This window comes from Antechinus flavipes, chromosome 2 (genome assembly GCF_016432865.1).
Source record: "Antechinus flavipes isolate AdamAnt ecotype Samford, QLD, Australia chromosome 2, AdamAnt_v2, whole genome shotgun sequence".
Taxonomy (NCBI): Eukaryota; Metazoa; Chordata; class Mammalia; order Dasyuromorphia; family Dasyuridae; genus Antechinus; species Antechinus flavipes.
The window spans coordinates 235,065,705-235,197,109 of NC_067399.1; the positions used below are offsets into that span (position 1 = coordinate 235,065,705).

The 131,405-nt window shown below is 34.0% G+C and overlaps 2 protein-coding genes across 17 annotated transcripts; one reads left to right on the plus strand and one right to left on the minus strand.

Annotated features, from left to right (window-relative positions):
- The first annotated feature begins 317 nt into the window (after positions 1–317).
- On the plus strand, positions 318–58,058 carry CSE1L (chromosome segregation 1 like). The gene is made up of 25 exons (XM_051976534.1): positions 318–424; positions 20,144–20,239; positions 22,453–22,595; positions 25,492–25,593; positions 25,683–25,828; positions 27,951–28,041; positions 28,426–28,533; positions 29,687–29,779; positions 33,704–33,871; positions 33,972–34,101; positions 34,939–35,004; positions 39,905–40,107; positions 40,937–41,021; positions 42,680–42,741; positions 43,293–43,429; positions 43,878–43,981; positions 46,012–46,109; positions 47,789–47,939; positions 48,077–48,285; positions 49,817–49,914; positions 50,039–50,124; positions 51,457–51,538; positions 54,035–54,181; positions 54,904–55,135; positions 56,400–58,058. The coding sequence occupies exons 2-25, from the start codon at positions 20,155–20,157 to the stop codon at positions 56,487–56,489; spliced, it is 2,916 nt and encodes a 971-aa protein (XP_051832494.1). The 5' UTR covers positions 318–424; positions 20,144–20,154; the 3' UTR covers positions 56,490–58,058.
- A 9,255-nt stretch (positions 58,059–67,313) lies between these two features.
- Positions 67,314–128,697, minus strand: STAU1 (staufen double-stranded RNA binding protein 1). Of its 16 annotated transcripts, none has more exons than XM_051976535.1 (16): positions 128,459–128,697; positions 113,085–113,160; positions 105,649–105,931; positions 103,912–104,036; positions 100,950–101,154; positions 98,337–98,475; positions 96,863–97,028; positions 84,810–84,908; positions 81,980–82,210; positions 75,917–76,060; positions 74,417–74,563; positions 72,488–72,563; positions 71,426–71,745; positions 70,096–70,218; positions 69,053–69,138; positions 67,314–68,806 (listed from the first exon to the last, which is right to left on the minus strand). In XM_051976535.1, the coding sequence occupies exons 3-16, from the start codon at positions 105,845–105,847 to the stop codon at positions 68,791–68,793; spliced, it is 2,076 nt and encodes a 691-aa protein (XP_051832495.1). In that variant the 5' UTR covers positions 105,848–105,931; positions 113,085–113,160; positions 128,459–128,697; the 3' UTR covers positions 67,314–68,790. The 16 variants fall into 16 exon arrangements, with proteins under 16 accessions (XP_051832495.1, XP_051832498.1, XP_051832499.1 ...); XM_051976538.1 differs by having other exon boundaries at positions 81,980–82,192; positions 128,459–128,694; XM_051976539.1 differs by having other exon boundaries at positions 100,998–101,154; positions 128,459–128,690.
- Between the last annotated feature and the right edge of the window lie 2,708 nt (positions 128,698–131,405).

Sequence of the window (131,405 nt, forward strand, 5' to 3'; positions counted from 1 at the left end):
ACTAGCTCAGTCTCCGACACTGGCGAAATTTTCTTCAACTGTAAGAATGAAGTGCTTGGACTAAATGATCCCTAAACCCCAAAGTTCTACGTACTCAAAAAGCATTCTAGCTAATTCACATTCTAACATTCTATAATTCCAGAGGTACTCGGGAGGGGGAGGGGTGCACCATGCATAGGGTAAATAGGAGGGGCCAGGTCCAAGTTTCGGGTAGTGGATTGGCTGTACCGATCATGGGCTGGATCAGTGTCGTTCTGGGGCCCGCCCCTTTTCTGGCCGCCCTAGCGCCTGCGCACTGGTCTCCGCCGCGCCACCGCGCCATTTTGCCGGGGTTTGAATGTGAGGCGGTGCCGCAGCTGGAGCGGCATAGCTGGGTACGGTCTAAAGTCGGGCATCTTCTTTTCCTGTCCCGTATTACTAAGAGGTAAGGAGACAAGCGGGGTTGAGTTGGGTCCGGTTAGCTGGCTCTCCCAGGTTCCCATCATTCCCCTTGGGGGCCCAGCTCTGGCCGCCGGGAGCCGGGGGCCGCGCCGCGTTGTGTTAAGGTGGGAGCGGATGGTAGGGTCTCCGTGCTGACAGCTTCTTCACTCGGTGTTTCCTCCCCCTGCTCTCGTCCACTTCCGCGGGACCTGCTGCCCCTGGGCTCGCGGTGCTCGCGTCCTTCCGCTGGGACAGGCTGGGCGCTGGGCCTGTGGGGGCCAGGGAAAGCTGAGACTCGGCCTAGCGTGATCGCAACGGGATGCCCGCCCCTTTCCCTCCGTCACCTCGTTCATTGGCTGAGGCCGTTCTTTGCTGCAAGGGTAGCCTGTTGCTGATTGGCTCTCAGGTTACGTCCATCTCACTCCAGCAGGTTAAGGTGGAGCGGTAAGCCCCTAAGCATGAGGGACTCGCCTTTCCCCGGTAATGTTTGCTAGGTTTACTCTTCTTCTGGGACTCGGCCGCGGGTACCGTTTTTCCCCTTCCTTTTGCGAAGAAATTATCTTTTAGCTGTTTGCGGGAATTCTCATTAAATTTGGTGGGGACTTTGGGGTGAGGCATGACTGCCTTATCGAATCCTCCAGGAGACACATTGCTGATTTCTTTTACCTTGGCATCTTCTCTATTCTTTCCTCTATGCTGTAAATGCAGGGGATGCGGAGGAGGGGATAGGACTTCATTTTTCAGTTCGTTTTTAGTGGGGTGCTGTTGTTGACTACCATCCTGCTGACCAGGGCCTTTCCTTTTACTTATCTTCCTCCTAAATATTTCCTATGCCTTCTCTTTTCTTTTTCCCTTCCTTTTCCTTCTCCCTGCTCCACCTCCAATCCAGGGTAGTTACACCTATCTTCCTCTCAAATTATTATGTCAGCATCTTTTGGGGATAGAAAGGTATATAAGTAAATTATGTAATGGGGAAATCCCTTTTCTGCTTCAGGTTAGAGTGACATGTTTGGATATAGGAATACCTAGATTCCTTAAGGCTTTGGGAGTGGTAAAATGCTATAAAAGTAGTGATCGCATTGAGAAAATTGAAGTTAACAGTTGTGCTTATCACAAGCCTTTATTTTTGGGGATCCTTTCTCTTTAATGTTTCATGAATCTGAATTGGAATCGTCCATTAAAGTATAAATTCACAGAGGAAAAAATGTAGACAATACACCATCTCTTTCAACAAATCTTAATTATTTTTTCCTTCCGTTGTGACTTACTAGTTGTAGAAGAATTTATTTTTAATCTAAAAGTTTTTAAATTGGGGGAGTTAGAGGTTCCAAACCATCCAATAGGAAAATGTTGGAATTTCCTTGGATGGGGAAGAGGAAGAAGATTTAATTTACTTAATTTGTTTTTGGCACTAATGGAGGAGTTGTTGAGGCGTTTCACTTCAGTATGCATATAAGTAAAAGCACAGGGCAATGTGTTAGGAATACAACAAAAAATCCTGCTTCCAAAGTGCATAGTTATTATTGTTGAGATACAAAATATACGCAAATAAATAAACATGAGATGGAAGAGGGCACTACCAATTATAGATGGAGAGATCAGGAACCATTTCAAAGAGGGTTGGTATGTGAGCTTTTAAAAAATTAAATAATTTTTTAAGTGCCTCTTGGGTTTGAAGTGGGTATATTTAATATTTCTGCTTTTCTGCATTTGATTGTAAGGTTTTTATGCCTTAATACACGATCAGTTTTTATGAAGATGCCACGTACTGCTAAGACAAAGGTATGCTCCTTTCTATTCTCATTCATTTTTCTCCAGAGATCTCTATCATATCTAACTCTTTTTAAAATTTGTTTTATGTTTAAATTTGTGTAGTTCTGAGAGGGGAAAGTTGAAGTTCTCAACTTTTACAATTGTATTGTCTGTTTCTTCATGTGTTTCATTTAATTTTTCCATAAAGACTTTGGATGCTATGCCATTTTTTGGATTTATGTTTAATATTGATATTGTTTTATTATATATGGTTCCTTTTAACAATATGTAGTGTCCTTTTTAATTAGGTCTATTTTTTGCATTTGCTTTGTACTTCAGCTGGAGCATTATAGATTCTGCTCTAGCCTCTGTTTCAAGTATGTTCTTGTAAGCAACAAATTGTTGGAATGTGTTTTCTGATTCATTCTACTCTCACCTTCTGTTTTATGGGTAAGTTCATCCCATTTGCATTCACAGTTATGATATTAACTGTGTATTTCCTTCCAACCTGTTATCTTCTGTTTATTCTTTTCTCTTTTTTCTGTCATTCCTCTACAATCTTGTTTTGCCTGTGATCCTTTTTTTCATACTACTTCTATATTGGATAAGATAGATTTCTATTACCAATTGAGTATAGAAATCTATTTTTCTTCTTTAAACTAATTTACATGTGCATGAGGTTCAAGCATTGTCTACCACCTTAACAGCTTCCCCTTTACTCTAAAAGCTCTTCCTTACTCACACCTTTTATATGAGATATTTTATATCTAAAAGCATTCTTCTTTCTCACTTGTCCTTTTTTTTTTTTTTAAACATTATCTTCACAAAAGTCAGATCTCCAATGTTGTCTTGGCGTGGGACAATGTCTTACTGACCTTTTGTTGGTTCTGCTATTCCAGAATTTAATTTGAGACAGTATGTAAAATTGTTTGAAGAGAAATAGTAAGAGAGCTAAAATGAATGTTTTCTCTACTCTGCCTCTAATCTGAGTTTTGAGAGAAAGCAAGTTTTCTGAGAGAAGGAGAATAAAAAATATGTTCTCAGCATGGATCACAGAATTTTGAGTTTGGGAAACACCTAAATAGTCATATTAGCTGGAATAGAGATAAATAAAAGTAATATCTGGAATGGTAGATAGGAACTAAATTGTGGAAAGCTTGAAAACTAGTTGAATTTTTTTATCCTACAGGCAGTAGGGCAGCAGCTGAAGGTTTTTGATTAGACCTGTGTCTTAGGAATATTGATGATCTTAACTGTGTGAAGAATGGATTGGAGAAGGATGAGATGAGTCATAGAGACCAGTAAGAAGCTTTTGTAATAGTCCAAAAGAAAGGTGCTGAGGGTCTAAGTTAGAGTATTTTCATATGAGCAGAACATGGAAAGGATAGGAAAGATAGTTATTAAAGAGATAAAATCCACAAAACTTGGCAACTGATTGGATATTGGGGAATGGAGAGAGAAAAGCCAGGTAATTACATCCTGGGTGTATGGGAAGATGGATGGTATTACATTCAATAGGTCCCTTTTTACATGTTGATTTGAAATGCTGATGGGACATGTAGTTGAAGTCTAGTGATTTATTAACAATATAAGACCATCAGGAGATATAGAAAAGGGCAGAGATAAACATCTGAGAGTCATGTGCATAGAGATAACTGAACCCATGGGAACTGTTGAATTCAACTGAGGGAATATAGAGAAAAGAGCTCTTGGGGCACTTTTCATGCTTAGTGAGGAAGAGTGAATAATGATCCAGCCAAGAACACTTGGTCCTATTAGTAGGATGAAAACCAGTAGATAGTAATATCACAAAAGCTGGGGAGGGCTGCATACAAGAGGAAGGATTGGGAGTCTCTGTGGCCACTAAGAAGTCAACTAGGGTGGAGACTGAGAAATAGCCATTGGATTTATCAATATAGTGAGTGATTCTTGAAGATCATTAAGGCAGGGTTTTCAGTAAAGTTGCTAAATCAAAAATCAGATTGGAAGGAGTTGAAAAGAGGTGAGAAAATGGGAAGCATTAAATATAGATGACTTTTTCTTGGTTTTGCTGTGAAAGTAAGGAGAGATACAGGACAGTTTAAGAAGTAGCAGTCAAAACGAAAGTTTTTTCCCAGGGATGGAAACTTAGTCATTTAATTCAACAATCATTTAACTTTAAAAGCTTGCATGTGAGGCAGCTAGATAGACCTGGAATCAGAAGGACCAGAATTCTTTTCAACCTCAGACATCTAACACTTAATAGCTGTGTGACCCTGGAGAAGTCACTTAACCCCAGTTGGCCTGCAAAAAAAAGAAAGAAGCTTGCATACTGTAGATACAAAGATAAAAGTGAAGCAGTCCCTACCCTCAAGGAGTTTCCATTCTATTTGTTATTTTTTAAGAAGCAGGAGTGAACTGTTGGATAAAGAATATTGGAAGGTAATGAAAGATGAAAGAATGGTTTAGGGTACTAGTCCAGGAACAGAGACCAGAAGGATGACATTCCAGAACACAATGTGAAAATTGGACCTTGACAAAGAGAATGGCTATATTTTCCTCAAGCACAGCAAAAGAAATGAGACTAAGACTTTCTGCAGTCATATTTTAAGATGTGATGAAGAGGAGAAGGGATAGTTTCCATTTTCTCAATAAAGTAGAATGACAGCTCTTCTGAAAGAAAACACCGGGGAACACCATTTCAGACAGCATAATAGGGAATTAGGAAAGAATAAAAGGCCTTCCATGTAGCACTGAGGGCTCAGTTGAGATTAGAGAACTTTAATATGTAATGGACCTAGGTATCCATGATTACATAATGGCGTTTTTGGAGTAGGTGGAAGGAAGGTGGGCCTTGGCAAGGCACAAATTTCTTTTTTTTTTCATAGCTTTTTATTTACAAGTTATATGTATGGGTAATTTTACAACATTGACAATTGCCAAACCTTTTGTTCCAATTTTTCCCCTCCTTCCTCCCACCCCCTCTCCTAGATGACAGGATAACCAATAGATGTTAAATATATTAAAGTGTAAATTAGATACACAATAAATATACATGACCAAACTGTTATTTTGCTGTACAAAAAGAATCGGACTCTGAAATATTGTACAATTAGCCTGTGAAGGAAATCCAAAATACAGGCAGGCAAAAAATATAGGGATTGGGAATTCTATATAGTGGTTCATAGTCATCTCCCAGAGTTCTTTTGCTGGGCGTAGCTGATTCAGTTCATTACTGCTCTATTGGAACTGATTTGGTTCATCTCATTGCTGAAGATGGCCAGGTCCATCAGAATTGATCATCATACAGTAGTGTTGTTGAAGTATATAGGAATCTCCTGGCCTTGCTCGTTTCACTCAGCATCAGTTCGTGTAAGTCTCTCCAGGCCTTTCTGAAATCATCCTGTTGGTCATTTCTTACCCAACAAGAATATTCCATAATATTCATATACCACAATTTATTCAGCCATTCTCCAATTGATGGGCATCTATTCAGTTTCCAGTTTCTGGCCACTACAAACAGGGCTGCCAAAACATTCGTGCACATATAGAGCCCTTTCCTTTCTTTGTGATCTCTTTGGGGTATAAGCCCAGTAGTAACACTGCTGGATCAAAGAGTATGCACACTTTGATAACTTTTTGAGCATAGTTCCAAATTGCTCTCCAAAATGGTTGGATGTATTCACAATTCCACCAACAATGTATCAGGGTCCCTCTTTTCTCACATCCCCTCCAACATTCCGCATTGTCTTTCCCTGTCATTCTAGCCAGTCCGACAGGTGTGTGTGTAGTGGTATCTCAGAATTGTCTTAATTTGCATTTCTCTGATTAATAATGATTGGAGCATCTTTTCATATGACTAGAAATAGTTTCAATTTCTTCATCTGAGAATTGTCTGTTCATATCCTTTGACCATTTATCAATTGGAGAATGACTTGATTTCTTATAAATTAGAGTCAATTATATATTTTGGAAATGAGTCCTTTATCAGAAGCTTTGACTGTAAAAATATTTTCCCAGTTTATTGCTTCCCTTCTAATCTTGTCTGCATTAGTTTTGTTTTGTACAAAAACATTTCAGTTTGATATAATCAAAATTTTCTGTTTTGTGATCAGTGATGATCTCTAGTTCTTCTTTGGTCATAAATTCCTTCCTCTTCCATAAGTCTGAGAGATAAACTATCCTGTGTTCCTCTAATTTATTTATAATCTCATTCTTTATGCCTAGATCATGAACCCATTTTGACCTTATCTTTGTGTGCGGTGTTAAGTGTGGGTCGATAAGGCACAAGTTTCAATAGGAAGAGGCTACTCTCAGTTTGAATTGGTCAATGACAGAATCAGGCCTAATTCTGAAAGAAGGGAAGTGAGTCTACTACAAGGGTGATATATTGGGAAAACAAGAAGATCAGGAAGAACTAAAGATCACAATAAGGATAAGAAATGGGTTTGGGTGCAATGAAATAGGGACGGGGAAAGATAGGCAGTAACAAACAGGATTTTCAGAGTTAAAATTATTAAAGGTAGTATAATTATGTGTGATTGGTAATGATGTGATCTCTTTGGGGAGCTGAAGTAGTGTTAGAGATCATTTGGAGGTCTTGATTTACTAGATTGTTTGAAGGAATTTATAACATTTACATAGCACCTACTATGGGCCTGGGATTGAACTAAAAACTTTACAAATATCTCATCTTCCTCTCATTATCACTCTAATTTCTCCATGCTCATTTGGAACTCTGCCCAAAGGGCTATCAAACTGCATACCCTTTCATCCAGCAGAGTCTCTACTGGGTCTGCATCCCAAAGAGAATATAAAGAAGGGGAAAAGACCCACATGTGCAAAAATGTACAAGTCCTTTTTGTAATGGCAGGAACCAGAAAGTGAATAGGTGCCTATCAGTTGGGGAATGGCTAAATAAGTTATAGTATGTGGATGCCATGGTATATTATTGTTTTATATGAAATGATGAGTCTGATTTTAGAAAAGCCTGGAAAGATTTATATGAACTGATGCTGAATGAAGTAAACAGAATTAGGAGAACATTATACATAGTGACAGCAAGATTATGTGATCAAGTATGATGCTTGGCTCTTCTCAGCAGCAATTCAGTGATCCAAGACAGTTCCAAGAGACTTGAGATGGAAAAAGCCATCCGCATCTAGAGGGAACTATGGAGATTGAATAGAATAGAAGCATACTTTTTTCACCTTTTTGTTTTGTTTTGTTTTGTTTTTTCCTTTTGTCCTGATTTTTCTTACACCACATAATATGGTAATATGTTTAAAATGATTGTTAATGTATAACCTATATATCACTTTGCTTGCTGTCTTGGGAAGAAGGAAAAAAAGGGAGAAAAAACTTTGGAACTCAAAATCTTACAAGAACAAATGTTGGAAACTATCTTTACATGTAATTGGAAAAAAAATACTATTAAAATAAAAATAATAAAATGTATGGTCATTGCCAAAAAATAAGGAATTAGAAATTGAGGGGATGACCATCAATTGAAGAATGGCTAATTGAGTTGTGATATATGAATGTAATGGAATATTATTGTGCTATAGGTAATGATGAGCAGACTGATTTCAGAAAAACCTGGAAAGACTTACATGAACAGATATACAATGAAGTGAGCAGAACCAGGAGAATATCATACATAGTAATACTCTGCAATCATTATTTATAACTATTTTAGCTTTTCTTAACACTAAAATTACCCAAGACAATTCTGAATGATTCATGTTGGAAAATACTATCCATATCTAAAAAAAGAACTGATGGGGTCTAAATGCAGTTCAGGATTTTAATTTTTTTTCTTTTCATTTACAGTTATATAATTGTGCTTATTTAACTTTGTATCATTTCACATAATTTCCCAGAGTTTTGTATTTTCATATCTTTTAATTTATGTATTATTTGTTTTTCTTTGAGACCATTATAATTATAATTTCTTCACATTTAGTATTTATTATTTTGTTATTGCTCTTTATTTTGTTTTCTCCTAAATTTATCAAATGCAAAATAAGATGAATATTTCTACAAATAAAATAGTAAAAAAGACAAAAAAGCATTGAGAATGAGCACCGTATGCTCATCATTCTTCACCCTTTAAGAATGACACAGCAAATTTAATGTTATTTTCTTGATAAAATAGCCTTTTATTTTTTCCAGTTATTTGTAAAAACTAATTTTAACAATTCATTTTAAAAAGATTTTTGAGTGCCAAATTTTCTCTTTCCCTCCATCACTTCTCTCCTTTTAAGATGGTAAGCAACTTGCTATAGGGTATGCATGTGCACTCATAAAATGTTTCCCTATTAATCATGTTGTAAAAGAAGAAACAGAACAGAAGAAAACTGTGGGAAAAAAAAAGGAAAAATAGTATGCTTTGATCTGCATTCTCTATCTGTAAATGTGCTGTATTCCTCTATAACTGTTTATGATTTGACTTTTATATCAGTCATATATGTGTTTGGAAGTTATCTTGATTTGTGTAGTGTGAAGTTTATTAATCTCAAATTAATTTCTGTCCAATTGTTTTTTAGTTTTTTCTATCACTTTTTTTTTTCAGTTGTGAGTTCTTGACCAAGTAGTTGGAGTCTTTGGGTTTGTCAAACAATATACCACTGTTTGCTTATTTCTTGTGTAACTTGTTCCATTGTAGACCTTCTACTCTTTAAACAGTACCAAATTCCTTCTATTATCACTGCTTTGAAATATTCTTAAGAGTTCTGGTTTTAGGCTTTATTTTTTTCTAGATTTAACACAGTGTCCAGTACTCAGTAGATATTTCATAAATATTATTATTGATTTCATTATTTCCCTTAAAATTCTTATACTTTTTTCCTTTCTGATGAATTTTATTATTCAATTTTTCTGGTGTTACCTTTACTTTAAACTTAAGATTGATAGATTAAAAAAAGGTTTCTGATTTCAAGTATCGTAAATATTTATTATGATTGTATAGTGCCTTAGAATTTTTAAAGTATCATTACATAAGTTATTTCATGTAGTCATATTTAGATTAAATGACATGTCTTTCAGACTGTCTAGAGCAGGGGTCCTCAAACTACGTCTCTTGGGCCAGATGCGGCAGCTGAGGATGATTATCCCCCCCTCACCCAGAGCTATGAAGTTTCTTTATTTAAAGACCCACAAGACAAAATTTTTGTTTTTACTATAGTTTGGCCCTCCAACAGTCTGAGGGACAATGAACTGGCCCCCTATTTAAAAAGTTTGAGGACCCCTGGAGGGTAATCTGGGGGTAAGCAATTTTAAATGTATTAGGTATATTTTGTTGTGTTGAACAGATAGAAATGATTTAAAAAATAGAAACTAAAATCCATTTTGTTGCTTATGAACATTGTCCTAGAGAATTTAGGAGGGTTCTTTTTGTTTAGTTCTGCTTACTACCCCCTGCATTAGTTCAAATAAATCTTCACATGCTCCTCTGAATTCTAAGACAGACATAATGAAAACGAAAGGTGTATAGTAGGTAGATTTATTAACCATAAGAACAGGATCAGCTTTCTAGCACACCAGGATCTAACCCTATATTCTGTCTTTTAAGAGTCCACTCATAGGAATAGATGAGAGAGTAATAGAAGATGATTCTTTGCTGCCTTTCCCTTAAATCTAAACATCATAAAGCCAGGAAGTTTCACCTCTTAAAATCCATTAGCCCCCTCTTGTGAAATCTCTATTCTTCTTTTATATCTGTCTATCTCTAGATATAAATATAGATATATTTAGTGCACATTGCTTTATGAATCATATTGGGTGAGAAAAATCCAGATTAAAAGGGAAAAACCATGAGAGAGAGAAAAAAACAAAAAAGAAGTCAACATAGCATGTGTTGATTTATATTTAGTCTCCTTAGTTCTTTTTCTGAATGTAGATGACATTGTCTGTCCAAAGTCTATTGAGATTGCTTTGGAGCACTGAGAAGAACCAAGTCTTTCATAGTTGATCATCGTACATTCTTGCTTTTATTGTGTATAATGTATTCCTGGTTCTGCTTGTTTTATCAGCATCACTTCATGTAAATCTTTCTAGGCCTTTCTAAAATCAGTTTGTTCATTTTTTATAGAACAGTTAGGTAGTTGTTTTAGTTTTAGTTTGTTAAACACTGATTTGATGGTGCAGGAAATTTGATTGTTAAAAACTTTAAAGGTGCCAATCTGAAATACAGGAAATTCCTTGGCAATAGTGTAGAGGTATCACTGGTCTTCCAGTCTCCTACAGTTACAATCTTAGTATTATTCTGGACTTCTCATTTTCTTTTATCTCACAGAACCAGTTATTTACCATTTTTCTTTATTTTTTACATAAATATCTTTTCTATCCTTTTGTCATCACTTCTTCTATCATCTCCTAAATAGTTTTGGTCTTGATCACCTCTTTGCCAGCCTGCTAATTGTTTTCCTTGCCTCAGGTCTCTGTTCCTCTACACATATTCCTCTACACATTCTTCCTCTACATTCTGTATACAGACAGTGAAACAAGTGACCTTGTCATTTCTTCAATGATTTTGTATTACTTCTAGGATCAAATAAAAATTCCTCTGGTCTTTAAGGCCCTTCACAAATGGGCCCCAACTTAACTTTCTAGATGTAATATACATTATTCCCTTTTCCTCATTCTGTGTTCCAACTGAACTGAACTTCTTTATGTTCCTCACACCTAACATTCCATCTCCTTTCTACATAATGATCTTCCATTCTTGGAATACATTCTTACTTAACACCTTGTTGTGTAGTTCCCTTCAAGGCTTTGCTCAAATACCACATTCTATATGGAAGCTTTCCTAGTTTCTCCAATAGCTAGTCCCCTGTAACTTCCCACTACATGGTATTTACTTTGTATATTTTTATATATGTACGTTTTCTCCTTTCATAGAAAGCCCCATTGAGGGGCTTTATCCCTAGCACCTAAGAAATTCTTGTGAATAAGTGGCATGAATGTAAAAAGCGAATGTAAAAAAAAAAACCAAACAAACTCTGCTAAAGTAACTTTCTTTCACTCAGCCCAGAAGAGAGATTCTCAAGCTTTTTCAAACCTAAAACCACTTTGTCAGGGCAAAGACCCTTCCATAGAATCCAGGGTTCTACCTGTTTTACTTTGTCACTACCCAGAAATTTTATAGAGCTTTTCATGAAACACTGGGTTTTAATTAAACATAAGCAAATTCTTAGGAGTAGGAAAAAATATGTAGAAAGATTGTTGATAGGGTGATGTTAGAAAAAATCCTGGACTAGAAGTCAAAAAATTTGGATTTGTCTTATCTTTTTTAGTACTGGCATTGTGATGTTTGCTAAGTTCTGTTTCTTCCTCTGTATTTCATGGTCCTCATTTGTTAAGTGAAGTAACAAGATTATGTGATGACCAACTGTGATGGACTTAGCTCTTCTCAGTAGTGTGGTGATTCAAGACAGTTACAATAGATTTGGGATAGAAAATGCCATCGCATCTGGAGGGAGAACTATGAAAATTTAATGTGTATTTTTCACCATTGTTTGTTTGCTTTTTCTTAATCAATTAAAAAAAATGTAGAATCTCTTTTTTAAAAAATTAAAGCTTTTTCTTTTCTTTTTAATTTTTATTATAGCTTTTTATTTACAAAGCATATGCATGGGTAATTTTTTCAACATTGACCCTTGCAAAACCTTCTATTCCAAATTTTTCCAAGCTCTGAGTTTTGGCTATAATATTCCCGGGGGTTTTAATTTTGGTGTTTCTTTCAGAAAGTGACTAGAGGATTCTTCTTTCCACTTTGCTCTCTGGTTCTAAGATATCTGGGTAAATTTTTTTTAAGTGATTTCTTGAAATATGATGTCTAGGCCCTTTTTGGTATCTTGGCTCTTGTCAAATGATTATTAATTTTTTTTTCTCCTTAATGTTTCCTAGTTGTATTGTTTTTGCTATAAGATACTTTACATTCTTTCTTTCTTTTTTAAATAGTCTTTTAGCTTTGTTATCTCCAATGAAGTCATTAACTTCTGTTTGGTCTATTCTGGTTTTCCGGGGATTGGTTGCTTGGGGAAAGGTTAGGTTTCAAGTCCTTTTCTGATTTTATCTTTCATAACTTTCTCATTTATAAAAAAATTTTTATTCTTTTAAAACAAAACAAAAAGCACAGTTTCTGCTTCCTTTCTTCTAAGATTTTAAAGTTGAGTTTCTATCTAATCCATGTTTTTCATTGAGACTTAATAGATGTTTTGTAGCCATTCTCTTCTGGGTTTATTTCTTGAACATATTTGTCACCATAAAAGCTTTTTATGTTGGAATTCTTTTTTGTTTGCTCATTCTTCTTTTTTGACTGGGTATGATTGGTAGGCCAGTCTTCTGTTATTATGAAAATGACAGTAGAATTCAGAAATGAGGCTCTGAAATAAGAATAAAGGAACCAAGTTATTTCAAAGAGAAAAGCCTGTAGCTCATCAATTAGAACATTTTTATTTTTGAAAATCAATAAATAAATATTAAACACTGACTCGATGTTGGAAAGTAAAGATACCAAAGCAAAAGCCCCAACTCTTACAAGCTTACATTCTATAGGGGAGACAACATGTGCACATTAAATGTGTACAAAATAAAAACAAGGTACAGGTATTTCTTTTATAACAACATATACATCCTAAAAATCACAGGGCTTATGGGAACAATGGGGTTAGGGACACAACATTCAAAAAACTTAATCAAGGGGTAGGGGATAATGTAGGTAGCAAAAAGTGGTGATAGAAGTAAAATGTATAAGTTCATTCAGGTTGCTCGCATTTCCTTCTGAAGCAGAGAATATATTAAAAAATATGGCACTTTATCCATTGTAAACAAAGTTGTGTATAAACAAAAGTGATAGTTAAGTAACATTTAAGTTATTCCCCAAATTTCTGTTTTCAAAACTAGTGTCACAGTAAAACTGACAGGAATTGTTTTTTGTTTTGATTTTGCTTTTTTGTTAAAGAGATGCTAGCATCTGGGATTGGAGGAGGGTCAGGAAAAACTTCATAGGAGGTCTTGTTACTGCAATTTGAAAAGAAAATTAAGGATTCTTAAGAACTGGATATGAGAAGTAAATACATTCCAGGAAGGCAGTGTGCAAAGACACTGATATGGGAGTTAAATCTAAGGAACAACGTGGATGATAAACAAAACAATTTCACTACAAATTCAGCGTGTCAGTGTGGAAGAAGTTATGGGAAAATAGAATTCAGAAAGAAAAGAATATTATATATTTTTCCTACAAATAAATAAATAAAGATTCCAAAGCACTTTATTAAATATGTAAAAGGAAAGAGACTGAATATATCTTTACTCTTAAGTGAGTCAGCCTAATATAATGAAAATAATTGTTTTCTTATCAAAACTTAGAGGTATTTTTGGAATCATAAAAATCATTAAAATGCTAATGTGAACATTAACGAGGACGACATCTGAAAGATTTTCCACTTTGAATTGAGAAGGGCTAGCTTTGGCGAAACATTGATTTGTCTTTTCATTGATTTCTTTTTGTGTCTTTAGTATTTCTACTCCTTAAAAAAATATTTTTTTATTATAGCTTTTTATTTATAAGACATATGCATGGGCAATTTTTCAGCACTGACTCTTGCAGAACCTTTTGTTCCAACTTTCCCCTCCTTTCCCCATCCCCTCAGATGGCAGGTAGACCAATACATGTTAAAGTATATGTTAAATACAATAATATGTATACATATCCATACAGTTATTTTGCTGCACAAGAAAAATCGGACTTAGAAATAAGGTAAAAATAACTTGAAAAGGAAAAAATTTTTCTGCTTCTTTTTAATGTTAAATTTAATAAGGTAGTGCCAACATTGCCCTGTTTTGGGCCTTCTCTTTTGTGTTCTTCTGTTCTGGAAAAATATAAAATGTTGACCCTGGGCATTTACTTCATTTGCTAACACCCTAGTACTACTCTACATTTTACATTGCCAGTCCTCTCCTAATTCCCAGGCTCTCAGAGAAATCTCTGGTCACTGTCTTTTGCAGTACTTAAACCAATTTTACTAAGCTTACCACCTCCTGAGATTTTCAGAGATCTCTGGCTACTGTTTCATATGAATTGTGGTTTAAGTACCGGTAGCGGGCTCAAGAGCAGCCATGTGCAAGCTCAGAGTCTTTTATTCACGTGTTCACATCCTGCCTAGCTGACCTCCTGTTGACTCCCAGGTGAACACCAGGTTAAAAAGAGAGCCAGGTAAACAACAGATTAAAGAGAGCAACTTCCTCCTCATTTGAGCTTAAATAGGGTCTATGAGGTCACAAGCACAGCCAATCAAAGAAGGAGATACTTCCCGTTAACTGAGTTCTTGCCCAGGATGCTGTCTCTGCTTGCTCACAGCAAATCATTTTCAGGATACCAGCTTGTTTACTTTCTGGTGCACTGAATGTGACCTTTCTCCTCTGACCCTTACATAAAAATATTTTGTTTCTACATTTTTTTTTGGTTATCATTATGATCTCTTAATCTCCCCCTTGAAATGGCTTTCCCAAATGAAAGCGGTGTCATATAACAAACAAGAATTGTCAAGTAAAATAAACTTATCTTTATCTATTAGTTGTGATTGAAATTGCATGTCTTATTTTGCAAACTACTATCCTTTTCTTAGAAGAAAAGGATGAATTGATGAATTCTTAAGTCTTTGAAAGTTGTTTTTCTTTATGATGCTGTTTATTATATACATAGTTCTCTTTTTACTATGCTGTCTACACTAATTCATATGATCCTTAATATTCTCCACTCTCTTCTGTAGTTTCTATAATTCAGCTACACTGGCCTACTTGGACTTCTTCAAACTGGATCTGTCATCTTTGTGCCTTTGTACTTGCTCTCCTTCATCCCTTACCTCTACCTTTTTGTGTCCCTGTCTTCCTTCAAATTTTATATTCTGCAGAAGGCCTTTCTGGATGTTTTTCTTTGAGATTACTGTATATCTACTCTATATTTATTGTTTGTACTTAACTATTTAGTGCCTTATTGGAATGTTGCTAAGTGCTTGTGGCAAAAGGGCTGTTTTTGCTTATCTTTGTATCTCTAAAACTTTAATACCATGCCTGATACATAATAATAAGTGCTTGTTGATTAACTGACCATTAGATTTACATACAAAATCAGTCATTTCCCTGTCAGTGCTAGTCTCTAGCAACCACCACAACCCCCCCAAAAAAAAATCTGCTATAAACTATGCTCAAAAAGTTATCAAACTGTGCATACAACATACCCTTTGATTCAGCAGTGTTACTACTGGGCTTATATCCCAAAGAGATCTTAAAGAAGGGAAAGGGACTTGTATGTGCAAGAATGTTTGTGGCAGCCCTCTTTGTAGTGGCCAGAAACTAGAAACTGAGTGGCTGCCCATCAATTGGAGAATGGCTAAATAAATTGTGGTATATGAATATTATGGAATATTAATGTTCTGTAAAAAATGACCAGCAGAATGATTTCCGAAAGACCTGGAGAGACTTACATGAACTGATGCTGAGTGAAATGAGCAGGACCAGGAGATCATTATATGCTTCAACAACAATATTATATGATGAAAAATTCTGATGGACATGGCCTTCTTCAACAATGAGATGAACCAAATCAATTCCAATAGAGCAGTTATGAATTGAATCAGCTACACCCAGCGAAAAAACTCTGGGAGATGACTATGAACCACTACATAGAATTCCCAATCCCTCTATTTTTGTCTGCTTGCATTTTTGATTTCCTTCCCAGGCTAATTGTACACTATTTCAAAATCTGATTCTTTTTGTACGGCAAAACAACTGTTTGGACATGTATACATATATTGTATTTAGTTTATGCTTCAACATATTTAACATGTATTGATCAACCTGCTATCTGGGGGAAGGGGTGGGGGGAAAGAGGGGAAAAGCTGGAACAAAAGGTTTTGCAATTGTCAATGCTGAAAAATTGTAAATAAAAAGCTATAATAAAAAAGTAAAAAGAAATGAATTGCATGGCCAGGGCAGTGGCATCTATGGGGATTTGGGATCAAGGTCAGTGAACTTGACCCTACTGTTCAGGAGTCTGTCCCTAAAAATGATGGGATTTTTCTTTGAGCCTTGCCGGATTCTAATTTTTCATAGTTAACCTGCTTGTACATTCCCTTAAGAATTCCTTGGACTTAGCAGGTGAGCATGTGATCTCTAAAGAATTTATGTGGAGTCATTATAATCCCACCTAGTATCCTTGGATAGTTTGAGAACCTGGAGGAAATTGTCTATCAGAGAATCTAACTGCTATATCATCACCACAAGCCTGACTATAGTCAGTAATTTGGTGCTTTTCTTCTGGGTAGCTGCATTGGGCTCAGAATGAGATTCTTAATCTACCCAGGAAAGGTCACATTGAAGGGGGATCTTTAGAAATTCTTTTTGCAATCTTGTTGGATTTTCAGAGTAGGATCCAAATGTAGTTTTGAATTGCGTAATATCATTGACTTGAGAAGGAGATATGGATTCTTATTTAGCCATCTGAGGGATCAGGAATCTCAGATCAGAAAGATTGGGGTAAAGGTAAGAAAAGGGGTTCCTCTCAGATATTGGAAGGGGAGAGAATGGTGCTCCCTGAGAATAAAGGGGAGAGTCAAGCACAAGAATTGCTAGAGGTTTAAGAGTCAAAGGAAGAAAGTCAGGGATTTGAGAGGAACAATAGAGAGAGGAAGGAGTAGGAGGAAGGGAATTCAAAAGACTTTAGAGGTGATCTTGGGGTTCCCCAGGGCAGAAGGAGGGAAAGGGCAAGGTGATCCAGATTATCAAATGAGAAGTCCTGAGGAGGGGCTTTGTCAAGTGTAAATGTAGTGGTAGCCAAAAGCAATTTGATGCAAATCATGGTCCTGTGAGAGAGCCATGAAGGCCTGGACTTTGGGGGAATCTCTGTCCATTTTCCTTCATAGTGGCAAAATATATCTAATTGTAGAATAATGTTATAATTTAGAAACTACTGTTATTGCTCTCTTAAGTTATATTGGGGCAGGGCAGTATTACAAAAGAAACCACATGCTTCCTCTTTAGGTCCTGTTCTGTGAATATTTCCACTTCTTAAGAAGACATACTAGGAGGTCAGTGGGGCAGCTCCCTGTCCCATTTCTGACTTTGCTTCCAGGGCTTTAGTGCCCCAAAGGCTTATTAGTAAGAGGACAGTTGCTTTACAATCAAGGCATCCTCCAGAGTATAGGAAGGCAGACTGCACAGGGTACATGGCAGGCAGTTCAAGCTCAGTTGCTCCTGGGATTGAGGTTCCTTCATAAGGATTCCAAGGTCATAAGAGATTAAGGAGAGAGAGACAGGAGGCAGAAAGGAAAGGTAGGGACTTACTGATCCTGGCAAGAGTCTGAGAAAGTGATTCCTAAAGAAAGAAGTCAGGGAAAAGATAAGGGGGTGACTAAGGGATCTGCCCTCAATCTCCTTCCTCTTGGACTTCAGTAACGGATAAGAGATGTAGTGATAGGGGAGATTTGATGGATCAGAATTACCAAGAAATGGGACTCATTTCTCTCTCTCTCTCTCTCTCTCTCTCTCTCTTTTTTAATTATAGCTTTTTATTTTAACAAGTTATATGCACGGGTAATTTTTCAGCATTGACAATTGCAAGACCTTTTCTTCCAACTTTTCCCCTCCTACCCTACTCCTTCCCCCAGATACCCGGTTGACCAATACATGTTAAATATGTTGAAATATAAGTTAAATACATTTCTCAAAGGAAAAGTCTTTTTGCAAAAGCAGACCAAACCAGTGACATCAGGGAACTGGTTGGTCAGAGGAGATAATTTGTAGTGGGTATTCATAGGATAAGGCAATGATTATTTTCTTTTTGGGGTTGTTTACTCTTAACCATTGGTGAGGATTTATCAAAATGAAATTTTTTGAAACATATAGAATGTCCCTAGCTTCCTACATTCTGTTTACCAGGACCCAGGCTCCCTGCCCTGGCCAAGTGGGCAACTGTATCCTGTTTTTCTGTTCCCTAAATCCAGTTGTCCACACAGGAACTAACAAAGCCCCTACTGGGGTTTATTTAAACTGTACATTTGTTTGCTTGTTTTCCTAGTATCTCCTCCAACATTTGTCACTTTCCTTTTTTCTTTGTAAATCTGGTGGTTGTAAGGTAGAATCTTTAATTTGCATTTCTGTAATTATTAATAATTTGGACATTTCTTTCATATTGCTGCTTGGACTTCTTAAAACTTTTTTGTACTTTTTTTTTTTTTTTTTTGGCTGAGGCAGTTGGGATTAAATAACTTTTTCAGGGTCACACAGCTAGGAATTATTAATTGTCTGAGACCAAATTTGAACTCAGGTCCTCCAGACTTTAAGGCTGGTGCTCTATCCATTGCACCACCTAGCTGTTCTGTTTTTATATATTTTTTAAACCATTTTTCATGTGAGGAATAGCACTTAGAAATTTGAATTCATTTTTACAAATATAACCATTGTGAGAGAAATTTGCTATGCATATCCATCCATAAATCTGAAAGATAATTTCTATTTTATTCATCTAATCCATATATAATTTTATCCATTATGCTAAGTTGTGTACTCACCTGGAATTTATTGTAAAGATTTTGAGATTTTTTTCTGTCCCAATTGCTTTCCAATTTTCCCAGACATTTTTGTCAAATAGTGAGTAATTACCCCTGTAAATTGGGTCTTTAGGTTTATCAAATAAAGCACCACTATGTTAATTTGGTTCTACATGTAATTTATGTAATCTGTTTTACTAATAGGTCTGGTTTATAAGTAGTACGAAATTGTTGTTTAGTATTTTATAATATAGTTTGAAAACCGATACTAGTAAGTTCCCTTTCTCCCCTTCCCTTCCACCCCCCGCCTTTTTTTTATTTGCTTTGAAATTCTTGATTTTTTTTGTTTCTTCTGATGAATTTCTTTATGATATTTTTCTAGCACTATAAAATAATACTTTGGTAGTTTGGTTGGTACCGTTCTGAATAAATAAATTAGTTAAAAGTTTTTTCATGTTTATTCAGTCTACCCATGAACAATAATATTTCTCCAATTATTTAGGTATGTCTATTTCCATAAGCAGTATTTTTATAGTTTTTGTATTGTATTTATTCTGTAAATATTTTCAATGGGAATTTCTCTTTTCCCTTTGAGCTTTTGCTGAAGTACTGGTGACTTATATAAATTTATTTTTATATCCTAGTTATTTTTGTTTTGTTTTGGTTTTGATGATGGATCTATCCTGGTTATTTTTTGAAAAAAGCTCAATAAGACTAAAGTCTTACTATATTCAATATATATTGAATATCAATATAGTCAATATAGTAAGACCCCCAACTTCAAAATTTTTCATTTGATGCATATATACCACATGATATTTTCTTACTCATTATTCTTCATGGTCTTTGAAAAAACCAACACAGTCATTATCATGCTATTCTGTTTATCTTTTGGGTTGTAAATAAAATTTCTTTTTCCTGTCTCTGCTTATTCCTGCTTCTATTTTGCCACGCTTTCCCTTTATTTATTTATTTACTCATCACTTATTTATTTATTTATTTATTTGTTGTTGTTGTTGTCATTGTTTGTTTTTTTGTTTTCTCACACCGGTTCTTTATTCTGGTATACATTTGTTTTTATCTGTCAAGGTAACCATTCTCACTATCATGAATCCAATTTATGAAAGCCTTTCTCAATTTATATCCCAAACATGATAGGTTAACACACACACACACACACACACATATATATATATATATATAAAGAAATGTATCATACTTTGGTACCCTGTAGAGTTCTTAGAGGACTGAGATTTGAACATGGTTCTGCCACTTTTCCCTTTGTGACCTGTGTCATAAAATCTTTTTGGGGCCCAATTGTAAAATGAAGGCTTTGGATTTTACCCTTAGGATTTCTTTTAGTTCTGAATTTATGATCCCATGAATGAAATCATAACAAAATCATTTGATTAATTATTCAAATCTCTTCTATATTTTAGGTTCTGCTACAATGGAACTAAGTGATGCAAATTTGCAAACTCTAACAGAGTATTTAAAGAAAACACTTGATCCTGATCCTACTATCAGACGTCCAGGTAAAATGTGATGCTCTTGAGTTTTTCCTTTGAAAAACAAATGAAGAAGTACTTAATTCAATCTACTTTCCTTACAAATGTCACCCCAATAATGACTTTTGCTTTCAGCCATTATTATTGAGTGGTCTACCTGTCTGTTTATTGCCTTTAACTTTTGTTTTCATACTCAGTAGTTAATTTTTGCTTTTAGCATTTTCAGAGTGAAAAGATATTACCTTAAATATAAAAATATGTGTTTATAGATGATGTTTTACTCTGTTCTTGAGTGTTTTTTTTAATTCCTACATTAAAATATCCGTTTTGAATCGAGAGAAACTGGGGCACAAAATTAATTCTATTAACTTTAATAGTTAATATATTTAAAAGTAAGTCATTAAATTTCTGGTGAAGAATGGGAATCAGATATTGTATTGAATCTAATAAACTTCTTTTAAGGCTCAATTTTAAAAAATTGTGATTAAATATTTTCTACTGAATATATCTTATACCTATTAGAAATGTTAAAAAGTTCAAATAGTATAGTATAAGCCATTGTATGTAATGTGATATCATATAAAACTTGTTTTTCCTCCAACTTGCTTTTGAGGTTATTCCTGGATTTATAAAGGAATTCTTTGAAGGGTAGAACTGACTAGTTGGCGACATGTATAATAAAACACAGGATCCCCAAACAGTTAAGACTGTGTAGGTTTAAAAGGAAGAGTATACCTGTAAATGTACTTTTTAAAAAGTGTTAAATATTTAATATGGCCACAGCATACTAAGGAAATTCTCTGACATAGTCATTCAGACTATAGATAGAAATATTTTGTTCTTGTTAGGGAATTGTCTTGTGGAAAATAAAGAATAGGAGTTAACTAACTAGTGCTTCTCCAAGTGGAGGATTTATCCAGAATGTTTCCTAGGAATTGGACTTACTCAATATCTTTTTAAATGGTTTGGAGTTTTCAAATTTTCAAATGTTCCTAAACTCTTCTTGAGTAATAAAATAGTAAGCTGACATAGATATATGTCATCACTCTTTTGATGGCTGTGGAAGGGGGTAAAAAAGTGACAGATAAATTTCTTTATGGGCATGTTCAAGGTAATCCATGTTGAAAGAAATAGTTGAAATTGTAATTATAAAAGTCAAAAACTGGCATAACTTGAAAGCTAGTGGGATGATCTGACCTATTGAATTTTTCCTATTTCTAATCATTATTCCTAGAGAAAAATATAGTAGAAATTGAAAATATGGAGAAAAGGGCATATTTAAATGGCAGAGGGAAAGACTATGAGCAAGTAAGAATAGTAGAAAGTTTTCTGTATGTGTAAACACTGAAAGCATTGAGAAAGAGAAAATGCTAGAAATTTTGAAGACATAGGAAAAATGAAAGAACACATTGATTTACAAAATGGCCAAAAACCCCACCTAACTTTTTGCTTCAAATGGAGTAAAAAGATTCAAAAAGAGTCATCATAAATACAATATTTTATGGGATAATCCTCTTCATGAAGAGTAAAAGTCATGACCTGTATTCTAGTCTCAGATAGGTAATTAGAACACAGTTATATGTTCCATGGCCCTTAGGTGGCACCATGGCTAGAGTACTAGCCCTGAAGTCAGAATGAATAATCTTTCTGAGTTCAAATCTGGCCTCAGATACTTCCTAGCTGTATAACCCCAGGCAATTCACTTAACTCTGCCCTAGTTTCCTCATCTATAAAACAAGAAGGAAATAGCAAACCAGCATCTTTGCCAAGAAAACCCAAAAAAGTTAGTCACAAGTGAAATAGTTCAGTGAAGTTACTTTGCTGTATCTTTTCTTTTTTTTTTACTTGGTAAAACTGGAATGAAAATATCTGTTATTGTGTTGCTAAGGACGAAATTTAGTATGTACATGTTAAAGTACATTCAGAATTGAAATCATTGTACACATATCATGTGCTCCATTCACTTAATTTTATGCATGAGGAAAAATAGATCCTAATAGATTTATCTTGAGTTACAAATGAAAACTAGAATGCATGGGAAAATGCTCTTACTATTGGAGGACTTTGGGTACCTCCATCAAATTAAGAACTTCTGATCTAGGTGGGGTTTGATTAGATTTGTCTTCTCATAACTTTGAAATTGAAGTCTTTGAATTTGTTTCTCATATGCTTAAAATGAAAAGATTTTGATATTTAATAAAATTATTTGTTGTTCCCTAAAATATGATATTATTTTACAGCTGAGAAATTTCTTGAGTCTGTGGAAGGAAATCAGAATTACCCATTATTGCTTTTAACATTGCTGGAGAAATCTCAAGATAATGTCATCAAAGTATGTGCCTCAGTAACATTCAAGAACTATATCAAGAGGAACTGGAGAATTGTACGTATTTTAGTAAATAGGATTTTAAAACTTTTATCTTTTCTGTAAACTTCTAGGACCTTTGCAAGCAGTATTTGCACATAAATTAAATAGAAATTTTTTTGAACAAGGATCTGTTTCAAAGCCCTTTTTTTTCTCATTGGTTCTTTAAACAATTTTCATAAATTTGCCTTCCTTGGCAGTGGCTAAGATTTTATATTTTTGTTGATTTCATCTCCATTTTTATTAATTTCAACTTTGTTAGTACCTCTGAATTAAGTGATGTTGCATTTAAAAAATATTTTTGTTTATTCTTGATTTTTAAAATAGATAAATTCTGCACATTAGCTTCAAAGCTGTCTTTTTTTTTCCTTTATATCTTTTTTTGTTATTCCGTGGGCTTTAAAAAATGTTTCAATGACCCTTTTTCTTTTTAGAGGTGGTTCTTATTATTACTTTTTGTAAATTTAATTGCGTGATACAGATGTTTTGTCAGGGAAAACTGCTATATTTAATAACCTGAACATTAAATAAAAGTTATTTTTGTGTCCTGGACTAAAATTGTGAGTTTATATATAATGAGATAAAACTAATTTATTGAAGAATAACTATCACATAAAAAAATTTTATATAATGGCAAAATAATTTTCTTTATTCCTAAAGTTCTTTACAATGACAGCTGACCTATATATTTTAGAATGTAAACATGTTCATAATTACAAGATATATTTAGTTGTTGTTGACTACAAATTTTAAAACTACTACAGAATCTTAAATTATGGAACAGGTTTAATGCTTTGACCTTGGCACTATATAGCATTCTAAGTCATTCAGTTCTGTCTGGATCTGGAATTCCAGAAACTAAAAAGTCTTAGATGCCTTAGATCAGTATGAGAATGAAACATTAATTTGATTTGGATTTAGATTGTGATTTGAAAAGAAGAAACTTCTTCTTTTATCTTCATTTCACTACTGTATATGAGTGATGTAAAGTAGAATGGATACAGTAGTGTTACCAAAATCTTGAAGTAGAGGGGACAGAGTAATTGACACTATCAGAAGCTGCAGAATGAGGTTTCAGAAAAGGATATTAGATCTTGCAATTAAGAAATCAGTGATAAATTTGGAGAGCACAGTTTCACTTAAATGAGTTCAGGAGCCAGATTGGAGAGTTAAGAGAAAGTGAGAGGAGAAGTGTAAATATCTACTGTACATGGCCTTCTCAACTGTGAGGAGTTTAATCATAATAGGGAGGAGAAATATACGATAATAGTATGGATCGGTCAAGTTATGTATTTCTAATGATGGAGGACATAGCATTTCTGTAGGCAGTAGTGAAGCAGCCAGTAGATGAGATGAGATTGAAGACAAGTGAGAGTATGGGAATAATGGAGGAGGAATCTCTGAAGAAGATAGGAAAGAGTGAAATCAGCTGTCCACATAGAGCAAGTAGAAAGGCTGCCTGAGTAAATATGATGGGAGGATAAAGGACATTCTCATTAAGCATCTGAGTGATATGAAATGAGGAGGAGGAGACAAGAAGGGCTGAATGCAAATGGCATCAATTCTTTTCCCCCATTGAATTATAATGTAGGGTTCTTAGTTGAGAGAATTGGGGGAGGGAGAACCTTAGAAGTAGGTTCAAGGAGAACGAAAAAAATTGCTAAGTGGGATTGTGAGTTAGGTGTAAAAGGATTGCCTTCCTATAATAAGGACTCTGTGAAGTTACATTACATAGATTTGTAAGTGGACCCAAGTCAGCATGATTTTCTGCGGTTTTTTTTTTTTTTTCCTCTAGCTTCATTCAACTGCATATGTGTAGGAGCAAAAACAACAGATGGTAGTGGTGATCTGATTACAGGTTGAAGATTGTTGGGGCAAGAATGGCAATATGATAAAGGTATCAGGGACTCAAGAAGTTAGTATAAGATTAAACTTGTTTACCAGTGAGTCAGTTTGGGGAAGGAAGGAGAGTATACCTAATGGAAAGTGCTGGTATGGGAAAGATCTGGAAGCTTTAGGGATTGAAGGTCATGGTGAAGACGAAATACATTGTTTAGGATTGCAAGGCAGAAAGAGAAGTAGAATGGCAATAGATTGTCATTAGATAAGGGAATTTCAGAGTTCATGAACATGGAAAAGGTATATTTGAGGGTGATGGCAAGATCAAGAGTAAGAACATTTTTTTTTTTTTAAATAGCGTTTTATTTGCAAGACATATGCATGGGTAATTTTTAAGCATTGACTCTTGTAAAACCTTCTGTTCCAACTTTTTCTCTCCTATCCCAACTTTTTCTCTCCTATCCCGCGTCCCCTCCCCTACATGGCAGGTAGACCAATACATGTTAAATATGTTAAAGTATATGTTAAATATAATATTTGTATACATATCCATATAGTTATTTTGCTGCACAAGAAAAAGAGGACTTAGAAATAAGGTAAAAATAATCTGAGAAGGAAATCAAAAATGCAAGTGGACAAAAACGGAGGAAGTGGAAATGCTATGTTGTGATTATGAACATTTTTATATGGGGCTAAGAATAGAGAAGGAGAAGATTTGAAATGAGGAGGTTGATGAACTTGAAATGTGTGAGCATATTTGAGAGAGTATCCATATGTATGTTGAAGTTGGAGGGAAGAGATAAAACTGGGAGTTAGGTACAGAACTTGAAGAAAGAAGAATATCTTGGAGATCCATAACACCAGCTACTAGGATACTGATTAACTGGTGGGTGTGGATTGTATGGACCCCAAAGGAAAAGAGATTACAGAATGATGACTGGTATAGGGTAAACCTAGAAGTAATAATCGGCATCAAGGAGTATCCAAACTTCCCTACTTTGAAGAGAAAATGTATAGTTTGTCTAGGAACTTAAAAGAGAATTTATCATGTTAATTATCAATATTTTGCTTTTAGATTGAGGATGAACCAAACAAAATCTGTGAAGCAGATCGGATAGCCATTAAAGCCAATATAGTGCACTTGATGCTTAGCAGTCCTGAACAGATTCAGAAACAGGTAATATAGGATCATATAATTTATCTTTTCAGATTTGTTTTATTAAGCTTTCACCCAAATAAATTATTTTTTTTTCTTTTTGTTTCTAGCTGAGTGATGCAATTAGCATCATTGGCCGGGAAGATTTTCCTCAAAAATGGCCTGACTTACTGACAGAAATGGTTAATCGTTTTCAGAGTGGAGACTTCCATGTTATCAATGGGGTTCTTCGCACAGCACATTCATTATTTAAAAGGTACAGGATATGTGTGGGCATGTAAATGCAGATTAATTTTGTTTTTCATATATACTATTGTTCTTGTGCATAATAAATGCTCAGTAGATGTTTATTGAATTGAAATTGTTGCAGTTACATTTTTGTACTTAATAACATATCTAAAGCACAATTACCAACTCTTTAATAAAACAAGCAAGTTTTAAAGTCTTTTGACTTTTAAAATATTTTTGTTATTGTCTAAAGTGTTTTCCTAGTTCTGTTCACTTCCCTTTGCATAAGTACTTATAAATCTTTCCAGGTTCTTCTTAAACTGTCCCTTTCATCATTTCTTATAGAACAGTAGTGTTCCCATATACCATAACTTGTTCATCCTTTCTCCCATTGATGGACAGTCCCTAGTTTCCAGTTCTTTGCTACAATTAAAAAGAGCTGCTGCAAATATTTTTGTAGATAGGTCTTATTTCTGTTTTTTGTTGTTGTTGTTGTTGGGATATAGGCCAACTGAGTGTTGCTGCAGGATCACAAGGTATAAACAATTTTGTAGTTTTTTAGTCATAGTCCCAAATTACTTTCCATAATGATTAGACCTGTTGTTGGTTCCAGCAGCAGTGTATTATTATACCTATTTCTCACATCTCCAATAGTGTTTGTCATTTTTTCTTTTTATCAAATTCTATAAATGTGAGATGGTATGTTAGATTTATTTTATTTATCTAATCAGTAGTGATTGGGAATGTTTCTGAATATCACTATTGATACCTTAATTTTTTTTCCTCTGAAAACTGCCTGTTCATATCTTTTGATCATTTGGTCAATTGGGATGTGGCTCTTATCAAAGAAACCTGCTGCAAGTATTTTCCTTCCCACTTTCCTGTCTTTCTGCTAATTTTAGTGATACTGATTTTGCTTACACAAAAAGTTTTATATTTTAAATGATTAAAATTGTTCATTTTACTTCTTACAAGCCTCATTTATTCTTATTTATTCTAAAATGCTTTTACCCATAAATTTGACAAGTAATTTTTTCCATGCTTTTCTAATTTTTTATGTCACCCTTTATTTCTAAGTTAGGTAACCATTTGGAGCTTTTCTTGATATACAAACATGTTTGTCTATTCCTTGTTTTTGTCCCACAGTTTTCTTTACAGTTTTTGCCAAGTAGTGAGTTTCCTCTCCTAATAACTTGGATCTTTAGGTTTATCAAACACTAAGCACTATGGCAAGCAAATTTTTTTCATGTGTTTACATGTACTCTTTTCTCACTTTTAATACACCATGCATATCTATTTCTTTTCTAAATTCTCCTGTGTCATTTATGTTTTCTTACAAATATGTACAATCTCTTCTATATTTTGCTATCTAACATTTTCAAAATGGTTCTTTTGAAACTTTTTTAAATGACTAGTAAATACAAGACACTTTTTTATGAATTCCATACTAAATTAAATCTTATTTATTTTGATATTCTATAAGACTCTGGCTAAACTTAAGAAAAATGAGAAAAATTTGTCTCCAATATTAAATTTGTATTGTATAAAAATAAGATATTATTTCTTAAATTAACCACCTAACTAGAGATGATGAAAATGTGATATTTTAAAAAAGCAAAAAAGGCATTACTGCTAAAGAAGTGATAAAAATTAGAATGTCTTCTTTCATGGAGTTTACAATGTAAAATAATAATGTGTGATACTGTACAGTAACATATTTACTAATATATTTTGTAACAAGAACTAATTTTATATAGTGCTTTAAATTTACAAAACATTTTACATGTTAACTCAATTTAATTTCATAACGAGCCCAGTTTACAGATGAGTAAACAGTTTTAAAAAGATTAAATAAGTTTAATAAGGTTAAATAAGGTTAATAAATTTAAAGTGTCTGTAATATAATTATTGTACCACAGTGCATATTTGTGTGTAGAAAATAATAATTTAAAAAGAAAAGAATGGTGTAAGAAAGCATTAGGAAAAAGAGCTTCTAAAGGAGACAGTCATGTAGGTAAGAACATTATTATCATGAAAGCCATCACCAAGGAGACTATGAAGTCACCGATATCAAGTGCTAAAAAGATCACAATGTGAAATTAAGTTCTTTAATAAAAATAATTCAAATAAAATGGCTCTTTATTTCCTAGGTATCGTCATGAATTTAAGTCAAACGAGTTATGGACTGAAATTAAGCTTGTTTTGGATGCCTTTGCACTACCTTTGACAAATCTTTTTAAGGTATTGATGAGAATTTTAAGTTGAATAAATTTGTTCAAATTTTAAAAATTAAATTTATGAAACTATCTTGAAAGCTTGTTTTGACAAAAAGTTATGTGGGGTTTGGTTTTTGGTTAACATTTTCTTGGTCTTATTTGATTTTTGTTCAGCTGTGCACTAGTTATTGAAAAGAGGTAAATTAAAAAAAAAAAAGCCCAGCATATTATAAATAAGAAGATTGTTCACTTTTACATTGGTTTTTGGATAGGGTTAAGAACTATGAAGAGGTCCAACCTGGCAACTGGCAACAATACAGATTTTTATTTGTATTGTAGAACAATAAATCTGTGACTGAGATTGCATATTCTTTACTGATTTTATATCTAAATTTTTTCCTGTTTTAAGGCTACTATTGAACTCTGCAGCACCCATGCAAATGATGCATCTGCTCTGAAAGTTCTTTTTTCCTCTTTAATTTTGATTGCAAAACTGTTCTACAGTTTAAACTTTCAGGTAAGTTTCATCTTAATTCTTACTACTTTCTATGTTATCAGATTGTGGTTTATGTTATATAAATAATTAACTTTTGATTATTAAGGAAGTTAGAGCATCTCTTTACCATTCCCACTTAGTTGTTTCAGTGGTCACAATTTTGTATAGGAATAAGAATTCTATATATGTTTCAGTATGCCAAAAATTTGTGATTTTATCTCTAGAAGCTTCCTCTACCAAGTCATATAATTGCTCTGATCAAAGTATTCATCATTTGATGACTAATTGTAGTTAGATAATAAATTGTCTGTTTTTGTGTCCATAGAGAAAATTTTCCATTTTGCTGTAGGACTTGCCAAAGCTTAGGCTTATTCACATAACCTTCAAGAATCAAGCACTTAGTATTTCTTTACATGTCATAATAAGACATCAGGAAAAGACTGCAACTCTTTTCTCCCTGGTGTACAAAACATGACAAACTGTAGCTTTTTATCTTTTTATATATATATATATATCTTTAAGAATACCATTTTGTGAATAGAAAGATATAATAATAAAAAAAATTTTTAAAAAGAATATCATGTTAAATTTGTTAATTCATGAGTTATTGAATACCAATTCAATTCAATTATGTGGAAGGTACATTATGTTGAAGGATTGTGTTGAAAGTACTTGATATTGAAAGGGACAAAAGAAAAACAGTACCAGCTCTCTAATTTATGCATGCTGTGTTCACAAAATAGTTTTAATACAACTAATAAGTGGAGAGGTGAGGAGTAGTGATATGGACCTTAGAATACAGAAATACTTTAGCAGTTGGACCCCAGAGGGTTTAGAGAAAATTTTGTGACAAAACTGAATTTTCCCATTAAGGATAGATGTATTTCAGCAGTTGGAGATTGTCAAAAGTAAAATGTGGAAAATGTGTGTGTGGAAAATGGCACTAGAAAGGCAAGATGAGTTGTAAACACCAATTTTCTGATCATAGAATGTTCACAAGAGTTTAGTGTATTAGATTGTAAGAACCAGAACTTAGTGATCCTTGAATATCATGCTAAGGGGTTTGGATTTTATTCAATAGAAACTAAAGAACTTAATATTTGAATAATTATAAAAATAGCATAATACTTTATTTTACTGAAATTTCTTTAGCCACCATCTATTATCTTTTTAGGACCTACCAGAATTTTTTGAAGATAATATGGAAACATGGATGAATAATTTCCATAGCCTCTTAACTTTAGATAATAAGCTGCTACAAACTGATGTAAGTATTACATGAAGTATACTGTTGTTATTCCCTCATTTTAGCTGTCTTCAATTCTTTGGGGCCTTATTTAGGGTTTTCTTGGCAGAGATACTGGAATGATTTGCCATTTCCTTTTCCAGTTCATTTTACAGATAAGGAAACAAATGCAGACAGGGTTATGTGACTTGCCCAGGGTCACTCAGACCATATTTTTGAACTTAGGAAGATGTCTTTTTTACTTTAGGATCCAGCACTCTTTATCTACTATACTATGTGGTACTGTACCATAAAGCATACTAGTTGTCCGGTATTTTACCTCTCTGAATGATTTTTTATTGATTCTCTTTCAAGAGACTGGCTTTTTATAAAATGTAAATGCTTTAAAAGGTAATCGAGTATATCTGGGATTTATTTTCGCAAAAATGCCCTTTAATATTCCTGTGTCAATGACACAGTATACGACAGTCTTGAGACATTTTAAAGATTATTTATATTTCACTTGATCGAACCATGAGTTCTATCTTTATTTTTCATTATTTCCTTAATTATGCCACCTTCTCCATGAAATCTTTCCTGATCTCCAGTGCTGTTAATAACGATGTCTCTCCTTCCATTGCCCCAAGCAATCTCAATAAAGAAAATTTACTTTTTATTTATTCTGTATATATTTATAAATGTACATGCTGTATCTCTCAACAGAATGTTAAAAACCCTAAGGGCTTTCTTTCATTGTATCCCCAGTGCTTGACTCTTAGATATACTTAATAGCTATTTGTGGATTGCTAGATTTGACAAGAACATCACATTCCTGAATTTTATAATTGCTTAAAGGTAGAGTATAGTATAGTAGAAAGTTAATGAGATATCATCAGGGCTGCAATTCAAGTCTTGACTGCTTTACAGTGATAATGTGAAACTGATAAAAAATCATTTTACCACTCAGACACTTACTTTCCTCATCATTAAGATGAGTTCATCTTCAGAGTAGAATTTTAAAAGCCTCTCCTACCCCAAAGAGTAACATTAAATGCTTGTTTGCCCAGAAGGAATTTATATAAGAACTCAAAAAAGGTTTAAAAATCAAATGAGAGCAATCTAGGGAAAATTTTTTAAACAAAGAACCATTCAAGAAAAACATAAAGATTATGAAAAGAAAGTCAACTAGTTAGAATAGAAGATAGAGTCTTAAAGAAGAAAATAATTCTTTAAAAATTAAATTGGGAATGGGGAAACCCATAAAGCTATAAGAAACCAAGAAATAACAAATTAAGGAATGAAAAAAAATTGAACAAAAAATTGAAACATCTTTATTTTAAAAAAAAAAAGGATCAAGAAGAGAAAACGTAAGAATAATTTGACTACCTGAAAACTATGACCAGAAAAAAAAAAAAAACCTTGACACAATAATGCAAGAAATAAAGAAAATTATTCTGAAAATTTAGAAAATAGAAACAGAAAAATCCACCAATCACCACCTCAAGATTCTACAAGAAAAACACATGGACACATTCACTAAATTTTAAAAACCCCAGATCAAAGCAAAAATTTTACAAGAACAGACAAATTCAGATATGCTAGAGCTGCATGTTGAATTGTATAGCATTTATCAGCACCCAGAATAAAAGATCACTGGTCCTAAAAGATAATATATTATCAATCAAAAGAATTATATGTGGTCAAAAATATCCAACAAAACTAACCATTATATTGAATTCCTTCCAAAATGGACATTTAACAAACTCATAAGATTTTCAGGATTTTATCTCAAACCAAAGCTGAACTTAATAGAAAATTTAACATATAAGAGCCAACATTAAAAACTAATTTCAAGGGACTTAACAATGACAAATGGTTTGTGCTTATTTCTGGAAATGTAAATAATATGTCTAAGATTGGCATTAGTAATTGAGTAGTTCAAAAGAAAGATTGAGGCTGACCTGAATAAAGGAAATGTTTAAGAAAAGGTAAAAATTGTAATTATTCTATACAATGAGGTGCAGAGCAAGAAATTATATAGAAGCTTCAGATGGGGGAAAGGGACTGGTAGTTCTGCAGACCTCCTTATATTAGGAGTGGGTTAAATAAGAAGCAATACGTGTGCGCGTGTGCGTGTGTGTGTGCGTGTGTGTGTGTGTGTGTGTGTTGAAAGATATATTACCCTTCAAAATGTAAAGAAATAAGGAGGGGAAGGAATAAGATAAGGTGGGGGACAGAATGAGAGTAGGGTAAGGTATGTAGATTAAGAAGAATGGGATAAATGGAGAGGGAAAGAATGGGGGGAGCAAAGAGGGAAGGATCCATGTTTAGGTGGAAGGGTAAGCAATAGCAAGGGAGGTAAAAAGTGTAGAACTAAGAAGAGTTAGCAGAGATATGTTATAAGATATACAAATACAACAAAAAGGGTTAGAATACAACTTAGAAATAAAAGTAAAGTAGTAATCATATCAAAATCAAACTTAAAGATTCAATCAAGAGAAATAATATACATTGTATTTCAGCCATATTAATACTGTTTTAGTTGCATATATATGTATGTGTAAAAGTATATTATATATGTGTTTATATAGATGTATATAGATATATGTGTGTATGGAGGTAGATATATAGGGTGTAGATATAGTAGAGATAGTGGCGTGTGTGTGTGTGTGTGTGTGTGTGTGTATAATCTACAAATAGATCCGTGCTTAATTATAGCCTGCTTGGAGGAAGTTTGGACCAGGGCTGAGGGGGGGAGGGTGAAAGAGGGAAAAAAAAGAATAAATAAAAAGTGCACAGCAGAGTATAAAAGGATAACTTACAAGAAAAAGAAAAAATGGATGGTCATAAATATAATATCCTACATTATTATTTGTTTTCTTGAAATGGAAATATATTGTGAATCCTTCCTCATTTGCCGGATATATGACAATGTTTTATTTTTTTGTTTGTTTTCCTTTTTTTTTTTCCTATTTCCACTTTCATTTTCTAATGTTGTACTTAGTTTTAAATGAGAGGTTTGGATTTTAGGTGATTTCTAAAGTCACTTCTTACTCTAAATCCTGTGACCCTGGTTGATTATTCAAACTGTGAAAATTCTAAAATAGAGAAAATAACTTGTTATTTGAAAAACAGATATTTAATTGTACAATAACCATTTTATTTCCAAATTGGGAATGAAGGAAAATAGCAAAAACATAAGGATTATCTAATCTGAAAATTTATTTATGATCTATAACCTGAAAAAGTCACCTTTTGAGATTAAAAAAAAATTATTGTGTTTTATTTTCCCCCTCTGGAACCTCAGTATTAGCTATATTACCTATTAGGTAGTCACATTCTGCCTTCTATGCTCTCTTGTATAATTTTCTATTGTTATTTAACTTAACCTTGGCTTCTTATTTCATAATGATGCTTTCTCCCCATTGTAGTGTAAGATGGTTGAGGGATTGTATGCATTATATTGTCCCCACAGGGACTTTGCACAGTGTACTATATACACTTTATTCTCAGTATTTGTTAATTAATTGATTTATGGTGGAGGCTATTATGTGATAGTTTTATATTAGAGACAATTTGGCATCTAATTAGAGATCTATAGATGGAGTCAGGAAGATTTGGCTTTAAATCCTCCTCCCAACACTTACCTAGCTGTTGGACCCTGGACAAGTCATTTCATGACTTACTGAGCCATATGTTGAAAGGTTTTGGTTCAGGAAGGAGTTTCTAGACCATACTCTATCTTGTCAGATATTTGCCTTTAAATTATTGCTTTCTTCATATTATCATGAAGAAACTTTATTAAATTGAGTGAAATGATTGGTTAAAGAAAAGTATTTAAAATATGTGTTTAAACTAATTACCTATTACTAGTTTTAAAGAGTATAATTTGCTACTTCATAAAGCAAATCAGTTTTTTAAATTCATGTTAGTATATTTGAGTTTTCAGTTTTTTTTTTATGTGAGGATGAAGAGGAAGCGGGCTTATTGGAGTTGTTAAAATCCCAAATTTGTGATAATGCTGCACTTTATGCCCAAAAATATGATGAAGAATTCCAGCCATACCTGCCCCGATTTGTTACAGCAATCTGGAATTTATTAGTAACAACAGGCCAAGAAGTCAAATATGATTTGGTAAGTAGATGGTCAGAACAGATGTACAGAACTTCATTTTTCAAGAAATACAATGGTCAGTGAAGTTTTTTTATGTGTTCCCTTTTGTGTTTTGTTGTAGTTGGTAAGTAATGCAATTCAATTTCTGGCTTCAGTTTGTGAGAGACCTCACTATAAGAATCTCTTTGAAGATCAGAATACGCTCACAAGTATCTGCGAAAAAGTTATTGTTCCTAACATGGAATTTAGAGGTAACTATTGTCATTTATGCAACTAGCTTGTTGGATGAATGGGATCTTAGTTTTAAAACAATCAAATTACATATCATATTAAGTCATTAGTCCTTTTTTTTATGTACCTCTTATTTACTCAACCCACATTTTTAGGTTTGAGAGTAAAATTGACTTTTCAATTATTTCCATCCTTAGTCTTTATTGAACCTAAGCTCAAATAAAAGCATTGACTCTCTGGAAACATTTCCTTAGAACTCTTAGTGCAAAAAATATATATATATTTTTTTTATAGTGCTGCTGAATTCAAGGGAAGATAAGAATAATTCACCTTGTTAACTTAGGTGGAGTGATGTAGAGTTTGGTTCAGATTGCTGGTATCTTGGGAATTGCTTTCAACTTGCACAAAGCAAAGTGATCACATATTTTCAGAATATAAAATAGCAATCTACTAGGTTTCTCCTTCATGTTGATTTTAATTATGAGTGTCTGAATTGTGCTTTTTATTGTGCAGACTTTTCCAAAGAGGCATCCTTTCTTCTAGAGTCTTGGAGCTTAATATATAATATTGTAGGTTAAATAAGTTAGCATATTTATGAAGATAAGAGGCACTAAGTTTCCTACAAAACAGGCATTGGATCATTTGGATCCTGCAATGTATGACCATTTTTTCAATTGACTTGGTACTAGACACATTTCAAAAGGATACCTGCTATTCATCTATGAACAAAAATATCCATCTACTCGGGGTGAGGCATATTTGGTGTTTCTGTGGAATAAAACTAAAGTTATAAGTAGATAGCAAGAAAATATGATGACTTGAAAAGTTTTTTAAATTTTGTGTATGTCATTTTGCAGCTGCTGATGAGGAAGCCTTTGAAGATAATTCTGAAGAGTACATAAGGAGAGATTTGGAAGGATCTGGTAATCTTTTGTCTTTGTTCATCCCATTTTTAATTGATGCCTTGTGTATTTTAATTGCATTTATTTATGAATATACTTCCCCCCATCTCCTCCTCAGTTTATTCTTTGAATATTTTTTCAATTTGTTTATTTTTTGACACTCATTTTTTTATTTTGATTTCCATATTTTCCTCTCTCACCACCCCCAGTCCTATTGAGAAGACAAGCACACATTATATAGATGAAATCTTGCAAAACATTTTCATATTCACCATGCTGCAAAATAAATAAAGGAAAGGAAAGGAAAAATAAAGTGAAAAAACCCCATGCTTCAGTCTGCATTCAGAGTTCATGAGTTGTCTCTCTGGATGTGGATAGCATATTTTTTTTTCCATGAGTATTTTGGAGTTGTCTTATACTATTGTACTAATCAAAATAGCCAATCTTTCACAATTGATTGTCATTATAATATTGTAATTGTACATAATGTTCTCTTGATTCTGCTCATTTTATTTTTATCAGTTCATAGAAGTCATCCTAGGTTTTTCTTGAAAACATCCTCCTTTTTCATTTCTTTTAGTACAATAGTATTCCATCCCAATCATATACTATAATTTGTTCAGCCATTTCCCAACTCATGGACATCCCCTTGATTTTTGTTTTTTTCTACCACATAAAGAACTGCTAGAAATAATTTTGGACATTAGTACTTTTTTTTTTCCTTTGATTTCTTTGGAACATATAGACTCAGTAGTGCTATTGCTAGGTCAAAATGTGTGCAGTTTTATAGCACTTTTGATAGAGTTCCAAATTATTCTCTAGATCAATTCACAACTTTATCAGCTGTTACTAATGTACCTTCTTCCCCTCTAGTAGTTATCATTTCTGGTAGGTATGAGGTGGTGCCTCAGAGTTGTTTTAATTTTTATTTCTTTAATAGTGATTTAGGTAATTTTCATATGATTATTGATATCTCTGATTTTCTCTTATGAAAATTGCTCATTTATGTCATTTGATCATTTATCACTTGGGAAATGGCTCTTTTTGTAAATTTGGCTATGTTCCTTGCACATTTGAGAAATGAGGCTTGCTGTACAAAAATTTTTCTTTTCAATTTCCTTCTTCAAGTTTTGCGTATATTTGTTTTGTTTATGCAAAAACTTCATAAGTTTCATATAGTCAAAATTATTCATTTTATTTCCTGTAATTTACGCTATCTCTTGTTTAATCATAAAACCTTTCCTTATCCATACATATGACATAATTTTTTTTTTCATATTCCCATGATTTACTTATGTCACCCTTTATATCTAAGTCATGTGCTCATTTTGATTTGACATATAGTGTGAGAAATTAGTCTGTTTTCTTTCAGGTTATTTTATAGTTTTCCCATCAATTTTTCATATCATGAGTTCCTGTCCCCGAAAGCTTGTATTCTTGGGTTTTTATCATATACTGGAATACTCTGGTGGTTTACTTAACGTATTTTATATATGTGTTCTTTTTCATAATCATCCACTCTATTTCTTATTCTTAACAGATTATTTTGATGCGAGTCTTTTTTAATAATAGAGATTCAAAAAGGGAAAATACACTTTAGTAAAAGCAGCCTGCACATAGATTACATCTCACTGCAAATAGTACATTTCATACTTATAGTTCTTTACCGATGTATTGAAGAGAGGGTGATGAGTTTTCTCAACTCTGCTATAACTAAATTTGGCTATTATAATTAAATAATAATGTATTAAAATATATATAGCATTGAGTTTGTTTTAAATTCTTGTTGTTAATATATCTTTTAACTAAACTCTTGCTGAATGTTTAGACTTGATGAATTTGTCTTCTGTTTCTATTGGAGAAAAAAATATGTAGTTATCTTGATTGGAAAAAAAAAGTCATTAAATCAGATTTATAATGGATGGTTAGTCAGAAAGCACTTACTAATTGCCTACTGTGTGCTCTACCTAAGTGCTTAGAATACCAAAAAAGGCAAAAGACATATCTTGCTCCCAAGGTATTTAAATCTAATAGAGATAATATCCAAACAGATAAGAACAAATGAGATATGTACAGGATAAATTAGAGATAGTTAGCAGAGGGAATATAGTATTAAGGGAAATTGGGGAAATTCAGGAAGATTTTCTGAAAAAGGTAGAAATCTGGGGGATTTGAAAGATACTATCAGAGTAGGAAATAGAGATGAGGTTGGGGAGATTTTCCAGGCATGGGGGACACATGTGGGAGACAAACTTTGTATGACAAACGACAAAAGAGGCCGTTGTCAGTGAATCACAGAGTTTATCACGGATGCACATGGAGTAGGAATACTGGAAAAGGTAAGAAGAAGGCAGTTATAAGAGGTTTTTATTGACAATATTGGAAGTAATAGAGTTGATTGTATTGGGTACAGAGTAACATTGTTAGATCTAGTCTTTAAGAAGATAGTGTCTGACGGCTGAGAGAAATGTGGGCTAAAGAGGAAGGAGATAGGAAGTAAGGAGACCAACCAATACTCCAGTGTAATAGTCCAGATTTGAGCTGATAATATTCTGTAGCAGAGTGTTAACATCAGAGGGGAGAAGAGATGTGAAATTAGAAGTGAGAGAACTTGGCAACAGAGTGAATATAGGGATTGAAAGAGAATAAAGAATGGAAGATGACACCTAGGTTGTGAGCCCAGGTGCCTGAAAAGATGATGGTGACCTCAACAGTAACAGGGAAGTTCAAAAGAAGAAAGATTTTTTGGGGGGAATCACAAGTTTAATTTTAGACATGTTGAATTTAAGATGAATACAGGACATCCATTTTGAGATGTATAACATGCAGTTTGAAAGAAAGAGGGCTCTTCCCCCCTCAATCTATTGGAATTGCCTTGAATCATTAATCATTGTTGAAAAAGCCAAGTCTGTCACAGCCAATTATCACATAATCTTGTTTTTACTGTGCTCAATGTTCTCTTAGTTCTACTCACTTCACTTAGTATCAATTCATGTAAGTCTTTCCAGGCTTTTCTGAAATCAGTTTGCTCATTATTTTTTTTTTCCCCTTTCTTAGTAATAATAGCTTTTTATTTTTCAAAATTTATACAAAAACCTTGTGTTCCAAATTTTTCTCCTCTCCTTCCCCCTTCCCCAGGACAACAAGTAATCCACTATAGGTTAAACATGTGCAGTGCTACTATACATATTTCCACATTTTTCATGCTCTACAATAAAAATCAGATCAAAGGGGAGAAAATGAGAAAGAAAAAAAAAAAAGCAAATAACAGAAAAGGTGAAAATACTATGCTGTGATCCTCATTCAGTCTCCATAATCTTCTCTCTGGATGCATATGACTATTTCCTTCCCAAATCTATTGGAATGTTCATCGGTTCTTATAAAACAGTAATATTTTGTTACTTTCATATACCATAACTTATTCAGTCATTCCCTAACTGATGGGCATCCACTCAATTTCTAGTTCCTTGCCACTACAAAAAAGTCTGCTACAAAGTTCCTTTTCCCTTTTTTATAATTTATTTGAGATCCAGGTCCATTCATTGCTAGATCAAAGGGTATGCACAGTTTGATAGCCCTTTGGGAATAGTTCCAAATTGCTCTCCAAAATGGGTGGACCATTTTACAACTCTACCAATGTGTTAGTATTATTATAACAGATTGAATGAAGAAGTAAGTGTGAGAATCTAGTTCTTATCAATTAAGTCACACATTAAAGAAATTTAAATATATATGTTTTCCATTATTTTTGTTTAAAATTTTTTTCATGAAATTGTCATTTTATGTTAAACTAATAGATTTTTTCTTTTTCTAAGTGAAACTTGCAAACTTATTTGAAAATATCAGTTTTAATTGTTAGTATAGTAAAAATGGTTATATCCCACATAACTAAAAGATCATTGAGGAATCTCAATAACTTTTCAAAGGATTATGGTGTAGGTCCTTTGATCAAAAAGTTTAAGAATCACTGCACTGTATGTGCTGCCTCAGCTTCATCTTTTTCAATATCTAAGTATCTAGCCTTTATATTTTGCCTTTTTCCTTATTCTTCCGGTAATACAGTTTTCATACCGAGAATTATCCTTTTAATAGACATCAATTTGCTATTTTCTTTGTTTTCAATTTGAGTTAATGTCATGTTTTATTCTTCCAGTATGACAAAATATCTAGGTATCAAAAATTTGTAAAATTTGTGTATTAGTTTAATGAAGGTTCAATTAATTTCTTAGTAGATAATAGGGCTTTACACTTATTTCCTTTTTTTTTTTTAAATATTTTACAACATTTCTATTTCTAAACATAATATTGGAAGTCATGCAAATCCAAATGTAAAGACCTTATTTTGCTCTCAGAAATCCTTGTGAGTGGGATGGATTTGGTTCCCCTGCAGGGTTGTATGCTAACTCCAGTTCTTTTTCCTCACACCCTTTCCCCATCTCATTTTACATATGAAGAAATGGACCTGAGGTTAATCCAGGGCTTGTTCACAGGCCTGTGTTCACATCCTAATTGGCATTCTCATTTACTAGTTGTGTGATACATTTTGCTTAATTTTCCTGAACCATGTTTTTGATTGACATCTTACTAGTTTACGAAATGGTTTTGAGGAAGTACAAAGCACTCTTTAAATGTGGGCTTCTAAGTAGTCTAGACTAGCTAAAAGTGTTAAAAACTTGAAATTCCATCATGTAATAAATATATATCTCCAGGAATATCAAAACTTAATATACCATATAATTTTATAAGCCCTCATTTGTGATATTACAAAAGATATCTTCTCACGTAACTTTTTGTGGTTAATTTTTGTTTTGCTATCACAAATTATTTTTCATTTTCTTGGGTTATTTTTGTCAGATGGTATAGAGATAGTTTATCTCTTTCTACTGACTGTCTAATCATTTTTCCCTTTTTTATTTTATAGATATTGATACCAGACGCAGGGCTGCTTGTGATCTAGTAAGAGGATTGTGCAAGTTTTTTGAAGGACCTGTGACTGGAATCTTCTCTGGTTATGTCAATTCCATGCTGCAGGAATATGCCAAGAATCCATCTGTCAACTGGAAACACAAAGATGCAGCAATTTATCTAGTAACATCGTTAGCTTCTAAAGCTCAGACACAAAGAGTAATGCTTTTCATTTATGATTTATGATTTGTTTTAATAATTTATTTGGGTATGGGGGAGTAGTGTGATAAAGAGGAACCCTGAATAGAAAATTAGGAGACCAGGATTCTAGTACTGGACTTATTCTGTCTTACCTGTGTGGCTTGAGACAAAACTCTTGATCTTGATCTTGGCTTCATTTTTCTCATCTTTAAAAAGAAATTATACATTACATTTCTGGTATGCTTTAATTTCTAGTCAAGAAATAGCAGTGATTGTACACTGGCTTTATTTGCCTCTCTCACTGTTGAGATGTTTGTAACACTTGGAGGCTAGTTATTGGTATCTCAAGTGTAGGATGTAAACTTCGATGGTCTAAGATTTGTGTTGCAAACCAAAACACCTTTGTCACAATGACCAGATAGAACAGGGACTTGAATTCAGGTCCTTTAATTCTTAATTAATTCCAATACTATTTCTATTATTAAACAACTATAATTGTCTGCTTAACTTGGTTCAGAGCATATGACTGATAGTAAAAGTGGCCTAAAGTTGGGGGTAAAAATAATTACATTATCATATTTGTTATCTGAGCTCAGGCTCTTATCTAAAATTATATCAAGGATTTTTGCACATTGGCTTATTCCAGATTTATGATGCACTCTTATTCTTCATTCAGTGTTCTGCTATAATTTTCAAGCACTGCCTGATACTTCTTTGTTTGGCCTGTTTTGTTTATGTTTAGTCTTTATTTTAAAATATGCATTTATTAAACTCCCCATATTTCTAATATGAGAGATTAGAATCTGTAGGGTTTTTAATTCCATTTGGATTTAAATTTATTTTTCAGCATGGAATTACACAAGCAAATGAACTTGTAAATCTTACTGAGTTCTTTGTGAATCACATTCAGCCTGATCTGAAATCACCAAATGGTAAGTTGAACATTGTTAACTCTCTTCCAGACATTTTACTATGGGCTCTGTTTCTACAGATTATATCTGATTAAGGAAAAGATATTAAAGATCAAAACCCCACAATTTTCATTAATCTGGAGGCCCCATAGTATTTAGTGAAATATCTTTTTTTACACATTTTTGGGAAAATGTCCTTTTTTTGATTTGTTTCTTGCTTCAGAGTATGTTTATACTTAAAAAAGAAGACATACTTTTCAGATTATATATTGAAGATAAAAATGTCTGCCCTAATATCACATAATAATAGTAGCAGCAAGCATTTAAATAATACTTTAAAATTTGTGAAGGCTTTTACAAATGTTATTTGATTCCTTGCAACAACCTTGGCAAGTAGTGCTGTTATTATAATATTCTTTTTAAAGATGAAGAAACTAAGGCAGAGAGAAGTTAAGTCACTTCCCCAGGGTCATTTAGTTACTAGTGTGAGGCCAGATTTAAATTTAGGCCTTCTGTATACTGGATCAATACTTTATCTACTAGGCCACCTAACTACATAACATCCACTATTGGTGTGGTATTTTTCCAGTAGGAATTTTAAAATTAGAAATACTTACTCTAACTTTGTATGGTAGTTCTTTCAGTTAGTTATTTTTATGATCTTGGAAAGCGGGGGATGGGTGTGTACTCTTGGATATAGGGTTTAGCTGTGGGTTAGAGCTATGTCATGGCTATTTTCTATTAGATTTTTGAGCAGCCCACACAAGAAATTTAGAGGATTTTTACAAATGTTGACTTTCCTTATTGCATTTGGCCAGGCTGACTGAGGACCTTACCTCAAAGGCAGTACTTAGATTAGTTCTCTTGTAACTTGATATATGCTTTCCCCAAAAAGCAAAATGCTCTGCCTAAATGTACAATATAAAACACAAGGCTTATGAGAAGACTGGGGTTCAGAGAATAATGCTCAAAAAAAATTATTAGTAATGTATAAAAACAAGATAGGAACATAATGAAAATGATGGCACAATTTTATGCATGTTAAATATTTAAATACATCCCAATTCAAGTTCTAACCTGGATTGGTATAGTTAGAGACAAATTGGTCAGGTCAGAGTTGTTCTAGGCTCCCTTCCCCACCCTTCCTATCTTCAAGTAGGTAAGGGGAACAGCAGATCAACCTTCTTCTGCCCACAGCTCCTACTGCATCAGAAGATATACAATAAATAAAGCACTTTACCTTGACAAAGACCTGAAGTATGCATATGGAAGTAGGTGTCAGAAGGATTTCATCTAGTGAGTTACTGTGAAGTCGTGTAGTTTTTGCATTCTTGATGTTTTTCTTAGAAGAAGTTGTGCATAAGCAAACCTTGAAATTCACATTATGCTTAACGTGTTCCCTAATATATTAATTGCTGTGGAACAAATTCATGTATTCAAAACAAGCATTATAGCAGAACAACATATATCTGATATAAAATCTTTTTGTAATTGTTCTTAATTAGCTATTAAGAACTCTCAACTTTTCCTAAAGGATTGGAAAAGAAATTAAAGCATAAGTAAAACCAACTTTTACCCCCAGAAGTCTTAAATTTTGGAATGATTTGCTTATGGTTTACTTTTTAGTGATTTAGTGTTTATGACTTGAGTTACCATGATGTTCTGTTATTCTTTAATAGTGAATGAATTTCCTGTACTTAAAGCTGATGGTATCAAATATATCATGATTTTCAGGAATCAAGTAAGTTTTTTTTTCTCTTTTTTGATCATTATTTACCTCCTAAACTTCTTACTGTTTTATGTATCAGATTTCTTGTCTTTTTACTGGGTATTATCATCTCTTTTCCTTTAATGATAACTTTTACACAACAAATTTTGCTAATGTTTGAAATAGGTTTTTCTTTCCCAAATTCCTTTTTTTCCCTCAATTATTTGGAAAGCAATTTAAATTATTTTCAGCAATATAATGGTGAATCTTTTAACATTAACAGATCATTTCCTCTCTGATTCATATTTTTCAACAAACTCTAACCCCTGTAGAGTTTTCTCCCCCATTTCTCCCTTCCTTAGACTGCAAGTAATCCAACATAAGTTAACCATGTGCAGTTCTTCTTCTAAACATTTCTAAATTTATCATGCTGCACAAGAAAAATCATAATGTTTTTTAAATAGCTTTTAAACTGTTAAATAAGCTTCCAAATGCGAGTAAAAGTCTGTTTTCTTTGATTTGTTGATTATGTTAGATGAATATATTTTTATTATGAATGAAAATCATGTTGCTGAATTATTTAGGTACCTAAAGAGCAACTTTTGGCTTCCATTCCTCTTCTGATCAATCATCTTCAAGCTGAAAGTATTGTGGTTCACACATATGCAGCTCATGCTCTTGAAAGACTGTTTACCATGAAAGGATCTAACAACACTATACTGTAAGTTTTCTGACCACAAAGAATGGCATAGTTTTAGGGGAAGCTTTGCTGAGTCTATTTAGTGAAGAGTGTGAATCATGCCTTCCTGAATCATTTCTTTCACTCCAACCATGCTTTTCATGTAGTAGTAAATAGAGGAAATGTAACTGCTGTCAGCATTCAGCTGTGGATCAAAGGAATGGATTATAGCAAAACAGTGAGTGATGGGAAAAAAAGTGGCTTTGGGGCTATTTGATTTGAATACGTATGATCTCTACTACCTCTGCAAAAAAAAAAAAAAAGTTTGACTTTTGTTCTTCACATCATAATTTTCTGAACAGTCAGTCTTTTGGTGTTAAATAGTATATTGGCTTACAGATTTGTAGAAATTAGATTGGGATTAAGTTTTTTGCTTTATGGTAATCCCCAGTAAAATAGTTGTTAGTATTAATTGGAATTGTGTTTATAGTATTACAGCTGCAGAAATCGCACCCTTTGTAGAGATTCTGCTAACAAATCTTTTCAAAGCACTCACACTTCCTGGCTCTTCTGAAAATGAATATATAATGAAAGGTAAGCATTTCTCTAGGATATATGAGACCATAACTAATTATCTAATTTCAAATTCCAGATAGTAGTTATACTCAGAATTGTGCCAAATTATGTGTTTTTAAATTTTTATTTATGTGACAAAACTCTGTTAAAAAATTTTTTTTAAATGTTTTAGGAATAAAATAGGAAAATAGCATTTTAATTACAAATTAAGATTATTGTAAGAAAAATAACAGTTTCAAAAATGGCACACTTTTCTCAAGAAATAGCTAACTCCTTTTACTGCATAGTAGTTTCAGTGACTCATACTTTGGCAAAAATGGTTGTTGTCATTTTGTGATTGGTGTTAGTATGCATCTATAGAGATGACAAAATGTTTGCATAGCATTTGGTTTAACTGGTGACATCCAACTTAAGTAGAGAAGAACCACTAATAATTTTTATATAAGATCCTCTGACGCAGGATTCTTGTTGATTTAAATTTTAAAATGTCTTCTTATCTGTTTTTAGTTTATTAAATATTTCTCAATTATATTTTAATCTGGTTCTGGCCAGTTTAGTAGTGTGGATTATTTGACATTTCTGGCCCAAAGTATAAGTCTGTATGCCTTATAGAGATTTCCTCTTTCCTTTTTTTCTCAGATTGTTTACATATTTTTTGGGCCCTCCATATACTGTAGGCTGTATTCAATTTTGTAGTAGTAGGGGTGACAGCATTTGAGGCCTTTTGAGGTTCTCTAATTTATAGTTTTCTCTGCCCTCTCGATCTCTCTTTTTTTCATGTCAATGCCTATGCTAAAAGAACCCAGAGGGACTGACTAATTAAAACTATTTTGTAAGTGTTGAGGGCTTGTTTTGTAGGGAAAGAGAGAGATTACATTTATCCCCTTGACATTCTCAGGTTTCACATTCATGGTTTCAGTTATTGAAGGTTTATTATTAATAATTAAATGATATTTTTTATTTATTTAATTTTATTTTTTAAAATAACTTTTTCTTGATAGAACCCATGCCAGAGTAATTTTTTACAACATTATCTCTTGCATTCACTTCTGTTCCGATTTTTCTCCTCCCTTCCTCCACCCCTCTTCCCCAGATGGCAAGCAGTCCTTTACATGTTAAATAGATTAAATGATAATTTTTAGTGATTTGTTGTAGAAGATTATAAATTAATATATAATGGTACATGTTTAAAGAAAACAAAAAATTTCAGTAAATCATAAATGCATAAATATTGCATATTATGAATTTGCTTTAACATTTGCTACCATGAGTATATGCATAAATTATCAAGTTAAATATTTGTTTTAAATTTCAGGGTCCCTAAAAAACTACTGGCTATGCACTCTTTTGGGGAAAGTGTCTTGTCTCTACCATCCAGTCTGTGTCATCTGATTTTCTCACAATGATCTTTGTATCTTGTACTTTTTGTAGAAGGAAATCCATGAAGCATTTTCTGCAGTTGCACAGGCAGCTGAGAAGACTCAGCTTAGTGTATGACATTACTGATCTGTCTTACATTGAAACTGCAACTTTGGGTGCAGTGTGTTGTTTTACTTTTTTGTGTGTTAAATAAATGATTAGAGCTATTAAAAATAAAAGTTTGGGGTGGGGTCTAGAATTATTTGTGGTTTTTCTCATTCACAGGCATCTTATACCCTTAATTCCTGTGAATGTTGAGGGAAGTTTTGTCATATGCTAAACAGATATTTTAAATTTTGTTAACATAGCTAATATTTATGACACACTTTAAGATTTATAGAGATCTGTATTACAGATATTATTTGATATTCAGAACAACCCTGAGAGTTAGTTGCTATATTTTCCCATTTTTACAGATGAAGAAAAGCAGGCAGATAAATGAAATAACTTGCCCAGGGAAATATGGCTAATAAGTGTCAAGTCACATTTGAATTCAGCTCATCCTGTTTCAGGCCCAGTTAGCACTCTAGTGCCACTTTAGTAGTCCATTTCACAATGGAATTGGACTTTTTTACTTAACCTGTTACTGTTGTGTCCTGGAATTTTGACTAAGTCTGTTTCTTTTACAGCTATTATGAGAAGCTTTTCTCTCCTGCAAGAAGCCATAATTCCATATATCCCTACTCTCATCACACAACTTACACAGAAGCTGTTAGCTGTTAGTAAGGTAAGGATAGACAGTTCCGAAATACAAATCACATTTTTAGTTTTCTGCATACTCCTTTCTAATAAATTCGATGATTAGGAGAGGTGTATTTGTTCATTCAGACTATCATTTTATTAAATGACACTCTTAGCCAACAAGATTTCCAAAATTTGATGTTATTTTCTGGGAGTGACATTGGACTCTGAAAAATTTGACTCCATGACAACAGACATAAATTCCCAGGAATGATTTTAAAAAAATTTTTTTTCATTCTAATCTGAATGTTTGGCTTGAAGGAAAAAATGGCCATAATTATTCCTCATGTCCTCAAATGTCTCTCAGCACAAGACATTTTTAAGTAACAGAAACTTTGTACAAGGAAAATCTAGTATGAAAAGGCATTATTACATAACTTAAGGTTAACATCTAATAGAAAAAGTAGTCTCTTGATGTTTTTCTTATACCTTTGGAAAGTCGGTTTGCTAAAATCACTGGGTCTGACTTTGATCACTCTTCTAAAGAGTTTTTCCTAACTGGTAATTGAAATAATCAAGAAACTTCCTTTCTTTTAGTTTACACACTAGTCCTCTTGAATAGATCAGTCAGGAGTCCCTGGCTCTAACAGCTGAAGGAAGAGTCCCTGTGACTGATTTACAGAGAAGACAGCAACTCATGATTTCTGAGGATTTGATATCTAAAGTAAAACTGATAGGGATTTCTCTTTCAGATTACTCTAAAGGCTTCTGGCTAGGATAATATTTAAAATAAATTTTTTATTATTTTTAAGGGGTGAAGAGAGGGCTTCATCTACTTCCTTTGAAATTTGCTTTTGCTAATACATTGATTTTGCAATAGAGTAAAAAACTCATGAGAATTCCTAGTTTTAATAAATTTTAAGTTCATGTATATAAAACTTAAGTTTTAAAACTGCGCTTTAGGATCTCTTGAGAAATAGTTAATACAAATAGGAAAGTACAGCAAAGTAGAAAGAGCCATGCCTATGTTCTGTAATTCTAATATCCTCTTTCTTTCCTAAATCATCACACTTGGAGTTTAGTTCTGGGAGACATATTTTAAAGATGACCATGACGTGCTAGGGTGTATCCAGAGTAGGTATGCTAAGATAGTTGTGGAGCCTGGTGGGCATACCACATAAGTATCATTTGAAGATAGAAGGAATGTAGTACAACTTTGAGGGTTACCATGTAGAAGAGAGATTATACTTATTTTGTTTGACTTTAAAGGGCAGAACTAGAAATGCTGTGAGGAAGTTGCAGGGAAGTGAATTTCATTTCACTGTAAAGAATAACTTCCTAACAATTACACTTCCGTTGGATGGTGATAAATTCTCCTTTCCTAAATGTTTTCACTTGAAGGTTAGAAACCCAGTTGTTAGAGATTCTGTTGACAGAATTCACATAGATGCCTTTGGCACCTGTAGCTCAGACTGATTCTGAATTTTGGCTCTGTTGTGCTGTGTTGTTTCCCTTTAAACCTCAAATTTCTTGTCTGTAAAAAATACTTACAATTGTTGACCCAAAGGGGCTTTGTAAGCTGTGAAACAAACACCAAATGACTTGGGCCATTATTATAAAGTGAAGTAAAGGCATTTTATCCCAAAACTTTATCAGCAGTTTAAGATAGCTATTTAAATACTGACTATAACATAGTTTGTATGGCTTTTTATTTTCTTTTTTCAGAACCCAAGCAAACCTCACTTTAATCATTACATGTTTGAGGCAATTTGTTTATCCATAAGGATAACTTGCAAAGCCAATCCTGCTGCTGTTGTAAACTTCGAAGAGGCTTTGTTTATGGTATTTACAGAAATTCTGCAGAACGATGTACAAGGTAAGCTAGTGGAAGATCTGTCGCTAAACAAGGGAGTAAGAATGATAGTTAAGAGTTAGAGCAGGCTTACAGGGTAAACATCTATATAATGTGGTTACATTGGTTCTAAAGGGAATGTTTTTTCTTCCATTATATAGAATTTATTCCATATGTGTTTCAAGTGATGTCCTTGCTTCTGGAAACACACAAAAATGGCATTCCATCTTCCTATATGGCCTTGTTTCCTCACCTCCTCCAGCCAGTGCTGTGGGAAAGAGCAGGAAACATTCCTCCTCTGGTGAGGCTCCTCCAGGCATTTTTGGAAAAAGGTTCAAATACAATAGCAAGTGCTGCAGCAGATAAAATTGTAAGTTGGATTACTTTTGACTCCTAATCATTATTTTCAAAGCTAGCTTTACAAAGTATGTTTTTATTTTTTCTTAAGATGAATTACATTATCTAGGATATATTGCAACATATTTTAACATATATAGGACTGCTTGCCATCGGGGGGGGGGGGGGGCCGAGAAGTGGAGGGAGGGAGGGGAAAAATCGAAACATAAGCAAGTGCAAGGGATAATGTTGTAAAAAATTACCCTGGCATGGATTCTGTCAATACAAAGTTATTATTAAATAAAATAAAATTTAAATTTAAAAAAAAAAAAAGATGAATTACATTGAATTGATAGATATTATTGTGGGATCTTGTTTCTTCCTAAAATTAGTTTAGGAATACTTGGGTTATCTGCTTCAAGGTTGTCAGTAAAATGCTTTGTACTATTTTAAACACTGTAGACACTTGAGTTATTTAAAAATAGATTTTTAAAATTTGCATACTCCTAATACCTGAAAAGTTATTATTATGAGATCTCCACTTCGCAAAATGGAATCTGTCATTTAAAATGCGTAGCTTCACTTGCAGTGAGAGCAGCTGAGTTTTGAATCCCGGCTTTGCTAAGTAACTGACTGACTAACCTGGCAAGAATGACTTAATGTGTTTGAGCCTCAGGTTCATTCAGACTTCCCTTCAAACTCTAAATCTGTAATACCATGAGAAAATCATAAAAAAGAATACTGCAATTATTAAGGGGTTTAGAAGTTTCATAGCCTTTTTTTCTCTTTTGTCCCTGATCTTTAGGTATAGAAGTGAAGTGGTACCATATAGTTAACATGTAGTGGAAAGAATACCATACATGGAGCCAGGAAAAAATAGGTTAGAGGAATTTACTAGCGATCTGATTATGGACAAATCACTTAAACCTCTCTGTTTCCACATTAGTGAAATGAAGAGAAAATTACTTGTTCTGTCTTCAGGGTTTATTATAAATTTAATAAATACTTTGTTAATTGTAAGACAGTAGGAACAGTTAATAAGAGGGAAAAAAACAGTAAGCATCAGAAAAGTCTGAATTTAATTGAATTTCTCCATGGGATTAGCCATTCTACAAAGCCACACTCATACGCCAAAGGATGGACCTTCTCAAATAGATTGGAGGCCATGTGACAAAGAATTCCTTATTGAGAGAGGCTGAACACCTCTTAGTTTGGGCCTGTGTTCTAGCAATTGGCGCAGAGATGGAATCATTGAAGACAGAATTATTCTGGTCTTTAAAGGATTTGTGGCCTCATGATTGAACGGTGTGATAAATTCCAATTTTTCTTTTTAAAATGGTGTCAGAAGCAGTTAATTCATGTTCATTATAGTATTTTCACTGCATTTGAAAGATAGAATTTAATAAATCAATTCTAATTCAATAAAATTGCTGGTGATGGTTTTCTTGGATCATCTTTTTAACATCTTCATGAAGTGTTTAACTGATAGATGCAGAAAAAAGAAGTGCTTTTTTGGTTTGTTTATTCTTGAGTTTTAATTAATTATGACTTTTTGTCCCTTACAGCCTGGATTACTAGGTGTTTTCCAAAAACTTATTGCTTCTAAAGCAAATGATCACCAAGGTTTCTTTCTTCTCAACAGTATTATTGAGCACATGCCTCCGTGAGTATGAGTATAATTGTTTGTGTTTGATTATTCATTCTTCATTCTTCATACTTCTTCATTCAATGTTAAGAAAGATAATAAAGCTATTTCAGTAATCTTATACTTTCATTCTATTCCCTAGGGAATCAGTTGACCAGTACAGAAAGCAAATCTTCATTCTACTGTTCCAAAGACTTCAGAATTCCAAAACCACCAAGTTTATCAAGAGTAAGTATTTTAGTGATAATACAGTTTTTTTTTAAGGTTGAAAAATAACTAGAAATTTTGATCATAAGTAATCTTATTTGCTGAACACATGCCCATAGAAATACATAAAGAAAAGAAAAAGAAGATTGAATTAAAATCTGTTCCTGTTACATACATTTTGCTTTTAAAACATTTTTATTCAACACTGCACGCTCTGTACTGCCAGAGTTGTCTCCATTTGAGCATCTTTCTGATTTCTTCTGTGTATTTTATATGTCATTGATGGCCTTTTCTTAATTTTGCCTTTTGTCTCATCAGGATCACTATTCAACTTCCTTCTTATAATAAAAGCCCTTCTGTATAACAAATAAATATTAAAGCAAAACAGATATAATTATTGGCCATGTTTCAAAAGTGTATTGTTCTGAACTTATGGTAGTTTGAGGGCTGAATTTTTTTTTGATCGTTCTTTAGAATAATTTCCCATAGAAATAGTATTAAGCCCAATGCTTAGATTACTCTGCCAGCCTCAGATCCTTTTTATAATGCAACAGGCCTGAAGTAGTAATCCTATTTGAGCATTATTTGACCACTGTTGGTAACATTTTTTTTCCGTAGGACACTACAATCTAATGTGAGCTCTGGACACTTAGATTCGTGTGACCATGATGATGGCTCAGGACAGCTATTTGGTAGTGGAAAATGCATTAAAGGCAGAAGCCGTAGATTGAGAACCCGCCCTTTCCCTGTTATTTAGGGGGCATCAGTGTTGTGGGTTATATTTTCCTCAGTTTATAAAATAAGGAAGTCGTATTAGTTGATAGCATATGATATTTTCTACCTGTAAATTCTTTGAAAATCCTAAGGGGTGAGTTGGAAACACCGAGGGCTAATATATGTAATCACTGTAAGATTGTGATTGAAAAGAGATGACAACCTCTCTGAATCCCTCACTTCCTAGAAATTCTAATAAAGAGACAAAGGACTCTTTAAGGGACGAGAACTGTTTATAGGTATTAGGGTATAGGTATGAGGCTTCCATGATTAAAGGAAACTTTTTTTGGGTTCATTTGCCTGATATATAAATTAAAGGTGTTTGACTAAATGGGCTTTATGATCTTGTGAATCTCCTAAATCAAATTTAGAAATTGATGATCACTCATATGTGATGGATTTAGAATTTGGGATAACTACCAGAAATTTGCAGCATGAAATTTCATTATTAAGTGACCAGTTAGTGCTATTAATACTTTAGATTTAGATGACTTTTGTATATTTCTAGATTCTATTCTACATTTCTTTCTCCCTCTTTATGAACAAATCTGAAATTATCATTAAACTTTTTCTCAACAGGTTTCTTAGTCTTTATTAATTTATACTGCATAAAATATGGGGCACTGGCACTTCAAGAAATCTTTGACAGCATACAGCCAAAGTAAGTATAATTGTAATGTGTTTACTTGACATTCAGTGTATTTTAAATTTTATCTTCAAAAGTTTCTAACCACTTTATTTAGTTTTTTGCTTTTATAAATCTTTTTTTTTTTAAATGCCTAAAAAAGGGATAATGTGTGATTTGTTAGCCCTCAAACCAATCTTCCAGGTGTGACCATGTTGTACCACCTTCCACCAAGAATCAGTAACAAAAAATAATAGAAATTAAGACTTTGAAAGATCGGTTAAATCACAGGTCCACATACTATTCCTCTCTCATGGCCATTGCCTCAATTGAGCATGGTTGGTCTTGAGAACATACAGTGCCACATCATCATCCTTTTTGATCTCTGTAACATTTGACTCTTGTAATTCACTTTTTCCTTTCTGGATTTTCAAGATCTTCCCCTCTTCTTGTTCTAGCTTTGTGATTATCCCTTCTTGGTCTCCCTTATTGGTTTTTCCTGTTCCACTCACCCCCATGAATATCCATCCCTTAAAGTTCTGACCTAGATCCTGGGACCTTCTGAGACTTTCTGCTTTATACTATAGTTCTTAGTCATTTCATCATATCTCATGGGTTCAATTGTAATCTCTGCAGATGCTATATGTAATTAGTAAGTCAACATGGGTTAATTAAATACTCACACCATTCTGGGGATTATGCTAAGAATTAAGAATCCAATAGAAGTTAAAAACAATCCTAGTGTCTCTGCTGAGTCAGTCATGCTTTAACCAATTGCCTTTGATCATCTTGAATTGGATGTCTTGTAGGTGTCTCAAATTCAACATGTCAAAAACAGAATTTGGTGTCTTTGCCCTTAAAATTTTCCCCTCTTAACAGCTATATGATTGTCTAGGATGTCACCTTTCAACCTGGGTTATCTACTTCTCATTCATTCATCCACATTTCCAGTATGCCTCCAAGTCTTATTTTTTTTCACAGTCTTCTCATTTGTACCCCTTCTCTCTTCTCACACAGCCAACACTCTAGATCAGCCTCACATAACTATTTCACTTGGATAGTTACAGTAACCTCCTGATTGGTCTCTTTGCCAAGTTTCTTCCCACTCCATACCATCTTCCCTTCAGATGAGAAAGTATTTTCTTTAAAGTGTGGCTCTCACCTGTGGTTTCACATGCTGCACTCCTTGGCTGTTCCCTATCCCTAGATTGTTTTCTCAGTCTTGCCTCTTGTTTTCACTAGATTCCTTCAAGACTCAGTTCAAATCCTCTCTTCTGCATGAAACCTTTCCCAGTTTTAGTGCTGCTGAGGCTTCCCTCTCTGGATTATCATCTGTTGTGTATATTGCTTGCATGGGAACCCTAGCTAATTGCATGTTAGCTTTCCAAGTAGAATTTGAATTTCAAAGGATATGGATTGTATCCTGAGTGACTTTACAAGTTTTCTTGATGTCATTCGTTGATGACATTAAAATGAAATAATTGTATTTGTAATCATTTGTATCCCTATTACATAATTCCTGGAATGTAGTAAGCATTTAATAAATGCTTGTTGATTGACTGCCTGCCATAAGGCTTCTTATGTTTTGCTTTTTTTCTGATATCCATATGCTTAATCTCCTAGCACTAGCTCTCCTGATAATAAATACTATTCTTCTTAAAGCCTTTTGCTCTCATAGAGGAAGGCGAAGAATGAAAGAGAGGAGAATATTTGCACAAACCCTCACAAGTACTCATGTTAAGCCCTTAAGGTTATTCGGTAGAGGTTTTGTACTTAAACATCTATCTTTCCCACTCCATTCTAACTTTTTTGGATTTTAGCTTCTTATATTTCTTAGCTACAACTATGATTCTTATCATCTTTGTCCATCTGCTTTTTCTGCTTGACCTGAGTTTTCATATAACTTCAGTTCTTGGATTGCTATCATCCCATCTATGTAAGAGTTAGCAGGAAAGTAGGAGACTAGTCTTAGAAGTTTCCCTTAAACTGGTAGATGACATTGTGTAGGACTTTTGTATCCCAGGCTCAGCAGTTTGAAATCTTGACTGCCATGATTTGATTTCCACAATGTTCTTGGAAGTATTTTATAAGGAAGATGATCCCCATGAGAAATTATCCTGTTCCCCCTTGATTATTTCATCTCACTGAGATGTTCAAAAAAACCTTCAAGTTTCATCTCCATTTAGATTCCTCAGTATTTCTAATGATGCACTTTAAATAATGGAGTGAGTTGGACTGCGATAAAAAATGATATTAATACTTACTTTTTCAAGAAGGCCTGATTGATACTCATCATTATTTTATTTTCAAATACTGGTATTGACTGGCCAAAGATGACCTCTTGGTCTTTTACTTATGGCTCAAATCCCAGGAGGTAAAAATCTCTGTTCTTGCTGGTAGAAAGAATACTCTTTGGACTTGTTTCTCCTACTTTCAACATTTACAGAAAAATTGTGCCTGAACCTTTTGCTTTATTTTTTTCCATCATGTTCTATCTAAATACTGATGAAGAATGAATCTTTATTTTAACAGAATGTTTGGAATGGTCTTGGAGAAAATTATTATTCCTGAAATACAGAAAGTTTCTGGACAAGTAGAAAAGAAGATCTGTGCTGTTGGCATAACTAAACTACTAACAGAATGTCCTCCAATGATGGATACTGAGTATACAAAGCTTTGGTAAGTACAGAGGTCTTAATGTATTGTCATTTTTATCCCTACTCATTTTTATGATCATAAAATTACTTAGCTAAAAGTTTTGGAAAGAAGTCCAAATTATAGGAGACATGATTTCTATATTCTTGCTCTGCCACTAATGTGCCCTGTGATCATGTGAAAATCATTTTTCTCAGGACCTTAGTTTTCTCTTCTGTAAGTAAAATGGTGTAAAATTAAGTGATTAAAATTCATTAATCATTTCTGAATTGCCTACTATGCACTGTTCTACTTCAACACTGCAGAGATAATACAGTCATGTTCAGTTGCATTCAATTGGTTGTAATCCCAATTGGAATTTTCTTGGCAAAGATACTGGAGTGATTTTACTATCTCTTTTCCCGGGTTATTTTACAGAAGAAAAATCTAAGGCAAACAGGATTAAATTAAATGAATTGTTTCAGGATTGTACAACTAATAAGTATCTGAAGGCTGATTTGATTTCTGAAAAATGAGACTGATTCCAATACCTTTGCTCTAAGCACCAAATCACCTAGCTGTCCATATACAACCATGCACATCAATAAAATGCAATCCCTTCCTACATGGAACTTCCCTAGGAGTATGTTTTATGTCCTTTCCAAATGTCAAAGGCATATTTGTTAATTTGTATTTTCTAATTTTTTGTTTAAGTCTGCCCTTCATTTGGTAATCCTTTTTTTGCTTTTTTCCAATTTTTCCCTCAGGACACCTTTATTGCAGTCTCTGATTGGCCTTTTTGAATTACCTGAAGATGACACAATCCCTGATGAAGAACATTTTATCGATATTGAAGACACACCAGGATACCAGACTGCTTTCTCCCAGCTTGCTTTTGCTGGCAAAAAAGAGCATGATCCTGTAGGTCAATTGGTAAATAATCCCAAAATCCATCTGGCACAATCTCTTCATAAATTGTCTACTGCATGTCCAGGAAGGGTAGGTATCACTTGTTTTGTGAAAATAGAAAACTATAAATGAAGGGGACTTTTTAGTGGCTGATAGAGAAATTCATTTGGTTTCCTGTTTTATTGGTCATCACAATGTCCAATTGAAAATGTATTTTCTGAAATCCAAAATAATCTTGGTGGCCTATTTATACTGTATTTCACCGCATTTCTTTTTGTTTATTAGGAAGAGAACAGAGACTTTTCCATCATAGATCTGATTGAGGGTGTAATTTTGAATGTTTTTATAAAGGAGATATTTTGGGAAAGAGTGCTAGGGATAAACTCCTGAATTTTTTCTGAGTGTGGAGATGAGGTGTGGTGTGTAATACTCCTGACCAAATTGAAGTTTTCATTTGGAGGAAAATTTTAAATATTCTGAAAAATAAACTTTTCTGTTAACTCTCAACAATATTCAGCATTAAATTTATGGAACAGCGAGAAAGAAATGCTTCACTTTAACTATAATTTCATTTCATTGATCTTTAGTTAAAGTTTCCCTAAATTGACAATTAATTGATTGATTGATTTTTTTTTTGCTTTATTCCCTGACAATCCCTTATATATGATAGGAGAAGTAGGTATTAGGTGAGCATTTAAGGTTTGAACAAAAGTAGCAAATCTCCCATTAAACTCCCTCTCAGTCAGATAAGGGATGTAGTATAGAAAGAAATGGTTCCACATCTCAACTTAATTCTTCAGTAAAGTGTAGTTTCCTCTCCTAACATTCTGTGATTCATTAATAACAAAGTTATATTTGTAATAATTTTAATTTTATTCATGACTGAATTTATTAATTCACACAGCATATTGCTATTCTCCAGGATATGTTGTTGGACATTTATTTGTAAAGCAAAGTTAGGGTTGTCAGATCTCTATTACTATACACTTGGATTACCTCAAGATTCTAATGTATGCATATCCCACAAAACACGAGACAAAATGATAATGTTACTGGGGACAGCTAATATCATTAGAATAATATTTATGTAGAAGCAGAAGACAGTGTGATTGATGGTAAGCAGAACCTTCCTATCAGAGGAACTGATACATAATCTTCAGGAGAATTTAGGTTATTCAATTGCTTACTAATCTGCTGACTTCTCCTATGTTGTAATTCTTTTGGTAGCCAAAAGTGTGAGTTTACAATGGTTTCTTGATGTTATTCATTAATGTTATTATGTAATGAAATAATATTTGTGGTATTAGAGTTTATAGCCTACAATGAAATTTTCCTGCATTTCTTGTTTTTAAAGGTTCCTTCAATGGTGAGCACTAGTCTGAATGCAGAAGCATTACAGTATCTCCAGGGATATCTCCAAGCAGCAAGTGTAACACTGCTTTGAACTTCATTTATTTGATGGGCAACAATTCAATAGTGGTTTCCTATGAAAGGATATTGACTTGTAAAACAGAGCTTCGATAAACCAATGCAAGCTTCTCCTTTTGGAAATTATCACAGAATCCATCTTGTAAAAGATATTAAATGTTACTTAAAGCAGAACTTGAGCAAATTAGGTGGTTTATGTGATCATAGGTAATTGAGGTGGGTGACTTTCCATTCCCAGTTTGCAGCTTTCAAAGGGAATACTAGTAGCAGTTCATTATTTGGGATTGATTTTGAGATCCACATTTACTGTGTTTGGATAACCTTTTAACTTTTCTGGAGAGCCCTGCTTGTAGAGACTGTCACTAAATGCCTTTTCATTTTTGATGCTTTTGTCATTTTGTATTTTCTTTCTCTGTGTCTTTCCTCTAGCTTTTCTTTTATTTAAAATGTAGATACAGAATTGCTTGTGTAAATTTCCAAGCAGTACAAAAGTGAATCGTTTTAATTGTGTAGTCAGCAATAAAGAAAACTCTAAACTCTTTATTACAGAATAGCTGGAGGATAGATTTACCATTGATGGTCTTTGGGGGTTTTATAACAGTAGCCCTTTGGGGAAAAAGTCACCTTGAGGCAGTCATCATCAGGTCACTTACTATCTTACCACCCCTCCATGTCTAAAGGAAGAGAATTAACATTCTAAAAAATTGTGAAAAACTGGAGTTATTTCAAGCAGTTCTTGTAACTTTGCCACAATAACACTGAAGAGGATATGTACTTTGGGCTCAGTTTCCCTGTTTGAAAATTGGGGCTAATACTAATAGCTCTAACTCAACCTCACAAATATACTGTGAGAATTTCTCCATGTGTGTTAGAAAATACTTTTGACTTTTTCAGTGCCCTATGTGTAGATACTAGATGTTTTTTTCCCTTTGTATTCATTTTTAAGAATTGAAGTCGTTGTGGGATTGTGGTGTTTTTCTGCCGTGTGTGATCAGTGGCAAAACTTGATTTTTAAGAACTTAGCTTTTATCCTAATAGAATTTTCTGGAGTTAATATAGTAGAGGGTAATTTTTTCCCCTCCTTTCTGCCCCCACTTTGGCAAATGTTCTTTATATCTCCAAAGTTTGGCTCAGGCTTTTTATGGGCATGCCCAGAAAAGAACAGTTTCATTTTAATAAGAGATAATAATATTAATAGCAATGTTTAAAGAGAACAAAAGTCAAACCTCTCTGAACTTGATCGTAAAAGTGTTCTGTGGCTTCCATTAAGAGGACAAAACAAATTTAAAAGAGTTTCAACTCTTGCCCTATGGTCCTTTTGACTGAATTGTGTTTGGAATATACTTTATGCAAAAATTATATATTTGGGATCCTGAGTTTTTAGTGAAAATTATTCAAGGATATGCTTTCATCTTCATAAAACTTCAGACACCTGACTTGTAAATGCTTACTCCTGCTCTAATGCGAATTGTTTTCATAGTTTGGGATGAGACGTTTAAAACAGCCTTAAGTGTGTTTGCACCAGATCTAATAAGAATGCTTCTGGCTTTGTCACCTTCCATTGATTAAACAAATAGACATCTGAGCACTGATCTCATCATTCTAATATGTCTGGCAAAAGCTGTAGTATTTGAGATCCTGTATTATCAGTCTCTTGTTGCATCATTCTGTGTAAAGGAAAACAGACCCAGGTTAAAAAAAAAATTTTTTTTGTGACACCTTGTTTAAGTAGAACACAAAAACCAAATAGAATTTGCCTGGCAACATGATGTTAAAATTAAGCATGGAATTCAAAGTGAAAAGTTTGGGGCTTTAGTCTTGATTCTATTACTGACATGCATTGCAATTAGGGTTGCTTTAATATTTTGGAGTCATAACTTTCCTCTGAATTGGATTAAAGTCTAAGGTCTCAGACAACTTCGAGAATCTATGAGTATAAGTCAGCACTTAGGACTCATTTTTAAAATATGATTTTAAGCTTTGGTCGAGCTTTGGTCTTGACATTGTAGAGAAAAAATTCAGAGCATTTGCTTGCTTAGTATGGAAAGCAGAAATAGGTAGTGACTGTTTTACACAAAGCACAGCAATAAAAAAAAGTCCCTAAATTCTGTATAGTCAGCTATTAAGTAAACAGATTATTGCACATTAACATCTTTTAAACTGTCAACATAAGAAAATTTGAATTTTTTTCTTACAAATTTTTATTTTATATAAAGAGTGGGTATTTTAAAAAATTCATTTTTTGGATGGAATGGTTACTAAGATAAGCAAATTAATTTAATTAACCACGTCCCAAAGTTTAAATATATGTGTATGTGGGTTTTTGTTTTTTTGTTTTTTTGCAAACCATAGTAGTTGAAAGGGATGAAGGAAGTGTTTGGGTGTTTGTGAGGGAATGGCATAGAGAATTTCTTCTACCGGTACAAATTATCCAGCAGTTATAATCTTAGAGCATTTCCTTGGGCACTGAATGGGTTACACAGTGAAGATAGATCTGATTCTAAGGTCAACCTCTCCATTCTATCAGATTCTCTCTAATAGAGTGAGTCAAAAAAAAAACTTTTCAGGTATACATATTATTTTAAAAAACACACACACACTAATATAAATAACCTAGATACTTCAAAATGATTTTGAAAGAAATTAACTTCATACTTTACAGGCTATTTCTAAGATCCATGTGTTTGCTGTCAATATTGGTTGTATCATAAAAATATATTTAATTTCCTCTAGGGAAACATAAATTTGGTATCTGATATCACCAATACTCACCAGGCTTCTCTTTTGACTTATTTCTTGGGTTTACTAAATGTTTTTAACCACATGTAAGTTTTATGTATTTGCACTTAATTTAGTGTAACTTTTTTTCCTCAGGCAGTTTTTCTTGCTTCCAAACTTCTACTTAGTCTCATTATTGGTTTATAGGTAACATAAGCTACCTAAGACCAACTCTTCACTTTAGAAATAGATATGAGGGACAGCCAGATGGTGCAGTGGATAGAGCACCAGCCCTGAAGGCAGGAGGACCTGAGTGCAAATAAATACTTCTAGCTGTGTGACCCTGAGCAAGTCACTTAACCCCAATTACCTCAGGGGAAAAAAATTTTGAATTTCTAAATTTGTTAACTCATAGAGACCAGCCAAAACAAGTCCAAGTGTCATTGGACAGTACTTAATGTGTCTTTAGATCAAGAGGCAAAAATACCATCAGCTTTTTAAAGTCAGCCTGAAATACTACTTTTTATTCTGGCCCAGCTTAACACACCACTGATTATTATATGCTGTACAGACTATTACAACACATATTGTCATAATATCTTGTAACCAATGAACTGGATGAAACTGGGCTGGATCACATTTGGGGAATCCACCATTTTCAAAGATGCTTAATAATTGCATGTTGTGACTGCAGGTGGCCTGAAGAGGAGGCTTTGTTAGGCTTATACACAGCCAAATTGTGAAGTGTACCAGGAAAGGCAATGCACTTATCATGTGGCAAGAGTGAAAGGAAACAACTTCAGAGCTCAGATGTTTGACTGGCATGCACAAAACATTTTAAAAGCTAGAGTTAAACTTAAGAAAAGAACTGCATAAAATAAGGCATAGAATGCTTGTGAAGATGGTAGGTTCCATATGGATGAGATCACAACTTCAGTTATAATTTATTTCCTTTTTTCTTGATCAGTCATATTTATTCATTTTCACTGTAGCAGCAAATTACAAAGAATGTATGTGATACCTGAATGAAGGAAAACATAAGATCCTTTGTTGTTTCTTAAAACAGTGACATGGACATCTTCTGAAGAACCCTTAGTAAAGAACCAGGCAAGAGTGGGCAACCAGGCCTGGAACACAATTTAAGGGCTTTGACAAGTATTTGTCAGAGATCATGTTTGTTAGAACAAGAGAAGATCATAAACGAAGATGTTAGCATTTTAATCCTTGAGAAGACAGCCAGCTGACTCCCGGTGCCCTTCTAATTGCCCAGAGATACATCTTGACTAGAGGCAAGCACAGATTTATACAATGAATCTTTCAATTTAGTGGGAAAATTAAGTGCATTTTGTAATTCTATATCACGTTAGAACAAGTGTATTTTCTGTAAGACCTAGCTGTATTTACATATATACTTTGAATTTTTCATATATGCCTTTGTACTATTAAAGTAAGGTGATTACCCAAGGCAATGGAAAATTAAAAATTGTAGTTATGATTTTGACAAAATATTTAGGAAGTTGCACTTACTAGACTTCTTTGAACTTACATCAGGAAAAGCACTAATGTGAATGTCAAACCAGTTTTAGAAATCGTTTTTAGTCATTTCAATCTTCTGATTCTTTGTGACCCCATTTGTTTTTTGTTTTTACCATAGATACTATAGTGCCAATATGCTTCCCCAGTTCATTTTATACTTGAGAAAACTGAGGATGCAAACTAACAGAGTCCCACAGCTAGTAAATGCCTGAGAACAGATTTTAACTCAGGGAGATGTGAGTTTTCCTGACTTAAGTCCTGCATTCTTGTTGCTCCTTATTCAATAGTTAATGATGGGCTACCTAGGTGACACAGTAGATACAACACTGGTCCTGGAGTCAGGAAGACACTTCATACATGTAATAACCCTGATTGCCTCACCAGAAGGAAAAAAAAAAAAGTTAATGATATCCCCAGATTCCCAAAATACATTACACCTCAATATTCCCTTGTACGCAAAAAAAATATATTTGCTATGCTTTTTCAGACTTTAAAGAAGTGAGTTATTTAGGATATATATGAAGAGCAGCTCTCTTTGCATCATTTTTTTATAGAGCCATCTAGGGGAAAAACAATCCTTAGTTCAGTCACTGCAGAATTCAGAATAAACATCCTTCTATTGCTTACATCCCAGCTGACATTAGCTAGCACCCTTTTGTTTTACCCTGACTGGATGGATAACAGAAGCTATAAGCTCTCTCTCTCTCTCGCTCTCTCTCTCTCTCTCTATATATATATATCTGGGTAAAACCAAGGTATATCAATACAGAATAAATGCTAAGACTATTTCAAAAATACTTTTCAAATTTTAAATAACAGTATTTTTGCTACAGAAATCCTAGTCTTTTTAAGACTTTGTTTTGCACTACTACTAACAATGCACATGCTCAAAAAACTGGTGGAGTTTTCACTTTATTCAGCAAATACAGCGTACTTAACTTTGTGGTAGGTATTGGTAAAAAAGCACAAATAAGAAACGATCCTTGCCCTCAGGTTTAGATAATTGGGGAAATAAATCAGGAGCCAAAAGGAAGTTTGTTCAGTGGAGAATGACATTTTGATTTACTTTCTCCATTGTCTTATTTGATTGTGAACTTGTGAAACACGAATGAGATTTTACAAATCTCAGAGATCATATTCTTTCCTACAGGCCCAAAGCTAAGAGGAATCCTTATCTTCTGTCTCCTAGAATTTAGCTCATATATGTAAACCAGGGCTTTTTGTTACCTTTGAGAAATTTTTTTGTGACCTGGTTACATAAATGTTTATGAAACAGGTATACAAATCAAACATTTACTGATGATAAACTGTAATTTTACAATCCTTGTTTTCAGTTACACACTTTCCCATATGGGGTTGTGATCTACAACTTAAGTATGATCTAGACCAATTGAATTAAACTCAAAAAGCAACACATATTAGACTTAGAAAACTTCATTAACATTTTTGAAGTTGTATGGCATTTTTATTTCATTAAATATTTTATTCTGATTCTGGCAGCATTCAGGAGTATTGGGGATTTATGTGCCTTGGGTTTGATAGCTTATGTAAATTCAACCATGCTAACTTCAACTCCTTTTATATAGTTTCATAGCTCACTTTTCTGACTTTCAGTTAGTACACGGGTAAGTCACTATTTTTAAACCTCAGTTTGCTCTTCTGTGAAATGGAGATGATGTATTTTACCAATGAGGAAGAAGTCTGAGATTGTAAGATCACAACATAAGCACTTCTGAACAAGCATGTTACAATTACTTATTACTAGGAGTAGAAATTGGTCTGTGATATGGCAAAATCTATTAAATTTTATCTCCTCTGATGTTTCCCCAGGCAGAGTAAATGTCTTATTCACCTCAGACAGGGTCTCTATTTTCCATACTCAGGGTCCTGATTTCCACTACTTCAAGAGGACCCAGGGCTACTTGATCTCCTCTCTCTGCCCTCTTTCCCCATATTTCTCCCAGAAACACAAGGAGAGAAATTAAAGTCCAAGATCACCAGTGAACTACTTTTTAAAAAACACAACAAAGGAGGAGGACACAGACAAATAGGGCAGTTTGTGTTATTATGACAGACATTAACTAAAACATGCAACAGTATACTATTTCACATGCAATTTCTTGTGTGATCTGCCACTCAAATTGCAAGGTCCATTTAATTGGCTTCTTTTCATATAATTTCTGTTATCAATAAGTACATATGCTGCACCTGGGAAGTCACTTAGCAAACTGAGATAGATGGCTGCAAAAGTAAATAGTAAAGTCCAATGAAGATGACAACCAAATTGGTTTTCTCTTTTATTCAAGGGCACTTTTTTAATGACCTCATCCTTAAACCTTAAAATAACACACATGAAATTGTCACATGTGTAAAAAGGGAATCTGTGACTTCTTTAAATTTCCCAACAATGGTAATAAATGATAATAAATACTAGGATATACTAGAACTTAGGGCCATTCCTCTGAATAGTCCATATTGCTTGAAGGACCCTTCAAGGATCATACAAATCTAAGCCCTTACTATCTTTATTGTTACTATTCTGCATTCATCTCTGGCTAGCACAATTAAGCATAAAAACTGGAAAAGCTTTAAAAGGAAGAGAAAAAAGATTCACAAGGGCTATAGTCATATATGCCCTTAAAGAAGAGGGCTTGTAGGAAGATTAATTGGATGGTGCAAAATAGGCCGAGAATGCTTTACATTATTAGTTCCATGGGCCACCAGTCTTAGTATTCTGGGCCCTGAAGATGTTTAGCCTGAAAAGATTTAAGTGGAGACACAATAACTATCATTACATGTAAAGTTTGATATGAAGTAGTTTTCTGACTGGTTCTTAATTCATATCTGAAAGATGATCATCTGCTTAAAAATCTCTAGTGAAGGGAAATCCATCTCACTTTGCGATATCTCTAGTTTGTAGGGTGTTTCTCTCCCCCCCCCAAAAGCAACTGTAAACTTGTTTCTTCAACTTTTATTCACTAGTTTCCTGCCTTTTTAAAATGTTTTCCCATATCATTAGAAGTTTTCTAGCCTCTATGAGTCGTCAAGGAGTGTGGTAGGTAGAGCAACAGCCCTAAACTCATCTCTCGAGTTCAAATCTGGCATAAGACACCTGGGCAAATCATTTAACACTGGTTGTCTAAGTTTCTCGTGGAGCTAAAGAAGGAAATGGCAAGCCATTCTCGTATCTTTGCCAAGAAAACTCCAAAATTGGTTGAAAGAGACAGGTGTGACTGAAACAACAACAACGAAATCATCTCCAGTTCCTTCAACTAATCTTTATTTTGCAGCTTTTTTTTTTTTTTTTTTTTTGGTGACTTGCCAAGGATCACACAGCAGGAATTGTTAAATATCTGAGGCCATATTTGAACTTAAGTCCTCCTGACTTTAGGGCTGGTGTTCTATCCACTGCTCCACCTAACTGCCCCTTATTTTGCAGGAACTGGAAGTCCTAGATGATCCTGGTTATTCTGCTCTGGAGATTATCCAGTTTATCTAAATCCTTTCTAAAGTGTGGTACTCCAAATTTCCAATTATGCCCAAGGCAGACCACACCTAGAGTATCCTATCCCTATTCCTGAATACTATGCCTCATTAATTTCTAAAACGGACATATCTTTTCTGGCTGCTATTTCAGTTCCTGCTTCCTCATTTGTGAGCTTGTTTACCGCTTACCTTTTTCATTTTTTCAGTTAATCTGCTTTCTAACCCCACCTCCATCTTGTACTTTAAAGATCAATCTCCATCAATTTTTACCATATTCAGTTCAATGCTAAGATCTTTTTGAATCTTGTTATACAAAAGTGTTAGCCCTCTTTACCAGTTTTGTGCCCCTGGAAAGTTGATGAGCATGTCAATTCTGCCCTGATAAAAGGCATTGATAAGATTGTAATAGCATAGATTCCTGAGGTTTTTTATCAGACATGGAGATCATTCACTGGATGCATCAGACTACTTCCTAATCCATCTGTACTTTAAAGCCATATATTTCTCTTGTGGCAAAAACATAAAGTTGTCAAGAACTTCACTAGAATTTAGACAAGTTATATGATGTTGCTGGTGATTTATAGTACCTCTGTAGCTAAATTTGGGATTCCAGCATTCTGTCTTCAATAATTTTAATATCCAATGTAAAAAAAATTCTGTCATAAACTTGTGTCTTTCAAGTTCTAAAGACATTTAATTCTACTATACTACTATTATAAATTCTAAGAATGTCCTTGGCTAGGGTTGCTTTAGATGACTTACAGCTTCAAAAATAACACGCCTTGGAAGAACCCTAATGTTTTCACTTTGTCCTCTCGTGGCAGCCCCTCTCACCACCTCTGCCCTTGACCCTTACAGCTGCCCTTCTCTTGACCTTCTGTTGTTTCTTGAGATGACCAGAAGCACTCAGCATTTCAGGTAGGAGATGCCCTGAGTTTATACACCTGTAACAGAGATAATATCATAATTTGACTAATGATATGTGGCAGAAGAGTTTTCAGAGTTCTCAAATGCAGATTCTGCAGTATTGAGAGTATTATTACTAACCTTCAAATATCACCATAGCCCTTCATGTTAACAAAGAGATAGCAGATACAAAATACTCAATGTAGTTTATATTTAGGGACAATCTGAGACTTATACCATGTATTTAAAAATTTCTTAATTTAAAGACAACCAAATTGTGTAGGGAAAAATAAATTTATATATGTATGTATGTATATACATACACATACACCCACACATTCAATAAAAATTAAAGACAAAAAGCTAGAGATATAACTCCATCTCCCATCCCCAATTTAAAAAAAAAAAAGAGAGCAGTGAAAAAAAAAAAAAAAACTGGAATGGGGATCAGGAGATTTGGGTTCAAATCCTAGCTATGTTTTATTGTGTGATCTTGGACAAGTTAATTCCCTGCATTGAGCTTCCAGTCTCATCTGCAAAATGGGAATAATACCTGCACTACCCACATTTGGTGATGATTGCACTTTGTAAACAAAAATACTAAATTAATGTGAGCTATTTTTATGTGTTAAATAAAATACACAAAACATGCTTTCTACCCCTCCTTGAAACTTGACCTTTCTATATCACAGCAATCAGCCAGAATTAAAAGTCAGTTGTAAAAATCTGTTTCAGCTTGGAAAAATGCCATGCTAAATGTTTTACAAAATTCTGGTTGTGTCAAAAAAAATTTTTTTAATTAAAATCTTTCAACCATATACTTTGCATATAATGCTCAAAATCAATTTAATACAGTTTCAAAAACATTTAGTACATTGCAATGGTTTCTGCAATTAAGTACTAAAATAAGTGTTTAAATAGCCAAGAAAAATAGAGAAAAGTTGCTCATTGGCTTACCCAAGGCATCATCTAATGATAGATGTAAAAAGAGCTGGGAGAATTCTGGTTGAATGAAGCAAGAGTACTGACATTCTGTCAAAGTCTGTGGACATCAACATGTGTTCGCACTAAGGATCTGTGAGCACAGAATGACTTGGAGTTTCATATCTGCACTACAATGCAGATATTTTAAATGGTCCATCATTTCCTTGAGGTGGGCAAGTGCTTACCTGAGACAGGTAAGAGACTCTGCCACATAATTACTGAACTCATGTTTTATCAACGATCTGTCAGTAGAGGATGTAAACCAAGTTATTGGGTTAATATTTATTCACTTTTAATCCTTTGTAAGTGAAAAGTATTAACAAGACCCTTCTTACTTCGTGTTTAAAACACATCCAACATCTTGAACAAGAATCAAATGATGAGCTACCTTTTACCTACTTCATAATTGACGCATACAAATGTAAATTTACACTTTATGGCATCAGTGATGAAATGAATTCTCCAGACATCAAGCTTCTAATGTAGTTCTGTACCTCTGAAAGTAAGATTGTGACTTAGGATAGAAAACATGGCACTTATCATAGCTCCCTCAGTGGCTCAATTTGTTCTTTCAAATTAAAATAACCCACATTTGATTGTGAAACTGCAAATCTTCAATAATGTTTCCAAATCATATTCACAGATAAGAAACAGCAACCGTCCAGGACAAATTCAATAAAGGGGGAGATATGAATGGGGCTGCCCTACTTTGGTGCCAGTAAGGCACAGACAGCTTGTTGTCCTCCCCCGAGAATCTGGTCTGTTCCTCTGTGATACACCTGAGGCCTCCCAAACCACAGAAGGATGCATGGAAGGGAAAGTAAGTTTGCCAGTGTCAGTCTGGCTTCAAGGGAAGAGAACTAATAGAACTTTCAGAAGAGCCTAGGGAGAAAATAGTCCCAAGATTGTGCTGCCCTACTTACAACTGCACATCCATTAACATCAGAGTCCAAAGACCTATGAGGTTTGTGATCCAGAAACAAGTTTTTGTATTCCGTTTCTTTAGTCACTGCTCGAAATTACCAGGATTCATTAGTTGCAATTTTATTGATCAATGGTTTTTATATAAAGTTATTTCAGACCTTCTGATTACTGGCCAGACTGAATCACATTAGCATTACAAATTCTTCCCTCCATTCCCCTAAGGAGGGAAAGGAAGGGGGAGGCAATCCAGCAACAATAATATACAAGAATAAATTAACCAAAAAAATTTAGTATGACCATTTATTGACAAACACTCAGTTTTACTTACATTCCATGGGGAGAAAAAATTTCCAGCGTGAACAATGAACTGAAGCAGTACTTAACTTGCAAGGCGACCGTGCTTTTTTACCTGGACCATATGCAAAAACTTACTGCACACATTTCTGTGCACAATAACACAACATGAAAAGCAACACAGTTTTATATATAAACATCGCTAATTTTTTTCAGCCCTACATGGAGATGTAATTCAACAGTATAAAGCACTCAAGGAAAATCAATCTGCAGTTTTTATATGTACTATACTGAGATCATATCCTGTAGTGTTGTGAAAGCTGTGTGCCACAGAGAGCTATATATACACACATTTATTTTTTTTAATAATTTTTAAAAAGAAAGATCAAAATTCATTTATTTTAAATTCTGTTTTAACAAAAAAAAAAAAGGAAATAGTAAATGAACCAAATGATCATGTGAAGCTTAAAATTCCTAAAAATGTCCAATTTACACAACCATTGGGCAACTTCATCAAGATTATATATAGAGAGACAGAGAGAGATATACACATATATAAATATGTCTATATCTCTATATATATCTGGAACATTAAACTGGATGGCACACAATTGGCATCATCGGAATGGTACTAGGCTATTCCGATAAAAACAAAATGTATAGCCACATACATGGATATGATCTTTGCAGGTTAGTTTACAGAGAACGTCAGTCTCAGACAAGTTTCTAAACTGTGCTATATAACTAGATACAATTGAGAAACTTTCAAATGAAAAAAAACATATAGTGTTATTTCAATCAAAACAAAAAAGCAAACTAAAAATGTATCACTGTCTTAGGATAAAGCAATGGTTATGGTTTCAGTAACTACAAGGAAGATGGAAGGGCTGCAGCACTCACTCTATAACAGGTTACACTGAATAGGAAGCATTTGATTTTCTCTGGTGCTTTCAGACTTGGGTCAAGTCTAATGCCTGTCAGGCACTGCTGTCCAGTGTCTGTCCCTAAAGGTTTGAGTTAGTCAGTTTGAGAAGGGGATTGCTTTCCTTTTCTGGTTTCACACATCTATAAAAACACAAGACAAAGCACTGAAGAAGACCATGTGACTCCAGGATGATGAACAATTACTTCCTAGTTGAGACAGGAGGACTCAATGCAGGAGACCAGAGAATTGCTCTCCCTTCACTTGACCCTCCTTCCCCATGAACATATCCAAGCAGTAGCTTGTGCATGATTTTAGCTCTTGTCGGAGCTCCCCCACTGCCACCTCCTGTCTGGCCCCACCAGAAGAAACCATGAGTTCACAATCACAGCCTCCTCCTGTTTGTCTCCATTCTCATCACTATTGCCTTCTTCATTTCATCATTCACCACATCTCTCCACCATTGGAGGCATCAGAAATTCCAAAATTGCAAAGCAGTTTCAGTATATATGTTGAATTTTTAAAGTGGTTTGTGGCCAGAAAAGGTTCAGCACCTCCCACACCTTTAAAGAAAAAAAACACAAAAGAAGTCATGAGGTCTCACAGTTATGAAATGACCAACAAACCACCAACACCACACATGCCTGAAGCCCAGCAGGAAGTCCAGGCTTGAGGTGGAAGCAGACAGGGGCCCTTGCTACTTTAGATGGAAAAAGGATCCCCCCAGCAGACGATCGGAGAAAGCCCAAGGCCTGCAGGAGTCGGGGAGGGCATCCAAGTTTAATTTCCCATAGTAACAACTCACTCACACAGACATTGGTCCATTTCCTGTTCTTGGCATCTCTGTACTTTGTTGGTCCAACTCAGACAGCAACTTTAAAATGTTCAGGGCAGCCTGGGAGGAAGAGAGAGGACAGTTCTCATAACCACAGGGTGACAAATCCAACGTGGGGAGCGGGAATGGTAGGGCTCAGTAGAGCAGCAACTCTTTACGAGTCTGAGGAAGAACCTTTATCCCTCAGCATTTCCCCATTTGATACTGCTGCTTCTAATGATCCTCATGGTGGCCAGGAGTGACCGGGGGCACTCCAAGATGGGCCCAAGGCCTGAGCAGTCCTAAAGTCAAAGCAGTTCAACCCCAGGGATGGGGTTGTCTTTTCTTTGCAGATATGACCACTCATGACAGCTGTCTACTAAAGTCTGGAAGGAGGGACACTCCCAGTAAGGAAAGCACAGGTTAACTATCTTGTTTTGACACCTCAGACTCTTTAGACACATGTAAGCGCCAGAGCGATTTTGCCAACATCCCCAGGGATTCTGACTGGTGCCACTGATGTGAAGTGATGAATTTCATTCTGGCAAGAGGAAAAGAGGTTCCCAAGGGCTAACAAAGGGCTAAATACTGGTCCAGGACCACTATAACTCAAGACAATGGATTCCCAAGTCAAAGATAAAAGTGTGCAGAAAGAAAAGAAGAGACAGAAAGGAAATAGCAAAAAATAGTTTTCATTCCAGTGTGAGGCTTGTTGCAAGAGAAATAACTCTTCTCTGTCTGCATTTCAGCCAGGTCAAAAGTGAATTACTTCTGCACCACAAACAGAATGAGAAACTTGAACAACCAGCTCAAGAATGTAATTACAGTGTTCTTGGGCATAATGTTCTGCATATATGAGGAATTTCCAATGGAATGGAATTATAGAAAATGGGTTTTCAAAATAAATATGAGGTCAATTACCAGCTGAAATAAGTGGAATAGCACTTGGGCTTTTTTACTTCATTGCCCTATATTTAATTTTCAATCAAAAGAACCATCCTGAAAAGAGGCAAAGCCACTTCAACATTTTTAACATACCATATCATGGCAGGATTCCACATCCTTTCCAATTCCATGGCTGATCAGAGGTGGCTGAGAGGAGCAATTTATAAGAGAGACAAATTCATTCTTGTTGTTTTTGGGAAAGTCTTTGTATTCCACCTAAGAAGGCCAACAACAACAGAAAAAAAAAAAAATGAGTGTCATTCCTAAGGACAAGTAAAAAATTGCCTGGGCGATTCTCAACTTGTATCTTGTAACAGCAAAGCGGGGGAATAGAATCATTCCTCTAATCACTTCATTTTATGGAAAATTATAATTGAAAAGGGAAGTGACCTGCCCATGGTCCCAGGCCAGTTAATGAGAAAGGCAGGATTAGACCTCAACACAAGATGTTAAGAAAAATGAGACAAGTACTTTGGGCCAGAGATCACACCTGTATTTCTATGCCTACATCTTCCACAGTGGTCATTAGGCCTTATTGGGTCAGGAAAGAGGAGTCAAGGCCTGGAGACAAATATTTTTATCCATCATCACACACGCTCTGATAAACCCTCATTAATACCAAATCGTTCCCCATAGACTACTTTTGCAGTTGCTGGGATCAATCCTAGGCCTACAAATTCCTCTCAAGGACCCTAATCTCTCACAATTTCTCCATCTCTGTAAACAAAATAAAATGTCACATAAAAAGAATGTCAATTTCATCAAAACTGCTCCTTTCAAAGGTTGGTAAAAGGCCTATAAAGTCTCCAGAGGGCTTGTCTACTTATTGAGATTCTTTTTCAGCAACCAAGTGATGTAACATTTTCCAGTTGTTTCTAAGACTCATGATGGAAAGTATATCTTCTAAAACCTGAGCAAAAATTCATAAGTCTAGGTCAAGCTTTTCAACAATGAGATGATTCAGGCCAATTCCAATAGACTTGTGATAGAGAGAGCCATGTGTACCCAAAGAGAGGACAATGGAGACTGAATGTGGATCACAACATAGTATTTTAACCATTTTTATTGTTGTTTGAATGCTCATTTTTTTTCCTTTTTTTGATCCAACTTTTCTTGTGCAGCATGTGGAAATATGTATAGAAAAACTGCACATGTTTTAGCATATATTGGATTACTTGCTGTCTAGAGGAAGAGAGTGGGAGAAAATTTAAACACAAAGTTTTGCAAAAGTGAATGTTAAAAACTTTCTTGCATGTATTTTGAAAACAAAAAGCTATTATTAAAAAAAAAGTTTAGGCCAAAGTAGAACTTAGTTCATTTTTTTGCCTAAAGAAAGAATTATTTATAATTAATTGTTGTGGCACATGATACATAGTATTTTCCCAAGAAGCTGGGAAAATATGAAAAGATAAAAAATAATTACCTGGATTCCCTGGACACTGGAAAGGTAATCCAGCTGCTCAGAGGGTCTGGTGAGTGGCCCATGGGGGACATGGCCTGAGGAGATGTTATTCTTTAAAATGGTCTCCGCTGTGGGGGAGGTCCCCCCATACAATAGCTCTCTAGCAATCATGGCTGTGACTGTTGCCTTGGCGGGATTTGGAGCTACCCTGGTAAACTCTTTGGTATGATGTCCTTGATTGACTCCTACCGCCTGTGCCACTTCAGGCACCATGGGAAGAATTCCTGCTGGAAGTTGCTGATGACTGAGATAAGGCATCCTAAATTCATCTTCCTTATTACCTAAGAAAACATGTACATAAGTTCAAAATATCCATCCAACCTAAATGCACAAGAGGCATAAAGAAACAAGAGGCAAAGTGGCAACATGCACACACAAAACTATATGGAATAAAATATATATGACAACACATATAATAAAAATCTAAGATGTAACAGAAACAAAGGGATGTTGGGAATACACTTGAGAAATCCCTGAAAAAGCACGTAGCAGTCATCTTTGAAATCAACTAGGATATATTATACACACCAGAGTTGGATGAGACCATAGAACACAGAACTTGTAACAGCATAGCGGGAGAATAGAATCATTCCTCTAATCACTTCATTTTATGGAAAATGATAACTGAAAAGGGAAATGACCTGCCCAAGGTCCCAGGCCAGTTAATGAGAAAGTCAGGATTAGACCTCAGGTCTTCATGTTCCTAGTTCAAGGGGAAAAGGGTGAAAGGAAAGAAGGCAACCCAGAAATCATGAAATCAAATTGTTCCATATGGTAAAGCACGTAAGAGAATATGGGTATAAGACAAAAAAGAATTAAAGGAGACCACTGAAACTGATGCTTAGTATAATCAATGAAGGAAAAGGTTCCAGTGACAAAGGCAGGCACAAAGCGGTGAGAATCTTGGTATAAAATATAAAGCAATACTAAGTGATATTTCTTTTTCCTTTTCCCCCTCCACAAAATACAACATTCACACAATCAGGCAAATCCATTTCAAAATTCCAATGAGTTCACACTTACTGGTCACATTTTCATCACCAGAGTTGGGTTCAAAAAAGGTAACTTTTCTTCCATCACCTGGTTTCTTTACTGGGGTCTTAAAAAAACAAAGTCAGAAACAAAAACCAATAGCATTTCTCTAAAGAATTTCAGTGCACAGAGGACAAATTAGTTTTTGGTATTTACATGTCAAAGATTAACAGTGTCTATTGGATTTATATTTGCAGTTCTAAATTAGAGAGCTCTGTCATCACCAAGAACTTGCAGGATTGGGTCACTACTACAATACGCAGTAAAACCCATTAGAAGGTATCTCACTCTCCCACAGAATGTAAAACCACACACCCCTTAAGATAATGTTGCTCAGATTTTTTTAAAATGTGTCCTCAGACATCAGAATTATAGAGAAAGTGGTTTTCTCTTAACCCTGAAATGCTAAACAATGGTATTCAAAGAAAGATCAGTGAGAAATAGACAACCCAAAGGAGCCAAAAGATGATCAAGTAATGTAAAATCACACTAACACAAAGGAAAATTTTAGGATGATCTTTAATTTATAAATCAAAGAATATTCTCACCATCTCAAATGAGATGAAAGTAAGATACTGTTTCACACGGAATAAAGGCAGTGTAGTGCAGTGGAAACATCAAGGGAGACGCTACATATCAAGCTTCAAGTTTCAGCTATCAATAATTATCTATATGATTGTTCAGGTCATTTTCCTTACTGGGCCTCAACTCCTCATCTAGAAAGGGAAGTGTTCTTCCAAATCTGACAGTTTATGCTCTCTGACTGAACTGTCAATGATGCAGATTTAAATTCAGTCAAAAGTAAGGACTCTTACCTTCTTGGTAATTAATGACAAATCAATCTCTACAAGTTTTGGCAAGAAATTCTGCAAAGCCCAACATTTAGACAGGGTATATTACAATAAGGCAATTCAGAGCCTCTAATATTGTGAAGCAATCGGTGAGGACTGTTCTCAGAGGTGTGCAAAGGACAAATAAACCAAACAATCATAGTATTGTCAGGATTATCCTGACAAAATCATTCAAAAATTTTGAAAATCATTAAAGGTTTTCACTAGAAAGTGCTGCTTGCCCATTTCAGTGAACAAGTGAAAATTTCCAGCATGACTTTATTTTTACCTGACTTTCTGAGCACCAAGCAACCTGCATTAGGGTTGGGAGGGGGGGAGGGGAGGGGGGAGTTCCACATCAAAACTACTGGAAGTTGTGCCTTCTTTTCCAAATTTAACATCACACTGTAAATGTTCTGGAAAATCAAGTCTAGCTCATTCACTTAGCCTCAAGTTAACCAGTCTCCTAAGCACATTTTACTTGGTTAGGAATAGGTACTGAATCTATGACTTTACTGATAGAGGGAACTCCTAGATGACAAAACCTCCCTTTATCAATGTGGGACACAACTTTCTCTGCAATTTAGTCTTAAGGAATTTCCTAGAACCTTTTAGGTGACTTAAGTAGAGTCACAAAGCCAGAATGTGTGAGAGGTAAGTCTTGAATCCAAGTTTTTCTGGCTCTGAAGCCAGTTCTTTGTCCTCTTTGCTGTTCTGCCTCTCCCTGCTAAGAAAGGTCTAAATCAAACACAAATTCCAACAACAATTATCCCCCATTTTATAAGTAGAGATCCTCAAGGAATCTTTTTTAAACAACTGCTTGGCATCTTTAAGATACTAAGCAAGAATAAGAATTCATAAACAATTCTGCACAGTCAGTTTGTAGATACTTAAAAAATATCTTAAGTGTTGAAGCAACCACTAGACCATGTTTCCTTTAAAAAAAAAAAAAAAGACTTTCTCAAGGACCTTATTTAATGCTGGCCCCCCCAATGTTTAATGTTGGCCCCCCAATGACAAGTCTCCTTAGAGAGAAAGATTATGTTGGTCTATGGATGACAGAAAAAGAAATCAACATTCAGATGGTTACCTTTTCTTCCGTCTTTAGCGCTGGCTTGGGGGGCTGGGCTTGGGGGACTTTAAAACCTAGGATTTCTAACATATTTTCTGCTGCATTGCGCTTTGCCACCTTCTTATTTGTGCCCATTCCTTCAGCAGTGTGACCACCAACTTTGACCTACATGAAGTCAAGCAACATAATCAAAGTGCAAAAATGGTAACAAGGTTATTAATAGTTTTATCCAAGCTGTTCTCTGTAAAGTCACAAACTCTAGACCACACCAAATAGAGAATACAATAATTAGTTTGAAAAACTCTTAAGATCCTTCTTGTTCTAACTTGCACATTGTTCTCTACTCAACTTTTGACTTTTTAAGAAAGATTTATTTCATCTCAGAGTTTCCTATTAGCCCTACTTCTAAGTTGTTCCAGGGATAAAAACAGGAGGATTTAGAGTCTACCAAACGCCTAGGTATAAAAATAGTCCAAATGACATATTGCTGTGGGCATGTAAAAAATGATACAACAGTTTTATCTAATCTGAAATCATGTATGATCAAAAGGCTCTAGTGGGCAAATAGTAAAGTCTTTTTAGAACTGTCAACAAAATAAGCCACATAAGAACACTGGGAAATGAATATAAACTGCTTGCATTTTTGTTTTTCTTCCCGGATTATTTATACCTTCTGAATTCAATTCTCCCTGTGCAACAAGAAAACTGTTCGGTTCTGCACACATATATCGTATCTAGGATATACTGTAACTTTTCAACATGTAAAGGACTGCTTGCCATCTGGGGGAGGGGGTGGAGGGAGGGAGGGAAAAAATCGGAACAGAAGTGAATGCAAGGGATAATGCTGTAAAAAATTACCCTGGCATGAGTTCTATCAATAAAAAGTTATTAAAAAAAAAAAAAAAGCCACATAACGAATTTCAAGGGGTATCCTGACATTGGTACTTTCAAGAAAATAACAAAACATTACAGTAAGATGTTTCAAAAATAAGAAGATATTTTTATTACTTTTTTATTAAAGCTTTTTAATTTTCAAAACATATGCATGGATAATTTTTCAACATTAACCCTTGCAAAACCTTGTATTCCAATTTTTCTCCCTCTTCCTGTCCCCCAATTAAGCAAACATTTCAAAGAATGTTTTATCCCAAAGAGTGATCTCCAAATGTAAGTTAACATTAGGCTGCTCACATGAAAGATTTCACTAAGTCCAGTAAAACCCTCCTATATACTACCCTCAATTTCAGGAACAGGACTAGACTTGCAGGGAAGCAATATACCCCGAGGAAACCAATTATAGACAGATACATTGGTATTTGTTTTTTAAGGGCCTTGTAGAATAGCAACAAATCAGGGACAAGATACAAATCCAAGTTGTTATCTATATGTTAAAGACAGTCTGATAGAAGAAAGACACCAGGAAAAAGAATAAAGAAATCTACCTTTTCATTAACAACTTTTTCAATGTAATAAAACTGGTATGTTGTATAGCCAAACCCAACCCTTCCCTTCTCCTACCTGCATCACAAATTCCCTGCGGCGTGGAAGGCCTCTCTCAGTGAGAAGCATATATTCAGGCTCCTTATCTTTTTTGGCCTGCTGGATCTGGGCAAGTCGGCTAATAGGATTCATTCCTTGACCATATTCTGGGCTTGTCTGTAGCTAAAAAGGAAATGATATTGGGGAAATTGGATGTCACATTATTGGTAGGAATAATTTCAGAACTGTATTTTACTTAATTGAAACTGAATTTACTTTCTAAGTTGTTTTAAAATTTAAACTTTTTTTCTAAAAAGGATGTTTATAAATATCACTGCTATGAAAACATGAATTAAGAATTTAATTTTTACAAATTGAGCATTATTACCTTAAAACAGATAACCATGATCAAGGGAAACCTTAATCAAAGGATACCTTGAATGCCTATTCACTGCTTTTCACCAAAAGGCAGTGTCTTTTCCTAGGAGGAACATTTAGATCAGAATATCAGCGCCCCGAGTTCAAATTTTAGCTTTGACATTATCTTCTCTGTGTCTCGAATTCTTTATTTGTAGCAAAAACATAATACTTATTGTGCCTAGTTCACAAGGGCACAATGAGGTAAGTATTTAATAAGGTACCATAAAATAAAGTCATAAAAAATATGAAATGTTATTATAATGTAAAAATGATTTTTAAGAAATTAAAGTAGGAAAAACATAATGGTAGAAGACATATAAAGAACATCTTATCAATATCACACTCAAGATTTTAGATTTTATAAAATACATTTTTTGTATAGATGAATTATATTATTGGGCTGGTAAGCACAAATTAGAAATCTCTCGGCTGACATGATCAGAACTGTATTTTTAGAATACACTTTGACAGATATGTAGAGGAATAATAATAGGAGAGAGACTTGAGTCAGTGAGACAAATTAGAAATTACTGTTAACATTATCCAGCACAGAAGGCCTGAACTAAGGTGATTTTGCAAATGGAAAAGAAGGAACTGGGGCAAGAGATGTTTGGGAGGCATAATTGACAAGAACTGGCAACAAACTAAGTGAGGGAGAAGGAAAAGTTGAAGACACCTTAAGGACTTTTGACCCTACGTGACTTGGAAGGAGGGTGGTACCATGACAGAAACACAGAACAACAGAGCAAGGGGGGTGAAATGTCTGGTTGTTTGCAAAGAGAAGAAAGTGATGAATTAGATAAGGTGTTGGCCAACTATCTAAATGGAGATGTCTCATAAGCAAATGGGGATAATAGCCAACATGTATACAGTGCTTTAAAGTTTTACCATATCTCAGGTGAGTCTCAAAATAACTCCATGGAGTAGGTGCTATTATCATCAACCTTGTTTTAAAAATGAGACAATCAAGCACATTATATGGCATCTAGCTGCCTAAGGTGGTTCTCCTCAGAGTAGACATTAGAAATATATAAGATTAAAGGCTATCTCTGTTAAGGAATCAGAAATAAATAAATTAGAGGTGATTTCTGCAGAGGTGATCATTGAATCCATGAGAGCAGATGAGATCACCAGAGGAAGACACCAAATGTTAAAGTCTTTGGAAGCACCCATGCTTAAGGTACAAGAGAAGGACAATAACGAAAGAGAAGAGACTGAGAAAAATAGTCATATATGTAAGAGAAAAACCAGTGAAACAATGACATAGAAGCCACTGAAAAAGAGAGAAATCATATGGAAGAGACACTAAAAAAAAAAATTGACTATTTTAGAATGACCAAAGAGAATGAAGACTAAGAAAAGAACATGAGAGTTAGTAATTTAGTCATTGATTGAAGAAACAATAACAAAAATATTTAAGATGAATGCTATATAATTCTAATGACCAAGATTGGACTTGAAAGAAAGTTAAGATAATGTATATCTCATTACCTTCTTTGCAGAGGTAGGAGGACATGGACATAGAACACTACCATGACATGGTTCATTTTGCTGAACATTTAAAACATCATCTTTCTTAACCGTTGTTGAGAAAAGGAAGCAATAAAATAGGCAATAAAGATAATATAAAAGACATTATCAAAAAGATTTTTTAAAATCATTGATGACACTGTGCATACCCTTTGACCCAGCAGTGTTACTACTGGGCTTATATCTCAAAGAGATTTTTAAAAAGGGAAAGGGATCTGTATGTGCAAGAATGTTTGTGGCAGAGCTCTTTGTAGTGACCAGAAACTGGAAACTGAGTGGATGCCTATCAATTGGAGAATGGATGGATAAATTATGGTATATGAATATTATGGAATATTACTGTTCTGTAAGAATGACCAGCAGGATGATTTCAGAAAGGGCTGGAGATACTTACATGAACTGATGCTGAGTGAAATGAGCAGGGCCAGGAGATCATTATATACTTCAACAACAATACTATATGATGATCCATTATGATGGATGTGGCCCTCTTCAGCAATGAGATGAACCAAATCAGCCAACAGAGCAGTAATGAACTGAACCAGCTACACCCAGGGAAAGAACTCTGGGAGATGATTATGAAGCACTACATAGAATTCCCAATCCCTCTATTTTTGTCCTCTTGCATTTTTGATTTCCTTCACAGGCTAATTGTACACTATTTCAAAGCCCAACTCTTTTTATACAGCAAAATAACTATTTGGACATATATTGTATTTAACTTATACTTTAACATATTTAACATGTATTGGTCAACCTGCCATCTGGGGGAAGGGGTGGGGAAAAGGAGGGAAAAAGTTGGAACAAAAGGATTTGCAACTGTCAATGTTGAAAAATTACCTATACATATATTTGTAAATAAAAAGCTATTTAAAAAAATCATTGATGACTTCTGAAAGAGAAGACTCAAAAGAAAGGCGAAGTCAGAAGGAAGAAGTTCAAGGAGTTGAATCAGTAGTTATGAAGAGTTGAGAAATCAGAAGTGGAAAGTACACACTATTGTTACTAGAAGGAAACTCCAGGTGATATTCATATGGGAGAAGGTTGTTTTTTATTTTGTTTTACTTTTGTGAAGGTGGGATGGAGGAGAGATGGGAAGGGCAAACTACTGAGCTAAAAACACTCAAAGTATATAATGAGGTGGTCCTTATTTAATATTTGCTTAGTTCTGGAGGGCAGAACAAATGGGTAGAAAGTATAAGAAAACAATTTTAGCTCAATTTAAGAAAGAACCTGTTATTAATCAGAGAAATCAAAAAACAGGATCTAAATTCCCTGTCATTCAAGGGCTTAAGTAGAGACTAGACAACCACTAGTTGACTGCTCCAATCTAACGTATGCACATGCACCAAAGTGATTACCCATAAGCACACAATTGACTTGTCATTTCTAAACTCAATGAACTCCAAAGGCCTTGTTATTTTTTAAATAAAATACAAATCACTGTCATTTAAAACTTTTCATAACCTACTCTTCCAGGCTTTAGTATACAAAATGACTTAAAAGTCTTAGAGCAGTTTTAAATATTAAAACTGAAACCTGCATATTAAATATTGCCTCCTTTTTCACATTCTTGTTGATGCTCCACATGCAAATTCTTCATCTTTTGGCTCGTGCCTTTCACCAGTCATTCCTTATTCCTGGTATATCCTTCTTCCTCATCTCTGCTCTAAAGACTCCATCATTTCTCACAAAGCTTACATCAAGCACTATCTCCTACCCAGTGTCTTTGCTAATATCTCTACTCATCACTTTTTATTTATTTATTTACATAATATATACATGTCTATCTATGTGTGTATATATGCATGTGTGTATGCATGTTTCCCTGACAGAATGGAATGTCCTTAAAAGTGGGGACGGGTTTTATCTTTGTTTTTGTAATTCCAGTGCCTGGTATGCAGGAGTTGCTTAATGAATGTTTGTGGATTGTTCAAAACCATAGGATTAAAGATTTAGAGCTAGACTAGGCCTTAGCAATTCTCACACCCACTATCAATGCATTTTACAGTTCACAAAGCAGAGGCACAGCAAGGCTGGTTCAATTATTCTTCTGAATTTTTTTAAACCTACAAATATTAAAGAGGATTCAGACTTCTGACAGAGATTGGGCTACATTATCTCAGAAGTTTCCTCCAATTCCAAAATTCAGTAAATCAACTCGTCTTGTTGATGAAGGAATGGCTAAACAAGTTGTGACAAATGAAAATAATGGAATAGATCTTGTAAAAAATGCCTAATATGGGGGCAGCTAGGTGGCACATGGATGAAGCACCAGTCCTGAGCTCAGGTTCAAATCTGGTCTCAGATACTTAACACTTCCTAGCTGTATGACTTTGGGCAAGTCACTTAACCCCAAGTGCCTCAGCCAAAAAAAAAGAAGGAAGAAAGAAAGAAAGAAAGAAAAGAAAAAAGAAAAAAAGAAATGCCCAACATAGTACCTACAGAGAAGTATGTGGATATTTATAAAAACTGGTAGGAATTAAGTATGGAACTGAAATCACATGACCTAGATTTGATTTGTGGCATTGCCACTTCCTGCCTGTGTGATTCTAAAGAAGTCATAACCCATCAGTCCTGTTTATTCATCGGTAAAATGGACAGACCAGAAAAGAAATCATTATGGTTTCTTTTTAGATCTAAATTTATGATCTTATGATGCAAAGCTGAACTAGGAAAAATTTAAAAAGAGAGAGAGAGAGAGAGAGAGAGAGAGAGAGAGAGAGAAAACACTAGGAAAATAATATATATAATGACTATGATAATGTAAAAAAAAAAACAAAAAACAAAAAACAAAACAAAAAACAGAAGTACAAAACAACCAGGTAGGGGATTGTGAGCATGGAACACTGGATTGCAATAATAGCCTTTTTTCTGAAGTGTTGGCTAATTTGCAGAGTGGGGTGGGGGGAAGGAGATGGTTTCCTCCCTCTTTTAAATATTTTACTTAGCTTTCTGAGAGCAGAATGACAGAGGGATAAACCTAAAAATTGTTGTGATGAAAAAAACAAAAAGATATCAATAAAAACTTTTTAAAGAAAAGTTTTAAAAACAGAAAGAAAGGTCCTATATACTGAAAATATCATTTATAACATCTTTTTCCTGGGGGCAAAGAATATGAAACAAAGTAGGTCCTTTTAGGGAATGCCTACAGAAAGTACATTATCATAATGGAAAATTATTGTACTCTAGGAAACCACAAATATGAAGAATTCAGAGAAGTATGAGAAGACTTTATGAACTGAAGATTATAAGAAAATGGGGGGGGGGGGGGAGAGGAGGGAGGGGAGGAGGAAAGGAGAAGCCACAATGATTCCAACAATGTAAAAGGAATGAATGAACAAACCTAAACTGAATAGTGTACTATTATAATGACCACACTTGCCCTCAAAAGAGCTGAGAAAATCTATTTCCCTCTATTTATCAAAGAGATGGTAGACTACTGGCACAAAATACTAAATATACTGCAATAGTTAGTATAAGTAAGATGTTGGTTAGTTTCACTCATCTGCTTTTTACTACTCTTTTTTATTCTTTGTTACAAAGGGCACCTTACTATATAGTAGAGATGGGAATTTAAAAATGAATATTATGTAAAAAGATAAAAGACATTTTTTAAAAAGTCAAGCAGTTTTGTGTTCTTCACTGAAAAGTTTGAATAAGTTGTGGTATATGAACTAATGCAGAGTGAAATGAGCAAAAAACAAAATTTAATTTAACAATTAAAATTCTAACATCAATATTGTAAAAGTGAACAATTCTGAGGAATTTTATAAAATGATAAAGAAGGAAATAAAGAAAACAAGGAGCACAATTTATACACTGACAATAACACTGCAAAAACACTGGAAGCTATAAGAATCATCATCAATACAATGGCTATTCATGAGGCCAAAGTACTGATAATGAAAAATGCTCTCCACGACAGAGATGATGAATTTGGAGCACAGAATATGATATAGTTTGCTTAATTATGACTATTTGTTGAAAAAAAGTTTTTTTTAATGGAGTGAAAGATACAAGGGAGAGAGAATAGATTTGTTGAAAAAAATTTTTTTTTACATAGAGAAATGGGGGGAACTACAGATGTGAAATGTTGCATGCACTTTCAGCTGAGATCACTATGTTATTATTGTTTAAAAAGAATCTGACCTTAACTATTGATTTTGTTTTCTTTTTGATTCGTGGTTTCATTTTTTCAACTGTTGGAAGAGGGGGTAATTTCTTTAGTTCCTCAAGGACAGCTATAGCAGCATTTTTCTTTGAAATCTTCTTGCTTTTTCCTTCACCTTCACCCATGAATTCGCCAACTGATACTTTTGTCACAAAACTCTTCATGTGAGGTGGGCCACTCTCCCTGGTGACCTGTTTCAGAGGGAAAAACTGAGTGAAAGCGTGATAAACACTTATTAAAAATGGTAGGGGACACTGATTATAGCAAAGTTCATCAACACGAAATACAGACTGGGGGTTAAAGAACAGATTTTCTAAAAGAGATATGACATGTCAAGGAAATGTATATAAAGGAACATTTTCTCATTGATCTTTCAAAGCTATTTTGTTGTTTTCCTTCTTTTGTGCTGATCCTTCATATTTGCATAAAAGCTCAAGAAATGACTCAGACTCACTCTGACTTTGTAGGTGAGATTTTCCTTATTTTGCAGACAAAACAATTGAATCCTACTAATAAAGTAAACTTGCCCAAAAATCACACAGAGGGGCAGCATCATAGCACAACAGAAATAATACTGGATTTGGAGCCAGAAGATCTGAGTTCAAATCCAGCAAGTCACTCCTTAATATTTTAAAATGACATTATCTTCATCTGAATAATGAGCGAGCTGGACAGATGGTCTCTAAAGCCCTTTATAGCTCCTTTAAGGTTCTATGAACTAGAATACCATACAAAAGGATAATACATTCTGATAATTCCAAACTCACACAGCAGGTTCTGAACAGAGCCCGTTCTAAAATCCAAGCATTAGACTTCTTACCCTACAACACATTTTTATAAACTACTAATCCTCGTCTTAGAGGGAACACATCAACTGAACCAAAACAATCAGATAAAAATAAGTAAAAATATCTCTTCTCAATAGTAGGTTTTGATAGCAGAGGAGAGACTGAGGGCACTAAAGACAAACAAATGACTTCACAAGGCTAAAAGCCAAAGCAGCTGTGGCTGGAGAGGACACTGGACATTTAATTCCTTCCAAGTATGGCTGTGCTTTGCAAATACAGCACAAGTGAAAGAAGATAAAATATAATGTATGCAATTTTATTAAGACATTTATAAAAAAATTATCTTTGAATATTATAATACATGGTTTGAGGAAGCAATTCATCATTAACTTCTATTAATTACTGATATATTTCTGCACATTTCTGTATTTCCTCTTCATCTTATCTATTTCTAGGTATGTAAGTATTCCCCACAAACTGTATCAAACTCATCATGTTACCCCCAAAAGATTAAAGTTGAGTGGTATAAGAAGACAAATAGTGTTTTCAGAATCAGAAAACTTGGGATTTGTGATCTAGCTCTGTAGTTATATGAGAGGGGAAAATTCACTCCCCTCTCAGGACTTCTATTTTCATCTCTATAACACGAAGGGGTGGTCAGCTTAATCTCCAATGTCCTGTCTAGTTCCACAACTCTGCTACTGTAAATTCAAGGCTCCATTTGTACATGTCAGGAATATTTTCCAATGATACTTTATATATAATCAACTTTTTGCTCAAACAAGAGATTCAATTTCATTATTATGAACTTTTACTTTTAAAAAATCTCATCTGCTGTTATGAACACATGATACTATACTAATGCCCAAAAGTGATTCTAATATTCAAAAGTTTAACATTTCTATCCATATTTGCAAATGCATTATAAATACAAATTCTATCTAAGTTTTACTGAAGGACCAGGCATGTAACTCTCTCTAGGCTTTTCTACCAAAATATTTTATTTAGCTTAGTTATTCAGCTCATTTGCATAAAAAATTCAAAAAACTAAACTGTGAAAACGTTCATATTCTGTTAACATGAGTCAGTAGAAATATGATAAAGTATAAGAGAAATATAAGTTTTTAAAAAATGTTTTATTTAAAAGAACTATTAATCGCCAGAAGTACCACCTAAAATTTCACAAATATAAATAAAATAAGGTAGGGTTAGAATGGTTAGGGCCACATCTATAGGTAAAATACCAACAAGTTTGTTTATTAAAATGCTACATTTTAATACTTAGGACCTCAGTATTTTACAAGAGAGTGAAGTATAGCTATCCTGTTTAGGGGGAGGAGGAGGATATATTCAGAAACTATATCTTTCCTTATCATTGAAATCATTTGTCATTTATCTAAAATTGTAAAGTTTTTTTTTGCCTGATATTATAGTATTTGACTGAAGTAAAGAACTCTTTTGAAATTCTACATTAGCTACTCTCAGTCTTAAAGGTGAAAATGGGAGAAAATATGGCGGAATCAGTTAAAATTTCTAAAAAATGAAGCTCTGAACCATTGTTTTAGAAGACAGATTGGAAAAAATAAAAGAATGTATGCTTTTGCACATTCAGATATGCAAATCAAAATCAAAAAAGAATTTGCAAATAAAGATACCTTTGGAAAATAAAAGCTTTTCTTCTTAATTTATTAGCTTTTAAGTATAAACACAATATTGAATGTAACTGCTTTTTATTTTGGATTTATTATAGTGGCATTTTCTTTAAACATATGTAGTTGAAAAGGTGCAATACAATTCATAAAAACATTGTATAAGTAGTTTTTTAAAAGATGATTTCTCAAAAGGATCTTGAGAAACTTCTCAAAGACATCACAAGACAGCCCTGAGAAATAACTAAATTCTAAATTTAAATCAGGGGTTCAAAGTATAGAAAACTGTATAGTTTATTCTCACTTTCTCCAAAATGAATACTTCAGTGTTTCTTAGTATGAACATCATTCTTGCTTATTAATAAGCTTACCTCAAAATTCACAGGCAAGTTCCGTTTAAGTGCAATCTCAAACACTTGGCTTATTTCAGATTTATTGAGATTTTCATCATCTGGTTCTCTTCCATTCACCTAGAAGATTAGTTATTTTTAAAAAATCACATATTAAAGCGGTCAGGAAACTTGTTACTACAAAATTGAAAGCTTGAAACCTTTGCCTTATGTGTATCACTATTAAACTGGATAAAATAAAGCCTATATGGTTTACTATCGTATTAGAAAAAGCCATAGCCTATTAAACTTAAGTTGCATTGTGTTTCAAAAATCTACCACCAGAAATCTACTCATCTATGGTAAAAGTGTAAGTAAATCTCTTTAGTACTCTTGGGGTTCAATTCCATTACAGACATATGCCACACCTGATGAGGGAAATGGCTTAACGATTCAAACTTCAATAGATAACATTAAACCAATAAGAATCATAATCTATTAGGAGATTGACTAGTCAAGGTGTATTCAAATAAAAACTTCTCAACACATAAAATGTTAGGGTTTTGGAGGGTTTGTGGATTTGAATTAATTTTATACTGATTTAAAAAGAGGACATGGGGAGCACAGTAGACAAAGCAGAGGTTGCGATGTGATGCTGACAAGATTTCTTTTATTAAAGTTCTACTTGGGTTGCAAACTAATGCCCATATTTTAAATTTCATATGTGTTTCATAAGCCTCTGGTTAAATAGTAAATCAACAACAATGCATTTTAAGAGTTTAATGAAGACATAAGAAAATGGAAGATTTAGTAAGATTACTAGAGACTGACAGAGCAAGGGTTTTGGAAAAGTTCACCATCACAATACAAGTCTATGGTTTCCTTTACTCAGTGAAGTTATTTACCCCAAAATTTGAAAAATGTTTGGGACTTTTGGAGATCAGAAATGTTGGCCATAAAAGTCGTAGTGGTTCTTTTTTTTTTTTAAATCTTAATTACCAAAAAGCTTAGTGTCTTTTATTGGTCATCATCCTTCTTGACTTCTCTAAACTTTGATACTTTTGATCACATAGGTCATGTTATTATTCTAAGTTATAAGTCCATTTTCCTTCTCTTGAAATGCTAGCAGGCCAATGCTGGATTAGAATCCAAGGCTTTTAGATGTGGATAGGACCATATGACCACATGGCAGTCTGCACCAGCTGTTCAATACTACATATGCTATATATTTCATTGTGTCCATCAGGTAAACAATGAGACAAATAAGGGCCAGAGAAGTAAAACACATTGCTAATAGCAAATAAACTAGTAGCAGAGCTGGGAACAGAACTCAAGATATGAGGTATATCTTAGCATGAAAAAAATCAAAAGCAGCATTTGTAAGGGTTCAGCTAAATGTAGCTGAGATCATAACCATGTCTCTAATTATGTTCTGAATGGTTATACTAATGTTATTAACCATCTAATTCCCCTCTCCTTGCTCCTACATTCTCATTAGCTTATTAACTTCAACACATCCATTCTTGTTCTTACATTCATTCTTAATTCTTACTCTTGGGAGAAAGAAAACCTATCTGTAGAGCATAAGCATTTATTTTTTTAATTGGAGGATGAATTCTAAGTCAAAGCTTACAAAAGGGCTTAGAGGGGAAGTATCAGTAGCAAAATTATTTTAGTATCTAGAAGAAACAATTTATGAAATCTTATCTAAACTTTAAGGAACTTGTAATGAAGTTACTATGCACAGTATTCTTTAAAAGTGAACCAGAATTAAAAGAGAAATGGATTTTGAGTCAAAGGACGTTTGAAACTCTGCTCCTTGCACTGACACTAACTTGTCATGTGATCTTGGGCAAGTCATCTCACTTCTCTTGGCCTCAGTTTCCTCATCTGTACAATGAGGAAGATATCCGACATGACTTCTGAGTTCTACTCCAGCTCTAAATACAGTGTGTGTGTGTGTGTGTGTGTGTGTGTGTGTGTGTGTGTGTGTCTCCTATATACCAAATGACTCAGAGATTAAAAAGACCTATTGAATTCCTAGTTTTATCCTTAATTCAACAAATTAATTCAACTCAACACTATTATCTACTACTTGCAAGAATTGGTGATAGATTACAGAAAGTAGAAAATACAGATCCATGAGAAATCTTGCACTCAAGAGTTCACAATCTGAGGGCTGGAAGTCAACTTAACTAGCATTTACTAAGCACCTATTAGAAGTCAGACACTGTGCAAGAATATTAAAGAGGAAAGGATGAAAATGGGAGGTAGAGAATAATCTAGTTGAGCTAGAATGTGGGCTACATGATGGAAATTAACATAAGAAATGGTTGAAAAGAAATGGGGGTGACCAGATTATAGAGGACTTTGAACACTAGAATCAGTCTTTAACATCTCTAATGAAACATTAGTCTCTTCATCATTAATTACTAAACATTATGTACACAGGCCTACTTCAGCAAGGTGATATATCATAGGCATCTGAGAAACGTATGTCATCAGTGTGACCCCCCATGTAGATTATTTTTCTTCTAAATTCTTCAAGTAAGATTATCAATCTCAAGTTAATGACAATTATCATCTTGAAAAGGTAACTCTGTCTTAGGCACAATGATATACTGTAGATGAAGCAGAAGGATTATCCCACTATTTCAATTTGGATTTATGCAGAAAAAGTGACTAAACTGTCCATTTTGTTTCACTATGACTGAACATATACCTCAAGAAAGTCTTGAGATAGAAATAAGATGTACAATATAGCAAAATATTCCGAGCAGCACTCTTGCTGGTAGCAATGGCTTTCTTTGAAGAATGGTTGAAAACTGAATAAAACATAGTATTTTTTTTTATTATAGCTTTTTATTTACAAAATATATGCATGGGTAATTTTTCAGCATTGACAATTGCAAAACCTTTTGTTCCAACTTCTCTCCTTCTTCCCCCTACTCTTTCCCCCTGATGGCAGGTTGACCAATACATGTTAAATATGTTAAAGTATAAGTTAAATACAATATATATATATACATGTCCATACAGTTATTTTGCTGTACAAAAAGAATCAGACTTTGAAATATTGTACAATTAGCCTGTGAAGGTAATAAAAAATGCAGGCAGACAAAAAAAGAGGGATTGGGAATTCTATGTAATGGTTCATAGTCATCTCCGAGAGTTCTTTCGCTGGGTGTAGCTGGTTCAGTTCATTACTGCTCTATTGGAATTGATTTGATTCATTTCATTGTTGAAGAGGGCCATGTCCATCAGAATTGATAATCATATAGCATTGTTATTGAAGTATATAATGATCTACTCGTCCTGCTCATTTCACTCAGCATTAGTTCATATAAGTCTCACCCGGCCTTTCTGAAATCATCCTGCTGGTCATTTCTTACAGAACAATAATATTCATATACCACAATAAAATGTAGTGTTTTTGTGCAGTAAAAAATGACAAATATGAAAAATGTGGGAAAGTGAATCACATGAAGTGATGCAGAGCAAAATAAACAGAAGAAAAAGAAATCAAACATAATGTAAAGGAAAAAAAAATCACTAAGAGATCAACTGTGATTAATGGAAAAAAAAACAAAAACAAACAAACAAGGCAAGTCCCAGAGAACATAATGAATTATACTTCCTCCTTAATGGCAGAGAAGAAAGAGGAATATTAGAACACAACATTGCATATTCTGTCAGACACAATATACATACTAGAGTTTTGTCATATCCTTTATCATAAGGGAATGTTAATTTGGAAGGGAAATGACTATAATATAAAGACAAAACTATAATGTAAAGACAAAAAAACAAGATATGTTGTTTTGTTTTGTTTAAAAAGAAACAATCACATTTGAATTAAAGCCAAGGATACTATGAGAAATGGAACCAATGAGGAAAGCACTAGGTTAAAAGACATGAGAAGCAGTTGAGGAGTTAAGTGTGCTGGCCTTTCCACTCTATCACATACTATCGATAGGAGGTCATGGTTAGCTTTATGTCTTGAATTACTTGTGTTGCCCATGGCAAATCAATTAATTTCTGAACCTTACTTCCTACAACTCCAAAATAATGGTGTTGCATTCCAGAATCCTTAAGAGGATTTAGCACAGTAAAGTAGAAAATATGTTAGATTTAGAGAAAGGGAAAAATAGGTTTAGATTCCAACTCTACTACTTTTACACCTAAATGACCTGTACTTTAGGGGCTAAAGTCAATTACTTCTAAGACCTCTTCAAGCTCTCAACATATAATCCTACGTTCCATAATCCCATAAAAGATTGATAAATGCCTAAAGTTTTGTTTTATGCTTTTATTTCTGATTATATCTTCTTCCCACATCAAAAATTCTCTTAGAAAAGTTAAGGGGGATGTAGGAAAATTGGGACACTGATACATTGCTGCTGGAATTGTGAACAGATCTAACAATTCTGGAGAGCAATTTGGAACTATGCTCAAAGAGTTATGGAACTGTGCGTGCCTTTTGATCCAGCAGTATCTCTACTGGGTCTGTATCCCAAAGAGATCATTAAAAAAAAAGGGAAAAGGGACTCATATGTGCAAAAATGTTTGTAGCGGTCCTTTTTGTAGTGAGTGGTAAGAAACTGGAATCTGGGTGGATGCCCATCAGTTGGAGAATGGCTGAATAAGTTATGGTATATGAATGTTATGGAATATAACGTATAAGAAACAACCAGTAGAATGATTTCAAAGGCCTAGATAGACTTACATGAACTGATGCTGAGTGAAATGAGCAGAACCAGGAGATCATTGTACATGGCAATCAATTCTGATGGACACGACTCTCTTCAACAATGAGATGATTCAAACCAGTTCCAATTGTTCAATAATTAAGAAAACCATCCACAACCAGAGAGACAATTGTGGGAACTGAGTGTGGACCACAACATAGCATTCTCACTCTTTCTGTTGTTTGCTTGCATTTCATTTTCTTCATCATTTTCTTTTCTGGTTTGATTTGATTTTTCTTATACAGCAAGATAATTGTATAAATATGTATGCATATGTTGGATTTAACATATATTTCTACCATGTTTAACAAATATTGGACTCCTTGCCATCTAGAGAAGGGGGATGGAAAGGGGGAAAAAACTGGAACACAAGGTTTTGCAAGGGCTAATGTTGCAGAATTATCTATGCATATGTTTTGAAATATAAAAAGCTTTAATAAAAATAAAATTTGTCTTAGGAAAGGATAACAATTTAGCAGTAGATTTTTTTTGTCTAACAGAAAAAAAGTCAAGCCTATGACTACTGGCAATTAGTAATATATGAAAACAATGGGAAGTAAATGCTCTTGGGCTTCCCCAATAGTCAATTACCAATCTAAAATCTCAAGATTGCTCCACTTTCTGTTCTAAAGCATTTGTCGGTATTCACTACGGCTACTAAACAGCTACCTCATTCCTCCATACAGATGGATGGATGTGTCACATTGAAAGTTAAAAGTGATCACTTGCTATAGATTAAGTTTGTAAAATGAATAGAAAGGAAATGTGTTAACTTCTAAGACTACTAATAATTAACAAGTAATGAAGGAGTAAATCAAAAACTGATCCCAAAATTAAGATAATGTAGATTCAACTCCTGCCTCTGACACAAACTGATTCTTATAGTCCTGGCCATGTCATTTAATTTCTCAGTGTCCGGAGCAATTTTCTAGGATTTGTTGAATTGCACAGAAGTAGCTGATATGTATTGCCTAAAGAAGTTCCCTCATTGAGACCTACATGGACTGATGCTAAGTGAGATGAGCAGAACCAGAAGATCATTATACACTTCGACAACGATATTGTATGAGGATGTATTCTGATGGAAGTGGATTTCTCTGACAAAGAGACTTAACTGAGTTTCATTGGATAAATGATGGACAGAAACAGCTACACCCAAAGAAGGAATACTGGGAAATGAATGTGAACTATTTGATTTTTGATTTTCTTCCCGAGTTACTTTTACCTTCTGAATCCAATTCTCCCTGTGCAGCAGGAGAACTGTTCGGTTCTGCAAATATGTATTGTATCTAGGATATACTGCAACATATTTAACATATATAGGACTGCTTGCCATCTTGGGGGGGGGGGAGGGAGGGAGGGGAAAAAAATGAAACATAAGTGATTGCAAGGGATAATGCTGTGTAAAAATTATCCTGGCATGGATTCTGTCAATACAAAGTTATTATTAAATAAAATTAAATTAAAAAAAAAAAAAAAAGAAGTTCCCTCATTGAGAGCTGCTTTCACCTACATCAGTGGTTCTCAAAGCCTGGTCCAGAGCATCCTGAGGAATCTCTGAAATCCTTTCAGAGAGTCTACAAATTCATAATTGTTTTTTATTTTTAATGTGATCAATATCTATAACTATAACCCACATAAACAAAACTCTTTGGACAGATCCTCAATCATTTTTAATAGGATAAAGATATTGAGAACAAAAGTTTGAGGACCACTGACCTACATCAATGAAAATACAAGTCTGAATGTCCTCATTTCTCCTCCACCCCAAAATTAACACCCTATTAAAAAATATCTCTTCCTTGTTCCTCTGAATGAATGGAGCAGTGAGTTAATAAAATTTGCTATCAGTGACATAAATTTAAGAATTACAAAATATATGAATCCATATAAACTGTAAATTATATGTAAAACTCCTGCAAGTTACTATTAAAAATGAAAAATAAAACAACACTCAGGTTTCAACTTACATTCAGAAAAGTGTATGGATAGCAACAGCTGTAAAGTCAATAATGGAGGGGGGCTCTAGGAAACCAACATACTAATATAGTGTATGACAATGATACAGGTCCATTGTGAAAACAATTTAGAACTATCTCAAAACAAAGTATTAAATGACTGAAGATGTCAACACATTTCAAATAAGAGATCCCACCCCACTAGTCATATATCACAGAGATCAAAGATAAAAGAAAAGTCCCATATATATGAAAATATCCAGGAGGAGTGCTTTTTGTGGTACTGAAGAACTGACAAAATAGTGGATACCACTAATTAAGGAATAATTAAACAGGATATGGTATATGAGAGTAATGAAATATTATTGTGCCATGAGAAATGAAAAAACCTGAAGAATTCAGAAGCATGGGAAGACTTAGGTGAACAAATACTAAGTGAAATAATCATAACCAAGAAAACCATATATACAACTACAACACAAATGTAAAGAATTTTCAGGTAAAAACAAAGTATGTTATAATGTCAAAGTCTAAACGAGGAAGGGTTAAGAACATTTACTTTAACTCCATCATTTGGAGAGGTGAGGGGACAACAGTGAGGAAACATTGCATTTGCAATAACTGACATGCCATTTTGTTTTGCTAAGTTGTTAGAAAACATTTTATTGGTATTTTTTATTTTTATGCTTCATCATTTTTAAATAACCCTTTTCCCACCACCCTGGCTCAGCAAAACTAACCAACACTTGGCAGAAACTAGATATAGAGCAACATCTCATACCGCCTATCAAAATAAGGTTAAAATGGGCATATTATTTAAAGGGGGATTATCATAAGCAAATTAGGAAAGCAATGAATACTTGATCTGTTAGATTTATGTTTAAGGAAAGAATTTATGACCAGACAAGAGAGGCATTATAAGACATAAAATAGATAATTTTGATAGATAATGGCAATATTGTATGATGATTAACTGTGAATCGACTTAGCTATTTTTAGCAATATAATGATCCCAAATAATTCTGAAGGACATATGATGAAAAATATTATCCACCTCCAGAGATTGTTACATACTTTTTAAATTTTTTTTACTATTCTTGTTTTTTGGTCAGCATTTTCTTTTGCAATATGGGTAATAAGAAAATGTTTTGTATGACTACATGTATAATATCAAATTGCTTGCCTTATTAGGGAAAGGCAAAGGGAGGGAAGCAGAAAGAATTTGGAACGCAAAATTTTAATAAAAGAATATTAAAAAGAAACTAAAAAATTTTGTTTATATGCAATTAAGGGGGAAAAATTGAATGTTAAAAAAAAGTAAGACTTCCAGTATAGTGTTTTCCTCTTATAGTCTCAGAAAAGAGGAAATACATTTTAAAATCTCTTCTTTAAAGTCAAATGTGATCATAATAATTGCAATTTTTAGAAATTTTGTTCATTCTCTCTTGTTTACACTGTTGTAATCACTGGTGTTTTCTTGATTTTGCCTTCTTCGCTTGACATCAATTCTAGAAGTTCTCCCTTTTGTCTATATTCCTCATATTCATTGTTTCTTTAGGTCACAGTAATATTCAATGTAATTGTATACCACAATCTGTTTAAAACCATTAACACATGTACTTGGCTTCCATTTTTTCCCCCAAATACCATAAGTGGTAATATAAATCTGATGATGATGAATACTTACTATGTACTATATAGGTACTGTGCTAAGCACTTGCCAAATATTATCTTATCTGATCCTAATTACTGGATAGTGAAGGGAGAAGGATAAATTATATATATAATCACCATTTTAGAGATAACGAAATTAAGACTAATAGACTAACCCAAAGTCATATGGTTAAATATCTGAGGCCACATTTGAACACAGGTCTCTTCTTGACTCCTAAGTCAAGAGTGCTTTATCCCCTCTACTATTAAGTTGCCATGTTTTTTTTTTTTTTTTTTTTTTTTGGTTCATATAGGAGTTTTTTCTATCTTTAATCCCCTTGAGTCATGAGTTCCCTGGGTCAAAGGATAAGAGATTTTTAAATTTTTATTGGCAAGTTGTTTACACATCATTTATACTTTCTAATTTCCTCCTTTCTATTTCACCCTGAAAGACATTCCTTATAACAAAAAAAATTTGAAAGAGAAAAAAAAAATACTTCAGCAAAGTTTATATACTGAAAAAGGCTATCTTTTTGATGAATTCTTCATCTATGGGTATTTATCTTGAATAGTAGATCTTTTTCAGATATTCTAAAATACAAAGAATTTCGCCCCACTCCCCCCATCAATAGCTTTCCCCCTTATTCTATTCTAGTTTTGTTTATACAAAAGTTTTTAATTTCATTTTATAAAAATTATATATTTTATCTTTTGTAATGGCTCCTAACCATAGTTTAGGACTCTTGGCACAGCTATGAAAAGTATTTTATGTTTTTCTCTTCTAATTTTTAAAATGCATTATCTTTTATATTCATGTCACAAATTCATTTTGAACATATTGTGATATATGATAAAAAAAATTGAACCAAACCCAATTCCCACAAAATTGCTTTCCAGTTGATGTTATCTTTGCTATAAGGGGAAGTAAAGGATATATTTGGGAAATATTATGATGTAAAAACAAAAAATACCAATAATTTTTTTTTAAAGATTAAATGTCATAAAAGTCTTTGGAATGCTGATATTAGTAATAGTACATCCATTTGCCTATAAGAAGTTAACTGTATCATATCAAGTTTTTATCATGTGCAATAGACTTAACTTTGAAAGTCTGTATACTGGAAACTGAGTGGATGCCCATTAATTGTAGAATGGCTGAATAAATTGTGGTATATGAATGTTATGGAATATTATTGTTCTGTAAGAAATGACCAGCAGGATGATTTCAGAAAGGCCTGGAGAGACTTACACGAACTAATGCTGAGTGAAATGAGCAGATCCAGGAGATCATTATATACTTCAACAACAATACTATACGATGATCAATTCTGACAGATGTGGCCCTCTTCAACAATGAGATGAAATCAGTTCCAATAGAGCAGTAATGAATTGAACCAGCTACATCCAGGGAAAGAACTCTGAGAGGTGACTATGAACCACTATATAGAATTCCCAATTCCTCTATTTTTGTCCGCCTGCATTTTTTTTATTACCTTCACAGGCTAATTGCACACTATTTCAAAGTCTGATTCTTTTTGTACAGCAAAATAACTGTTTGGTCATGTATACATCTATTGTATTTAATTTATACTTTAACATATTTAACATGTATTGGTCAACCTGCCACCTGGGTAAGGGGATAGGAGGGAGGGAAAAAGTTGGAACAAAAGGATTTGTAATTGTCAATGCTGAAAAATTAACCATACATATATCTTGTAAATAAAAATCTATAATGAAAAAAAATTTTTTTTTAAAAAGTCTGTATATCAATAATACATACAAGTGGAACTTACCACCTTCTGACGGAACCTTTTCTTTAATTTTATTCAACTGATTTAATATAGCTTTATGGAGACTCTTGATTACATTTTGGAAAAATTATTTTCATTAACAATAAATTAAAAATGTGCCTTTCCAGCCCTGTTTGTAGTGTCTAGAAACTGGAAAATGAATGGATGCCCATCAATTGGAGAATGGTTAAGTAAATTGTGGTATATGAATGTTATGGAATATTATTGTTCTGTAAGAAATGACCAGCAGGATGAATACAGAGAGGCTTGGAGAGACTTACATGAACTGATGTTAAGTGAAATGAGCAGAACCAGGAGATCATTATATAATTCAACAACAATACTGTATGAGGATATATTCTGATGGAAGTGGATTTCTTTGACAAAGAGATCTAACTCAGTTTCAGTTGATCAATGATGGACAGAAGCAGCTACACTCAAAGAAAGAACACTGGGAAATGAATGTAAACTGTTTGCATTTTGGTTTTTCTTCCCGGGTTATTTCTACCTTCTGTATCTAAGATATACTGTGACATATTTAACATGTATAGGATTGCTTGCCATCTTGGGGAGGGGGTGGAGGGAGGAAGGAGAAAAATCGGAACAGAAGTGAGTGCAAGGGATAATGTTGTAAAAAATTACCCTGGCATGGGTTCTGTCAATAAAAAGTTATTAAAAAAAAAAACTGTGCCTTTCCTAAAAAGTCATAACACTGCTAATTTTACAAGCATAAGTCTTTGTCATTATGATTCAATCTATAAAATTCTTAAAGAGCATAAATCAATTTAAAATACATTTGATTATATATAAGAAAAGTAACTGCATATTAGTCTTAAGGATGTTTTAATTTAATAGGCTTGCTTTCATCAAAGTTATGTCATCAGATTTAAGAGGCACAAATGTACTAAAAATCATTTTGTTCCTTTTTCAACAATATTATGACAGACAGCAAAAGGAACTCTAATATGCCTGCCCCAAAATACTGACTATATTTCAGATTGCTGAGTTTTACTTAAATCACTCCCTAATACTGTTGAAAAGAGGCTAAAAATTGCCTGTTTCTTTTCAGTCTTATTAACTTTAGTATGATCTATAAGTAAAGAATAATAACGAAAAATATTTCTATAACATTTTAAAAGTTTGCAAAGTGCTTTTTCTATATTATATTGAGACTGACAAAAACTTTATAGACAGGTAGTACAGATATTGTGACCCTCATTTTACTAAGTTATGCTAAATAAATGAAAGCCTCACAGAAATCAGATTTACAATTTCCTTTGGTAATAGTATTTTTATAATATTGTCAGGAATTATGTTTGCATAACCTAAATACTTCTTCCTCTTGCTTTAGCATCTTATTTTGTCCTCAGAAAGGAGAAAAGCAAATAAATTCCATAAGAACATGTTACTGGAAAATAGCAGTACAAATCAAACAACTGAAAAACCAACCCTATCATGTCAATCTTGTTTCTACTCATCTGAGATCAGACAGTCATGGATCAATCTTCCTCTCCCCCCGCCCCAAAAAAACAGTTAAAAAGTATTTTCCTACACAAAGAAAATCTTTCCTTAGGCCAAGTGTCAGTCTTAGAAACATCTAAAATTTTTTTCTGTGGTTACATCTGGCAACATGCTAAATAAATGTAATAGCACTAAATCACAAGAGGACCTAACAGGTAAAAACAGCCTTTTACTACCCAAGAATATAGTAGCCATTCATAACTCCCTTGTGACACACATCAAAGATTATACTCTTAAGTTTTGGGTATTTAAGTTTAGGGATTTGCTACAAAAATACCAGAAATATAATGAAGGAAACAAAGGGTTAGAATTTCAAAGTTTTTTATTAGTACTAGGAAACTATTAACATTTTTCAGAGGGCAAACGCATAACAGGAAAGTAGATTAGGAAAGATAAATAGACAAAAATGTTAATGAGATTCTTACCTCTGGTTTCTCAGGCAGGGGCTCATTCTGCAAGATTTTCAGTGCCTTTGCAGCTGCATCATGTTTTGCTGCCTGTCTTGTTCGTCCTTTCCCATTAAATTGTTGTCCTCCAATGGAAAGTTCAACTTGATAAAGTAAAGGTGGTACAGGAAATGGGTAAAAGTACCTAAAGAAAAAAATAATCAGGAAATAAGTATAAGGAGGAGAGTTACATTTCTGAGATTTCTATGACTCATATTTAAGAAAATAATTTCATTCTTCATGGTCACCAACCTGTTAAATAATAGTAAGGATTTTAGGTGGACATTATAAAAGATCCTTAGAAGTTTAAGGTGAGGTAGAACCACTAGATAGTATAAACAGTGAGGAACTCAAGTCTAAAGCTCTTTGGAATTTAGCAAACCATTTCTTCCAAAACAATTAAAACAAATTAAAATTTAAAATCTATTTACCAATCTTCAGTGCTTTAGGATCTAGTCACTTGAGATAAAAACCAGAGAGATAAATGTCCCTTGATCTCCATCACTGACTGGGTTCTTTCAGATCCTAAATTTGTTTTTATTTTTCAATCCAGGATCACAGATTTGGGGCTAAAAGGGATCTCAGAAACTAAGTAGTCCAACCCCCCTCCTTTTTTTTTTCTTTTTAAAACATTTGGAGAAAATTGAGACCCAGAGAGGCAAATGTCAATTACCAAAGATCATTATAGGTAATAGAAGAGACTGGATTTGAACCAAGTCTTCTGACTCCCAATCCAGTGCTCTTTCTACTGTATAATGCTGTGCTGTGAAGCCATTCAGTATTATAATAATAATTTTTAAAAGAAGGGGGGGGGGAGGCTAAAAGTAATCCCTACCTTGCAGACACTGCGAGAATTCACGTGAAATATTTTGGAAATGCCAAGTATAAATCATAATTTCCTTGGAACACAGTTTTTAAAAAAAGAAGCCTGATCTCTGTATTTCTCTATTCATTACTAGATGACTTAGTTTTAAGAATCATCTTTTAAAATGGCTGAACTTGAAAAAGGTTGAATGAACTACTAGACACTGCTTAAACTTAATGGTATAAAGTTAAGTAGAAATTGGTACTGTTTTTTGTTGACAATTAGAATTTTTTAAAGTCACTTTTATGTTAAATTAAATCGGGTCAGCTAGATGGTGTAGTGCATAGAGCAGGGATCCTCAAACTTTTTAAAATAGGGGGCCAGTTAACTGTCCCTCAGACTGTTGGAGGGCCAGACTATAGTAAAAACAAAAACTTTGTTTTGTGGGCCTTTAAATAAAGAAACTTCCTAGGTCTGGGTGAGGGGGATAAACATCCTCAGCTGCTGCATCTGGCCTGCGGGCTGTAGTTTGAGGACCCCTGGTATAGAGCATTGGCCCTGTAGTCAGGAGGACTTGAATTCAAATTCAGCCTCAGGCACTTAAAACATATAGAATATAAGATAAATGACTTATCTAAAGAAACATACCGTGGGGGATAGGCACCTCCTCTCATATTATAGTTATAGGTGGACTGCATTCTTGTGTAAGGATCAACAGGCTTGTACATTGGTTTTTTCCCAAGTTTCATGCAAAGTGCATTTAGTTCCACTGTTGGGGTTACACTGTCTGTAATACAAAAACATCAAAAAGAATTATTCTCAACCTTAAAATAATTTTACTAAGTCATCAAGAATGGCATGATGTATGCTAATTACATTCAAAGTACAAAGACTTCAACCATAATAACCTCAAGAAACAAAATAATTATAATGTGATTTCTCCATAGAGTTAGTGTTAGAAAACTTTATTAGTATGTCAACAAATTAACATATATTGCTTACCAATTTCAGAAATTAATGACAGATATACAGGACTAGATATTTGAATTTTAAGTTTTACTGCAAGTCAAATCACATTATCAAAGTATCTTACTATCTCAAAATTTTGCTGTCATAATAAACTAAAATTTCATTTCTATTCATCATTCTTTCCTCTGGAAACAAGAAACGTAAAATTTAGTCTCTCACCTCAAAGATATGAGGAAAGTCAATAGATGCCTCTAAATTCTCTTGTCTCAATGCTAAAAATACACACATCATGTGTCTTAAATAAGTCCACAAAGAGCAGTTTCAAGGACCCCTCATTATCCTGGTCACCCTCCCCGGACACATTCCAGTTTATCCAAATTCCTCTTAAAATGTTCAATCTAAAAAAGAACACATTATTCCAGATGTTGGTCTAAATAGCACTTTGTATAATAAGACTATCACCTCTATAATTCTGACAACAGATGCTTATAAGAGAAGCCCAAGATTAAATTCAAGAACAATCTAGATTATTTTATGAATTCTAATGTAGCTGCTATTATTTGAGATAATGGGGTTGTCTGGGCCTTGGAAGCATGTTTGTTATACAGAGATTTTCATCTTGTGCTATTTATAATGTTATTTGACTTACAGTATTACTTTTCAGACAAAGAAGAAAAAAAGTCCAATCTTTGTATAACAGAGATAAGTATGATTTCAGTCAATATCAGAATTACTGTCTTTAGAAATATATGCTATTTTTTTCCAAAAGGTTTTCTTTTCCAAATGACAAATACTGGAGAGGATGTGAGAAAATCAGAACACTAACACACTTTTGGTGGACTTATAAACTGATCCAATCATTATGAAGAGTAATTTGGAACATGCATAAATATTCCTTTGATCCAGCAATATCAGTACTAAATCTGGATCCCAAAGAGACTGGGCGGTGGGGGGAGAGAGAAGAAAAGAAAAGACCCTACATATATAAAAGTATTTATAGAAACACTTTTTGTGGTGGCAAAGAACTGGACACTGAGTAAATGACCATCAACTGAGGAATAGCTGAACAAGTTGTAGTATATGACTGTGATGGAATACTATTGTGCTATAAGAAATACAAGTAGGATGCTTTCTGAAAAAACCTGAAAAGATTTGACATGAACTGATGAAAAGTTAAGTGAGCAAAACCAGGAGAACATTGTACACAAGAACATCAATATTGTACAATGATCAACTGAATGATTTAGTTAATCCCAGCCATACAAAGATTGAAGACAATTCTGAAGGACCTATGAAGAAAAAAGCTATCTATTTCTAGAAAAAGAACTGATAGAATATGAATGCAGACTGAAACATGCTGTTATTTTGCTTTCTCTATATTTCTTTGGGGAGGGTTTTGTTCTATATTTTTTAACAACATGATTAATATGGAAATGTTTTGCATGATTGCACATGTATAACCTTTATCAAATTGCTTTCCTTCTTAATGACAGGAGAGAGAAAGAAGAGTGGAAGAGAATTTGGAATTCAAAATTGTTTTTTAAAAAAAGTTAAATAATTGTTTTCACATGTAATTTTAAAAAATAAAGAAAATTCCAAAAAGTTTACAAACCTCTGAAAAGTCATCAAAGAAAATAAGCTTTAGATAGGAAAAAAAAAAAAAAAAAAACACAGTGTCTAAATAACATTTAAGAATAGCTAATTTACAACAGCCACAGAAAAACACCATCAATGACAAACACTCATTTTAAAAAAAAAAGAAAAGAAAAGAAATTAATCCAAAATAGACCTTCATCAAATATTATGACAATAAAAATGAAAATCATGGGACTGCTGCTGACTGCAAGAGGTAATCCTAATTACAAACAAATATCCAAATTTTAAATTTAATTACCACTATCCCCTCCCATTCTACCTGAGCTCCCAATTGATTATTTTGTGGTCAGTACAAGTCTTGTGTGTAGGAAAAAAATAGGTAATTTTAGTTGTATCAAACCATCAGAATATACTGTAATATTAAAATCCAAATAGCATTAGGAGTGTAGAATTCAAAGTTAAAAACTACTAACAAATTTCCTTGAAATTGTCTCTATGTTCCAAGAGACAATTTATTTGATGGACTTAAGATCTGTGTATTACTAATTATACGAGTATACGAGTATACTATACAAACAAGAGGCTTCTAGATTAAGATGAAGGTTTCCTAAATGTAAAGTTTGCCATTGATAGAGTATAATCCGTGCTTTCAAGAACGTTAGTTAAGCAATATTCATATACATACTAAATGGGTACCTCTAGACACACTTTTGAAAGGAACCTGTCTTGGCCCACGCATAATACCTGGATTCCTTCCTTCGCTACGAATGGGGCGGGCTGTTGGTTTGGGAAATTTTGTTCCTTCCAAAGCTTTGGCAGCAGCTGAGTGTTGGGCTTTTTTAATACTAGTTCCTTCAGCTTCCCAGTGTTGGTCTCCAAGTGTCAGCTGCACCGTAAACACCTACACGTGAAAATGGTGAGTTCTCAGTTCTTGAAGTCTGATATAATTTGGAACATTATCATTTGGACTTTATTGCCAAGGCCAAAAGGACCATGAATTTTTCCATGTATCCTTCTCCCCCAACCCATTTATTTTTTAGGAAAAAAAAAAGTCAATGGCTAAAAAGAGAACAATAATGCCATGGAAAAAGAATTATACCCCTGAAAGTTGGATGAAAGTAAAGGGGGGAAAGAGGAGATAAAAATATTCTCCCATGGGTTTGAATCCTAGACTCTGATCTTTTAGAAAATATCAGTCTTATGAATAAGCTCTTATAATCATTTATCATGTTACAGAATTTTTCAACTTTCTTTAGACAAAGCTGTCACAAACAATAAGAAAATGTTTGTTTTGATGCTTTGTTTCGATGATGGTAATAATATATAACCCCACTGAGATCAGGATTTGAGCCAATCTGGGAACAAATTATAAATTTTGCCTAATACCTTCCTTAAAAATTCAGTGCAAAAGAACCAAAACAGTAGCATCTATAGGTAGTTTGGATTTTCACAAAAATCAGATGCACCGTAAGTAAAGTTCTCTCTTAAGACTTTGATAACTTTAATCACGAGTAGGTGCTGAAACAGCTCATCCTAAGCTTCATCTACTGCCATGGTGGCAAGCTTCCTTCCTCCCTTTTAAGTGCAAAACTGACCCCATCATGCATACCCACTCTTTCATATAAGGTGATGCTATTAATATCATCACTAAATTTTACATCATGTTAAATAAAAAACTCTTCATATATACTTCAGAATTTAGCAATAACAATGAAAATATTTTCTTATTTTTTTTATCCCACAACTAAAAAACAAAACAAAAAACCCTCTTGCCTAAAACTAGTTTTAAGGGGCAATAGCCAATTCTATTGTGTTGAAAACATAAAAACTGGTAGGCCTTAAGGGGGTGGGGGCAACTTGCCTTCATTGTTGATTTTTCTTGCAGGTCTTAACTTCAGGATTCCCTCAGTGCAGAGCTTCCACTACCAGGGGAAAAAAATTAAAGAATCCTTCACCCCCCTTGAAACATCAGGTGTCTCCTATATATTTGCTGCAGTTCCTGAGGTTAATAATCATTTAAGTGCCAACAGCATATACTCATAATCCAGGCTGGCCTGGCAAGGCAAACAGCAGCAATCTGCAACAGCTATGAAATCCCAGGGTCATTTTGGTGATCCTTGCATGGAAAGGCATTGAAGGGGTAAGGACTAAAAAGAAAAGTTAATTTCATTAACAGTCTCATCTCTCTCCAGGACTTCCCCATCCAGCGCTGCTTCCATTCTGTTGGATTCTGTTGTGTTATTATAGAGATAATTTCATCCTTGTGGTATTTCATAGCTAGTGCTGGTACTGAAGTTTAAATCTCATTTTTGGTAAAGTTAAAAGTACCTAAAATTCATTGGCCCTATTAAGGGCAAAGGCAAAACACCAAACTGTTAGAGCAGACCTGAAAAACTGGGTGTTCAAAGAATCATGTGTCTTATATCTCTTAACGAAGAAAGTCCCAAAAGGTTTTTTTGCCCATTAACAATGGACGCCTGTCTTTTTGACAACATACATAGTATCTTCCCTCCCCACCACCCTGCCCAAAATAAGCAAAGTAGTTAATAAAGGGAATCCCAAAGTTAAAGTCTGCAAAGAAAAATCCTGTAGGAGAGACATTGGTTATATAAGCTAACTGCCTTTCAAATATGAAGATTAAAAAAATAAAATTATGCCCAAATGTGGTGTTGTAACTGACTTTATAGGAAGTATAAATTTCCATCTTGCTTAAATGTGAAATTCCTTAGACCTGCTGTTGACAAAAATACCAAGAAAAACGCCGAATTTCAATAATAAAATGCTTTATTTGAGGTTCTACATGTCAAGGAAATGAGGCACAGAGAGGTTAAATAACTTGTCCTATATTATTTCAACTTTGTTGAAAAACCTAATAGCAGAAAACCAGTGTCTCAATTCTTTGTCTTCTTGTTCATTCTCTCCAAATGTTAAAATGCTAAAACCACAGTAATGGGGAAATGAGATGGGTATAACTTTCAAGCACATACAATTTATAACAAACTCTGAGCCAAGTTTAGAAGATTAAAGTACTAGTATGTAGCTAAAACAAATGATTAAAATTCAACAAGATGGTCAAATTTCCATTATTTGTGGAAATAGGGATGATATGAATACCTAAAATCCACAGATAATCTAAAACACTAATTTTGCCAACTAGTTCACCATTTTTCTTCAAACCTTTTCCAGAGGTGTCACTTGTTAAACGAAACTGTTTTCTTCATTCCCTCCTCTCCCTTCCCTGCCTATGGTACAAGTGCTAATAAGAAATGACATGACCAAAAGGCAGGCATAGTAGTAGCAAGAGGAGGAGAGACCAAGGGCCTGGATAATCCACACTGGAAACATTGATTGCCCTTAGACAAAAAGTAATTAAAGGTAGTCAGAATCCTAACCACAAAGTTTATTCATTGAAACTTTCGAAAAACCAAATGGTTCCAATCCCTAAAATCCAAGTACACATTTCCTTTGACCCAACTCTGCAAGGATGAAAAAGAAAGAAACTTGTCAAAAATCCATCTAAGAAACTGCTTTATTACTTCATGTCACTGACACTCTCTTAATAGCTTGAAAATACTCTTGTATCACAGCACCACTTACAACAGTAAGAGAAAACATTCCTGGTGGTTATAAATGCACAAGCAGTATGGACAATATTTACCTTAGAGTGAGCTGGACCTTGCTCACTCAAAAGCTTATACTCAGGCTGAATCTTGTTGAAACGGGCTAACTCATTCACAAGACACATTGGGGTTTTCTCTTTGGGGTTTGCCATGTTAGAAGGAACTGAAAAATAATGTAAGAGCATTGAAGTCAACTGCTGGTATGTAAGAATGATGCTTTCCCAGGGATACGAAAATCAAGGGAAAGCAAATTGAAGTTCTGAGTATTCATAGATGAAGCAATGTAAAACCATAGGCCCTATAGTAGGAGACATGTGGCTACTGAAGAGACCTCTGTTGTCTTTTCTGAACCAGTTAAAGACAGTTGATCTAGAAGATGTATCTTCAAAGGAGAGAGAATAGGAGTTTTAGTAGAAAAACTAAAGCACGCAGCAAGCAAGATACAGATCAGCCATTGTAACCAAACAATGGAAGAATAAGGAAGTCTTTTTAGCAAAGACTTACCGCTTAGTGCATCACCTATTCTGCTGTTTCGTGACAAGCAACATGCCAGTGCCACCTCTAAATTAGCACTGTGCTCTCCATTTTCCAGAAATTTCTCATTCTAGGGGCACCTCCAGATTTTCCTTCTACAGGCTTCTTATCACAGATTTAGTAACTAATGCTGATAATTATATTAAGTGACACACAGCCATGGCTTGCTTGAGGAATTTATGAAGTTAACGAGATTAAGGTACAAGAATATGTCAGAAGAGAAAGTAAAAGATGCCAAAGGCATGAAATCCTTTGTCTTTTCCTTTTAAGACCCTCTTACATGGCAAAATTTGGTGGGAACTGAATCACTTGGGGAATGTGACAAAGTCAAGAATAATAATATCTGGTGAGCTAGCTCAAGCAAGGCTAGAGCTAACACAGAAGAAGCCATGCAGATGAGAGAGGGAGAAGGAAATAAAGGGAACACTCATAGAATAGACTAATAAAGCAAAGGAATAGAGAGAGAAAGGAGGAAATGTGAGGAGAGATGCAGGATCTAAGAGACGGATTTCAAAGGGCTTCAGTCACAGTTACTGACTGGTACAGAAATACCTAGAGATATCTAATTTGTTAGATTTGTTGGGAGATTTTCTTAAGTTTGAATATTTCTGGTGTTACCTTACCATTACATGGGTTATCTTCAGCAGATTTTTTTGCTTTCCTAGAACAGAGTTGAGACTGGGAATTCTTTTTAATTTCTTTTCTTGACCACTTTCCTCACATTCTGCTGGCTCTGCATTCTCATCTCTGAAATGCATGTCTCATTACCTACCTTCTACACTTAAACCTGCTTGTCTATAATCAAAATGCATAAATGCCATGGGGTCTCTATTTTGTCTAAAGTGCTACAGACCCTTCATTTGGGGTAATTTCTCCCCAAAACATAAAAAAGGGTTCTGCTCACACATAAGAGCCGTCAATTCCAGCAGAAACTTTTTTTTTTTAAAAGCGACAAGATTTTCTATCCAATAAAGAATCTGTAAAACTATACTATCAAATCCTTCTGGTAACCAACCTTTTATAAGGGACTATTTTCTTTAAACAATTTTGAAATCTTTCCTTTTAAAAAGGGTCTAACAATCTGATGTCTGGCTGGTGTTTTACTTCAAGGATAAAGGACAGGAGGTGGCTTCTTGAAGTAACTTTTGCCACTGCTCCCTATATCTTCAAACTACTTATCAGGTTATAAAACAGGCTAAGAAAACAGTTGAAATAGAAGACACTTGGATTCATATGCTTACCTGCAGCTGCACTGGTGGATGTAATAGATGCAGAGGGTAAAGCAGAGTTTTGAATAGGTCTACCTGCATTTTCAGAGGGCAGAGAGCTAGTAGTAGAAGGAATACTCATCAAAGGCTGTGAGATAGTAGACTGGTTCTTGTTCAGTATTTGGCTCCCTGAGAGAGCAGCTGATGGGTTCTGAACTTGAACTTGAGACATGTTCACTTTCAACAAAAGTGAACAACTGCAGGTAAACAGCTTTCAGTGCAGGTTAATTCAGTGCTATGAAGTCTAAAGTTCTACCTAAAAGTTGTAAGGAAAAGAAAATAAAAAGATAAATTATAGAGGAGATATGTAATTGCCAATATCCAGATAAAATTGGTGTTACCTACCCAACAAGGAAAACAGCCCAATTCTAGCCTGTGAGTGGGCCACTTCATTAAAAATTTGTTTAACCATTTTAATTGGTTGATGTTTTATGTCTACTTGATATACTATAAGCTGCCTATATGTGCAGCCTTTTCAAAGTTTCAAAATAAAAGATTTTCAATGTCCACATGTTCTACAATGACAGATTTCATTTTTGCTATTTTACTTTAGATTCAGTGGAGCACAATAATATGCAGTGATGCATATTTGAGAATTGTAAACTGTCTATTACTTCCTCAACACTCACAATGTAAATTTTAATTACTGGAAATTTTATTTTCCTTTAACAAGTATTAAGAGAATTCTATTCTTAAGATTTGTAAGAAGCTGAGAGCAAATTGAGCTTTCAAAGCTATTAATAGGTGTATCAACACTTTCAATTCTAAGAATCTGGTGCTTAAGTTGACAGAAAAAACAGAGTCTCAACTTAAGCCATTTCTTTTCCTTGATGTTGATGATAGAAAAAGTATAAACAATATGAGTTCATATGCATGTTGTCTAAGATTAGTTTGGTTTATTTACTGCAAGCAAAGTGTTATGCACATTTTAATGTACAACATTATGAGAAATAGATTGGAACAGATTATTCAATAGAAATGTTATCAAAAGCAGAAGTGATACCGGAGAAGAGAAGAATAGGAACAGATATAAGGCTTTGAGTTTTGTTATTATTTGAGTGGTTTAAAACTGAAGAGATCTTCATCTAATGAGGAAAGAGTACTTTGAACATGTTATGTTATTTCTGATCAAATTCATTCATAAAAAAATGCAAGGGCAATATTGCTCATTTTTTGTGATCTTCCTGCTAAATTATGAAAATGTTTTAAGTACTCAAAAGGATTTATTCTACACACACACACGCACACACACACACACACACACGCACACCCTCTAAAGAAATGGAAGATAGATAGTTCACCTCATACACAGGTAAAGAGCAAATCTAGACCTCTGGGCTATAAAATGTAAATAGGAAATTGCTATTAGCAAATTAATTGAACAGTTCTACAGTGAGGAATAAAATTATGTGCTAACTTTATAAAAATGTCAAGAATATTTATTTTATTCCCTGATTAAAGACAGGAAGCAAACAACGAAGAAAATATTATATCTCACAAACACATCCAAGACTGAAAAATTAAAGATATCTCTGTTGAAATTAAGTAAAAGTATAAACATGACCTCAGTGAATTTCTAATAAGAAGGATCCTCTTTACTCACAGACACACATTAAATCATTACACAACAAAAACTCCTCAGGTCACAGATATAGGCAACAATCTCTGTTAAAAGACCGTCATCTTAATAGTTTCAAACATTGGCCTTGAGTTCTAAAGATGTTTTTCCCCTGACTTGCCAAAACAAAACTTGTATTTTCTCAAGAAAATCTGTTAAGGGTATTTTCTTTGGAAATAAAAATCAATTTCATAGACGGAATGAGTCCTTAGCACCACATGCAGAACACATACTTAAAATAAAATAAAGGCAAAATTATTTGCCCCAGAATCTACCCACATGTTATTAAAAACTGAACTATGCTTTCATTAGCCCAGAGAGTGAATCTCTAAATTAATTTCCAAATTTAGAAAGATATATGGACTGAAAGTAACCATTTTAGCTTGTGCTGACCAAAGCCAGCCTATTGCTATCAACAACTTTCATATGTACAAAAACCTCCGCTTAGGATGGAAAAGGACAGTGAATATTTTAATAGCTGCCTAGAATTTTCAACCCTAACTTACTCTGAAGCTATATTGGTCTTTCTGAAGTGGGACCTTCCAATAAAAGATAACCCTGAAAAATGTGAAATCCTAAACAGAACTGAAATGAAATAAACAAAACCTGCTGAGTTTAATTTTATTTGTTAGCAATGAAATCCAAAGGCTTTTCCTCACTCGCTCAATAGAACTTATTCTTACTCTTGCTAGCTTCAAAAACAAAAGTACTACTACTACTCATAAAGAAATTCATGTAATTTAATTGATAAATTCTAGAATATTTCCTTTTCACCCATAAAAGGCTACCAAACTCTCAAACACAATCATATTTGTTAAAATTTTCATGGATTTGAGTAGAACACACACACACACACACACACACACACACATACACACACACACACCTCACCAACATCATTCAAATGAAGAACAAATAAAGGTACCTACTATTACTCTTTGATTCCATGCAAATTTGCTAATAAGTTGGCTCCAGACATATTATGGAATTTTATATTATTCAAACATAAATTTAGACAGTCCTAAAACTTAAAACTTCTCATGCAAACTTTAGATTCCACTTCCCACCTTTAAATCAGTTTTTAAGACTCATGCTACCTGACAACATATGATTTTCAACCAGCAAAATGAGTCAGCAAACATAGCTTGAGGTTTTCTGACAGCTTAACAGGTCCTAGAAAGACTAAAGTAAAATGAAGAATTGGCAACTGAAAGATTTTAAAGGTTTTTTACATAAACGTAAAACCTTTAACATGCTCTAAATAGAACACTTCAATCTAATTTAAAATAACCAAAAAAAACTTGTCAATTCTCTGGTACTGTTACATGCTTTTGATTCCTTTCTATTTGAAAAGCTTTAATCATCTATTGGCTGAGGAAAAAAAGGCTAATATTTCTAAGTTCTGTATTATATGCAATCTTTGTAGATTTGTAGATGCATCCTTTATAGAGGATGTATTTTCCCCTGAAAATTCTTTTAAGTCAAGGTTTCTCAACTCCTAACATTAATTCAGTATCACAGCATTTTCTTGAAAAAAGAAAAAAAAAGCATATGCCAATGATTGATTGATTCCGTTTTGCAAATTAAAAAAATATACATGAAAAATTAGAGAATTCATGAATTCCACAAAAAACTATTTTAAAATAAAAAATGGAATGTGCTTCCAAATAGAGATAAACTAGATGCCTAAAGAACTTTGGGTGACGTTGTGAACATCATGTACTGAGTAACTGTGAATACATGAAAGGCAGATTTTTCTCAAGAGTCTAAATAAGTATAAATAGCCATGTCCACATAAATACAATGATTCATTCACCTTCAAGTGTCAGAAAGTTTCAATCTTTGTAGTAAAGGAGTAAGCCTGCAGATATCGTCAAAATATGTAATTTAAAAATTACACTGACATAAAAAACTACCACAAAGTCACTTGTAACAATGGTTCACTGGATATCATCAATAATACCATCCTAGTGTCCTTTACAAAAAAACTAATATTATTCAAACTCCAATCTCAAAGAAAAGCAATCAAAATCTATGTCAAACTACCTCTCTGACTCAGCCACAATTGAGCAAGTTCTGTGTGAATGGGGAAAGTCAAATGTTAAAACAAAAGAAACTGACCCAAGAGCACATTAGATACACAAATATAAAAAGTATTAAGGATCATTTCCATTGTAAAACACTAATGTTATCCATCTTGTGACCTACAAGAAATACAAATTGTTCTTGCTTTACTTTAGAAGATCAATTTGGAATAAACATTACTCAGAGACTTAATCAGTACCTTACCTCTAAGAACAAGTTACACAGGTTACAGAAGCAAATGAAGCTTTAAAGTACTAAAAAAAAAATTACCTATTAGTTTGAAGAATAGAATGAATAGTTGGAAGTTTTTGGAAGGCACATTTTGGCTCAATATAAATAAAACTTGGTAATAATTTGATATGTATGAAAACGGAATGGACTGCTGTGCGAAGCTCTTATTTAGTCATCACTAGCAACTTTCAAAGAGAAGCTGGATAACCACCTATTATAAATGTTGTAGCAGAGACTGACTCCTGCACAGGTGGTTAAAATAAACAATTTCTGTTTTTTCCAGTTCAAGAAGCCTATTATGGTAGTGCTTGCTCAGATGCATATGTGTTTTTCTCCTTAGGTTTTGGGAGATTTCATCCACTCAAAAATCCTTCAGAGAACAATAAAAAAAATTATACTTCCCATTTTCATTCTACCAGGTAGGTAGAATGGATAGAACTCAATGGATAGAAACACTGGACCCAGAGTCCATAAGACCTGAGTTCAATGTAACCTTAGATACTTACTAGCTGTGTAACCTTGGACAAGGCACTTAACATATCAGCCTCAGGTTCCTCATCTGTAAAATGGAGATGATGATAATAATAGTACCTACCTCCAAGAGTTACTGTTCAGATAAAATGGTGTTAGAAACCTTAAATATTTCCTTCTATCCAAAATACCCCCAATAGATTTTGTTACAGTTCCTTCAAAATAAAACCTTAAATAGAGTATTCAACTCATAGTTAAATCCATGATCCATACTGGTTGAATAGATTAAAAACAACTCCAATAAATTCTGTGGCAATTTCTGGGAATTTAACACCCTAATTATCTGTACTCCCCACATTTGTGGGATTTCTTTCTAAGTATAATAAAGATTTGAGTATATTATAAGAAGGCCTTTTCCAGAGGACTGCAAATTAGTGGCATCGTACTAGATTTGGATACAATGATAAGCACAAAAAACTAGCCTAATCTTTATGGATAGAACAGCAGCAATGAAAAAAATCAATTCCACCACAATCTACCTTACATAATGACTTCCTGAAGCATTTGCTATGAAAGCAGTATCACTGGGCAGCTAGGTGGCACAGTGGATAGAGCACCAGCCCTGAAGTCAGGAGGACCCGAATTCAAATCTAGTTTCAGACACTTAACGCTTTCTAGCTGTGTGACCCTGGGCAAGTCACTTAACCCCAACTGCCTCAGCTTAAAAAAAAAAGAAAGACGTATCAAGGAAAGAATTACTAGGGCAGCCTGCTTATATACCAAGACTGAAAAACAAAGTTTAACTACTTAAACACTTCCAGAAATGTGCTCCTCTTGAAGATAAAATTCCATTATTTGGAGGAGACGCTTGATACAAACACCAGCACATACTTTGCAACTCAAACATATTATGAAAGACAAAGAAAAAGCAGCACTAAAGAAATAATCACTTATAGGAAAACATTAACAAAAATAATGACTGGAAGTGATCCACACTATTTCAGACTTTTTGTATCAGTCAAAAGACTGGTCTTTTGGTTATTTTAATATTTTAAATAATTTAAAATTGGTTATTTTAAATTAGTCTCATATAAAACTAATTTAATGCTTGGTATCTGATATAGAATTTTATCTTTTCTAGTTTAATTTTTTGTCAGCTAAATCTATTTAAAAAACAACAATAATAATTCATTACTTTAAAAAATGATTTATTTTACTTGGGTCAACCTAGAAAATAACCTATTCTCATACTATGCACTCAATTTAAAGAAGACATACCTCTTTTACCTAAACGTCCGAATATTTCATTTTCTTTTCTAATCACTTTTTCAGATTTCTCTTTTTTGCCTTCTTCTAATTCAACTCCCCAGAAAGTAACACTTAAAGAAACTGTTCCTTCTGCAACAAATGTTTTAACCAGGTATATATACACATTCACTATACAATATTTATGATTTGTTTGAGATACTAAAGTAGCATCCAGCATAATCTAGTATATTATTGCCTAAAAAAAGACTTGGATCAATGTAACAATTGCTAACTATTTTGCTCCCAAAGAAACTTCATATATGCCACCTATTCAGAAACATTATTACCTTAGTCACCATATTCAACATGAACAAGTACTGGAATCCTATTTATTTAAAAAAAAAAAATCAGCCCTAGTATAAAATAGTAAACAATAAATCCAAATCAAAGCAGCAAAACTAATCTTCAGTAATGTAGATCTTTCCATCAGCTGTAGCTCAACTATTAATTCAATAACTCTCAGCAATTAACTTCTCTGTGCCTCAGTTTCCCTTCAGTAATATTAATAGTAATGGTCGCAGTAATATTGTGATAAGTTTTAAAAGGCTTGAATTGTTTATTGCAGCCTTGTAAATTAAAAGATGAACAGCAGGCTATGATAATATAAAATATGAAAATATGATAATGATAAATACATTCTTTGAAGAAAGGTATTAGATAAATCCAAGGAATAAAATTTTACATATATAATTCACTGCCCACCCCCTCACAGCCATCATCTATTGTCCTGGAGCTCTGTGAAATTTCCTTAATCAATCTGTCTCAATTTTCTGGGAAAGGCTGCAGGAAGTGGCTGAAAGAGCCTTGGACCTGAGAATTTGAAGACCAGACATGTGATCTGCAGCAAATTACTTTACCTTTTGGATCCTCTATCTCTTCCTTTGTAAAATGAGTACAATATGAGTACTATCCACATCACATGTTCTGAGCTCTACAGCATTATGGTAATATGAGCTATTAGTACTTCCTCATCCTCAAGGACAGTACTTGTTCCCTAATTACCACACAGGGAAACTAAATTGTGAAATTTAGTTAGGCAAAAGAGAAAGAACTTTGAGCACTTGGAAGGAAAGTGCTTAAAAAAGAAAAAAAAAAGTTTTACAAAGCATTCCTGTTAATCAAAGAATGTAAAGAGTCCACAGAAAAGAAATGATATAAGTATTTTTCAATGTCATGCAAATTCTTGCAAAACTTTTTTCTTTCTTTTGCTTGGATGATTAGAAGCTGCCAGTGCTAAATAATGAATGTTGAACAATTAAGTTGAACATTTTAAGATAAATTCAACACTGTTCTAAAGACTGAAAAAAAAAATACAAATACCAGGTAAAATCAGTCTGAAGCAGAAAAACTCCCCAAATTCTTAAACCAATTCGACCAATAAATAAGCTCATTAAATTAGCTCTGTTTTTTACAATATCAGTGGTCCAATGTTCATGTCTTTACAGTTAAAATATGTGGAAGTACTAGCTAAAGGTTCTTATATTGTAGTCATGAATTTTTCTTGCTATTAATTTTTAATTAAATTTCAAGACTTACTCAGACAAAAAATAACTGCATTAATGTAATTCATTCAACCTTTTAAATTACAAAACACCACTTAAAATTAAGATTTCTGCTTACCAAACATCAGAAAAATCAGTGATGCCTTCAATGAAGAATAGGTTACAATTTCAGAGTGAATGTAAATTTCTGGTACCTTGAAAAGAGGGTGCGCTCTCCAGGGACAATGTAGTTTTAGTTTCAGTTCGGTGATGTTATGAGTTAAGAGATGCCTGCAAAGAAAGACATAACATTAATAATTTTCTTAACTATGTTTTCCCCCATTAAGAGAAAATACTCCTAAGACCTGAAGGTTAGAGACGAAAATCAAACAGAAATAGGGAAATTTTCTGAAAATATGACATTTCTTATTGTGGAACTCTGCAAAAAGGCTCTTCAAAAGGCCCAATTAGTTGAAAATTTTGTATACTGTTTTCTGAAAGGAAATGTAAATTCTGCAGATATTAGGAGATAGGTATTTTTAAAATTCTCAACTTTTTCCAGCAAAGATGTTTAGGAAAACTGAGAGTTAAATTCTGACTGAAAAATTTACACTTAAAAAAAAACAACAACACAGAAATCATATACTACATAATCATAAAATCTTAATTTTCAAAGAGGTAATTTAAAAAAATATTCAAATGCTTTAATTTTGCAAAAATACTTTTTATTTATCTAAATTCAAATGCAATTATTGGATAAAAATGTGCTCCAAAGTATTTGTGTAAATGTTCTATAAAATACCCCTAGATATTTTTGGGGGTAGGAGGGGAACAGAATTAAATATACTAAATTACCAATAATAAATCTGAGTCTGTAACTCAGATGAGATGACATCTGAGAATATGAACTCTCAAATTGTCATGAATGGATTTCTATCTAATTTCCCCACTCATCTTTAATGAATATACTTAACATCTAAAGGGCTTTCTTACACTGAGATCTTTATTGAAATATTTATAAATTCTATTAATATAATTCCTACTATTTTTATTTTATCTGAAGTATCTGTCCAATTTACTGATTTTTAGTGTAGCCAATGGCTCAGTGTCTCAGACTCTATACAAAAATTGGGTTCAATTTTGAGGGGCTCCCCTCTTCCATAATAACTTTCTGATTTATATCTCCACCCAAAGTCTTCTCTGGGTAAATCCCAGATTAAGCTCATATCTAGGTCTCCCTTCAATTCTGGTTACATTCAGATTCCATATAAGTATCCAAGATACATATATATAAAATATAGGACATTCTTTATTCCCCAGCTTCTTAAACTGTGGTTTGTGAAAATGGGATGTACTATCAGCAAATATTTGATTTGTATGCCTATTTTATACACATATACCCAGGGCCATGTAAAAATTTCCCGGTGAAAAGAGGTTGCAAGTAGACAAAAGTTTAAGAAGCCCTGTTTTATTCTACCACACAGAAAATTTTTTTAAAAGAAGGCAACAACTCAATAGTCAGTACTATACTACAACTCAACAGTGCAGTAAAATACATGAAAGGGTCATAGTACATAGTCCATAATCAATATACTCCTCCCATTTTCCACAGATTCCTAAAGTCCTTGTAATTCAAAGCTCTTTCCAGAGATTTAGGGTTCGTTATGCTACAGAAAAAATATTCCCACTTAAATCAAGATTTGCTTACAACATTTAGAAAGGGAAACAAACTTGGGAGAGGCTAGAAAGATATTCTATAAGTCCCAATTTCACTCTACAGAAATATATACTTAAACATAAAACCTGACAGCACTACCCTAAGAACCTGGATCCTTCCAAGAAGGAAAAAAGTTTGGAGGTGGCTACCAAAGAGATCGCAATTCTCAACATCAGATTATACACTCACAATCTGAATGTTTCATGGCAATATAAAAGTGAAAATCAGGTTTCTTCCTCCTTTATATTATGGTATTTAGCATTTTGCTTCTTTTCCAGCTTTGGGGACCAGGTGCATAATCCTCTTCAAAAGAGTACTTTGCCCACAAAATCCCCTTTTCTTGATAGGTCAGACTTTAAAACTCTTGAAATTGAATTAGCTAGTAAGGCAATAGTTGTTGCTTAAGAAATTATCCTTTTGTTAGAAGGTTAGTCAGGTATTGATTGAGCAGTGGGTAGGAACTCTTAAAAATGTATTTTCTGATAAAAGGCTGAATTCTGTAACTCTCAAATTTGAAGTTGTTGGGAAAAAAACTTCATGAGTAGAACCAAGAGAACACTGTTCATAGCAACAAGATTATATAATGATCAAATCTGATGGATGTGATTCTTTTCAATGGCAAGGTGATTCAGTTCAGTTGCAATGGACTTGTGATAGACCCTTCTGCATCCAGAGAGAAGAATGTGGAGATTGAGTGTGGATCACAATATAGTATTTCCACCATTTTTGTTGTTGTTTGCTCGTTTTTTGTTTTTTTTTTTTCTCATTTTTTTCCTTTTTTGATCTGATTTTTCTTGTACAGCAGGATAATTGTGAAAATATGTATAGAAGAATCGCACATATTCAACATATAGGAGGAAACAAAATTTCTGGAACACAAGGGTTTGCAAAGGTGAATGTTGAAAACTATGTACGTATTTTGAAAATAAAAAGCTTAAAAAAAAAGAGAGAGAGAGAGAGAGAGAAAAATAAACTTCAGAATGAACTCTCAACATTTCAATAAACCAGGGTAAGGAACTCCCATCACTTCAAACATATAGTGGCTCTTTCCGTACCTGCTACATAGTTGACAGCATTATGTTCCTCTGCAACTAACTTCCCAGAGCTCAGTTCAGGCATTCAATATTCAATCGCTGTCCAACTGTTGCTGTCTTTTGGGCTAACAGGACATCATTTCTATGACATCTGACCATGTAGTTTCCATGTGTCTTGTTTTAAGGCAGTCATGGTAGTGCTGAAATCCCCAGAATTCATTGTATGCCAGCACAAAGAAAGTCCATTTATATCTTGTAGGAGTGTCAATTTATTATCATCAGTCAAAAAACATTCTCCAAAGGGTGCCAATGTCAAATCCATATCCTCCACAGGAAAATGCAATTAAATTTCACCTTCCTATAAATTCATTAGATTGACCAGACAATTCCCTAGATTTTTCCACTGTAATTCAGAGATGAAATTTTTTAATGAAGGTTATCACTTTTAGAATACTATAGTAATATCTTACTGCTAGAAAATCAGCTGACAACCAGGAAGGAAACAAAACAAATTTCTGTACAGCCAACATTGATAACACAAATTCATAAATTTTACTCACAAAAGAGTCCCTGGTCCCTCAAGTCCTGAATCAAAATTTATCTTTATTTTATATATAGTTCTAATTAGTTTAGTTATGTGTATTTAAAAAAAAAAAAAAAAAAAGCTGATAAGAAATAGAAGATCAGTGCTAAAGGTAAGCACAATGACCAGTGAGAAGAAACTATGGATAATGAGGGTTCAGAAAAACTACAAAGTGCTGACAGAAGAATTCAGAGAATGTTTTAATATAGGAGCAAATAGCCCTAAATAAGCTCAATAAGCCAAGAAGGTATCACAATAAATGAGTTTTTAAATAATGACTGTGTCATTAAAGAGAGAGAGAGAGAAAGAGAAAAAGTTAGAATTGATATGCCCTTTGGAAAAGATATATAAAAATAACAGAATTTTAGAAAGATTTCTTTGAAAAATATTGATTGAAAATTTTAAAAAGAAATGTGGCCTCTTAAAGGTGTCAATTTTCAGATATCCAGAAAATTCAGCTACTTAGAAAGAATTCATCCTTGAGAGCACCACAGGACTGACATCCTAATTGAAAGGCAACTTATTTGCCCAATAGCATTTAAATGACATACAGGAAAAGATCATAGAAGTTCAAAAATGAAATCAGAGCAAATTTCCTTGACTATATAATAAGAACATAAGTCACAAAACAGTAAGACCTTATCATGCAAACATAATTTTTTTAGAGTGAAAAGCCATTCTAAGAGGAAAAAAAAATTAGTTCATAACTTCTCTTTACTGAGACTTAAACAAAAGTTAAGTCACTAAACTGTTAACTACCTATTTTAAGCATGACTGCCACAGGTCAAATAGGACTAAAATACAGTTCTTGCCTTCTTGAGGCTTACAGTCTAATAGGTAAAAAGGAATACATATAAATAGCTCACACAAGACATAATGTAAAAGTAGATTAAAAGACACAAAAAGTGTTATGAGTTAGAAAGAGAACACATGTCTTGCTGGGAAAGATAAAGAAGCTAAGATAGGCTTCCTGAAAAAAATAAGTTTTTGAGCTGAAATAATTAAGTACTACCACAAACAAAAGTACTATTAACATATTAATTTCAGTCCTTTTGAACATCATACAAATCTTAAAAGGAAAGTTTAAGACATAGGGACATTAGGGAACATGGAATAGTTTACCTGTCAGATATATAGATAAGGGAAGAATTTATGATCAATCAAGAAATAGGAAGCATTACAGAATATGACACAGATAATTTTGATTACATTAAATTAAAAAGGATTTGCACAAAGAAAACCAATGCAGCCATGATTAGAAAGAAAGCAGAAAGCAGGAAAAAATTAATAGCAAGTTTCTCTGATGTACAGATTCTAAAATATATAAAGAACCAAGTCAAATTTATTAGAATACAAATCATTCCCCACATGAAAATGGTTAAAAGATATGAAGTTTTCAGATGAAATCAAAGCTATCTCTAGTAATATGAAAAAATGCTCTAAATCATTGCTGACTAGAAAAATGAAAATTAAAATAACTTTGGTGTACCACCCATCAAATTAGCTAATTTGACAAAAAAGGAAAATGACAAATGTTGGAAGGGACATGGAAAAATTGGGACACTAATGCACTATTTGCTGGAATAGTAAATGTATCCCATCATTTCAGAGGGCAATTTGGAACTATAACTATAAAACTATGCATATACCCTTTGACCTAGAAATAACACTATTCCACTATTAAGTCCCTAACATAAACAGATGCAAAAAGAAAAAAAAAAAAAAGAAATAATAAAGGACCAATAAATACTAAAATATTTACAGTAGCTCTTTTTGTGCTGACAAAAAATTTCAAATTTAGAGGATGCCCATCAATTGAGAAATGGCTACACAAACAGTGGTATAAGTTTGTGATGGAAAACTATTGTGCCTATATGAAATGATGAGGAGGATGCTCTTAGAAAAACATGCAAACATGATAACTGTGGAAATATGTATAGAAGAATTGCATATGTTTAACATATCGTGGATTACCTACTGTCCAAGAGAAGGGGTGGGAGAAAGGGAGGGAGAAAAAAATTTGGAATACAAGATTTTGCAAAGGTGAATGCTGAAAACTATCTATGCATACATTTTGAAAATGAAAAGCTAAAAAAAATTTTTAAATAGCAAAAATTCAAAAAAAAAAAAAAAAGAAAAACCTGCAAAGACTTACATGAACTGATGCAAAGTGAAAAGAGCAGAACTAGGAGAACACTGCACACAGCAATACTGCATGATGAACTGTACTTAGCTAATCTCAACAATACAATAATCCTAGAATCTGAAAAGACTAATAATGAACCATACTATCTACCTCCAGAGAAAAAAATTGATATTGTCTGAATAGAGGCTGAAGCATGCTATTTTTCACTTTCTTTCTTTCTTTTTTTTTAAATCTTCTTGTATAAAATGACTAATATGGAAATGTTTTACATGACTGCACATGTATAACCTTTATCTAATTGCTTATCACCTCAGGGAATAGGAGAAAGGAGAAAGGGAAAGAATTTGGAACTCAAAACTTTAAAAACAATGTTTAAAAGTCTTTCAATATGCAATTGGGGAAAAAATAAAATATTAGGTACTTAAAAAAAAAAAAAAAAAAAAAAAACAGGCGGAAGGATCAGCACCTAACTGGCCCAGTGGATAGAACAATGGCCCTAGAATCAGGAGTGAGTTCAAATCCTGCCTCAGGCAGCACTTAATAGCTGTGTGAGCCTGGGAAAATCACTTAACCAAACACCTGCAAAAAATATAAAGAAAACATAGGGAGATAATATTTATCAACACATTCTAAAACATTTGAATAATTGGTCAAATCATTAATCAATGGAAAGATAAACAAAATGCTTCCTATTTCATAAAAAACAAATTGTGATGACAGAGGAGAAAAAAACAAGCAGAATCAATTATGAAAGCACTGACAGCAAATTTATTAAATCTACTGTTGACAAGAAGCTAGGAAAGAAAACTAACTAACTGTGAGATGTTTTTGAGTCTAAAAAGATCTCAACAAGATAGAACAATTAAAAAAACTATTTGACATATAATCAAGTTAAATGTGAAGCCTTACATTCACGTTCAAAATAATCAAGTACAGAATGGAAGACAAAGCTAGACAAATCAGGAAGAAAAAGACTTGAAGGTCAATGAGTCAATTTTATGACATGACCACCAAAAAAAAAAAACAAAAAAAACCCCAAACTAGGCTCTGTGAGTAGAGGCATAATGCCCAGAAAGAAAGAGGTTATAACAGTCTTACTGCATTCTGCCTTGCTCAGACTACAAGTAGTGTATTGTATTTAATTTCTGATACCATACTAGACTAAAAGAATACTGACAACTAGGAGAAAACTTGAGGGGGAAAGAGGAACAATTTGCTTAGCTTTCTGGTTGAAAAGGGATTGTACTTATTCTACCTGCCTCCAGAAGACAGATCTGGGATCTTGATAGGTAGCAATTACAGAAAGACAAGTGTTAACTCATCTAAAGAAAAATTTCCTAACACTTAAAGCTGCACCAAAGGTGAATGAGCTACCTCAAAAGCAGAAAGTGGGATGGCCACTTGTTAGGGACAGCACACAGTACTGTCAAAATCAAATTGAAAGCGGTCCCTGAAATCTCTGCAGATTTTATACTACTAACTCAGAAAATCACAAATTGAAATTATGCATGTTGTGTTCTATTTATTTTGTTATGGTTCAGGAAATACTTGGGAGTTTTTCTGGCTCCTTACACCCCCTGGGAGTTTAACACTTCTATTGTAGAGTTATTCTTGTTCAGACTTGGACTATGTGATTTCTTTTTTGTTTATTTATGTAGGTTACATTTATTGATATTTATTATCTTTACAATGAAAATGTTTTAATATTACTATGGAAATTGTTTAGAAGTTATGGACCCTCAGATGATACTTTGAGAACTGCTGACATAGATCATTGATAACGGTTGGTATTCAGTTGCTGACTTAAAACAATTATGCTTCTAAGAAAGGTCTGTACCCAATATAAAATAATAATAGACTATTTGAATTCCACCACCCTTTAAAAAAAATTATCAATTTTGCATGATTCAGGGATCTTAGGCTACTCCACATTTGCAGTTCAAACTTGTCTGTCACTCTCCAATAACAAGGCCACCATTTATCTTGAACCTTTAAAATTTTATTCTGTCATAACAGCCCTATGCATTAGTTTATTATTATCCCCTTTTAAAAGATGGGGAAGTTGAGTCCCAAGAACATTGTGTTTTAACTTCGGTCATCTAACTAATAAACATTATTGTCAGGATTTCAAATCCTATCTTTTCATTTTAAGTCCATTGTATTTCTTCATCACAACATATTGTTTTATTCATTTAATGTTATTTTTCTACTGGTTGAAAAAGACAGATACTAAACCCCTATTTATGCATCTTCCCCAAAGCTCTGCCTTAGGTTCTTTTCTCATTTCCTTCTATAACAGGGATTCTTTATCTGGGATCTCAACGTGTGTGTGTGTGTGTGTGTGTGTGTGTGTGTGTGTGTGTGTGTGTGTGTGTGTGTGTGTGTGTGTGTGTGAACATTTATAAAATTCTCTTGCTACACAAGAAAAATCAGATCAAAAAGGAAAGTAAATGAGTAAGAAAACAAAATTCAAGTGAACAACAATAAAAAGAGTGAGAATGCTATGTTGTGATTCACATTCAACTGGCTTCAATTATCTTATTGTTAAAGAGAACCAAGTCCATCAGAAATGATCATCATAGTCTTCTTGTTGCCACATGCAATGATCTCCTGGTTCTGCTCACTTCACTTAACATCAGTTCATGTAAGTCTCTCCAGGTCTCTCTGAAATCCTCCTCCTGATCATTTCTTATAGAACAATAATATTCCATAACATTCAGGACTCTATGATTTCTGAAGAACCTTCCAAAAATGAGATTCTAATTCGACAGTACTAGAGAAACATAATTAAATGATGCTGATGGTGGTCTGACCTTAAAAGCTCCTATTTCAAAATCTTTGAGTTAGAAGGTCCTCAATTACAGATAAAGGAATTAGAATAAGGACTGAACCTGTAAATTCATTGGGAAATCTAAGATGAGGAAATAATCTTTACCAATACAGTTCAACACTTCTGAGGCAATGAGAAAACTATCTAGAACACTAAGACTAGCTTTGTCAAATCACCAAACAGGTATGTATCAGAGGTGGGATTTGAACTAAATCTCCCTGGCTTTAAGGCCAGCACTCTATATTAAAAAAAATGATGTTTTATCACAGATGAAGACATCTAACAAAAAACTCAGTGCTATCTCTTTTTCTTCATCAAATGATCCTTACACAATAATTTTAAATCCAAATGAAAATTTATTGAACCTTAATGTTTTTATTCGTTTTTTTGAAGTCCCAAATATCTATCTATATTAAAATACAGTAAAAAATATGCAAACAAGGAAAATAGGATCCTCTCAACCAGGCTACAAAATTGACATCACTCCTACACTTGTAGCCAGAAATCCTAGAAAGAAACCTAAGTTCATCATTAACCTCCAATCATGTTTCTAAAACAAACACATATCATGTTAATCTAATAAATTTTTTTAATCTTTATAACCTGGCTCAATGAATTAAACAAATTAAATTAATGAATTAAACAAAACTCCTTGTACTGATTTTTATACAAGGCTAAAACAAAGCAGTTTAATTTGTATTGTTTAAAAAAAACTAAAAATTCACATTTATTGCATCTATAAAATTAGTATCTTGATTAAACAAATTTTGAGTTAGAAAATAACAAAAAAGAAATCTAATTAAAAATACTTTCCTCAATTTTTTTATCCTCAAGTTTTAGGAGTTATATCTTGTACAAGCATATTAAACAAAACTGTTTAAGAAACAAACAAACAAACAAAAAACCCTGAATATGCTGTTACGTAAGAGCAAATATGGTTTTTGTAAGGATTGATCCACAGCTATATTATGTATAGAACCACAGATGTTAAGTAGTGCTTTAACTTTAACATTTATAGTGTGAATTAAACAATTTCCATTAAATTTTGCTTTGGTGGTGGTAAAGTTTTTGGCTCACAGCATTCAGTAAAGGTGGCTAGCTGAGACATCTTTGCAACTCTGCAACCATCTTTATTCAATAATATTAACAAATAATCTTATAGTGTTTTCTTGAAAATATGATTTGCTGTGATATTTGTGGAAATATGTATGGAAGAACTACATATGTTTGACATATATTGGACTACTTGCTGTCTGGGGAAGAGAAAAAGTTTGGAACATGGGATTTTGTAGGTGTGAATGTTGAAAATTATCCATGTAAATATTTTGAAACGGAAAAAAAAGAAAGAAAATATGGTTTGCTACTCTAAATATCCTATCTTTAGGATAAACTTATTATTCAATTATACATTTCACTGGCATCAGAGTACAACAGAAAAATAACTAGTGTGCTAGCCTCAGAGAACCTAGGGGCAAGTCCTGGCTCAAGCACTAGCAACAAGCGTATCCTCAACTTAACTTAGAATTCTGAGTTTCAATTTCCTCATGTGTAAAAGAGTATGGATAAAAATGGCCCCTCTATCCTCTCTCACATATTATGATCATGAATAAAAAGGATATAGTCAACATCTTACACCCTATATCAAGACAAAGATCAAAATGGGTACATGATTTAGACATAAAGAGTAAGACTATAAATAAATTGAGAGAGTAAGAAACAGTTTACCTGTCAGAGTTTTGCAGAAGGGAGGAATTTATGACCAAACAGAAGATAGAGAACATTATGAAATACAAGAATAATTTTGATTACATCAAAATAAAAAGTTTTTGCAAAAAGTCAATGCAACCAAGATTAGAAGGAAAGCAGAAATCTGGGAAACAATTTTTTACAGCCAGTGTTTCTGATAAAAGCTCTAAATTATATAAAGAACTGAATCAAATTTGGGAGAATACAAATTATTTCCCAATTGATAAATATTCAAAGGATATAAACAAGCAGTTTTCAGAAGAAGAAATTAAAGCTATCTATAGTTATGAAAAAATGCTCTAAATCACTATAAATTAGAGACTTATAAATTCTGAGTTATCACCTCACAATATATTGGCTCATATGACAGAAAGGAAAATGATAAATATTTACTTTTTGTTGGTGAAGTTGTGAACTGATCCAATCATTCTGTAGAGCAATTTAGAACTATGCCCAAAGGCCTTAAAAACTGAATACCATTTGATCCAGCAATATCTTTAAGTCTGTATCCCAGATCATTAAAAATGGAAAAGAACCCACATATACAAAAATGTTTATAATAATTCTTTTTTCTGGTGGCAAAGAACTGGAAATTGAGTGGATGCCCATTAATTGGGGAACGGCTGAATAAACTGTGGTATATGAATGTTATGAAATACTATTGTTCTATGAAAAATGATGAGCAGGTGGATTTCAGAAAAACCTGGAAAGACTTAAAAGAACTGATGAGTGAAGTGAGCAGAATTAGGAGAATATTGTACACAGTAACAACAACATTGTCGAGATGATTAACTTTGATAGACTTTGCTCTTCTCAGCAACACAATAATCTAAGATGGACTTACGATGGAAAATGCTGTCCACATCAAGAGAAAGCACTATGGAGTCTAACTAAAGATTTAAGCATATTATACTCACTTTTTTGTTGCTTTTTCCCTTATATTCTGAACCTTCTTTCACAACATGACTAAGGGGAAATATGTTTAATATTATTGTATATGTGTAGTCTATATTAGGTTGACTGCCATCTTGGTTTGGAAAGGGAAGAGAAGAGAGAAAAAACGGAAATCAAAATCTTATAAAAATAAATGTCAAAAACTAATAAAATGGATCAGCTAGGTGTGACAGTGAATAGAGCACCAGCCCTGAAGTCAGGAGGACCTGAGTTCAAATGTGGTTTCAGACACTTAACACTTCCTAACTGTGTGACCCTGGGCAAATCACTAAACTCCAATTGCTTCAGGGAAAAAAAAAAAAAAAAAAAAACCTAATAAAATTCTGAAAATAAATAAATGAAATATGAAAGGAGAGAAAATTTTTTAAAAATTAAAACCATCCATTTGATTTTTGTCTCAAATTCAAAAAATAAAAAACAAACCAAACTTCATAATATCCTTCCTTAAGGGTATCTTAGATGAGTAGATTAGATGAGATTCAATTCAAAAGATATTTATAGATATTCATCAAATAATTTGTCAAAAGTAACATCTTGGTATAAAAAAAAACACATGGTTCTTACTCTTCTATTTCTATAATTAATCAAATTTTTCTCTCAACATATCCCCCAAAAGATCATGTAAATCCATCTTAGTTAAAAATTAACTTTAATAAACTAGCACATCTCAGAAGAGTTGTAACTTTAGTTTGTAGTTTCTTCTTTTTTAGAATCGTCCTAGTGCTATAACCTGAACTATAATAAAAAAATTAAAGAGGTCAGGAGAAAATTAAGAACAGAAAACTATTTTTATTTTCAAAGCCTCCTGTCACCAAGAAACTCAATTCAAGAAACATACTAACCATCTATTCTATAAAAACTTTTTAAAAATAAATTTTAATGGCTTTTATTTGTAAGGCACTATGTTAGACTAAAGACTAAAAAAGACTAAAAAAAAAAAAAAAAAAAAAAAAAACCGTGTGGGCCCCTCAAAATTTACATTCAACTTGGGGAAGGAGAGGTGAGAAATTCCTAAAGGAACCACTGGTAGGTCTGGTATAAAGCAAAAATTACAGTTAAATTTTCCAGTAATTTCAGTAACCACCATTACAATCACCACCCAAACTCATATAAGAACATTCACAAGGCCTCAGGCCTTGACTCTTGTAGGTTTTTAACTTCCATCAATACTTAGTAAAAAAGCAATAATTCTTTGCAAAATTGAAAAGCTGTCATTAGTGCTGTGGATATGATTCCAAATAAGGAAATATTCTTGGTCTTTTTCAAAGAATATAGGAGAAGAGGAAATCAGCAGAAATCTACAAGTTCTATTTACTTTGTTCTTCGATGTATTAAGTATTTTTGGCTTAGTGTGGCTATGTCCTAGTTGCAGAGATCTATCTTTTCGTTTTCCATTACTAGTTGCATGACACTCTAGAAGTGGAATCCTGCCCCCAAAATAGTTCTACAAGTTTTAGTTTGTTCCATAACTTGACAACCTACATACAAATGTGCTTTTTCTGGCTGTATTCTGATAGGGGCCAAAACTAATTCAGAAGGGAATGTTTATGATAGCAACAATAAATACCAAAAAATCTGTAACTGAAAAATACTGGAAATCTTGAAGCATTTTAGAAAATAAAATATATAAAAAAAAAATAAAAGAAAATAAAATATAACCTTTTCCTTTTCTAGAGTATTAAGTGAAGGTTCAAAAATTAGTCTTCCTTATTTTCCATATTCTGATGACTAAAACAAAACAAAAAATTTCCACTGCCGTGGACAAACGACTGGAATACTAATACTACATGTCTACAACAGAATAATTCTGAAAGCAATGTTTATAGTTATATATTTAATAATTCTAGAAAGTGACACAAAATATTATTGTTAATAATTTCTCTAAATTACAGAAATAAGAGAATAATATCTGCTTGTCATCTACACTGATGCTGATATTACATGACTACTAAAATCAAGGTTTTAAAATGACTAAATTTACTTATGTGATGAGGCTTTAAAAATATTTCTGATAATAGAATTTAAAGTTTCTAATCAGAATATTCTTTACTTAATTCTTAACCTAAAATTACATCAGCATATTTGCACAACCACTGTAAAAAACCTTTCAAAGTTTTCACATAACTTATTAACCATAGTTTAACTTTGACACAAAAAGTTATTTTCCATTAAAGATAAATTTAACAAATATCTATTAAATTAGGAGGAAAATTCAAAAAAATTTTAATTATCAGAAAAAATTAGTATCACAATGAGAAAAACAACTGCTGTTTCATACACAAATAATATGCCAATAATAAAACTTACAATTTGAGAAAAAACTGATCTAATCCTACCCCACACATCTAGTTCACTAAAACCTCCATTTTAGTCATGAAATGTGTATTACAAAAATTTCTACTCCACAAAACAACTACTATCTGTAAATTGCTATGTGAAAGATAACTTTTTACATTTATTAGAAAAATAACTAACTTGAGAGAATAATGGCTTGGGAAAAATTAAATTCTAAGTCAATTTTTAAATGTAATTTATGACAGCACTACACTTTACAAAAGGCAACAAGTAATTTGTTTTACTCATAATCTAAACATTTAGGAAACTTATAGATTTTAAATTATACCAAATGGACAATAACACTTTAGAAGTGTATCAAACTACAACAAATCAGGGTCCAATGTGTATACTTCATAAAATTAAGCAAAAGATGTTTCAAAGAAGTAAATAAAATATTTTAATTAAGGGAATATATTGAATTTATTTAACATTATAAAAGAACCTTTTTAGAAAACAAAAAAGTATCCCCTAATTTTTCTATAAATCAGGGTTTTCGTAACTTATTTTGCTAATTAGTACAAGATACACCAGCATATCTAACTTCTGAATTAAAAATAAACTCAGCACAAACGAACTTGCCACACTGAAATCTCACCTGTCATTACTAAAATTACTCTGCAAACCAATTACTTTAATTTTTATATCAATAACTCTTAATAAAATTTATCTCACTTTGATTACCTAAAGATAACTCAAGCAATTTAAAATTTAGCTTTCTCCTCCACATTCACAAATGAGACAATTTGACAGCATAAGAAAAACAAAAAACTCTCTGAAACCTTCAAGCTTTTCCCATAGCTTAAAAAAATAGATATAGATCACTGGACTGCCATACACATTTGGCTTTAGAGAAGAGATTCTCTTACACGACTAATACTGCAACATGGATAAGTGCATAGGTTTATAATGGGGATCAGTAAATGCAAGTAGAGGAGCTGGCAAAAAGGTACAGTTTTGGAGGTTTGAACTATATTATAGAAGACAGCAATTTGGAATAAGGACAAGGACAGAATAAACTACTACATCTATTTACTAATGGCGGGATGACAATACTACCTTTTTCTTACAAGGCTGTGGCCTCAGATGATAAATATATCAGCTAGTTCCATATACTTTTATACCGAAGAGAATCTCTTATCTGTTTCAGTTGCTATGGATCACTATCAACTGAAATACTCTTTTGCTCATTACAGCCGCCAGGAGAAAAATGCATTTCCCCAAATGCACAGGTGTATGAGGTCTGTAACTGAGGAACTTTAATCTATTTCCTTCTAAAGAACCAAACCCAAACATAACTTCTTTCCTAATACATGATATATGTATAAAGAAAAAAACAACAATCTATTCTCTCCCCCGCTGATAATAAATATCGGGACACAGAACAATAAAAAACTGCTGGAGCTTCAACAATTTAATTCAACGAACATTCATTCCATCTGTGGACAATCTGGAAGACAGCGGAGTGGGGGAAAGGGTCAGAATAAATTCCTTTAATATTTGAATTCTGAAATAAATACTCTAACCTTAGAACTGGGCTAGGGAAAAAAAAAACTAACTGGGTTCCGGGGGTGTGTGCAAAATCGTAAAGGGGAGCTTACAGGAGGCTCGTGTCTTAAAGGGCCTGCTCTTTCCCTCCGTGGCAAAGAACAGGTTAAAAAGGCTGTTGCGCGTCCCTCAGGCCGAGAAGGTGCAGGGAGAGGAAGGGGATTGCCGGGAGGCGGGGAAGACACTAGTCCCCAGCAAGGTGGGGGCTGCAGCAAACACCATTCCTCTGGGGAAAATGCGGGGAGGGGCAGCAAGCGGAAAAAGACCAAGGATGAAGAAGGGGCGGAGGGAGAGGCGGCGGAGGAACCTGCACCTCCCAAGCCCCCATCTCCGGGAAGGGAGGCGAAGAGCTGGAATAAGAGGAGACGGCTGAGGGCTCTTCTCCCAGAATAGGCCTGATCCCCGCCCCGGGGAGGGCGGAGGGCGGAGGGACCGAGGCCTTTCTTGGGGGAGGGGGAGACGGCAGCCCCTCCCCACTCCGGCCAGGGAGGGAAGCTGACTCCCTCAGCGGCCTAGTGTCCCCAGCCCTGTCCACCGAAGCACTCTACAAGCAGCGGCTTGCCTCGCCTCCTCAGGCCGAGCTAGGCCGGGGTGGCTCAAGGGAGCCGTCTCCCGTCCCCTCTCCGCTTCTCTCTCACCCACCCGCCATCCCAGGCCCTTCCCCCAAGCTGCAACGGGCTGGGCCGAAGCGCCTCACCTGGATTCCCGAGACTCGTCCCCCGCTGAAGGATCGGTTAGGCGGTGGTAGTGAGGAGGGGAGGGGAGGCGGAATGGCCTGTGGGGGGCGGGCACCGGGGGTCGGGGAGGGAGGGAGGGGGAAGCCGAGCCAGACGCTGCGGCCACAGGGCAAACACTAAAGAGAATGAGCCGCTCGGGCTCCCGCAGCCAGGCAGGAAGTGACGGGGGGAGGGACAGGGCCCGACCCCCTCCTTCCCCAATCCCCTCCCCCCATATACAGAAACTACAATTCCCGGCAGGTTTAGCGTTGCTCCAGCTACTGAGACTACAATTCCCAGCAGGCACTGCGTGAAACCTTCCCCTTTACCCTCCACGTTGAGAATCAAAATTGTCTTTAGCTCGCGAGCTAAGGTGTATCTCTTTGCTGGGGGCTTCCCCGCTTGTCCCTCCATATGCTTGACTGATGGGAACTGTAGTTCCCACACGATACATAGGCCCAAATTTAGAGACAGCTGTCAGGAAGTCTCACCCTTTTAAAAGCGTAGGCAGGGGTTATCTCTGATAGGATGTACTGGGAGCAGGTTGGTAGTTTTCACTTAGACTTCAGCAAACATGCATGGGTATAATCATCCTTCTCATGGTCCTCACTGGCACACATTCTCACACCCTAACTCCGGCAATCTCTAGAACCCTAAGGGGGGCTATTTACATTGCCTTTGTTTCCTCACCTGTCTTCTTTCACTCTCTTCTTCCATTACTTTTTTCTCCAAATAAACAGGAGTTTATAGTAACATCATAAATGACTTTATATCCCAGAATCTTCCAGTCTTCCAAGAAAAAGCAAACTAAATAAATATAACATGTAGTTTTGTACCAGCCTTAACTTTGTTTTTAATCAAGATTTTCTAGCAGCACACTCTGAAATTATTCTTCTCTTGATGTTTCTAAGCTCAATACTATCACCTTTCTGTTTACATTTATCTTTTTTCATATGATCTAATTTCTTGTCAGGTTTGGGTTTGGGTTTTTTTTGGTAGAAAAATGAAATATTTGATCTCCCTTCTTATTCTTCAATGTGATTCTTGGGTATTCCTCGATAAATTCCTCCCTATTCAGTGTACTATGGACCTTTGTGGGTTTTTTATATTTCATGATTCTAGTGCAACATGGGTTAATCCCTCATCTAAATATATGACTCATTTACTTTATTACTTTCATGTCTAAGAATTGTAGTCATTAAAATCCTTTCTTTTCTATTTTTTTTTTTTTTATTTTTGCTAAGGCAGTTAGGGTTAAGTGACTTGCCCAGGGTCACACTGCTAGGAAGTGTCCTCCTGACTTCAGGCTAGTGCTTTGTCCACTGCGCCACCTAGCTGCCCCTAAAATCCATTTTTTAGTGTAAAGAATATCATTTATCATTTATCATTCTCAGCAATCAATTAACAAGTTTTTATTATATACCAGGTAGTATACTAGAGACTAAGGAAACAAAAACAGCAAAGCATCCTCTTCCCTCAAGGAGATTACATTTTAACCTGGAGACAACATGAACATATATATGCAACCATACATTTTATGTGTACAGTACACAAAGCAGATAAAAGATAATCTTGAATGGAAAGATACAAACATCTGGAGGACCAGGAAAAGCCTCACACAGAAAGTGGCACATTTGGCTTAGTGTTGTGATAGGTCCTCAGTAAATTCATGTTAATTACATTTAAATTGGATGTCAACAGTTAAGTAATGTTGAAATTCAATTCTGTACAGCTTATTTTGAATTAGCTGACCTGGCTGACACTCAGATTAATAAACATTCTTCTTTGATGTCTCATTGAGAACTCAGGGTAACTTCTGGTGCCTTAGGAATGATACAATTTTTTACTTTTGTTTTGTTTGATTCTAGAGTTTTCAAATTTCAGCTGTGTCAAAAGCTCAGAGTCTTTCCCTTGTCTCCCACTCCACTAAAACCTTTTGTTTATGTTTAAAAAGAACCTTTTGTTTGTTTAAAAAGATATTTAAGAAACAATATTTAAAACTATATTGTTTTTGTGAGACTTAAAACTATATTTTGTTTTGAATATTGCTATTAAAGGAGAGTAATTTGAAATTATGGTGTTTGCTTGCTTGTCTTTTTTTCTTTTTGCTTTTTGACCTGATTTTTCTTATGCATCATGATAAATGTGGAAATATGTTTAGAAGAATTGCACATGTTTAATCTATATTGGATTACTTGCAGTCTAGGAGAGGGGGAAGGTGGAGAGGGAGCGAGAAAAATATGGAATACAAGGTTTTGCAAGGATGAATGTTGAAACCTATCTTTGCATGTATTTTGAAAAATAAAAAGCAATTATAAAAATATGAAAGCCTGAACCATTAAAAATAAAAGAAGTTATGTTATTCACTTAAATTCAAAAGTAACTTACTGTGCCTTTTATTGTTATTGCTCCATAATAGGCCAAGACTGCCCATAGGATTTTCTTGGCAAAGATACTGGAGTAATTTGTCTTTTCCTTTTCCAATGAATCAAAACAAAGAATGGTTAAATAATTTGCTCAGGGTCACACAAGTAGTAAGTGTCTGAGATTTGAATTCAGGGCTTACTGACTCCAGATCGAGGAGTCTTTCCACTGAGCCACTGAGCAGCCTTTTCTATGCCTACTATGTCCAGTCTCCAGGATAGATACTGGAGACACAAAGACAAAAATGAAAACATTCCTTGTCCTCAAGTAGCTTATAGTCTCTTAGAAGGAAATGTCATGTATAAAAGTAAATACCTATAAATAGATAAAAAGTAATTTGGCAAGATGAGGTGAGAGAGGACAAGCTATGGAGAGCAAAAGACAAACTACTGAGTGTATTAGGAATATATTTATAAGGTATTTCAGGTACATACCCATAAGAAGTAGCATTTGAACTGAGGCAAAAAGCAGAAGTGAGAAGAAAAGGCATTCCAGGCATCATGG

Excerpts from the sequence above, each read along its gene's own strand:
- CSE1L (XM_051976534.1), top strand. The coding sequence starts at position 20,155 with ATGGAACTAAGTGATGCAAATTTGCAAACTCTAACAGAGTATTTAAAG. Across the intron at positions 25,594-25,682 it reads CTGAACAGATTCAGAAACAG|CTGAGTGATGCAATTAGCAT; the intron begins GTAATATAGGAT and ends TTTTGTTTCTAG. Across the intron at positions 33,872-33,971 it reads AAGAAGTCAAATATGATTTG|TTGGTAAGTAATGCAATTCA; the intron begins GTAAGTAGATGG and ends GTTTTGTTGTAG.
- STAU1 (XM_051976535.1), bottom strand. The coding sequence starts at position 105,847 with ATGTCTCAAGTTCAAGTTCAGAACCCATCAGCTGCTCTCTCAGGGAGC. Across the intron at positions 76,061-81,979 it reads AAACAAAATCAATAGTTAAG|CTACAGACAAGCCCAGAATA; the intron begins GTCAGATTCTTT and ends TTTCCTTTTTAG. Across the intron at positions 74,564-75,916 it reads GCAGGGAATTTGTGATGCAG|GTCAAAGTTGGTGGTCACAC; the intron begins GTAGGAGAAGGG and ends GACTTCATGTAG.